The following is a 140734-nucleotide window of genomic DNA, read 5'->3' on the forward strand; positions in this document are numbered from 1 at the left end:
GTAACAGCCGTCTTGGTCCAATAATGCAGCGGGAGACCGTGAATCCTAACCCAGAAAGGAATGTTAGGGAAAAAGTTGGAGATAACAGGCTCCCATCTCTGTAGCATAAGCATCCAGCGCTTGTAGTGATACGGACCTCTCCGCAGCACGGAGAGAAGGTGTTCCTCCGTTTCGAAACGGAACTGGAAAAGCTCTGGCCCCAAACCTCTGCATGTGACTCTGCCGGGTTCCATGTTCCAGTACTGAATCAGCCTGTCTATTAACCCAATAGGTTTCTGGATAGCAGGGTTCGTGACCCGACCGATGAGAGTCAGCTTGTTGGACTCGATGAGATCTGAGTTGTCGCATGGTGGTATTTGCACTAGGGGTTGTCTGCGAGTAGAGCTGGCAACAACCCATTTTCCTTTATCTCCGACAGAAACTAACATGTGGTATCTATATTCTTGGCCTACGGCCCTATTGTCTATGTATTTTTGGCCCAACGACCACACAAAAACTAAGGAGAATCTATCAATGTACTATTAAGTCAGCTTTTTCTCTACCTTTATCAACAACAAAAGATGTCTGCTTACTACGTTTAAAATGTATTTAAAACCATATCTGAGCAACCATAAAGTCAAAAAAGTTCCACCGTAATATCCAATAAGGAACAACCGTGTTATGTACAACTATAGAGTTGAAACTTGGCTCAGCTAAAAAAGGAGACAAAAGTTTTGTTCACACACACGTTAGGACGTTAATAATATAGTGTAGGTGCATGTGTATGTGTTAATGTGTACGTGGTGCGTGTGACGGTGAGAGTGTGGGAGAGGCTTGGGGAACAAGAAGAAAGAAGCGTCAATATTGCCGGTGCTTCAGCTTTAATTGGTAGTAGTTGGAAGTGCAAGTATCATTGTCTTTTCTAATTTTTTCATTTAATATGTCCCTTCATTTTCTATGTGGTACTTTCTCCTTTATTACCACTACGTTTTACTCACATGAAAATGTTTGTATTAGGTCTGGGCAAAATAACCGGAACCGAAGAACCGAACCGGAACCGAACCGAAATACCCGAAACCGGAACCGGACCAATACCCTCAAATACCCGAACGGTTCCTATATTTTTATATCCGAAATAACCGAACCGAACCGGATCCGAACCGAGAACCGAACGGGTACCCGAATATATAAAAATATTAATTATATATACATATAACATCACTAAATATATATTTTTAATTTAAAATTCTATTAAAAGTATTTGAAAATAGTTGAGGATAACTAAATTATTATAAAGTATCCAAACTACCCGAAAGTATCCGAAACTATCCGGATAGTTTTATCCGAAATATCCAAAGTAATCCGAAATATCCAATTTTTTTATCTAAATCATCCTAATTATTTGATATTTTACTTTAAATAACCAATATTTTATCCAAATTATCCGAACTACCCGAATTATCCGAACCCGAACCGGATCCAAATGAGAACCGAACTTTTTCCGGATATTTTCCGGTTCCTACATTTACTATCCGAACCGAACCGAACCCGAAACTATCCGAACCGAACCGAACCGAAAATAGGTCAAGTACTAAATGGATCCTTTAACCCCTATCCGAACTACCCGAAACCCGAAATACCCGAACCGAACCGAACCGATATCCGAAATGCCCAGGCCTAGTTTGTATAGTTGATGATCCCATACGTCAAAATTTATGTTCCCACAAACGTGTTTAATATTCGTATTTGATATTATAATCGATGGTGAAACTCGTGAATGTTATTTAAACTTTCAAGTTTCAATATAGTATATCATATCATGCACTATAAAAATATTGTAACACAATTCATGAGCTTGTGTAAGAACATTATATAAAATCGATGACTATAAAAAAAAATCGATGAATGTATATCATGTACTGTATGCTTAATTTCAGCTATCATACGTTCAAATTATTTTTAAGAAACACACAAACAATAAAAAATGATATTTTAGTTTGACCGTAAACTCGAAAAGACCGATTCTTTCAACTACAAACTTGCCGCGTAAGTTTTCCCAACTCTCATTGACTTTTCTCTGCTCACACACACTCCGTATATATATGGAAGACACTACTCTCTTTGATCTTCACATTTCAAACCGAGCAAGTAGACTAATTACTACAACAACAACAAAGAGATTCTCTTTCACCTACAAAAGATTACAGAAAAAAATGGCCAAAAGCGAATCTTTGCTTTTGATTCTTCTTTTCATCTCCGTCTCTCTATCGACGGCTAGGATATCACCAGGAGAGTTTCATCCCGTCATCTTATCTGGAGAGATCTCTCATGATTCTAAGGCGGTGGTTGGTTGCGGAGGCGAGGGGTCGGAGACAAACACGGGATATTCTTTTATGCCTGAAGTCGTCGCCGGAAAATTTGGCTCGTTGGTGTTGAATGCTCTTCCGAAAGGGAGTCGTCCGGCGTCTGGGCCCAGCAAGAAAAGTCATGACGTCAAGATTTAATTAGATGATGTTTCTGTGTCTGATCTTAATTTTTTGTTGTTGTTTCCGTCCAATTCTTTGGCAACACTTTTGAATTCTCTATAAAATATTGTAAATGTATATTCAGATATTACAGTAGTGAGTTTTAGATTTTGTAGTCTTTTTGAATTGAAATGATCAAGAATGTTTGGTAATAATCTTGTATCCATCTCATCTATCAAATACTTTTTGATAACTACTAATCAGCTTTCCATCTCTTGTGATTATTTATTAAACAATGGTAGGTAGACGCATACAAGTTGAACCAAATTAATATAACATTTAAAATGGTACTATGTAGCTTGGGGATAGCTGTATTAGGTTGGGTCCAAGTAAAGATCCCAAGGCGGAAGGGATCAGAAACTACTGCAAAATATGTAGATTGCTTTAACGCGTCTGCATCACCTTACTATGATCGCTTAACTTGGTATCTATGTATTAGAATGTAGCAAAATTTTATTATTGGAAAATGTATCGTAAAACAACGTGTATTATTGCAACCACATGGTCATTTCGAGCTAACTCAAAGACCAAAGAGACATTATACGTTTGTTTCAAACAAACTTATAAAAACAAAGCCGAGCTGGGAACTGGTTCCTCTCTTTATGTAACGAACTCACTTGCACTCCTTATAAACTTCGCTTGCATATTTCCAGTTGACCACTTTCCACACGTTCTTCAGATACTCCGGCCTCACATTCTTGTACTGCAAGAGAGAGAGAGAGAGAGAAAAGAGTTGATTAAAAGCTTGATCTTACAAGCTAACTCATTATTTAACAAGTGTTGTTACCTGTAAATAGTAGGCGTGCTCCCAAACATCAATACCCACCAGAGGAACCAAGCTTCCTCCTTTTGTCACAAGTGGATCCTGATATCATCAATCAAACAGAGTCTCTCTCTTTAAATCCATCAATACCACATGTATTTATAAAATATAAATATCGCCGGCTAATCTAAAATATGTACCTGATTGGCGGTTGTGTCAACCACAAGCTTCTTAAGCTCTTTGTCTAAACCGAGCCACTGAATCAATCAAAACAAAACAAACCGAGTCAATAACCAAGATTACAAGCATTGCGACAAAACAAACAAAAGGTGAATGAAACTAGAGTATACTAACCACCCATCCTGACCCTTGCAGAGCAGCACCTTCAGCACTCATCTTCTTCACCAAACCTTCAAGGGAGCCAAAATGAGTGTCAATGGCGTAGCCAAGAGCTCCCTTTGGTGGCTCTCCCCCACCTTCCTGTTATATATACTCAAACACACACACCATTAAGCAAACAGACCAACAATCAAACGGAAGAAACAGAAAGTAAAAAAAAAAAAAAACACAAGCTCTCACCTTGACAGGAGCAAGATTCTTCCAGAAAATAGAGTGGTTCACATGACCTTCACAACATTAGTAAACAAAGTCAACGACTTTCAATCTCCACCACATAAAAATCAAAACTTTAGCTACTAAGCTAACAAGTTGGCACAAAGATCAAGTCTTTAGCTCAAGATCCGAAAACCCATCACCTAACTAACCGATCAAAACACACCAAAACAGAGATTCCAAAAGTATAAAAAAAAGTCAAGAAGACAAACCTCCGCCGTTGAACTTGATGGCGCTCTGCAACTTAACGACGCCGGAAGCGTCTCCCTTGTTGACGGCCTGATCCAGCTGCTCGAGGGCATTGTTGTAATTAGTGACGTACGCCTGGTGATGCTTCTGGTGATGGATCTGCATGATCTCGCCGCTGATCGCCGGCTCCAAGGCGCTGTAATCATAGGGGAGATCAGGAAGCGTGAAGGTCTGGATTGATCGGAGACCAAGAAGCCTCGAAGATGTCTCCTTTAGGCCCGCTAGGGTTTTTCTGCTGGCTACGGAACGAATCGCCATTGTTGATAGAGAGATGATGATGAGACAAGACACAGTGAGAGAGAGAGAGATACGTGGTCGCCTCAAAAGACGAATGAGGGTAGTGATAAAGTCACTGCTTGTCACATAGTAGTGAAGTAACAGTCATGACACGTAGACTTGTGTATATGGGCCGTAATATTGGGCTAGTGAGCCCAAGGCTTTTAATTAATATTCTTTTTTAATAAATCTTTTAATTCAAGGAAAGACGATGATGATGATGTTCATGGTGAAGGTGATGATGATGACGACGACGACGATCTAAAGTTGACTAGAGGCGGAGAATTTCGAGAATGTTGGGATTGGATGCATGTAAAAGCCACTTTTATTTGGTTCCTCCTTGATTATTCTGATACGTCGTCGTTTCTCCGATCGAATCTAGTTCCTTTCTCTAAGCCCAGAAGACACCATTGTACCCAGAGGATACCGAGATCGCAGATTTAAGGCGAGGCTTCTCAAATCTCAATCAATCGAGATTGGCATTCGTAAAGTCGGAGACTTTTCTTGAATCCGGGTTCTGGAATCTCCGATGGATAGTTCGAGTGACAACGAGGGTGATTACGACGGAAGAAACGAAGAGGGATCTACGTCGGATTATCGATTGCTGGGTCGGCAAGTTACGGTTCATCAATTCATGGGCGGTGGCAAAGGCGAGTCCTTTCTCTGATTTCACCAATTGGGTAGTTTTCCGATTATAGTTTCTCGAATTGTTGAAAATTAGGGTTTCTAATTTCAATTCACTCGGTAATGTAATTGTTATGTGGACAATTACATTTGATCTTGAATGAGAACTATTGAAAGATTGAATTTTTCTCTGGGCTAGAAAAAGTGTGAGGTCACAATCAATGTTCTTAGAGGCTCTGCAAGTGACATTCTATGGGTTTTGTTCTTTGTTGTTGCAGCTGCTGACTTACTCTTATGGAGGAAGAGAAACCATTCGTTGGGGGTCATCGTTCTATCAACCGTAGCTTGGCTTATATTCGAGTTTTCCGGATTGCCTTTCTTATCTGTTTCTTCAGATGTCTTACTGATCGTTGTCATACTATCATTCGTCCTTGCCCAGGCTTCTGGTTTTAGGAGCAGGTGCAATACTGATTCTCACCACTCTATAGTAGTCCTTTTACTGTAATTTGTTTGCTCTTTGATCCCTACCTTTTTTGTTCCCTGTGTAAGCAGACATGTGAATTCGTTACCAGAGCTTGTTCTATCCGAGGAAATGGTTAATAGTGCCGCAGCTTCCTTCCGTGTCAAACTTAATCACTTGCTTGTAATGGCTCATGATGTCACAGTTGGCAACGATTTTCGCCTCTTCTTCAAGGTTATGCATATTGATACTATTTTTTTTCTTGGAATCTGAAAACATTTGGGCTAAGATGTGTTGACAGTCTTGGCCCTATTTGTCTTTAGCAGGTGGTGATTTGTCTGTGGCTTCTTTCTGCCATTGGTTGCTATATTTCTTTCTGCACTCTTGTTTATATCGGTTAGTAACTTTTGATCCCTATATAAAAGAAAAAAAAAGCATTTAAAGGGCCTTTCCTGCATGTCTTCATAACCTTTTAACTCTTAATGGTTACTCCATTTGCGTTCAGGGACTATCCTCTCTGTAACAATACCGGCTTTGTACAGCAAATATCAAAGCAAAGTAGACAAGTGTTGCGGTTTGATTCACAGGCAGTTTTCTCATCACTACAAGTTAGTTGACGAAAATGTTATAAGCAGACTCTCATGGAGCTTTTCCAAGGATAAAGATTCCTGAGCTTTAGTTTGGTTGATTTTTGAAAATGCTTTTACTCGTCTTTCTTCACTAGCTGAGTTTTCTTCTTATCTTACCATGTGTAGTATGTAACTAAATGACAATGTCAATGATGAATATATGAGATGGTACCCCATTTGCCCAGTAATGTTAGGTCACGTGTCCATGTCACATTTAATTTTCAATGAAAAGAACACAATATAGTTGGACTACTTACTATATGAATAAGGTATTCCATGAGGATCCTGTCTATAAACTTATTTAGCTATCCTAATCTAATTTTAGTTTCTAATACTTTTTGAACGACTAGCTATCATTTATCCTTGTATGTATAAAACTATGATTAAATGGAGACCATAGAGCTAAATAGGCCTCCGTTTCCATCTACTAAACAATCATTAGCATATCTCTAGAAGTTTCAACTCTGGTATGATAATTATGTCTAATCTAAACTAGTCACCAACTAAAATTAAATACTAACAGATTTTTTTCTAACAACTAAGAAATTAGTCATTAATAATGATGGATAATGATGTTATGAATCTCACATTAAACTTGAATATTTTATTTATATGGATACAACAAATACGAGTACCTTTAATTTTCTGAAAATATATGAGACTTTGTAGCAACGTCCAACCAAGCATATTATAAAGGAATAGTAAATAATAAATATACACACAATAGATTCGTGTATAAGGTTGATGAATTCATTTTTCACACGTTGGAGTGTTATTGTCAACCAATGGAACTATTGAAGCTAAGAGAGACAAGTGTTGTGTCGTTTGCGTGAACTTGTATTGTCTATTTTCATTCGTATACTTCTTCATTAACTAGTGTGTTTGAATTTGGACTTCTTAATCTTAAATTCTTAATACTTGTGGACCCGTAAACGCCACATGAATTTGTATGAGCCATTGAATTCGTAAACCAGTTACATACACATATGTTTTTCACCATCGGAATATGTTTTATGAATCTGAATCTGGATTAACCATCGTATGAATTTTGTAATATCATCATATGGTAAATCAACTAAATGGAAAATTAACTAATCTTTACCGACTACACATATATGGTGACCAAAACTCTAGGTCCTTTCACTTTTTCTCAAGGATAATGCCATATACCTAATTATTGAAAACCATTTTGATTAGTAATGATGTGTCTACCCGCAAGAAGACGAAAAACATGGAATACTTATATGATATTATATGTTAATTATATTCGACATAATTAGTTGGGAATATGATACCCCAACCATGCAGAGTTTTATATAATCAATTATTATTTTTATACATCAAATCTTAGTTGTAGTTTTTTCTTATTTGAGGATTAAGTCCTTTTAGCTTGATTCCAAAGTTCTTAAAACCACTACTAATGAGTTTGTTAGTTGTCGATTCTGATATCTACTAAACTAATCGTTTTCTTATTTGTCTTCTATCCTTTATATTTTCCTTAGTCAAAAGAAAATGCACATCGATCCAACATTGAATTGAATTACATAATAGGGTCCCATTAAATAAAAATCAGAATTAATATTAGGATATACCATTACAGTATAAACTAGGTAGTGGCTCAATATGTTCAAACTATGTTTTTAAACTGAAATCTTAAACCTAAATTCGTACTAATCTCGAACCAAATGCTTTTCAGAAAAAAAAAGTAAAAAATAAACTTTGCTATCTCCCAGTGAAGTAATGACATGAGGATATAAAATATAAAATCTGTAATTTTAAAAACAAAAGAATATATATGTGATCATCTGATTTTGAATTTTTGTTTTGCTTCTATTAAAATGAACACAGAATAAAAACCCCATGATCTTAACCAATATATATATATATGACAAAACAATGGACTCCCAAAGCAATGGAAACAAAATTAATAGTGACCATTCACTTACTACATATATAAATAATAATTTTAGTATTTTACAAGAATTTCTTGGACCAACCACATCATCTTTCTCTCTATAACTCTCCAAAGAGAGTCGCCCATACATCCATTTACGAATGTCTTTTATCACAACTTGACATAAAAACTTATTTTGCCTTCTCTCATCTTCATTCACAAGTCAGGAGAAGAAACAAATCAGAAAATTGAGTCAAAAGCTCAAAACTCTAAAAGAAAGAGTGAAGAGAAAAAACACATCGTGGGTCGTGTGAGCAAACAAGACAAATTTTGAAGGTGTTACTTTCTGATCTCCTCTTTTTCTCAAACATACCTCAAAGATGGCTCGCGTGTTACTTGAGCCGCAAGCAGACGCACCGGCCGACGCAAACCCTAAAGCCAGAACAGGCTTTAACGACACCTACTTCGACACTAACATGGTCATAATTCTAGCTGCTCTACTCTGTGCTCTGATATGTGCTCTAAGCCTCAACTCTGCCTTGCGATGTGTGCTACGCATCACAAGCAGATTCACATCGGAGCAAGACGGAGCCGCTTCAAACGCAAACGCAAATCCTGGACGTTTAACGGCTACCACGGGGCTCAAGAAACGGGCGCTGAAACAAATCCCCGTGGGATTGTACGGATCAGGGATCATTAACATGAAAGCTACAGAGTGTTTGATCTGTCTCGGGGATTTCGTGGAAGGAGAGAAAGTTAGGGTTTTGCCAAAATGTAACCATGGCTTTCACGTGAGGTGCATCGACACTTGGTTGCTTTCACGTGACTCTTGTCCCACTTGCAGACAATCTCTTATCCTTGAGCAACCGTCGCCGATGGGTGGTAGTTCTCGCCGGGATGATGACGTGGCAGTTTCTGTCGTAGGGACATAACTTGATGGTTATTTCTGAACTTTGCTGTGTTCTCAGTCGGGATTTGGTTGGTTATGTAATATTGTTTCTTATTTTACTAGGTCTAAGTTGATGTGATCGTTTAGACATGTATATTCTTGTGCGTTGGTGATTTTTATTTGATTGGTTTGGAACTTGAATTTTTTTTTTTTTTTTGAAAGCTGGTAAAAATTTGGAACTTGAATTGTAACAGAGAATGTCTTTTTGTTTTCATTTAATGGTTCCATAATTAGAAGACATATACTGGTAGCTCAACGTTTTGTGTGGTTAGCAACGTGACCATCTAAAAGGAGATTAAGATTAAGACTAAGAATTCGAGTAACGACCGAGGAAATGGATTATATAGCCGTCTAAAATTCAAAACTTGTTGTTATATATACACAAAAAATCATAACTACAAAATGCAGATATTTTTTTAATCACTTGTTAATGCATGCGCAACCGTAACATTATTATTTTTATTTGTAAACGGAAGAAGTATATTTTCAAACAATTAGGATTCATAACGAATGCAATGTTTATTATTTATCAAAATATTTTTGTAACATCCCGAGTTGTGATATGTGAAAAGGCTTAACAGAATTGATTTGACTACCTATGTCACCAAAGTTGACTTACCTTTTCCGGAGCACATCCGTTTAGAACTCCAGAGTTAAGCGTGCTTGAGCTGGAGTAGTGGAAGGATGGGTGACCTATCGGGAAGTGATTCGCGATACCGTGTGAGTGAGGCCAAAGCACGGGAAAAAGTCGGGTAGTGATTGCAGGGTCAGTAAACAATGATTTCGAGCCTTCAGAAATTAACGGACCGACCGTCGGATGAGATGGGGCCTACGGGCCGAGAGAGCGGGCGTGGGTGGCCCATTAGCCGTGGGCGGTCGGGGCGTTATAATTTTTTTCTGAATTATGTTACCTCTCTTATTTTGGGGTGAAAATATCTACCGACCGATCGAAAATTCAAAATATGATGTGAAGGATTAATTCAACGCAACTCTTCTCGTGTTTGCATTTAGTATCAACTTCCACAACTACTCTGCTTATCTTGGGCCCGCCCTATAGGGCCTCAATTCCATGATTAAGTAGTGTTTCTTTTAGCGGCCCACAAAAATCCAATTGAGAGGACCAGACCAGAGATAGTTCTAACTTCACGTTATAATTTTTATTTCGGTTATGGAAGCTCATTTTTCATTTTTATTATTGATGTATAAACAATCTTAAAATTATAACGTAAACAATCTTAGAGCAACATTATTGGTAGTCCCAACATTGGTCCTTAGAACACCATTATCCTAGAGACCCATTTAGGGTCTCTTATTTTTTTTTAATATGTTTTAATCGTAAAAGTGAATTAAAAGACTGGATGAATCGACCCGAAAATTTACTTGTTCCATTGCAAGTCTCTTATTTAAAGGTTCTTAAAAAAAAAAAATTTAATTAAACACTAAATTTTTGATTTTTCTTATTAAACTTAAACTTTTTCTAAGTAATACTAGTTTCATTACAAGTTTCTAAGACATGTGAATACTAGTACTTACAAAAACATACAAGTTTCTAAAGGAACATAAAAGAACGTACCAAGTGGAGAAGACAAGCTCGAAGTCTCCTCACACAAGCAGCCCGCCAACACACTGCTCACGTACCCCCCCCCCCCCCCCCCCCCCCCCCCCCCCCCCCCCAAATAAGGCAACTGAACTCCAATTGCTCAATTAGTGTCTCTTATGCTTTCAATGATCCTGATTGTGCGCTTGGTGGGGGTATAGAGGAGGAGACGTCTTGCTCAGCGGGTTAGGTATGTTGCAGCTGAAGAACTTGAACCAGAATAGAGATCAAAGGAAGCTTTAACAGACTAATGAGTTGTATTAACAAGTGAAAAAGAAAGCAAATGTTTGCTCATTGTGAGAGTAGATAACATACCAATATTGGAAAGCAAATGTTTGTTCAGGAGCAATTCCCCTATAAAAGAGAGAGCGGGACACATCATACAGCCATTATTGGAAAGGAAGCTAAGGGAAAAGAGAATAAATTGCAATGCACAGAACACACAAGACCTTAAACCAATGCATAGTGAACAAAAATGCATACGCTGAGGCTTATACCAACTCAATTCACACAATTCTAATCACTTCAACAATTCTCTCGAACCAGACATGACACTTAATCCAAAGAACTTAACTTTATCTCATTTTGACTCCCATTTGATGCAAATACCAATGCACAGAGAACAGAAATGACTTTGAAGCAATGCTATTGAACAAGTAGAAATAGCAAGCAACCGAGAAAGGTTCAAAAAAACATATTCACCTCAGCTATTTCAACAGTACCAGCTTTCTCAAAGAGCATAGCCAAGGCTAACCGAGATCATCATCTTCGTCGAGAGATGCTTCTTCATCGTCGTTCAAATCAACCACCTCTAGGGCTCCATTGTCATTCTCTAAAGCTTCCAGCCTAGCTATAGCAGCCTAGAATCAACCAAACACAAATGAAGTCTCATTGCCAAGGAAAAAAAATAATCAAAAAGTGATTTCGAAATCAGACAACACACCTGGGTTCGATTGTCGGTGCTTGTAAGAGCTTCCGCCATCTTCGTAGCAACCTTACGGGTACGGCTCGAGACTCTACGGTTCGCCATGTCTCCATACCACTTATGAGGATTCAATGTACCGGCGACGGTAGACCGATGCGCTCACGTCTCCGCTTTCGTCCCCGTCTTGCTGAGCCCAATCCAAAGTCTGGGCGACGGAGGAGACTTGGATTCGAAACCGATTTCACAAATCGGGAGAGAGATAGAGATGAGAGTGGGATGAAGTTCTGGAGAAGGTGAAGAGGGAGGAAGAGAAATTACAAGAGACGTCTCTTCTTGTCCCTGATTAAGAGACGTCTTTTAGGTTTATTGATATTTTTCATTTTTTTTTAATCCTAATAAATGTAAGAGACCCTCTTAAAAGACCAGGATAATGTTGCTCTTAGTGTTTTTTGGTGTGGGATCCACCACCTTTTTGCTAGAAACTTTGCTCAAATGTTCCTAATTAAGTAACGTTCCAAGGGTTGTCCCTAACTGTTTGCGAACCCCACTGACACGTGACGACCCGCAATTGATTCATATTTAATATCTTTTTTAAATAAAAAAAAAATAAAAATTGAAGGACTAAAAAATGTCTCAGCCGATAATCATGCTCTTCTATTGATACATGCAAAACTACCCATAGAGACCGAGAAGCTGCAGTGAGACTCAGGTAATAGTGTCAGTCTTTGTTGAGAGTTTGTTGAAAATATATACTCATATGTTTTATATTAAGTCTCATTTTAGCTTTTAAAATTATTTTATTACTTGTGTTTTTTTAACATTTCCAATGCATATATTAAAGAATTTTCCTATTTTATCCTATTTCTAATTCATTAATTAATAATAATCAAATAAAATAGTATATTAAATAGAGATAAAAATTATTAATTTTTCAATATATGTGTAAAAATCTTAAACGACACTTATTGTGGAACGTGTGTAGTATATTTGTCATTTAACAGATTTTTGTGTTTGTCAATTACACTATCAAACAAAACTATTGAGCTAAATTATAAACATAATTTAATAAAAAAAAATTATTATATTAAAAACATTTTTTGTAAAGGGCCTTACTAATTTTTTTATCTTTACTTATGACATGAAAACTAAAGAAAAAAAACTACACTACAACATTTAGTTGTCTGTTAGTTATATAATTTAGAGAGAGTGAACAATCTTTATAGAGTGTAACATATAATAAGAAAGGCTGCTAAGAAAATATTTTTTAATTATAAAATGGAATTCTAAAAAAGTTAGCCTTAGTTTCTTTTTATTTTCTTGGGTCAAAGTCTTAGTTTCTAAAATTAACATTACAATGAGCATAACTGGAATTGACTACACTAAAAATTGACTTTTAGATAAACTCAATTAGTGTAATACATGGGAACATTTCCATGAAGAATCTCCCTGTTTGATGACTGATATCAATAAGAAGCAAAAGAAAAAACATTACAATAAATATAAATGGAAAACAAAAATAAAAAAAAAATCCAAATTGATTAAGAATAGATCGATATGTTCCCAAGAATAGTAACACATTAATTATTTAAATTGAGCAAGAATGACATGTTGGCAAATTAACAGATAAATATCAATCTATACAACAACTATAATATTATTTAACTTAATATAGGCTGATATTTCTCTTAAATATATTTTCATATATATATCATAATTATTTTGTTTTATAGAAAATAATTATTTTATTGTTTTTATATATTTAAGGAATGTAATTAACGTATAAGTAAGTAAATCAAAGAATTTGTGAATGGTCATGCATGATTGAGATTGTAAGAAAGCACTCAATCTCTGAATATATAAATAACTGTATTGATCTCGAAGACAATAGAGCACAAAAACCAAAAAGAAAATAACCAAGAAGATGAAGTGTTTGTGTTTGGTTGCGTTTCTAGCAATTGTGATCACACAAAGCTATAACGATCTAGGAGTAGAAGCAGCGTCGGGAGATGGTTTCGTGAGCAGGAAAGGCGTCCAGTTTATTCTCGACGGGAAACCGTTTTACGCCAATGGATTCAATGCCTACTGGCTCACGTACGAAGCCACCGATCCGGCCACAAGGTTTAACATCACCTACGCCTTTCAAAACGCGACCAGTCGCGGTCTGACCGTCGCACGCACATGGGGTTTCCGAGATGGCGGTTACCGTGCTCTCCAAACCGCCCCTGGTCGCTACGATGAACTAACGTTTCAGGTACGTACACCGTATTTTGATATAGCCAAACAAGCTTTTGATCTAAAATATAATTTTACGTATAAAGTCTAGATTTTCCTCACCACGAGTGAAGCTTTTTAGTCTAATAATATCTTTTATTTTCTGTTAATAATTTGTTTTGCATATTTTAGGGTTTGGATTTTGCGATAGCCGAAGCAAAAAGACTGGGTATAAAAATGATAATCACCTTTGTCAATAACTATTCCGACTTCGGAGGAAGGAAACAATACGTGGAGTGGGCTAAAAGTCAAGGCCAAGTCGCAAATTCAGAAGACGATTTCTACACAAACCCTCTTGTTAAACAGTTCTTCAAGAACCACGTCAAGGTACACATACAAAGTCTATTAATAATATTCATATCAACAATTTTTGAAGATGGTAAATTAAACAACTATATGATCTTTCGCTTCAGACCATGGTGGACAGAGTGAATACATTTACCAAAATTGCATACAAAGATGAACCAACCATTATGGCTTGGGAGCTCATGAACGAACCCCAATGCAAAGCAGATCCAAGTGGAAAAACCCTGACGGCTTGGATTGGTGAAATGGCTACTTACGTGAAATCACTTGATTCAAAACATCTCCTCTCTACCGGTCTTGAAGGCTTCTATGGTGACTCTTCTCCTCAAAGAAAAGCTTCTTTGAATCCAGTTGCAGCCAACGTTCTTGGAACCGATTTCATCGCTAATCACTTTTTCGACGCCATTGATTTCGCATCGATTCACTCTTACCCTGACTTATGGTAATATATAATAAACTCACATAACTCGCACTGGATTTTTATGCATTCGTGTAGACAAAATCCTCATGTTCTTTTCGTTCCTTGCTTAACACATTGCCTTATAAAAATCGTTTATTTTCCTCTAGTATAGTCCATAACGTGGGATTATCTTAGTTTTGTTTTTAGCACCTTTAAAGCTTTTTATTTTATACTATCGTAGACATAATAACTATGCAATATGCATGTATTGCGTAATATATGTCCACTATAAATTTGTTTTCTATCCAGAAAAATGTTTAGTTTCCTGATACTTTTTATCTTAGTCAAAGTTGTAGTGTTTAGAGTTTGTGATCTATCCTAGTGAAGTTTTAAGTGTTTACGATTTATGATTCAGCTTAACCCATCAAAATGCAATTTATTTAACATCAATATTGATACAAGAAAACTTTTTGTTTTACAAGTTAATCTCCATTCCACTCCGTGTTTTTTTTTTTGCAGGTTTCCAAACCTAAATGAGACTTCTCGATTGGAATTTTTAAGAAAATGGCTTGAAGGCCACATGGAAGATGCACAAAACATTCTTAAAAAACCTCTAATCCTAGGAGAATTCGGGAAACCATCGAATACACCAGGCTATACTCTAGCTCAGAGAGATGCCGTCTTTAATGCAACGTTCGACACCATTTACGCGTCTGCGGAAAAGGGCGGTCCAATCGCAGGTGCATTGTTTTGGCACCTTATTAGCGGCGGTATGACCAATTTTGAAGACCCCCTCTCCATTGTACTCAGTGACAACACCTCGTCGGTTAATATTATTGGGCAGCAGTCACGAAAGTTGGGCTTGATTGGTGGAAGAGGAAAACTAAGTCACAAAATCAAAATCTAGATAGGGCCTTTATGCAATAGTCTACATTGAAATTGTACCCCAATTGATATAATAATATTCTTAAAACTTTTCTCATATCTTTAGAGCATCATTAGTGGTTGAAATGGTTAAGAAAGTACCTGATCATTATAATAATAATAACTTGTTATAAATAATTATTTAAAATAAATAAAAGAAGCTAAGCTAGTTATAGTATAACACATGGTGGTACGTCTCTTGAATTCTTTGCAAGAGTCCCTTGAAGAAGTTACGACAATCTCTATCTCTCTTCATCATGTATTTCTCTTCCTTCCTTTTTCATTTTTTAATATTATTAGTGGTTAGGTACTCTAAGAATTAACCATCGCTCCGGGTGCTCTTGCATACTCTTTTACTAAAACGCCATAATGAGATATAGCCATGTAGCAACATCAAAGCATTTTATCTATTCTCATATTTTCCTTCCTGATGGTGCTTAAGAGATGGTAAGAGGGTCCTGGCTACTTATTTAACTCCAAAGAGAAAGAGAAGTATCAGATTTAAAGGAGCTCAAATCCGCCGTTAGGGTTATAATAAAGGAACAGACAATATTGTGGTCTGAAGATAATAGTTTAAAATCAAATTTGAGGAGGCCGCTGAGGAGCTCCTGTTTCAAATCGTTGTAAGCCTCATCAACGACAGTGAAAGAGAAAATGGCGCTCTTTTCTATTACGAATGTCTGCGAACGAAACCCCTAATAACACGAACATCTATATATTATATGGTATTTATTTAGTTATTTGTGGGTTCTTTTATATATAAATACTTAAATGATTGAAAATCAAGCACTTTGTCAGCCACACATATTTCAAGGCTCACCAAAGTTTATCTATCTTTCTTTTCTGGTCTTCTTTATCGTGTTGGGCTTATTACTTTACATCAACTCACCAAATTAAAATAATTCAAGAAAAATTAGGACCAGAATATATAAAATAAATCGAACTGAAAACGAGACAGGATCAGCCTATCAGGTCGAACATGGACGGCCAGCCTATTAGGACCAATATGTGTCTTCTTCACGTACTTATTCTTAAGTATTGAATGTTATTACATCTGGCTGTAACAAAATTTCGTGGTTAAATTATTAAACAACTGTTGAACTACATATATACTGTAGGTGTAGCTCACAACGTTACGCGTCACTAGACACACAAAGAACTTTTGAGACAAAGGGACATGGTTTTTTTCCACTATCCCAAATCTATTCGTTTGCATATGTATCATCATATATAGATTCATAATTAGTTGGCATGTTACGTTATTGGATTTCCTATCGACATTGCTGGGGTATTATTTTTTATCTTTTTGTCAACACATAGTTGGAGTATTCAAATTCTATGTATGCCTTTATATTCAGTTTAATTTGCATGATTATGAACTCAAGATACGTTTTGGTTGATCTTAAGAGACCACTCTGATACAATGTGTAACGCGTATATGAACATGTGCTCAGAATGCATTTGCACTGGATTATATTCTTTTACTAGGACCGGTCCGCCCTACGGGCGAGAAGTTATAATAAAAGTGATTTTATAATAATTTATGAAGTAATTTAAAATTATGATAGATTAAATAATATTATAAACGAAAAAATAATGAAAGACTTCTGAGATCATTATAATTATTTTTTGTTTTGAATTATAATGACAGTAAATTTCACTATTCTCTAATAAATAACATTATATTTTTAATATTTATTTTAATTCAAATGTTTCGTTTTATAATATTTTTAATTAAACTAACTTATTTAAGGTTTTTTTTTGCGAATATGATTCAAAACTTGAAGTCATTCCTAAAGTAATTCATGCTTCTTTTTTTGTGATGTAATTGTATATTCCCTTTGTATGTATGTTTTGTAAAAATTTGTTAAGAGAAGTATATAATAATGTTTATGGGTTTTGAAAATTTTAGGGTGTCGAAAGATTATTTATGTTAAGATTAGTTATATTTGAGTTAAAATGTTTTAATGAGGGGGTTCATTGAATGATTTAATGTGATAGTCAATGAGGATGCATGAATCCAACCGACTTCCATAACGGTTCCAAAATTCAACCAAGGGTAGAAGAAGTGGAATCGAACAGCCAAATACGACGCCTTCCAACTGACCTTGATCAGAATTCAGCGTGGCCGGTGCAGCAAATCTTCATTGGCCGTAGGTTTGAACCAGAGTTGTTAGCAGATCTGTCTTTCGTTCGTCGACATTATTTTTGGAGAAGAAGCCGTCTCATGTGGGATCCCCTCATGTGTTACTCTACAGCCCAGAAATCCAATTATGTTAAGCGCAAAACACTGACCTGAAATATTTATTAACAAAAAGAGAAAAACCCATTAATAATTGTGATTAAGTGAAACGGTGAGTATCATCCAACCCGGACACGTGTCGCCCTGTCAGGAACCGACTTTATGACGTGGCAAAGCAGGAGTGAGGCGAACATATTTTTATATATATATAGATTTTACACAAGAAATTAAATTTTTAATTGATTAAAAACAAATAGTTTAAGATTTTAATTTACAAGTTTACGATAATATTGGCTAAAATTTTGAAAAAAAAATTGTACTCGGCACAAGGCCTATATATTATATAGCCAGAGGTTTGGTCTACATAGTGGTGTTTCTCAACCTAACAGAACTGAAAACCTAATTAAGATAAAAGTTCAACGTTTTCTTAAAAACTTTTTTTTCTTTTGAAAAAGCTATGTTTGATCCAAAAACAAAAGCTATTACATAAACATTTTTAACTATTTATTATTACGATACAATTTGTCAAAAGTTTACGATTATTTTAGTGGTGTAATTTAGTGTTAATAGTCTTATTTTATCGAAACTGTAAATTGATTTTAGTTACAAAAAAACTAAAAATTGATTTTTGCTATACACGCATTCTGATGTGTACCACAAAAAAAAAGTTCATAAATTCATAATCGAAATGAATCTGATTCCTTCGTCCACAAAGACACTGACAATTAGTAAAGGTCTTTTTTTTTGGCACATGTCTCCGGTCTGACCATATCATTTGTCACCTCTCACTTATTGCATTTTCCCCACTCTCTAAATATCAAAAGTTATAAGTTTAATTGAATGCACGTAAAAATTATTCAATATAAAAACATAATAAATTCACTGATATGTTAAGTGTGTGGTAGGAGGAGTTTTTGTATATTCTAATGGAAACTTATATTATATATATGTGATTTTACGTTGTCTTTTTTTCTTTTTCTTTTTTGCAGCTTATCCGGTTTTAAAGACCACACGTTTCTTGTTTAAAACCTCAAAAATTGGTTAGAGCCTAGAGGAAGAGTTAGCTTTGTGTAGAAAAACCTCAGGAATATTGCATTAAAAATTAAAACTTGAATCATGGTCACAAGTCACGTATATCAATATGTCATTTTCATTCAGACGTTGGTTTGTCTAGCATACGAATTGAAAACTATAAACTCAAGCTGAGTTACAAAAAAAACCGAAAAACTAGGGAGATGGGGAAAAAAAGGAAGAATGACGCTTTCGTTGCTCGCTGAAAAGGAGGAGATATCATCTTCAGTTATAAACCAAAGTTTGATGGAAGCCGATATTCGAAGGTTCATATTCTTATGTATTTGTATTTCCTAGCTTATATTGTATCAGAGTTTCCTACTTATGTAATTCTCTATATAAAATGCTCTTTATTGTCTAGTAAAGATACAAACTTTCCCCTTATTTTCATAACACGTTACCAGCACGATAGCCTCTAGCCCTAAGCCCCCACGAAATATTCTTCAACTCAGTCGAAAATCATCAAACCCTAAACGCAAAAGAATCTGCCTCGGAACTTCAAAGACTTCGTTCTCTCAACCCGTGAGGACCGAGAAAACGATCAAGATATCAAATCGAAGCCCTCGCCGAGACGAATCCGTCAGTGCAAACCGCTTGTCGATCTGACCACCGACGCGCCCTCACACACAGATACAGTGCGCGCCAATTTGATTTGGAAACCAAATCCGATTCCAACAAGGATTTTCTAGCCGAACTCAACTCCTGTGCAAGATAAGTTTATCATATCTTAGTTGATTCATGTTATCTTGTTGGCGTTCATGTTATCTAATGCTCCTCGTGTTGTTTCATGAGCCGAGGGAATTAAAATCTAATATCAACAAGGAGTTCAAGCCGAGAGGAGTTGCTGCCCGTGCGATCAAACTCTCTTTTCCATTCAGATCAAAAGGAGTTCATAGGTAAACTGTCTCAAACTTTAAAACTACTTAGAGGTCGAGTTTAATTACATTAAACTCGAACCATACAAGAGAGAACTGATCGCATATACCTTAATATGTGATCATAGAAATCAAACCTAACCAACTATGAATACATAATTCGATTTATATCCTTATAAATCATATATTATATGTTGAAAACTTAGTAAAACATGGTCATAAATTTTAAATCTAAGAACTAATCTAAACATAAAATCGCATGACATAAAAATCGAATGTCATGCTTAAAACCGAAAATTGTATAAACCTATACTATCTAATATGATTCTAATAATTCTAAAACTTGAATCATATACCTAGAACTATAGTTTCAGATCTGATTATGTCAATAATCAGATCGCATACTTGGTATGCTTGAAAAACCGATTCCTAAACATCTAAAACCTAATTTGCTTAAACCTAAAAATCGCATAGCTTTAAAATTAAAACCCCCTTGATGAAAACTTTCTAAAATTGTTTTCACATGCTGTTTAAAGCTTTTAAAATCTGATTGTTTGTTTAAAAAAATCTGATTGCATGTTTTTAAAATTAGAAATCGCATGCTAGGCATAAAATTTCAATTAAGGCATAAAATTGCAAATCGCATGCTTAATTGAAATTTGATTTATTTGACCACCTAATCACATGCTAGGATTATTAAAACTTGATTGTATGATCTGTTTGTTAATAGAAATTGCATGTTTTAGGTTTGCAAATCATTTGCTAAACATTAAAATCAAAATCGCATGCTAGACATAGAAAATTAAATCGCATGTTTAAGTTTAAAATCTGATTTTGTTAATCACATGATAGGATTGATAAAACCTAATTGTTTGATCCGATCTCTAATAGATATTACATGTTTTAATGTTAGAAATCGAAACATAAACATTAAAACTGAAATTGCATGCTAAAATCTAGAACCCTTAAAAAAAAATAGGAAGGTTGTTACAAGGTTGTTACAAAGTTATTAGGATTTTTGTCTTAGCCGATTTTATGCTTGTATAACTTGATATTTTTCATGCATAAATACATGTTTGAGGTTGTATAATTAAACTAAGAATAATTACATGTTTTTGTGTCTAAATCCTATTAGAATTAGGATTTAAAATTTAACCTAAAATCTGATCGCATGCTTATTGAAATTTCTTGAAAATTTAAAACTTAATAAATTTAAATTAAAATTCCAGAATTTGATCATATGAAACCTAGGGATAAAATTTCATGATTAGATTGAAATTATTCATATGCTAATTGATTAAAAATCGATTAGACCTAGGAAATTGAAATCGCATGATTAAATCCTATTAGAAATAGAAATTGTCTTGATCACATGCTATTGATTGAAATCTGATTTGGTTGCTTGATCACATGATATGTTTAAAATCTGAATCGTATGTCTTAACCAAATCTAATTCGCATGCTTCAAACCCAAAATCTGATTTGTTTGATCGCCTAGCTCGCATGCTAAGAAATTAAAATTTGGATTGATTGTTAAAGATAAAATCCGATTGCATGCAGCATGGAACCTAGATTTAATTTGCTCAGTCACATGCTCACATGATCCAAATCTGATTTGCTAGTTGATTACTTGATTGAAAATGATGTCTTCCTTGTTTAAAACATAGAGATTGCATGAAATCCTATTCGCATGATTACAAGCTTGTCCGTAGGATCAAAACTTCATCATATGCTAAACTTGATTCGATTACATTGCCTGACCTATATGTGTTTTTTTTTAAACCTTGAATCATATGCTGAAAAATCTAGCAAATCCGAAACACATAACCAAATCCTAAAACTGTTTGGATTTGGCTTGGCCAAGACTATACATGTTCATATGAACATTTGTAGGATCGTTTCTCAAAGCCTTGGCCAAATGAAATCTTAGCCAAATTTTAAGACATGGTCACTTGTTTAAAACTTAAAATCTGATCATAAAATTACTCATTGGCCGAAATCTATAAGAATCCTAGAACCATTCGGATTTGGCCTGGCCGAAACTTATGTTTGGCCTAATGAACAATCACATGATCTTTAAAGCCTTGGCCAAACGTAGAAGCTTGGCATAGCTTAAATCTTGATCAAATGCAAAGTCTAAATTCTCTTGGACAACCTTTAAAAGACATTGATCGAAGGCAAAAGCTTGGCCAAATTGAAATTTCTATTGGCGAAATATGAAATCTAGTCAAAATAATAGAATCTCTTGGCCAAAGCATTTTGGTAAAATCATCTTGGCCGAATCTCCTTGGCCAAAAATTCTTTGGCCAAAGTCTTTTGAATAATCTATCTTGGCCGAATTTAAATCCCTATTAATCTAATCAGACTTAATTTATTTCTGGCTATTTGTTGCACACTTTGATTTATTTAATGCATGATGTTTTCAAAATTATTGTCTAAGGGAACAAAATTTGATATTAAATTACCTAAGTTTGGGATTCAATACGAGATAAATGAACATTAAGTGTTATTATCTCGAGGGGGAGAATCAGAGAATCCCAAAAACCCTAAATAAGTTAAGCATCCACGACAACAATAGCCTAAATAGAACTCGGCCAAAACCAAATCTGAAAATAAAATTGCACAACAGAAAGATTATATGGAGATTAATGATTGGCAAACCGGTCATGCCATTCCGGTTAAGTATGCGACATTCTATTGAATTGTTTAAGATATGCTGCCCCTTTGAATAAGGGAATTGATAATATGAGTATTCACCATGATATTTCGAAAATAAGCAAGAAATTTCGTGGGCTTGATCACCCACGGATGGACTGATCATCCATCATATATGACAACATATGGTTGTACATATCCTTGTCAAAATCTGCAATAAGTTTGCAAGAGTAATTGGTGATACCGGTGGATTTATGAATCCTTATAAGTTGCAGCAAAATTTGTTCGCATAATGCCAAAAAACAAATAGAGACTCTCCCATGAATTTGATAAAGGGTCAAGAATTAATGTTCCATATAGAGAACTTAAATAAGTTGTTCCACCACAAAGCTAAGTTATAAGATGAGATCTGAAATTGAATTAAGTGTATACGTTGGATATAAATCTTCATAAGAATACATAAGGCCACAAGAGATATGATTAAGGCTAAGCCATGGATTAGATAAATCCGTATATCCAACATCAGGAAGAGAAATAATAAGCTGGTAAACGATTTTGAGAATGAATAATGATCCTCAAATATGAATATAGAATAAGAGTCCAAAGAATGAATCATTCTCAGAACTTAAATAAGTCAATTGCCAGACATGTTTGATGACCCAAACTGAAATATACCAGCGGGTTACGCTCTAATAAAATTGATATTGGACTTAGTTAAGATAAGACGTTTCATACATGTATTAATCGAAAATGAGAAGAGCATAAAATTGAAATGGCAGATCCGAAATTAAGGTTTTCCAAAGGAAACCTTAGACATGACCATGAATAAAGATCAGGTACCTGAAAATAATAAGATCTAAATGCATTATGTCATATCTGGATTATAAATGGAACCGGTAAAATAATATCGACGTCGATGATGATATAATATTTGAATACAAAAGCACTTGACAAAAGCGAAGATCATGAAACCAACGTCTATCAAGAGTGCACTTAGAGAAATTACTCAGAGAAATTGATTAAGCAAATTGATAATGCTATAAGACGTGGTATATGAAATCTCTTAAGAGAAGAGATGTAGTCAAACCAGTTGGACATAAGTAAGTCTTTCGTGAGAAAACATAATAAGAATGGCGAAATTGCATAAGGTTCTCACAAAGACCTGAGATCAATTATAAAAGAGACATACTCCTATGTGGTGGATGCAACGACATTCTGATTCCTTATAAGTCTGGCAAATAAAATACATATCTATATGGTCCACTGGATAACAAAATTTATGTGAAAGTTCTAGAGGGTATCGAACTACCGAACACATCAAGTTCTCGAGAACAATATTGAATATCTTTATGTGAACGACTTGAATATCTTAGGAACCTCTGGAGAAATTTTTCAAAGATAGAATACATCAAGAAAGAATTCGAATTCAACATGAAAGGTTTTGGGAAAACAAGATTATATATTAGATTATACATTGAGCACCTTGAAAAGAAAATCTTTATGCATCAAATGACATACATAGATAACGTGCTCAAGAAGTTTGATATGGACTAAGCTTACGAATTGACAAGTCCCATAATTATAAGATTTCTCAGTTTAGAAAAGATAATTTCGGCCCTAATGAAGAAAATGAGGAGATCTTTGGTCCCGAAATGCCATGTCTAAGTGCCATAAAGTTTTGACGGATTTGGCGAGCCATACAAGGCTAGATAAATATTTTGCCGTAATCTATTAGCTAGATATATCTCATGATCGACCCAAAGGCACTAGAACGGGATTATACATAGTTTTGTTACCTACAAGGAACTAAAGACTTAGGTCCATTTGATACTAACCTACCCGAAGAAAGGTAAATTATTTTGGTGATACAGGTTGTTTGTCCGTCCAAGTTCACTCAAGCGAGGATTTGGTGGATCTAATTACTAAAGCGTTACTGACTTCCAGAGATGTACTCAATAGGGGGAGTAATACGTGTTGTACTCTTTTTCCTTCACCATGGTTTTATCCCATTGGGTTTTCCTTGTAAGGTTTTAATGAGGCAACATCCAAAGCGTATTATAAACCACTTCGGAGATGGTCTTCCAAGAGGAAGTGTTATAAACCAAGGTATGGTGGAAGCCCATATTCGAAGGTCCATATTCTTATGTATTTGTATTTTCTAGTTCATATTGTATTAGAGTTTCATACTTATACTTATGTAATTTCCTATATAAAAGGCTATTTATTGTCTAATAAAGATAAAGATTTTCTCCATATTTACGTAACGTCTTCATCTTTGTTTTTGACACTTCTCCTTTTTTCACTTCTCAATCAAGCTTATTTATTTAATTCCGTTTTCCTTTATCGTTCTCAAATTACATATAAACGAAAAAGGAATGAAAACAATTCCACAAACGTCACAATTCTAAAGCCTTTGTCAAAAAGTCACCATTCTTTTTATGTGTAGTTTGATGGTTCTACGTAAATATCATGACCGGTACGTTTTCTAACTTTACTGATCATTAAACATACATTCATAGAAAAAATAAGAAACAAGTAGGTTCTTCATAACCTTTTTTTTTTGTTAAAAAAAACCTTTAAGATTAAACCAAATTGTTCCGGGTACGAAGCTGTCTTTCTTTAGAGTATCTCCAAAAGACACTCTATAACTTCAAATATGAAGTTTTTTTCTCTCCAAAAAAGAAATTTGAAGTTTTGAGGAGTGAAACTCTATATTTGAAGTTTCACTAGTCAAAACTTCAAATTTGAAGTTTCATATTTTTATTTGCATTTTGATCCCTACAATTACACATCACATTTATGATTCATAAATATTTTCTTGTTTATTGTTTTAATCTTTATAAAAATTATATCTCATAAATATTTTAAGTTTTCTTTACAACATTTAAGTTTACACATAAAATTGAATAAAACTTTAAAATAAGATTTAAAATATTTAAAACTAGATTTAAATAATAAAAATATATAAAAGAAACTTAACAAATTTTTTAAAAAAAAATTACATGAAGACATAACTATTACACATATTTAAATATTACAACAACACTAATAGTCATGTAAGTTTGATCTGGAACCTTCAAAATTTCCAAATATTGTCCAATTTCTTTTGTGTAACTGAAGATGGTTGTTGTTGTTCTTGTTGTTGATGATGTCTTTTCGTACAATTATTTCTTGTTCATATGGAATATATTCATGAGTATTAATATCATCGATAAAATTTAGTCTTTTAGCAATATTTTATGTTTTTCTTTTACTTTCTTGTTCTGATCTAATGTATTTACAAGTATTAATATCATCTGATTTCAACAATTTTTATCTCAAATTTACAAATTAAAAATGAGGAGAACCATTTTTACTTCGAAATGCACTAGTAGATCATATATGCATTACGAAAATCACTTTATGGAATAATATAGTATTTTGCTTGAAGTTTAATATTAATTAAGTTATTTTGTTTAAAATTTTTATATTTTTATATAATATTTTATTAATTATTATTGTTGTACTATGTTTATATACGTGCTAGTTATTTACAAATTTTTTATGAATTTAAATTAGTTATGAAAAATATAAGGACCATATTATAAAATACAAATAGTTTTGAAGTGGAGTTTGAAGTTTTGCTTTTGGAGAAAAACACATTTAAACTTCAAATATAGAGTTTTAGAAACTTCAAAATAGAAATTTTTTTTGCAGATTTTCTTGTAATACAGTAGTAACGAGCATTAACTGGTCAGTGAACTTTTTTTTTCGTTAGAACTAGACCTAGAAAACTATTACTATTATCCGATAATTAATTGTAGATGTTGACAAAAGAATAACTGAAGAAATCGGATGATAACGTTTCTTCAAAATACAAATAAATCTAGAACGGGGTTGTTAAAAATATGTCACACACGTGACATACCTTAATCTATGTAACATTTTATAATAACGATGACTATCGATCCAGCTATCAAATACTAGATTTCTTTATTATTCGAGATTGAGAATCACATTATATAGTTTTTATATAATATTCTCACCGTCTGGTTATCGTAAACCTTGAAATCAATCTGAACATTAAGCTGGAAACCCCTCTCAGGAATTATTTATGCCATGCCATAAATTATTATTTATAACTCGACACAATTCATAAATTGTATAGAGTATAAAAACGTAAACAGTACCCAACTATATAAGAATATGTAAGTCAGAACAGACAATTATTACTCATTGACTATCCCAACTATAAGAAGAATATGCAATAAACCAAGTGACCATATACCAAAGTCCCATCCACAACCAAATCGACAAATGTATATGCATGTGTGTATATATATATATATAATAATTAATATGTATATATGTTTTTACTATACAAGTTAAACATTTTCCTTCTCAATTAATCATTTTCACAAACGCAAATTTGAGCTGAAATTGATCACTATAACACGTAAGTTACATTTGCAAAATGAAAAGCTATCGAGAGAAAAACAGAAAAACGTGAAATGTAAAAAGAACCAGGGTTTAATTCATAGTAAATGATTATTCGCTTCGATCAAAATCTTGAAACTTTTTGTGTGGAATATCTTTTTTAATAAAATAACTTTTTCATTTTTTTTATACTATTAGATATTTTACAAAATCTGTTTAATACTCTCTCCCTCTGTATCGCTTTAAGTGGTTTTGGTTTTTAAGGTTTCTGCACATAAATTAAGAAAACACAAAATTTTATATAATTTATCTTGGTTACATAAAAATATTATTAAATGAAACTAATTCAACCAATAAAAAAAATCTCAATATTTTGTAATTGGTCATATAGTTCAAATGATATTAAATTCTATATAGAATAAAAAGAACATCAATTATTTTGAAACAAAATTTTTTTCTCTAAACACCAGTTAATGTGATACAGAAGGATCAGTTAAAGTGATACAGAGGGGGGAGAAAGCCATAAATTGATTTCGTTGATCCTCTAAAATGAGCTGCCAAACGAAAATTAACCTTCAAATTCTACCTAAATATATACATTCTTTTTGTTGATTAACTTATATGAAAAGCTTTATTTCCCCTCCAACTGATGATATATTACCATAACTGGATAAATTTCAGTTAAAAAGTTAATATGCTCTCATTTCATAAATACTAAAATAATTACAAATCATATTGAAATGTTATAATAAGAATAAAATCTCTTGACTGGGAAAAGAAGCAAAGAAATTTCTCTTCCACTATATATGCGCTTGACATATGTGACAAAGACCCCCAAAGAATAAAATCACAGAGCACTCAGCGGAAGAAAACTCATTAAATCTCCGGCAAAACTCCAGCGTAATCTATGGCGGAGGAGAATCAAGATCACACCCTAGAATTGAAACCAAGAAGAAAACAACCACACTTTGTGCTAATACACGGCATGAGCTTAGGATCATGGTGCTGGTACAAAATCAAATGTCTCATGGAAGTCTCTGGCTACACAGTCACTTGCATCGACCTCAAATCCTCCGGCATCGATCCTTCCTCTGCCGATACTCTAACTTCCTTCGACCAATACAACCAACCACTCATCGACTTCCTCTCATCCTTACCAGAAAAAGAACAGGCCAGACACACGCACACAGAAAACCCTAATTGTAACTGATTCTTGTACCTGAAGTAAACTTACTCTGCCTTCTCTGTTCTGTTTTTGTCATCAGGTGATACTTGTGGGTCACAGTGCAGGAGGGCTTAGTGTAACGAGCTCGATCCAGAGATTCCCTAGGAAGATCTGTCTGGCTGTTTATATCGCAGCCACAATGCTCAGATTCGGGTTTCAGACAACTGAAGATTTGAAAGATGTAACAAAAGAGAAAAAATATTATTTCAAATGAAGGTAACTTGTGTGTGACGTTATGTTGTTTTGTCACAGGGAGTGCCTGACCTATCAGAACATGGTGATGTCTATGAGCTCGGTTTCGGTTTAGGACCGGAGAATCCTCCTACTAGTGCCCTTATCAAACCTGAGTTCAGACGAAAGCTCCTTTACCACATGACTCCTCAACAGGTTTCTCTAAGTTTCATTTCCTATAAAAGCTCAAGATCCAAAAGTGTTATCCTAATGATATGTGATTGTTCTTGTGAATGTTAAGGAGTGTGTATTGGCTGCGTTAATGATGAGACCAGCTCCGCTTCTGGCGCTCACAACTGCGAAAATGGAAGAGGGAAAAGGAAAAGAAGAGGAGGAGGAGCTGGTACCGCGCGTGTACATCAAGACATTGCACGACCGGGTGATGAAACCGGCGCAGCAGGAGGCGATGATGAAACGGTGGCCACCGAGACAAGCTTATGAAGTGGACAGTGACCATTCACCTTTCTTCTCTAACCCTTTTGTTCTCTGCGGTTTACTCATTAAAGCTGCCGTTTCTGTGGGTTCTATCTAAAGCACAAAGGATTATGCGTGTGTATTGTTGTTGTAGTTGTGTTGTGTGTGGTTGATTGAGATACCGGTTAAGTGATCGGTTTATGGTTCTAGTGGAGATGGTATTTAATAAAAAACAAAATTGTTTAATTTATTTTAGTTTATAACTTTATACTACCTTTTGACTCGCGCGCCCACGCGGGTTTTGTCTTTCATAATTATATGTTTTTATTTTTTGACAATACCATAAATTTAATTGCTTAAATTCTTGTTATGAATCAGTTATTAAATTTGACATTGATGTGTCTTGTTCAATGTGTTTAACCTCTATTTATAAATTATGAGATTGTTTTTTCATAGTGCTTATATTCATTTTATTTGGTAAAATAAACATTAAAGTGTCAAATATTAGAGTTTTAATTATACTTGTGTGTTTTTATTTAATTATACTATAAATATTTTGATGTAAAGTTGAATACAAAGTTCAAATTTGAAATAGAGATTTTTTAAAAACAAATACATTATTTAGACAGAAACATAAATAAAATAGTAAAAAGTTTTATTTTCCATAATTATATGTTTTTTAATTTTTGACAATGCCATAAACTTAATTGTTTAAATTCTTGTTATAGATTCATAGGTTATTAAGTTTTGACATTGGTGTGTCTTGTTCAATGTGTTTAACCTCCATATATAAACTATGAGATTGTTTTTTTATTGTGCTCATATTCATTTTATTTGTTAAAATGAACATTAAAATGTCAAATATTAGAGTTTTAATTATACTTGTGATTTTTTATTTAATTATACTATAAATATTTTGATGTAAAGTTGAATATAAAGTTCAAATTTGAAACAGAGATTTTTTAAAAACAAATACATTACTTAGACAGAAACATAAATAAAACAGTAAAAAGCAAGTTACCAGAAAAAACATTCAAAAATAAGTACAGCTTGTTGAAAATTTAATTAGCAAGCCTAATTTAATTAAGTGTTGGGACATTTTGTTATGATTAAAATTTTAGTACATCATAATTTATGATTACTTCGTGGATGGTTATATAATAGATCCAAGCCCATATATTATTTTTCTGGGAAAAAAAAATAGAAACATATTTCTTTTTGTGAGGAGAATGACGTGATTTTTGGTTTTTCTTTTTGTTTTTTTTTTACCGGCAATAGAAGTTTTATTAATGTGTTGGGTCAATTATACCACAACTGGACTAAGGCCCAAAACGAAAAGACAAATACATTCATGTCTTCGTGACTCGTGAGGAAGCAAGTTGGACACGTCACCCACCGCTTCGAACAGTCTTCGACTCCGACGATCACCACCGTCAATGTCCACCGTTCAAATCTCATGCATCTGAATATTGACCCAAAACTCCGGTCGTTTCACCTTTGCCGCCTTAATCTTCCTCTTCATCGGTTATGCCCAGCTGCTAGAGAAGCGTAACCCTTTTTCATCGAAAAATCACCGCGAGGATATTAAGACCGCCCACTCAGGACTGACGGCAAAAAAATATTGCTAATAATACTCCCTAGAAACAGAAGAAATTCACCCAAAAAAAAGTAAGAGAAGGAATAAAATCAATTGAAACCGGTGAGACGCCATTAAATCCAATCTAAGATCGGAACTGAAAATCAGTCTTAACCGAGAGTAATATATTTACAAACAAAACCCATCCCGAAAGACTGAAACTTTAGTAAAATAACTTCAACTTTATTTAATCTTCAACCGATGAAAGAAATATAAACTTGAAAGAACTTATATCGGAATATTGAAAATCACAACATAAAGTCTCATAGATTGAAATATAAAACAATTAAAAACAAAACAGTCCGGCTATGGTCGGAGAAATTCCGATGTGCCAGAAATCACTCTCTCTTGTAAAGATAAATATGTGATCAGAGAGAAAGATGCAACTCGTGTGATTTGATTTTAGGTTTAAGATACACGTAATTTAAGGTGAAGTAACGTCAATTTATTTTAGTTGGGTTAGGAAAAGTCTAAAACGACAGTTTAGATAGGTAGGTCTTAGTAATTATTTATGAAAACCCAGGGCTAAGTAATATACTCCAATTTTAATAGTTTAGACGACAAAACGCTTGTACACGCCCTTGATCCAAAAAAACGCCTGAACGCCTCTGTATCTTCTACTATAGCTGGTGGAACCAATAGCGTAAGCTTTTGTACTGTCTAGCCAACACGTATACGTGCATAAAGCTTCTCAGTTTGGTTAACACAGAAAACTCTTGTATTTCTTCTCGAATCACTGAAGAAGCGGACGAACTGGAATGTGGAGTCAACTGTTGAGATAAGAGCCATGCACATAATGTTCACTAAACTCAACAGTTGTACAGTAGTATTCTCCACATTGATATTGGCATAGTAACACCATAACAAAATAAACTCCACACTTGTACTGTTGGTATTCTACACGTTGTTTTCTTCTTCTACTTTGGTGTGTGGAGTTTATTTTGTTATGGTGTTAATATGCCAACATCAATGTGGAGAATACCACAGTACAAGTGTAGAAGACATGAAAATGAAGTCTCGATGCGAAGTAAACATTTGTCTCTTAGCATATTCACTAGTTGGATTTTTAACTTTAAAGGGAGCATAGCCGTTTTTACTTAAGGAACATTAGAGAATACGATTTAATTCAATTCAATTCAAGAAAGATGCACACCAACAGTGATTGTCATAAAATCTAGACATTTATTTTGGCAATAAAGAGTTTCAGAAAATCACTGACGCGGAAGATTTGGCTTCCACACTTGATGGTTCAGAACCTGTGCTCGAGTTTCTCCTGTTCCTGGAAGTGCTGAGCATACCTACATTCATTCATGTATTTGAAGATTAAGCATATACTTTTCTATCTCAGCTCTGTACTAAACTTAATTATATTCTCAGTTTTTTTTTTAACGAATATTCAGTTTCAAAATCTAATAAATACTCTTCATCAGCTACCTACATACAAGCACCAATAACACAAAAACGTAAAACTAGTAGTACAACAACCAGATTCGAAGAACAATCAATCACCAGAATCATTGATAACGATTCGAGAAGAGAGAGAGAGAGAGAGAGAGAGAGAGAGAGAGAGAGAGAGTTACCAGTAGGTTCCGAGGACAGGAGTGACGAGGAGAGTGGCGCTGATCCAATTCTCCGAGACCTTGTGGTGGATCTTCTCCGGGAGATCCTTCCAGAGTCCAGTCATTATCTTCTGCTGAAACGGCGATAGCGCGTATACCACCGCCTTCAACTTCACCGGCTGCTTCCCCATCCTCTTCTCTTCCCCCCCAACGAGACGACGACGAATCTCCCACAAAAACACCTGAATTGACCTAAAAAAATAAATAAAACAAATCTCAACGAACCGTACGTTTTCAATTCGATTTTGGTACGGTTGCAGTTACGATTTAAACCGGATGACCTGGGTCAACATTTTTATCTTTGATTCGGTTTGTGTAAACCGAATTGGATAACCACAAACCTGGTGAGTTAGTCTGTTTTAAGTTAACAACAGCAGCAACTTGGGCTCAAACTACATGGCCCAAATTTGAGTGATTCTTGATATTAGTGGACGCTTGTTAATATTTGCTATTTATGTTAGTTTCTAATTTTGGATGTACTTGAGTTTTAATAAACTTTTAGATTATTTAAGGTGAGTTATAAAAGTTATTATGATTTTATTATAAAATATATATGCCCTAAACTATAAGATTTGAATCTTTTTATTTCTAAATAAGAATTTATCAAAACACTTTGCAATCACTAAAAACTACTAAAAAAAAAGATTAATCATTGGTGAATTTGAATGGATCATTCTTGTAGAAATAGATAATTTCTTTATTAACAATAGTCACTGCCAAGAATTTAACTTGAATCTTATAGAATATTATCCATTGGGTGAGGGTAGTTGAAACTCTTCAACACACTAATCTGTCGGTGGTCTCACCCACACGACCAAACCCTTTAAACATTTCTTTCTCACTTTCCCACAATAGTATTATTATCAATATCATAATTAATACTATAAATCCAAATTAATTAAATTTAAGAAACTATAGGAGAACTAATAATAAACGCAAATAAATAATCGGAAAATCGACAAAATTCACTTCACTTCTTCTCGGCTGTGTGAGGAGGAATTAGAGAAGAAAAAAACCGATCCGATTCGATTCCACAACCTTCAAATTCGATATTTGGTTAGCTCTCGTTCTCAATCTGGTGAATTAGGGTTTCTGTTGAAGCTGAACGATGATGGGTGTACCCACCGGATTAGAAGGTGGGGCTTCTCTCTTTTGCTGAAACCTTAAGCTGGTTCTTTCGCCCATGGGTAAACCCGAGGATGACGGCAACAGCCTCCGCGCCGGAGGAGAAGCTCTCGGCGATTCCGCGGAGAGGAGGAGGAATGCTCCTCCTCGTCGTCGTCTTCGTTGTTGTTGTGGGTGTTTCGAATGGATCTCGGGGCTTGTTGGGTGTAAATGCCTCTTCGTGCTGCTTCTCTCCGTCTCCTTGTTTCTCTCCGCTTTGTTTTTGTTGCTTCCTTTTGGCGCCGTGGATCGTGGGGGTTCGAGTCTCGATCCCAGATTTAAAGGTTATTCCCTTTTTTCTTCTAGCTTTGTATTGATAAAAGTTTCCTGTTTTGGCATTGAATCTACTCTTTGATTGAGTCTTGTGTTTACTCTCTGTGTAGTAATGAAATTGGTAATCTTTTATTACAAAAGCTATTTTGGGAACGAGGTTTGACTGGGAATGAATCTTTGCTATTGTTAACTAGGGTCAGAGAAGAGTCAAAGCTGTTTATCATCTGCATAGCTTAGAGAGTTCCATGTTTGTGTACATTGTAAGTAGAAGCTTTATAGTTATTGACATAGTAGTGATGCTTGTTCTTTCGTTTGGTCTTGACTTTCACTCTAGATACATGTTGATTCTACGTTACTGATGAACATAAGACATCTTCTTACAGCTAGGACATATGAGATAATAAACCAATGCTGATTTTTAAGTTCTTAGTGCTCCATTTTCATGTCATGAATATGGTTATTGGTTTCCTTATTGTTGATTCTTTCTCACACTTACAATATACTTTCACTATTGATGCAGGTCATGCTGTAGTAGCGAGTTTTAGCCTCAATAGACCAAAATCTTTTCTTAATGAACATCTCGCGCAGCTTCAGGACGACATCTTCCAAGAGATGAGCTACATTTCCATCAACGTATGTTTCATCCTTTTATCCTAGTTATGATCTCAGTTTCTCTTCTGATACATCTTGGTTCAAATGACTTCAACAGGTAACTATCCTAGCCCTCGAGTCACACGGACTGAACACAACAAAGGTTGTGTTTGGAATCGACCACGATACAGCATACCGAGAGATATTTCCTCTCTCTTTGAGTACTATCAAGGGGATGTTCGAATCGGTGCTGATAAACCAATCCACTCTTCAGCTTACCAAACCCTTGTTTGGGGACACTTTCCTTTTCGAAGTTCTAAAGTTTCCAGGAGGAATCACTGTGATTCCACCTCAAAGTGCGTTCCCGCTGCAGAAGTTCAAGCTTTCTTTCAACTTTACGCTAAACTACTCCATTCATCGGATCCAGATAAACTTCAATACCCTTGCTATTCAACTCAAGAATGGCCTGAATCTCGCACCATACGAGGTTTGTCACAATATGCATATGCTTTAGTAAGTGTTAATGTGTTGAGTTAGATTGTTCTTACAAGGATTATGTTTGAATGCAGAATCTGTATGTAACCTTATCAAACGCAGAGGGTTCCACCGTGTATCCCCCTACGACTGTTCACTCATCTGTTTTGCTGAGAGTCGGGACTTCAAATCCAAGCCCAAGACTGAAGCAGCTGACTGATACCATCACGGGCTCACGCTCGAAGAACCTTGGCCTGAACAATACCATATTTGGTAAGGTCAAGCAAGTTCGTCTGTCATCTTTGCCAAACAACAGTGATAGCAGCACCAACTCTCCATCACCTTCACCTTCCCCTCATCACCACCATCACCATCATCATCACCATCATCATCACCACAACCATCATCACCACCATCACCACCACCACCACCATCATCATCATCAGCTTAGCCCAAGTATAGCTCCTGCTATTTCACCTGTGGCCTCTCCTGTCCCTCAGAAAAGTCCTAGAATTAGAAGAGCTCCATCTGCACCTCCGCCCTGCAACTCAGGGAATAGAAGAGGACAAAGAGTACATTTCAAGGATAAACATTTGCATTTCTCATCTACACCTACTCCCACGCCTTCTCCTTCCCCTCCATCACATCGTCCTCCTCGCTATTCTGCTCAGCCACCACACGCATCACATCATTCTCCTCGCTATTCTGCTCGACCACCACATCATCAGCTGCACTCACCGGCCCCTATTCCTGCAGCCAAGCCTCATATAGTTCCAGTCTCTGCCCCTCTACCTCATGTGGTGTTTGCCAATGCAGCTCCACCACCGAAAACCAAACCAAGTGAACCGCAGCACGCAAACGAAGTTTCTCATCCTCAACCGCAGACATCTTCATGTAAGTTTCTTACTTAAACAATCATCCAATTTTGCAAAGAGATATCAAATCATAAAAGCCCTTTTCTTTCTGTCTTTGGCTGCAGCTAATTTGAACTTACCAGCTACGCCATGGATTGTTCTACTCATGCTGATAGCGGCTTGGCTTCGTGAATAATGACAGTAACATGTCTAGTACATCGTATCAGAACCTCCTCCTCCTCTCCCTCAACCGGATACTCAAAACTTAAGTGTATAAAAAATGAATTCATATGGAGACTAGAGTTGTTGTTATAGAATGTTGCTGCACAAAAGTGTGCAGCCTTCTACTTAATTCTCTAAGAGCTTTTTGTATATTATGCTTCTGAAAGAAAAAGCAAGAATTTTCACTTTGTTCTTTTCTTTAAAATTAAAGACCAAACTTTAAAAACCCTGAGTTTTACAACACAGGGAAAAAAGTCACAAAGGTGTTTTTTGTATATATAACAAGTCAATGGTCCGTCTACTTTTGGGTCAAGATGAGTAAAAAAAACGAGCTATGTCGGATTCAGGTAGCCACAAGATGGAGACCTGACCGGGGAAGAACGCATGAGTAGGTAACGTACTTGACACTGTCTAGAAGCACCACCACGAAGATCCGGGAAAGTGATTTCGGGTTTGAGGGCATGACTCTATCGGTTTCAGAGTCAACGACCTCCCTTGGATCAAGCAACACTGAAACAACCATTGATGATGATGTGGGTTTGGTATTAGCTTTCCCATGAAAGCTCTTGTTTTGGGCGTCTTTGCTCGCCTGGGCTTCCGTGATGTTAAGCTCAGATGCCAAACGTGAAACCGGAAGCCCCTCGAGAATCCTCCTGTTCTTCATTCTCTTGTCTCGGGTGGTGGTGACATTCTGGAGATGCTCCCTTGTAATGTTGGAGACTGATGATGGGACGATAGCACCTGGAGAAATATCGAACTGGAAGACCTCGGTGCACATGCTGTAATCCATTAGTGTCCCTACAATAGATGCAGTCAATTGTTAGCTCTAAGATCATTCCATTTAGTAGAACAAACTACAAGAAGAGCACCAGAATTACCTGCGCCACCTTCATGAAACCACTGGTGAAGTCTTTTCCCATCAGGCGAACCAGAAGAGAGAGCCTTGGAAGAATGTGGAAGCATTGCCCCATTTCCTCTCACATCAGGGACAGCTAATGCAGAAGACAGAGTACCAGGAACCGTCAACTCAGGTTCTTCGCTTTTTATTGTCTCAGACACATTCTTCTTAGCTTTCTCGCTAGCCAAAACAGAATGAATGATCAAGTTCCCATCGATCTTCACAAGCCCATCGTTCCTTGGAACGTAGAGAGAAGCAAAGAGAGGCTCACTGGAATTGCTCACTCTTCCTTCTACTCCCCCACAACTATCTCTACTAGAATGGACACTTCCTCTTCTAACATCAGACCCATCGCCAACCATAAGAACCTTCCCTCTGTGCTCATCATAATACCTACGACCCTCATACTTAGCCAAACCACTATCTCCTCCATTGTCAACATTCATAAACGGAACCAACGTACCAAACACGAATATAAAGAACAGAATCCCAATAAAACTGATACTAGCAACCTTCTTGAGCTTGCTTCTCCCCTCTCCCTTCTTCGGTCTACTACAACTCGGGAGAGGCAATTTAGGAACCAATGGAATCTGTGATCCATAAGGATACGGCGGAGGATACGGCATCCACTGATAAGGTAAAGGCGGTGCAGCCATGTAAGGATTCATAGGAGCAGGAGCACCAGAAGCAGCCATCATCTGCTGCCTTAACGCTGCATTCTCAGCCATAACGTAAGATATTTTCCCGTTCAATTCAGCAATGGTGGAGTTCATGCTCTTCACTTTCCCTTGAAGCTCCTCAACGTATTGCTTCTTCCTTAATCTCGAAAGCTGAGCGCTCTCACGGTTCCTTATCAGCCTCACCTTCTTCTTCTCATCGTCCTCTCCCACAGGAGTTGCTGATTTCTCATCAGACTTTTGATACTTGAAGCTCCTGTAATCTCCTCCAGAGTCTCCCTTCTTCCTCTTGCTCTTGCTCACAGAAGACTTCTCAGGGGAGGATGACGTGTCGCAACCGCCTGACGCCAAAGTCTTCGAGCCTTGCGACGAGACCTGAGAATGAACAGAGTCAGATCGATCTTCTAAACCTCTATCGACGTTCTTCGTCTCCGGTGAATCCATATTCGCATGGTTCGCGTTCGATTCTGTGATTGCCACCGGGTGATCCGCGTCGAGGTCGAAATCGAAGAAATCGACAGAATCGTCAAACGAGAAATCCAAATCCGCGAAGTCTCCGTTCTCGTCGTCGAGGAAGAAGCTTAGATCGGAAATCGGATCGGAAGCAGAGAGGAAGAGAGGATCTAGCGGCGGGACTGAGATCATATCGGGATCTGCTAGCGTATTAGGGTTCAGATCAGGTATCTCCGGTGGGTTAGCGATTGAGAATGTGGACTCCGTCATCACCGTTGGTTGGTTGAATTTTTTTTTTTTTTCCTTCTGGCTTCTTTCTTTCTCTTCTGGATTATTCCACACGTTTTATTTTGGGAAGAAGAAGATGACGTTGACCAGTTTACTTAACAAACGGGGTAAAGAATGTTACCTACACGCGGTTGGATGCGCGTGTAACTGAAGCGGAGTTCACGAGTTTGGTTTTACACGTGTAGAATATTTTTTTGGTTGGATTTCTTTATCTGAGCATGGAAACAATTTCATATATTTAATTTTCCGAATATAAAATAAATGATTTATAAAGTTTATTATATTTTGGTTCCAGATCTTAAAAAAATGAAAACCATTATTTTATTAAAAATCATTTTATTAATTAATTATTGCATTGTTGGCTTGTAGCTTAAGGTGTTAAAACGGGCTATCCGGATCCGTTTATGCCTTTCCCATCTAAAGCTTGTTACCACATGCCCGCTAGACTGCGAACCCGTTAAAGCCCGTTTAACTGCAAACCGTTTAACATAAAGCTGTCCGTTTAGGCCCGTGAGCCCGTTTAAATACAGATTTGTTATTTTTTTTGCCATGTAATCTAAAGAAATTGTTTTATGTAATGACATTGTCTTTGTTTTAATTATTTCTTTTAAGTAATGTTATTGATTCTTTTTTTTTAAGTAATGGTATTGATTCTTTTATTTTATTCTAAATGCAGTTTTAGTGTTAATGTTTTTGTGTATCTAATACATATTTAAAATCTGCAAGTACATCAAAACTGAAACTTAGAAAGTGAAAGACAACAAACCATATGCATAAAGAAGTTTGATATATAAATATTGTTACACTATCGGTGTTGTATTATGAATGAAATTCAAAAGGTAAAATTTAATATAACAAATATACATATATATAACGGAAGTTTTAAAAAAAAAATACATATAACGGAGCTAAATAAAATAGGTGGAGTATTTTACATTTTCAGAAACCAACTAATAGTCGTTCGAGACGTGAAATCGACTAGACAAGAATCTCCTAAAAACAGATCCACTCATGCCGAAAGACTTTTTTTTTCTTTACTTATTGTTCGTATGAAGAATTCTTCGAGATGGCATACTTCTGAACTCCTTTTGAGTGTCATACATGCACCAAAGGATTCCAGGCACAAGATTCATATGGTATCTCAACTTTCGGCAACCGATCTAACCAGGCGAGCCACGTGAATCACTTTGTCACAAGCGGAGGTGGCCAATCCAAATAATTACAAACGTCAGCAACGTGCCTAATCCAATTAGTTATGATCATTATCAAAAGCTAAAGACGATGAAATCTTAATGACAGTAAATAAGAGCATGATTATCCCTAGAAACCCCGTAAAGTTTCTTAAGTACATTTTAATGATTATTTAACTAATAAATTTTAGCTAAAGACTTTAGTTAAAAATCACCTAATTTTTGTGATACAATAGAAGTTTCTTAATTTGAGTTTCTTAAAAAATTTTAATTTTTTTTATTAAATGGTCACTAAATTCTACTAGTAGATGATCACAAACTCTTAAACTAAAACAAGAATCGAACTTCAAGTATCACAAGGAGCAAGACCTGGGGTTTGCGAACCATGTCATGGACTTGAAAGTAGTCAAGTATCTTGATCTTCTCCAGGTGGGATGCGACTTTACATTGAATCGGATCCATCTTTAAGAGCATTCAAACCTCTTCCATAACAAACAGAACATTTCATCATCTGATTTTCCTTCTAAAACACCGGCTCTCCATCAGCATTGCACATTGGACAGACAACTTCTCCTCTCCCTGTGCAACCTATTAATCAAAATGCCCTCATCAAAATAATAATTCATCCTAACGGTAACTATGGACATAGATATAATGTTACATGTGCACTTGTCAACTGTCTCAGAATGAGGAACTGGGACTCAAGAAATGGCTTGCTCCAGGAACTGATCATTTCCTGTCAGACACATCAACCACATCCCAGCAGCATGAGAGATTTAGATAAGACGTAATACAAGGTCATATTTATCAACAATCACACTGATAAAACACTTCATCTTAAAACCAATGCTTAGTCTCAACAACAAACACTTCCATTAATACTACGCACCTCTTAACAAAGGCTAACTAAACATTCTCTTGGTTCCAATTGAAGTATGCAACCAAATAAAAAAAGTATGGAATTATCTGTACCTGGGAGCTTGCTCGAAAAGACAGACACACCAATGATACCTTAGGAACAACCAAACTCTCTGCGTTAACCTCACTGCTACCAGAAGTAACAAGCAACTTCAAGACTTTTCCACTAGAAAGAGTCACAACCAATTCCGAAAATTTCACAGCTGACACAGCATGAATCACAGTCTTATTCGCAGTTGTTATCTGCAACAACATCAATTATTAGTTAAGAAACTTCACAAACCCCATTGATCATGCATAGCTAAGAACAAAGAAAACCAGAATCTCGGGTCTTTTTATTGTGACTACTACCATCAATCATTACCTTACCACCATGTTCCTTAAACTCTTTCGTATCAGCAAAGTACCCCTGATTCATCTCATAGCTAAGCAGACAAACCCCCAACTGGTTGCTTCTCATCGTCCCATCAGTAATAACAAGATAAAAGATCAAACTTCAGCAAAAAAAATCTCAACTTCAAATCACAATCTCAAAAGGATGAACCACACAAACCCCCAACGATCAAGTTCTGATACATGTACGTAGTGAATACACGATTGTGATCAGTTACGTGAAGTCAACAAAGCCAAAAAATTGCATTAAGAATCTATGTACCTTGTTTCCATCTCGAGTAATCACAAAGTCCCGAGAAGGAGTCACCAAAACAGAGAATCAACACAATTTGAAATAAATGAAATCAACGCAGACGGAGAAGACGAAGACGGAGAAGATGATAAAAAAAGGAAAAGAAAGAGAGAGAAGAAAAAATTCCATTAAGGATCGATTTCTAAAATCACTAATTAAGGATCGGTAAGAAGGTTTTTATTTATTTTTGATTTAATTAAATCAATCATTTAACTTAAAAACCCCGGATTGCCGATAATCATGGTCTAATGCTATAATACAAAGATTTGATGTTATTGATCTGCTTTTAAGCTAGCTTTAGACAATATAATGAAAACAGTCATGATGTGCGTTTTGTTTTGTTTTTATGTCAAAAAAAAACTCATGACAGTTTTCATTTGTCATCAATGCCTTAATTAATCTCTTGTTAGCTTACCGTGTCCACCGGTCAAATTAGTATTTTGAAAGTCTACATTGTGATAAATGAATTAGATGTACGTATACATGTGATTATGATCTTGTCCTATGTGATTTTTTGAAATATACTCTCTCTGTTTCACAATGTAAATAGTTTAGAATAAAAGCACTAATATTAAAAAAGTTTGGTACTTTAAAAAATAATATTTAACTAATTAGTTCAATTAATTATAAAAAATTTGATATTATTTGATTGGTTACGCTATATCTAATAAATGTAAAAATTATCTAGATATTTGGAAATTACTTACATTTTGAAACAAAAGAATTTTCTTTAAACTACTTACGGTAAATAACGAAAGGAATATATAGATATATGATTTAGGCTTCTTTTCTAATAGTTTATTATATATACTAGGTTATTTTACCGCGCTACGCGCGGATTTGGTTGATCAAATTAAATAGGTACATATATAATATGCTTAAGAAAATTATGTTTAAAAGTAATAAATTAAGAGTCATATTTTGATTTTCTTAGTGATCTTCACGTATTTGTATCTTTAGATATTGTGTTATGTTGTTGCTAAAAAAAGGTTTTGTGTTGTTTTTTGTTCTTAGAGACAAAAAAAAACTTAGTCAATTATTTTGTGGTAAATAATTTACATAAAGATTATTTTAAGGGAAAATTCTACAAAATACTTCAACTAAATTTCATTAATTGGTTTAATTATTTTTGTACTATTAGTTTAATACTTCAAATATTTTTTTTGGTTCATATATATATTCATTAATTTTTAATATTGTGCTCATTTTAATATTCAAACTATGTTACTTGAATAAAAAATATTAATAAGTTTCAAATGAAATTTATAAAATTTTCTAAATTCAAACCAAATATTAAAAAAATTCTATTTTGAATTTTAGCAATAAAATCAACTAAATTTGGATAAATTTAAGAAAAATTAGAAAAAAAATATTTTGATTGGAAAATAAATGAATAATATTCATTTTTTAAGTTTCAGTATACACATTAAAGTTGATATTAACTAAAATTAAAAAAGTATAAGATTATCCTCAATTTAGTTTATTTTCCTATAAATTAACATAAAATTACAAATTTTAAGATTTGGTTTTGAATTTTGTAGAGTTTTTTTTTTTAGTTTTGTTTGAGACTTTTTAATAATTTTCTTTAAAATGAGCATATCTTGAATATTAAAGTGGACATAATTTTAAAGTTAGTGTATTAAAATGAACAAAATAATTAATTGAAGTATTAAACTTGGTTGAAAATAATTCGAGTATTAAAAATGTAACAAAGTTTACTTAAGATACTTTTATAGAATTTCTCTTATTTTAAATCTTTTACAGTTGCAGACTTACATTTTAGTCTTTACGATCAAAATAGAAATTAAAATTTATGAGAACAGTAATCAAAATATATAGTTGTGGATACAGGAATTCGTTTTATGTAAATTTTTTTTATAGAAATATAAAATTATATATATTTTCCGTGCAGATAATATTTTATTTAAATCATTTAAAAATTGAAAATCTGTGAATGTTTTGTATTTAAATTCTGTCAATCAAAATTATGTTTTCTCATTTTTGATATATAAAAGCCAATTATATTAATAGTTTTGATATTTCTAGAAGATTGACTTTTCTTTTGGTAAAAAAAAATGAAGAAATGTATTTAAAGCATCTTATTCTAAACAGTATATATTAGTTTTATGAAGGTTTTGTTAGCTAGCTAGTTATTGTAATCTTCCTAACCACATAACTATAACACTTAGAAGATAAGTGATAATATAAGATGCTATTAGAATCCTCAGGTTCATCGAAGGTTTTCTTTTAAGAAACGAACCTTGAAAGTGTAAAATATAAATGAACATTTGATCTAATAAAGTTCCATTACTAATTTTGTTTAGGGTAATAATTGTAAATTACAATAAAATAGAAAAGTTTAATGTTCGTAGTATTTTGTAGTTATAGGATATTAATTGCTAATAAGGCTAAAAGAAAAATAAAATTAAACTAATATCTCTAAGCATTACATATTGCAGTATAATGATAATAGATTCATACTGTTTTTTTTTTCTTATTAAGATAAGCCATAAACTGTATTAATTAGCCAACACATATATGATCCTAGAAAGCACATACAATAAACGATATATGATTGTTGTAAAAATAATGCATAAGTGTATTAAAATCATTAGAATCTTGTTTTACATTCACCAAGCTTTATCTTACATCCACCAAGCCTCTCAAATCTCAGTGCATCAGTTGAACAACATTCTCCAGACTTCATCATATTCCCAATCTCCCGCCTCGGTTCACCACTCTCCAGATGTCGATACCCCTCTGTATATATACTGCCAAAAAGACTGGTTTCAGCCCCTTTCAAGCATCGCTTGTAACTGAGTTCGAGCTTCAGCAGAAACACAAAACCTTCACCATCCTCTGAGGTTGTTGAGGTCTGTCGGAACTGAGGAGAAGCAGATGACCACAATGTCACAGTGTTTGATAAATTGAGCCACGTGCTTCTTTCCCAAGTTCCATCACACTCACTGCATTCTGAGTAAAACCATATCTCAACCAACACCACTGACTAATATCTATACTGGTCTTGGAGATATGAATCGTACTCCGTGTTGTTGCTTCCACTATGAGCCACCAAAAATCAGCCTATAGAGACTCACTTGTTTTCAAGGAGGGAAGCATGTTAAACTTGAGAAAGATTGTGTTCAACTCCAATGTCATTATGTCAAGAAGATGATCCAAAGAGTGCGTGCTTGAATAAAACGCCAAGCGCCTTGCAGTGGATGCCACTCATCTTTGTCTCAATGAGTTGGTGTGAACGGTGCCAATGCCCTTTCCATCTTAAAAAAGTTCAGTACTCGCATCAAACGTACGATAGCTAGGTCATGTGTGAACACAAACTCGTATGTTTGACCATCACATTGGCGTGGTCTAGCTATACATGACAACCCAAATCCCTACATTAAAAAGGTATAAGATATAACTCAGTTCTATATAACAACTTAGATTTAAGACATAGAATGGCAAGGTTTTTCAAGGATCATACCAAATCAATTGCATATCAATATATCCAGAACAATACTCTCTCACCAGAATTCGTGAAAATTTGGAAACATTATCTGCTCAATTGATCAAAACAGGTCCGCTGCAAAATATTGATATTGACGGGTTAAGAGAAGCTCAAAGAAGTGGTGTCTAAGAAATAAGAAAACACATACTCATGCGATTGCACATGAACCAAAAGATGCCGCATAGTTGCTATCTCCGCTTCGTTAAGGATGGGACGCTCTCATGTCCATTGACCAGCTTCATGTGTCCAACAACATCTATTACATTGTTCACAAAGAGTATAAGTTAGATGGCTCCAAAATAAAATGTCTAAGTTTTTATCATCACATGAAATTGAAACAGAAATCCTATTTATGCTAAGCTACGCTTTGATGCTCGACAAAATCAAAGGGTGAAGGTTAATAAGTTGTGCTAGTTAACAATACAAACCATACTTCATTCATCGACAGGTTTCTCTTCCAAGAGTTACTTCAGAGAATGATTATAAATAATATTAAGACAAACCAAAACTCTTTAAAAACTTGAACAAATTACTTCACTCTACTTTAAAAAGAATAGAGATTTAATTATATAAGCAGGAAGAAAAGCTAAAAACTGCACCCAATCATAAAACCATGGAACTCAGAGATGTATTGAAAATTTAGAGATCTCACCGTAGAGGTCACATTTGAGATCACATTTAGCTTCAAAATCCTCATATGAATGGAAGCGTAAACGGTCTTCGTCAAAGGGGACGGGACTGTCATTAAGAACCGACATGATAGAGTTCTATGAGAAAGAAACGGTTACGCTATAATAAGCAACCCGGTGCACCGTTTTGTTTTTGGATCCGTAGAAGGTCAAGAGACTGTAAACTGATCCTTGTTTCATGTCAGGCAAATATTTTTTAACACATCCTGATGGAATGAATCCTTGAATAACAGTTCCTTGAAGAAGATGTAAAAATTAACATAACACAGAAGGAAAATATATAAGACAACCATGTTTAACAATATATTAAATCAGTGGAAACACGACCATGTTTAACGATATATAAAATCAGTGGAAAATATAGGAAACTAAATTTTGGAGGATTCACGAACCTGTTCGTCGATGAGGAGAATTTCCAGACCAATAAATGTTTTTTTTTCAGTGGGTTTCGGAGCTCCCAGAAATGGATTAGACGGTAGCATATCTGGGTTTCGTGGGGACCTAGTGATATAGCTCTGAAGAACATAACTTCCTGATCATTGGCCATGCTAGAGCTTGAGATCGATTTGAGGAGATTTGAGTGTTTTGGTTTGTAGCAAAAGAAAGAAAAAACAGTAGTATATAAAGAATGAGAAAGGGAGGGATGCGAAACGAAATCATAAAGAGTGAAGTTAACAAAACTATTGATTGATAAGAAGTGAGATTGCGGTAACGGAGGTCGCAAGAACTCGAAGCGGAGAAGACGAAGTGTCTGAGGGGAAGGCGATAGAAGCTATCATCGTTTCAGAAGTTAGGGCTATTGAAGTGGGCTCTTTTTTGGGCCAGAGCTAAGTAGTTTAAAGCCATAGAAGAAACTCAGAATTGAATAAACAATGTGTAAAATAGCTTATCCCTAATTGGATGATTTTTTAAGCTTACGTGTCATAGCTCTCCTTTGAGCTTATTTTGCTTTTAATATTGTAAGATGAAGGTACTGTGAGCGATAAATTATGGACGAAATTAAATATGTGTCGTCTTTATTGAATTGGTATGACTATATATATAGTAACCCCCACGAAAGTCACAAGATTTGCAATTTTTCCTCTAAAATAATATAGACCCATCAACTTAGATAAGCTTCTTTTTGAGGAAGAAGCGTTTGAGATGCCAAACTTGAAAAAGTGAAACAACAACAGAGAGCCCTAAAGACATAAAGCTAAGCTGTGAAACCCTCTTGTTAGTCTTCTCGTTTATCTCCCTCATAGCTGCTTCCCTGTAATTTTTATAAATAGTAAAACAAAACAAAAATATCTTATATCAAAAAAGAAAAGATTCACTAAGACATATAGAGAGATAGGTAAATAGATAGATGATAGATCGTTAAATAACCTGAATCTTAGAAAGAGAATGTTTGCCCTAATTTCAAATACACGTTCAGCAGATTTTCGAAGTTCAAGCTCCACACCCTACAAACAATATATATTCATCCACATGTGTCTTTGCGGCAATAATATTACACTAGTCTATATATGAACTGGAACTCATTACTTAAAGACTTGCCTCGATCTTTTCTTTCTTAGCAACAGCATCCCAATCTTTGGTTCCAATACCCATCTTCCAGTCAAGACTGACGATGGCAGTGCTATTATCGACTGCGTAGTGTGTCTGATCTTTATGCATGGATAAACAAGCTAAGTATGTTCCGCTCTCGCTCGTTGTAAACGCAAACCGACCTTGCGTCACGTTTGTTCTCTTGTACACTTCTTTCCCGTAAGCTGATGTTACCTATAACAAACACATGCATGAATTAATATATAACCGAGTCTTCTTATATGCTACCAATACTAAAAGTTATATATATCATCACTATGTAACTCCAGTGTTTTGCTAAGTTAACATTTTATGGATAATAAAATTAAATAAAATACAAAGAACAATGAAGTATATATGGTTGAATATATGATTTAGGTATATATATAATATACATACCCGAATATTAACGGTAGGACCAAGTCCCACCTCGTTATTTTGATCAATGCAAAGGAAGTCGCCAACGACGACCACATTGGCTTGAATCACTTCGTAGACGCATCTGTCGCCGGCCCTTGGAATCGTTAACCATATAGCTTCCACCGCCGGTAAAAGAGAGCCACCGCCTGCGAGGCAAACCAAAGCAATGACTAATAACGGTAATATCGCCATTGTTTGAGAGAAATAGCGAGAGGGAGAGATCATGAGTTAAAAGGTTACTATTTACGTTATTCAGCAAAAAGAGTTTAAAGCTTTGTGTTCCAAGTTGTAACCACAGGTTGGTGTTTTTCTTGTATCCAATCAGAAGAAGCCTTTGTAGGATGTAATGAACATTTTGCTAACGCGCAAGCCGTTTGTGCTGATTTTACTTAAATGGAAACTGCGTTTAGTTTTGACTAGACCTCATCTCTTTAACAAAGTGAGAATTCAACAAAAATTACATATTTCAAACCCATCGACAAAAGAATAAGGAGGTGTTATTGGTTTATATATTTTGATTGATTTAGAAATCCATATAATATTTATAAATCCAAGTAAAATATGTAAATCCAGAGGTTTTTCCTCGGATTTGAGTCTTTGTATTTTTAACTAAAAAATCCAAACAAATCCATTCAAATCCATTATAAAATCAAATATATTAGTAAATCCGTATGATTGAATAACACTTGATTTGATATAGAATTTATGAATCATTAAACCAATAACACATGATTTTAATACAGATTTTAAAATCATAAAACCAATAACACTAGATTTAGTTCGGATTTTCAAATTCATTAAAATACAACAACCAATCATCCCTAAGTCCATTATCAATTTTTATAATTTAGTTATAAAGGTCCAAAGCTTTTTTCTTTTCTACATTTCTCTACTAAAAGGCCCGAACTTTATACATTTGCCTATGGTATTACATTTTTTCGAAAATAGCTTACCTGAAGTAATAAACAATCACCTTGAGAAAATTTCATAAACTTTTTGAAATAATTTGACAAATTTCTTCATAACGATTCACCATGACGAATGACATGTCATACCAACCCAACGTCTAGAAGAAGATTAACTTTTATTAGTATACTAGATTCTGATCCGTACTTGGATATATTTTTGTTGACAAATTTAGTTTGATTATCATCTTGTTGTGGACATAGTTTTTGTCTGTTATTCAATATTATTTAATTGTTGAAAATAAAAGTCAGTTTTTTTCTAAAAGCAGATCCGGTGGCACAAAGAAATAATCAATACAATACTAAAAGGGGAATACCCTGAGTAGTTAGAGTGTCCACGTCGACAGTAAAAATCAACCAATAGGAGAAGAGCTTTCCGCCACGTCAGATGCTCACTTCTGTCATTTGGGCTTCGCGTTTCACCGGCCCGTTAACGTTCAGAATTGAGAACCAAACTCTGTGTTTCCTGTTATGTCTGAATCGTCTTCTTCTTCAACGATCCGCCGTCCCCTTCCTCTCAATTTTCGACCTCCCCTATGTCCTCATCTATGTCTTTTCCTTACCTTCCGTTCAACGTTTATATCTTAGTCTATACAATGAATCTTCAGTTTACATTTAAGGCATTAACTCCCACAAACTCTCTGCCTCCCTCTTTTACAATCAAAGCATTAGCTTTGTGCGTATCTAATCCGAAAAATATCTCAAACACTAAAAATATGAAAGGATTGAGAGTGGAATCAAGTTTCACCAACACGCTCTCTCAGTTATGTTCTCTGAAAAAACCCTAAAATCCTTCTTCGAATTGTCTTCGTGTGATGATGTTGTTCTCCAATTAGCCATCCACCACTCAACCTTTAATCACTCTCTTCTCTTTAATTAAAAAGGTATTGTCGTCTTACACTATCAAGCATCATATTTTTCGATCTCTATTTTTTTTTAGAAAGACTTATGAATTTACTCTTCCTACAAAAATCGTTGATCCACAGATCCATTTCTGGATCAGTGTTCATTTTCCGGAATCAAAACGCTTCTACAGTTTTTTTTTTTAATTTGTGAAAATACTTCCACATATTATAATTTTTATATGTGTTGTTTCTTTCAAGCTGAATAGAAGACAAAAAAAGATGAGAGGATTCAGTACAACAAATTATTGCAACTTCTGCCACATGATCAGGTAAACATCATGATATTTTCATGTATGATAACTCAGTTCTTTATAATTGTGGTAGTCTCTAAATTTGGATTACTATGTCTCTCGCTATAGTGAAGCATAACACATATCTGAATTTATTTCTACGTTTGTTTCAAAGAAAAAAAACATTACTTGGGAGTCACTCACCAGTAGTGTAATCAAGCAACAAATTTTGAAACTCTGAAGCTAGGCAACCCATATGGCTTTGGCTTTGTTTTTGTCTTATAATCTGGTGTTCTCTACAGCTCTGCTCGAATCAGCTAAATACAGCTATGTCACAAACTAAAGTGTTTAATCATGACAGGTCAGTCCCTAATTTAAGCATTTTCCTGATGGTTTTTGTATTTCTTACTTAAGAAAAATACGTTTGAGCACTTGCCCTTCCAAAAAGGTTGGATGACTTCTTGATTTCAGTTGTGCCGTGAGATTTCAGCTCTGGCGTTTCTAAACTTGGTTGGATCTTCTTCTCCTCCTACGAAGATCTGTTGAGAATTGATTACGAGATATAAACCCTGCAATCAAGAAAGAGTGAAGACAGTGATCGGAAGAAGAACAACAACGATACGAAGAAGAGAATCAAAGTCTAAAGTGAAAGAGAAAGAAGAAGATAAAGTCAACTTAGAGTCAAAGAAGGAGGCAGCCTTGCATTACATCTCTGAAGAGTCGTTAGTCATCTTACGAGGTTAGTTAATAATTTAACTGAGTGAGTATAACTAGGAGATGATCAGAGAGTCGTATGAGAAGAGTTGTTAGAACAGTGTTTGAATTGCTTGCAAGATTTGTCTAAAAGCTAGAAGTATTATTAGGTGTAAGCAAGCATGATTAAAGTCAGTTAATTAATCTGCTATAAAGAGCTGAGTATTATTTGTTGTTGTAGAATGTGAGGAAAGCAAGGGAAAAGCATGATTGTTGCGGGGTTTTTTGAGTCGAAAAAGAATCATGGTAACGAACTGATTGAAAAGTTGGAAGCTGGTATGCAAGATATGCTACAGATTGTCGAAGATCGGAAGAGAGATGTTGTTGCTCCTAAAATGAAAGAGAATCTCCAATATGTTGGCGGGTGAGTTTACTCAAAAGTGTAATGCACGAGAGACAAAAAAGCCAATATGGTTTTGGATTAGTAAGGAAGCTGATATACTTGCTCATTTAGACCCTTCTTGATGACTGCAGCTGAGATCTTCCTGTCATGTGGCGCTCTGCAGAATAGAAGAGGACATGGTCGAGGGCTTCCTCTATGAAGTCCCTGAAGAGTATATAAACATGCCTTTTCTCAAGAGAAGTGTACATGAATGCCAAGATCAAGGACAATCCCAACCTTGAGGATTGTGTTTTCCACATTGTCGTCGATTGCTATAACGCCCCTGTTACTGCCGGGAACTTTGTGGACTTGGCGGAGCGCAATTTCTACAATGGCAAGGAGATCCAGAAATATATATATATATATTGTATATGGGAAATTTTTGTTAATCAATGGATGAAGATTTTTTGTAGCTGATGAGTTTGTGGTACAAATAAGGGATCCAGACAGTCATGCGGAAGGATTTATAGATCCAACCACAGAGAAAAAACGCCATTTTACGGCTCAGCCCTAAAGTAAAAGCTTACACCCTTCTGACAATATATTTATTCATAATAATAATAATAAATTATCATTTGTTAATTTGGTTGGAGAGGTATTGGGTCTGTACAATGGCAATGGCTAGAGAAGTGAGAGTTCTTACTCTTCCTTAACATTTGAATATATATTCTAATTATATGTAATGAAAAAAGGGGTTTGAGAATGACTCAGAATCGAGCCAAGTGTTTTGGCTGCTGAAAGAGCGTGAGCTGACGCCAAGCAATTCCAACATCTTGGACGGTCGTTACGATGTCTTCGGCGGCTACGTTACTCAAAATGAAGATTTTCTGGCTGATCTTAAAGTCGATGATGTCACAGAGGTCATTCAAGTTGTCTCCGGTTGAGAAGGAATATGTTCTTGCACAAAAGAAAACAGAAAAGCAACATGGTACTGCTTTATTTGTATTAGATATATATTTCAGACAGTGTTAAATTACATTCGACATCCAGTTTCGTGTTCTTCCCATAGACATCATTCTCAGAGATCCTACTACATTCGAAACTTTTTTTCTTATTATTATGGCTAGCACATCTACCATTCTTGCTGCTCTCAAATATGGACGCTGCTCATCCACCGTGGAGGTGGAGGTGCGGCTTCTCCGGTTTTGGGAAGCCAGAAACATTAAACGTGGTGGCCACTTCATGGGAGTAAATATGCTTCTTCTGGATTCTAAGGTGATTCCGTTTTTTAAATTCATGTTCATCATAGTTTTGAACAGATCTCCAATATTAAGATTCATGTTTAACAGTATTATGATTTCAATATTATTTATTTCCTCTTCGTGATTTGGTTTTGAATCCAGTTTTAAATTGTGTTCTTCTGTTTATAAACATTTTCAGGCGATGCTCATACCCGCCACCATCAACGTGAACCGTCTTCCCACCTACCGGGGACACTTGAAGGTAGGTTCCATGTTCTCTTTGAGTGACTTTGATGTCACTAGGTGTAATCAGAATTTTAGACTTTCAGACTCTCCTCTGTTGATACGGTTCACTTTATGTATATTGCAAATTTCTCCTTCTGATGTTAGCATCCAAATGATTGTTAATGCATGTAGATACCCGCTACAAGATCGTTTAGGGTACTGTTATACGAGCTGCAAATCCAGCACAAACCTCGAGTTCAGAAGATTCCTCACAAGAGCTATCAAGTCCAGAAGATTCCACTGAGTCCAAGATCTACCAAGTACGTCTTTGACATTAGAAAATAATCTTGATCGAGAAAGCAGAGTCTGCAGCAAAAGCTCTTGCAGTGGCTGATTCCAAAGTGTTCGAAGCCAAAGAGGCGTCTCAAGTTGCAGATACGGCCCCAAAGAAGTCTCTGACCGATGTAATGTCCACCTACTCGACTACATTAATTATCCTAAATTGATCATCACTCAGCTCTTTTTTGATTCGTTCCTTGCAGGTGCTAAAAGATGAAAATGTTGAACTATGGTAGAGCTTTATACCTTGTGGTCCGGTTCAATGTAGATGTAAAGGACTGTTTTTTTAATAGGTTTTGGCTTTGAGAACAAAAATAAAGAGTACATGTATATGAGATTTCATTGACTATTGACGTTGTCACTTTTTGGTTAGTTTTTGATGTTAAGTACGGTTCTGGATGTTAGTAGATGTTTTTGCAAGTCATACTGAGAATTGTTAATGCATGATTGTGTTTATATTTGATTAGATTTGGTTCAAGTTGAAAGTTATTATTTGTGCATGGTTGATCAATTGCAATGAAGGATACAAGGTACACCAAATATTTGAATGGCATATAGAGTTTAGGTGGATGCTCCACGTTGGAAGAGGAGCCCGTTAACCAAATTTAATTATAAAATGTTTTTAAATATTTTTTTTTGATATAAACATATTTTTTAAATTATTAAATAAATAAGTTAATTATATATCTTTTTAATTTTATATGTTAATATATTTATATATATATATATATATTAGAAATATATTCATTAAAAATAAATATATTATATACTAATTTAACCTATACTAAAAGGAAAATATGTTCGATAACTAGCGTGTCCACCTAAGCATAAATAATCATCCAATTATAGAGTTTCAATCTGCCACGTCATAAATAATAACTACATTCTAAAATCCACCACTTGAAAAACTCTAATACAGACAAAGCAGTCCAAAGCCCAAATTACCTTAGGTCTTCCTAACCCAGTCTTCAATGGTATCAGGAACTTTCTACCTTCCTCTCCCCTTAAATTCACCGTTCTGTGAAAATCAAAACGTCACCGGTCAAAGATCTTCAAGAAACATTTTTCCTCAAACTTTACTATCCTTCTCAAATTGATAACGAACATCTCTCTCTCTTCAGCTTCAAATATCTTTATATATAAGCTGATGCGTACTTACACAACCAACTTCCAATCCAACTACAACAGGGATGCTCATCCAGCTTAGGCATCTTCTCGTCGATGAATAGGTGCCGTTTCATTTTCTCCTCTAATTTTCATATTCGTAATCTCCAATGACGATTCTTTCAAGGACAATGAACTTTGTTTTTGTGTTTTTTAATCTTTGATGTGATTTCTTTCTATCCATGCTATGCTGATTGTTTTGGATTGCGCAGAACAAGTTACAGAATTTGGTTTGATCACTATTGAGAACTCGAGTCCGACAATCAGTTAATATACGAGTCAAGCTTATTAGAATTTTCTGACTGTCTTTGTGCTTTGTGATCTCCCAGGTTCACCTGGATCAAGCTACGGAAGAGACATGACCGAAAACATGTGCTCTGTTATATATTGTTATTGCGCTTTTCCTTACTCTTGCTTTGAAATCTCGGAAGCATTTTCATTACAACCATATGATCAGAGTTATGATATTTTGTTATCTTCTTTTTGGCTTGGCTCTATCCGGTAGACATTTCTCCTTTTGTTGGTATTTTTCTGCTCTACTTATAAATGGCTCGAATTAAAGCTTCAAGATACTGCTAGAGTAATATATGTCTTTGTTTCACAACACTGAGTATTGAAAGATATTGTATCTGATACGTATTCGAGAGTCCATTTATTTTTGATATATGTAGAGAGCGCAAAGAAATTTTGAGGCTGGTCAAGAAAGAGGTACAGTGTCCACAATATCATATGATCATCTGGATAAGTAGTTTGCTTGATTATCAAACTGTGTCCTTGATTGAAAGTCATTGTCTTTCTGTTTCTGCAGATGGAATTTCTATAACACAATGGCGGAGCGAGAATATGCTGATTGTGAAAAATATGCGATGAATGCATACAAAGTAGCTACAGAAAATAGTGACACATGTGATGAAATTTCTCAAGGCAGCCACCTCGCACCAAATCATCCTGAACCAAAACCAGTTTCTGGTTTGGCCCAGATGATGATGTTGTCTGATGCAAGACTACAGATTAAAGACAAGGAGTGATGCAAGCCGTGAAGACTATGGATTCCTGTCCCGGCTGCGTTTTCTCGATGCCAAGGCCTCAATGAAGTTAAATAAACTGTTAAAAGAGTCACCAGTTCTTTTAACGCCATTGTGGAAGAAACATAAAATATTAGAACATATCGAATGATTACCCGGTAAGCTACGAGCATATGTATATTTTTCAAGTTTTTGTTTGTTTGGTATGGTTGGAAGTTCTATTGGTTCAAATACTCGGATCGTTATGGTTAATAACATTGAAGAATAAGTCTATGTTACATCCATATAGAGATATATATACTTATATACGTTGCGCACATATATACTGAGATATATAACATTTATGAATAGCAAATGTGTATGCGTAGGAAGAAGGATGGAAACGTAGCAAATCGTGTTAGTAGCGGCGGCGATATATTCATTAAAATTTTAGTATGTTCTTCTGATGGTCACCAGTTAGATCCTGAGAGTACGGCCACAAGTAAATACCTCATTCTAGATTTCCAAGGTTTTTTATTCGTTGACTAAAAAAACAATACATTGTTTACGATATAGTACATTTGTTTATTTGATCTTTTAGAACTAATTTTGTTAGTAGAATCTTAATTTTATCTATGTATAGCCATGTGTATGTGGAGGAAGAAGTATGGAGATGTAATAAATCCATCCATATTTCTAAATAATGCATTTGAAATATGAAAGTATTTAAGTAAATATTTTTTCATATTCCATTAGCTAATTTGATAGTCATGTTCATGTTGTAATTTCGCCATTTCATTTGTTTTATTTAGTCAAAATTATTATAATACAAAAGTAATCCTATTTTATTATTTGCATCTGAACATAAAAATATCCACTGTTTCCAAACCATAAATACATAAGATCACATCTTATTATATAAAGCTTGGTTTTTCAAAGTTGCTAATAAACATAATTGTGATACATATCAATTATATATTTAAGATTATGACATGTGTTAATATATCTCATAATTAAAGATAAATTACATTTACGTATTACATGTTTTTTACATATTATAAAATAATAAGTATATATTTTATAATTAAAAAATTCAGTAACTATTACATTTACGTATTATATGTTTTTTTTTGTGGAATATTTAATAGTTATAATAATTTATGATTTTGAATAAAATTCAAAGCAAATTTGATTGCGTTTCGACCATTCTCTTCTACGAACTTGAGATGCTTCAAAGCATGAGTTAGTTCTTTATGTATGCCTAATGAGAGGCTTAACGACGCGATTAACATGCTGAGGATTAGTTCAGAATAGCGGCGGTACCACGAGCTTCACGTCATGGATCAGTTATGGTGTTCTCTTTGTGGAGTAGATCTACTAAGCTCTTTGTGTAGTTTGATATTCTTTTGTACGTAATTAAATGTCAGCTTCAAGATTTATCTCTTCTCAACATGTTCTCTTTTTTTCTACATAATTCTAATACTCATTCGAATGCCAAAGATAAATAGGTCAACAAAATTAAAATGGATCTCTCTCACCATTTTTCCTCTTTCTCTTTGTTTCCGTTAACAAACATGAGTCACTTGAACGTTGATTTTGAGAACAATATTGTAGATTTTATACAAGAATTGAATCTAAAAAGGCTTTAAGATGGTTAAATTTATGTGGATTTTATTTATAATCAGATAGCTCATGCTGATTTGTTTCGGCTATACAAAGCGGCTGAGCATTTGTGTTGCCTACACGAGGAAATAACACAAACACAAGTTCATATTCTGATTAATGATTGTGCTGCTTTCAAATAAGCTATATCTATTAATCTATTTAATTACTAATAATGAAGTTCTTATGTACGGTGTTACAGAATCTAAATGTATTCTTAGAATCTATATGGATCATAATTAAAGCTTAGACAACACAAATGCTCTCCGCCTCTTTGTATATAGCCGAAGCAAATCAACATACGAGAGTTATGTGATAATAAATAAAATACACCAAATTTTAACCATTTCTAGGCTAACACAAATGCTCTCTATTCATTTCACATGTTTGCTCAGCATCCCAAATACATTTTTTGATAGTAATAATAAGCAAATTTTGAGTTTAAATCATTGCAAATTTGATGTACAATTTATATTTTATATATATCATAGCTATGATATATGTGGATTATATATTTAAAAAATATAACTGTCAAAAACCCGGGCGTAGCTCGGGAAAATTCCTAGTTTTTATAATAATTTAAAATAGAATACTCAAACTGCTCTACTAATCATCCTATTAAACAGTTTAGCCAAAACATATCGTTCCTGCAACATACTGCTTCTATAGTATACTGCTATTGCTTTATCATTTGCTCTGCCAATCAAAGCTTAACTTAATTACTGATATAAATTTCAATACGCATAAATAATCACCTCATAATGAATATTTACATTACATATTAATTTTAACGTATACCTTAATTGATTGGTTCATTCAAGACCCAAAACTGGCGAAAATATAATTAAATAAATATAAACATTATTTAGAAAATTTTGCCTTTGTTATTGACATATAATTAGACTAATGGTGTAGTTAATAGCGTGTCTATATATTTACCAGTTTAACCGTACATTTTAATTGGAGAAAGAAAACAAACAAAAATCAAGTGAAGACTTTTAAGGTATATGAAACAAAAATTGAAAATAGCAATTTTCTGCAATTAAAGAATAAGGCAATAAAATTGCAAAAATACAAGATAAAACAAAAATATACACAAAAAGAAAAATTTAGTAAAATAAAATCATAATACAATTGTGATAACCCGTCCCGTGGGAACTATCCACCCAGTAGGCCCTAGGTTCACAGCCCTGCAGGGCACCGACCCTAACCCCTCGATTATGAGTTTTCTCTCACTCCGTAATTAGTTTGTTGGGAGAGTTGTTAAAAGGTGAGGTCCTGGGTTCAAGGTCCATCAACAACCTAATTATGGAGTTAGTGAGAACTCATAAGAGAGGGGGTGTGGTCGATTCGCTGCAGTGCTGTGAGACTGAGGTTTACGGGACGGGTGGTCCACAGGACGGGTTGTCACAATAATTTCCATAATTGATAGTGATCAATTACACTAAAAAGTCTAAATTTACAACATACACAGTTTTATTTACATCTTTAAACCTATTATCTAATTAAAATGATTCTAAAAAAAATACAAGCATGAAGAGTTAGAAAATATACGATAATATATAATACATAACGTTAAAAATACGTAATCATTGATCACTAAAAATAATGTTAGTAGTAATAAAAATGACATGACAACACATTTATTAAAACTATAGAACGGCACGCAACAAGGTGTTATTAAATATACAAACTACAATTAAATATGCTCAACGCAAACACACATAAAAATGAGACATCATATTTGGATATATTGAAATAAATAATTTTAATTATATTATATTCTTGATAATTTTAAAATTACTAAACTAAATTATTAAAAAAATAATATCCAAATAAAACTAAAGTAATATTTTGTAACATCAAAATAATAAATGAATAAAAATATATTATGTTAATAAAATAGATTTTAGATTTTAAAGACTTCTAATTCATGTAATATTACAAAATTCAAAATTTGTTTATTACAATTAATATTTTACCATTAGATATATTAAAATAATATTCTAGATCGATATTCAATTGTCAGTTTTCAACTATTACACGTAAAAAAATATTATTTAGTACACTTTTTTTTAAAGGAGGTTTTATATTCTAAGTAGGTTATTGGAGTAATTTTCTTTTCCATGAATTTATTCAAGATGAGATTTCAATCTTTTAAACTAAGATAATTTATGTTCTATACATAATTATATTTTTTTACATAACTTTAAAATCTCGGACTTGATTCTTTATATTTTATTAGCTAATTCTGTTACATATAATAGAAATACTTACTTCAAACTAAAAATATAAAAAAAAAATTAAATTTAAAAATTAGTTATATATAATTTAATATACAAAAATTCACATATAAATAAAAATGATAAATGTAATAAATTTAAATATATTATCCGCGCTACGCGCGGAGAAATGATCTAGTATGCCGTAATAATAGGAAGTCAAAAGATAACAATGATTCTAAATTAATAATATTGATTATATATTATATGATTCCACCAAATTAAACTTTACAAAACCCACTTCTCAAGAATGACAATAGTGTTGTTCGTTTGACAGCCGCGGAAAGCTGCTTCTGCCTCTGAGTCAACCGCAGCGTCTGTTCATTATTTGAAAAAAAAAACAAAACTATCAATAATCCGCATGAAAAACCAAAAATATAAATGAATAAAAAAACTCAAAGGCAGCAATTTTTTTTTAAAATCATTATTCCCACTTGATTGCGAGAGAGGGATAAAGGAAAACTTTTCATCTTCTTCACCTTCACCCTCATCGTTTCCCCCTCTCTCTCAGCATGCTCATCATCAGAAACAATCTCCTTTTCTATCCTTGATGCGTCTTCTCTTCTAATCTCCGGCGAGAGAGAGAGAGGCCAAAAACAAAGATCCAGAAGAAGGATAGAGAGAGAAGCTATCTATGGCCGCCGCCGCCGCTACGGCAGACAAGGAATCCTTTTCTAGTCGAGGCTCTCCAGAATCCTCGTCACCGTCTCACCAGTTAGTCGATTCTCTCCCAAACCCACGATTCAGTTTCACTTTCTCTGCTCTTGTATCGATCTGATTTTGCTCAATCGTTAGTTTTCTAGGGTTTGATTGAATTAGGGGAATTGGGGATTAGGGTTTAGCTTTCGCGCTTCAGGATCAGATCATCCACTTGTTAGCTACACAATCATAATCATCATGAACATATTGAAAGCTTGAATCATCAAATGTCAACACTTTTTTTTTAATTTCCACAAATGTTTTTACTTTCTATATATGGAAAGATTCTGTTTAAAGTTTGCTTCTTTTGCTTATGTGTGTTTTATAGTATTGAGGATGGAGCTCGATATTCAAAAGTTCTTTCAAAGCCCTGACCAGCTTCAGTTCGAGTTCCCGCCTTTTCCAACGTCATACCTTCGTCTCGCTGCGCATCGAGTCGCTCAGCACTACGGACTAGTCACCACGGCTCTGGACAACGGTGCCGGCGCCTTAGATGGATCCGACAACAGAATCTTGGCGACGAGAACAGCCGAGAGCAGGTTTCCTCACGTCTGCTTATCCGAAATTCCGGTTAAGCAGCCGGAGGACGGTAGACCGGAGGGGTTCAAGATCGCGATCAAGGCTAGACCCACCAAGAGAGGATCTGGCTGCGGAGGTGGCGTGTCAGGTGTGCAGCAGAGTCTTCAGAGAAGCGTTGAGGAGAGGAAAGAGGAGTATGATAAAGCTAGGGCGAGGATCTTTAATAGTCCTAGCAGTTCTGACTCTGAAGACTCTTCGTCTCTACAAGCTCCTCCTCTTGAAGGGAGTAACACTTGTGTAAACCGGAATGAACCTGAGGTTACGGCGGTTAACAATAATACTTCCCGAGTTGCTATTATTAGAGATAGAGAGAAAGATCGGTATGATCCGGATTATGACAGGAGCTATGAGAGATATGTCGTGGATCCTGCATACAGGTTAAAACACCTTTACATCTCTTAAACGTCCACACTCAAGAGGTGTTCGCTTTTGCAGAGTGTAAGGTCTTTGTTCTTGTAGGTACGTTAGATTTATGCCGAATCCGATGCCAATGCACATGCCGTTTCACGATGGGGGTTTCTTGCAGATGCCAAGAGGTCATCAAGCTAATCTACACTACGGGCATCCTCCGGCTATGAGTCCCTTTATTAATAGCCCGGTTGGTTATACACCGTGGCCGAACTCACCAGCTATGAACTATGCGCAGTCATTGCACGGTCCAGACACACATCTTTTCAGGTTACTAATACTAGGCTTTAGTTGTTGTTGTTTTGGCCATTTTGATTATTACTCGTTTCTGTGGCTTACGCTTCTTTTAACCTGCAGGCATCCTTCTGCAAGCAATCCCTGACGACAGGTAGTGTTCTGAGTACAATGTCTGTATGAAAAGAAAAAAGAAACAGATTCTATAGATGTTAGCCTTTAGGAGCTCTCTGTTGTGTTGTTCCAAACAATTGGCTGCTTCTTTCTTATATAACAAGACATCTACTCTCTCTCTTTTTGTATTTCTTTCTTAATTATATCAATATCGAACTTTAAATGACCTTCGATCATACTTGAACCAATCTATGATCATTGGAATTTGGTTCTTAAATGGTGTTTTTATATAAAATGAATTCTCATGTGTTAATTCTCACATCTAGTTATTTTTTTGTGACACATAAATATGAGGTGGTGAAGACTTGGAGGGTCATTTTCAAACATTGGGCGAAGACAAACTAGTTTCGCAAAGTTGCCAAACGAATAATCAATCACTCGTACTCTTTTGACCTATGGTCTCATATCACACGATCCGGTTTTAGATCATCAGTGATAGTATATTTTAGTTTTAGGCTTGGATTAGACCTGGATTTCAAGTCAACAATTATTCTGGATTAATGATTTAATTAATATTGAATTTAAGACTTATGGAAGAAGAAAAAACAATCAAGAAATATAAAACTAATTTCTAGTCAGAAAAATTGGGAAAGAACGAAACATAAATACACACTCTTTTATGTGAATAAATTTGATATCAACGGTAAACAATACTACTAATTATAACTGTATAATCTTTATTTAGTAGTTTAAGAGCAAAAATGCAAAGGTTGGGGCCTGACTTGGTGAGACAAGATCAGAACACGCCAGCTATGATCCCACCACCATTGCTTTAAAATCATTCCCCTCCTAAATTATTGAACCTTCATTATAGAAGCAACAAAAATATAAAACTATAGAAATATTTCTATTGGTTTTGGTCCCTTCAATGATTCCATGGACATATATATGCATATATGAAACTTTTATAATTGGTAGTGTAGTAAATAAGTTTGGGGTATGATTGAGGAAGTGAGAGCATCAGATCCTGGATTCTGATTCTTCCTCCCATTGTCTCTTTTTGCTGATCGGTTGCTTCATGCCATTTGTACATTGTACTATTGCATCCATAACTCATTATTATTACCTTATTGGTTAATCACACAAATAGAATTGTCTTCTCCGATTAACACTATCAGTAACTAACTTACCATATTTAGATTACATCACAGGATTCTTGATTCTTGTAATATAAAACTTATAGATGAGGCAAAGGGTATGTATAGTTTTTAGTAGCTGCAATATATAGAAACAAAGAACATTGTGATGTACATTTTCTAAACAAAGATAGATCCTTTTCCCAACCTTGAATGTATCCATAAAAAATGTACAAGAACTCATCTTTACAAGAATCATAAAGTAGAAGCTACAAGAGATTCAGACACATAACTGGATCACACTGCATCAATGTTAAACTGATAAAGACTGCATAAAACTTGTATCAATGTTCTTGAAAGACTACACTTTGAACATACAAAGGATTCAAATGAAAATGGTCAAGTCACAAAGTGTGTGATCAACAGCTAGTGCTTGGCTTACATTGATCAAGTGTTTTCAAGCAAAGCTTATTACCGGAAGATTAGATTTTTATTCTAATCATCTCGAGTTGGGAACAAAGTCAAGACTGTTCTTCCTCCAATAGCGTTTGCAGATTCCAAATCCTCAACGTAGTTACCAACCGGACTGTGCAACGACGGTGTAGACATTCTCTGAAGCGTCTGCTGCTGCTGCGTTTGCCTCGCCAAGAACGACTGATCAAACTTCCCATTCGCCGGCGGCGAACCGAACTGCCCGTTCGCTGTCGGAGAGCCATAATGAGCGGCTGAGATTTGACAGTGGTGAAACTGAGGCGGTTGCAGATGAGCATTAGCCGCTGCTGCCGCGGCGACCGCAGCCATCTGCTGCTGCTGTTGAAGTGTAGCGATCGGGACAAAAGACGGCATGAAATGGTCCGAACTCGGAACGCGGTTGGGGTGAAGAAAGTGAGCCGGCACGGGAGAGCTAGCGAAGAGCCGATCCGTCGCCGGATCCGACCCGCCTCCGCCGCCGGAAGATAGCCCCTGCATCCTCTTGAGGTAAAGCCTATACTTCTGCAAGTGGCTCGCGACGTTCTCTCTGGTCAACCCGTCGACGCTCATGAGCTGCATAATCGTCTTGGGAACGGCGTTCTTGATCCCGAGGTGCGCCACCGCGTCGACGAAGCGTTTGTGCAGCTGCGGGGTCCACACGAGGCGAGGCCGTTTCAGGGTCCGCGCCGGCTCGTCTCCGGCGCCGGCGGTGGCTCCGGAGCCTAGATCTGCTGAATCCGCCGCGAATTCGGCGGAGGAGTTGGCTTGTGAGGACGGAAGCTGCGGCGGCGGGGTGGAGTGGTGGTGGTGGTGGTGGTGGTGAGGTTGGCCGGAGTTGTTGGGGAGTCTGATGTCGAAGGCGAGAGCGAGATCGGGAGAGATGAGGGATTGGGATAAGGGGATGAGCTCCTCTGGTGAGGGAAGCTCTTGTTCCCATCTTGTGAACCAGTCTGTATCGTCTTCTCTCATTATCTCCGACAAGAAAGGACCAAACTTTTCCCGGAAAATTTACAGACTTTTCCCGGGAAATTACAAATTGGAAAAAAATCAGACTTTTTCACCGTCCAGCTTGAAGAAAGTGATTTCAACGAAGATGAGATAATCAAAATCGGATCTTGAGAGAAAAGAAAGGAGGAAACTTTTCTTCCCGGAAAATTACAAACCGAGAAAATGAGTAAAGGTTCTAGACTTTCTCTCACAGAAGAAGAGAGAGTGGGAATCTGAGAATGAGATGATGATTGAGAGAGATGGAGAGAAGTTCGAGGTGGATCTTCTTTTTCTTTCTCAGCTTTTCATCTTGAAGTTTTTTATTTTTATTTTTATTTTTTATGATGAGTACTTACCAAATCTACATGTCTTTTTTATTACATAGTTTTCTGGAGATTCTCAATCATGTTACAAAACTCGACCCAACGCTGACCTCGGCGCGTGGTGTCCAATAGCTTGTTGATTCCTGCTTTAAATAGCTTTCTACAAGTTAATTTCTTTTGAATTATCCATTTATATAGTTTAGATATTTGAACTATAAATCTCAAACATGGAAAGTTTATGAATAAACTACAAAACATTTACTAATCCCGTCAATGAGATGATGAAGAAATAATTATGTTTGTAAGAATGAAATATAGACTTAGCAAATAGAAAACGTGCTAATTTGTTTGCATGTAAATTAATGTTTAACTAAAGTAATACAGTTAGCATGTCACTTATCAAAAAATAATTATGTTTATTGAGAAATTTCAAAACTCTCAAATAAAATGCGTTCACTAATCACTTGCAAGCAAAGATAATAATCTTTTGGGTTTATTGTTTAGTGACACGAGACCTTCTGGTCATTGGATTTATGTTATCAAAACTTTCTGATCATTGCTCTAGGATTTTGAGTATGCTTAATCTTTGGATACTTAAGGCTTGTGCCTTGTATATCACGTATCTCTTGATAATATATCGGTTGAAACCAGACTAAAAGTGTAACTGCAAGAATCAATAAAAACAACGAACCAAAACTAAATTCACAAGCACTTGTCTTATCAATCAAAGTAATCGAATGTAACCATATAACTAAGACAAATCAAAAAGACGATATTGTGCCAGTGATCTCCATTTAATTTTAGCAGGAAACAAAAGCTCAGAAGATGCTGAAACCCTATACATGGATTTTAACTACTTCCTCAACTTCTTTTTATTTTTATCATTGCAGTCCTTGCTATATCTCATGGAGATTCCTGCTCTCTTCAAACACTTGGAGTTTGCAAGGATATATTCCAAGAGCTTCTTCTCATCTCTTGTCCCTCCATATTTTACCCATTCAAGAATCTCGAGTTGAGACGAAGCACGCTGGAACATAACTCCAAGGAGGGAGATCCTCTGATTCACCTATCTTCCTCTGAGAAGTAACAAAAAGTATATGAATAAAAGCAGAAAAACACCAAAACCTGCTTGAGGGAGTTACGAAGGTACTTGCAGTGTCAAGCATAAGAACTTTTAAGTTTAGGAGCGTTGTTAAGCAACAGCATAATTGATTCTACCCAATATTCTGCGAGACTTGGACATAGTATACACTCTTTCAGTTGAGAGTAGTTGACGCCACTACAAAATAATTCCTGATTTTTTTTTTAAAGATTCATAAGTAAATGCATTAATGTGACCACAAAACTGAGAGATGGATACCAATGTAACTTACCGTTTCATCCACCCAATGCAAATGGAGAAACATGACAGAAGAAAGATATTTCAAGAAATTTTCATTAGGGGGGGTACCAACGTCTACTTTGGCCATGGTAAGGTTAGGTATCATAGTCTCTAATAGAGAGAACATCATAGTCAGTTCCTAGCATTGCATCTGGATTCTCAACATCAGCCTTTTGGTAAGCTTCCAACTCGTTGATGTCTCTCACTCCACTCTCCTTTAGCAGTGTGCTGTACTTTTTCTCAATCATGTGGTAGCCGAGTTCATCATCAAGCAAGTCTACTGTTGGCTGTTCTTGAGATTGTGAAGACTGAGTAGACTGAGTAGACTGAGATGATTGCACATTTGCTTCAGCTTGTTTGCCATTTCTTTCACTATACTCCTTGAACAAATCAGTTAGAATACTAAGAACTGAATCATTTAACTCTTTGGACTCCATACTGTCTTCCCCGTAAAGATCCTCAAAGCACAACTTTGCAAACTTCATCTTTCTGCTAGAATCAAAGACGCTTGCCACCACTAAAATCTTGTTAATGTTCTTCAACCCATCCCAATACTTATCAAACTTCATCAGCATATCCTCAGCCTTAACTTTCAAATCAGTATCGTAACTATTACAAAGCAACTTCAAATTTGATGCTATGTTCACTATCTCACCATAGCACTTGTGGGCACTAAGGGTGGTAGATGCTGAGACTACTAAGGTTGAGTTATAAAAGATAATAAGAAACCTCTATAACCTTCCAACAGCACGCCAATCTTCACTTACATGAGGTCCGAGTCTCTTTTTCCCCTTGTCAAACTCCATGAAATGATCATTGTACGGTTTGTCCTCAAAACCCATCTTATCAAATGCAGTCTTGTAAATAAGTGCTCTTTGCAACATCAAGTAAGTTGAGTTCCACCTAGTCACAACATCAAGTGGCAAACTTCCTCTTTTCATCCTACCAGAATCTACCTTAAGTTCAAATGCTCTCTGCCTATTTGTTCCAGATCTTACATATGAGATTGCATTGCGGATTGCAGTCACACTATCATCTACGTCAGACAAGCCATATTGATAATGTGACCAGCACATCTCACACGCAGAAATTCCCCTTTCATAACTAATGATTCATCAGATATCTGAGAGAAACTACTTTCAAAAAGCATCAAAGCATTGCTGTTCGCAGTTGCATTGTCCACAATGATAGAGAACACCTTTTCTATTCCCCACTCAGCTAGGCATTCTAAGAGAACAGATGCGATAGTCTTACCTTTGTGATCGGTTACATATTTGAACCCAATGATCAGTTTGTTCAACCGCCAATATGCATCTATGTAGTGAGCTGTTATCACCATATAGCTAGCCCCTGCGCGAAGTAAGAAACAAAATGAAAGATTAGTTATATCAAAAAGAAGATCTTAAACATAATTTAAAAAATGATCCAAATGCTAGTATTTACTTGTTACTTGAGAGACCCATATGTCTGTGGTGATGGAAATTCTTTGTTTGTTAGCACGAAACAATTTCTTTAGAGCAGCCTTTCTCTTAACATACATCTCTACTATCTTTCTAGTAGCTGTACGTCTTGAATGAGGATCAGGAAGGTTAGTCTACACATAAAAGGACATATATATTAGCATAGATTTAGATAATGAGTGTTTAAATATTAAAAAAAATACATTATTAAAATTACCTTATCGCAGAAGTGTTTAAAAGCTACACTATCAACAAAGGAGAGTGGCAGCTGTCCAATTACGAGCATTTCATTTGTTGCTTCTATGAACACATCCTCTGAAATTTTTGCAGGCTTCAAAGAACCTTCCTTACTAATAACTTGCTGCCTTTTTGTAGGATCTTGACCATCTTGCCATGCTCTGAATTGCTTGCAACAATTAAGATGATTACGCAAATTTGTGGTTCCAGATTTTGTTGGACAAGTGTAGGTCTTCTGACAATAGTTGCACAAGCATTTGTCACGGTTTTCTTCAACTCTTTTGAAATGAGACCATACGTCGGATCTTGGGGCTAGTACGCGTGTTGTTTTACTCTGTTCCTGACTCTCTCCAGGTGGTTGTTTTCGTTTGCCTCTTTGATCATACTCTAGAGTTTGAAACTCTTCTTCTACATCATCTGCTTCTCTGTTTGCAGTGCCTTGAAAAGGTGATGATGATGACATCTACGAACAAAACCAAATCAAACTGAGTTCAATACGTTTTCTCGGTCTCGACTAACAAAAGTATAACTTTGTCTCTGTAACTAACATAATCAAGTTGAATACATTATGGATACAAGTCGTACGGCAACAATTAAAAAAAATAAGTAACATAAATATAGAACAATAAACTAATCAACTAACTTTGTATCAACTTGATACTATCAAGTGCATACCTTTGTCTCTGTCTAAAACAAGTATCATACGACAACAAATCAACTAACGTGTACTTCCCGTACAATAAGAAAATCAAGGACATAACATAATCAACTAAGTTTGTCTTTTTCTCTGTCAATACGACAAAACTTGACAACTACCACTACATAATAAAATAGAAATAGATATAACTTTAACAAAGTTAAATAATTTTGATGTAGGATTGAAAAAGAAAAAACCTTTGATTTCTTCCTTCTCGTTGACGACGTCAATGAAGGAGACAAAGCTGATGAGAATAGACTTTTGGATTCCAGTTTGAAAATCTAGTGTATCTAAGATTGATTTTCGATGAGGCAATTTCGGGAAGCTTAACAGATTCTCTAGGATTTAGACAGCAATGAATTAGAAAGTATATATGTGTATAGGTCACGGTATATTAGTTCGGGTGTTTTCGGTTGTGCTTCGGTTATCAGATATAACCGTTCGGGTACGGGTATCCGGACTTATTGAATCCTAAACCCGTTCGGGTTTTTTTTAACTTCGGTTCGGGTTTCGGTTCGAGTTCGGGTTCGGGTTTCGGTTAATATGCCCACACCTAGTCTCTATCAAGCAATCATCTTCAGAAAAATCAGCTACGTGGAGATATTTTAAGTGTCGGCAATCTATAGTCAAAGACCTACTACTCCGTACTTCATCATCATCATTAATATAAGCTAAATTATTTAGATAAGGAACTTTTACACTAAAAGTTAGGCCTGGGCATTTTAACCTGGATCCGAAAATCCAAACCGGAACCGACCCGAAATCACAGGTTCGGATACATGTACAAGTATGTACATGTACCCTGTTGGATATTTTATTTATGGACCCGTGGGTACAGGTTCGGATCCGGGTAAGACCCGATACCCGAACAGGTATTAATGTAACCGAGAAAAAACAGAAATAAGCGTGCTTTATAGCAAGTTACTTAATATTTTGTCTCAGACCTCGATATCTCCTCCGGTCGTTTCCAGTCCCCCAAACAGACTTAATCTTCTTCTCCACTCTGAGACTTCTCGAAATCACTCTGTGGTAATTCCGTAATCTAAACCCTTATTTCTTAATTCTGTGGAAATCTCCACTTGCTGTCTTGCTTGATGATTCACTATTTCACTTGATGACTAAGTTACCATTGTTTTTTTTTATTATTGACTTTTGTTTTGTTGTGTTGTGACTTGATTTTGGTTCATTGTTCAACTTGATTTTGAATCATATAATTATAATTCTTTGCGACTTGTTTTGTTTTGTTGCTTTGCGTTTTCGACTTGCGATGATAATTTTTTTTTATCAAAGTTTAAGTAAATGGACCATACGTTTAAATATTGTTTAATTAATTTAGTATGTGTGGTTTCAAACATTCATTTTTTTATTCTGTTTTTTTCTTCAATATAGATGACTTCTTGTGAGAATCCAGTTGGAAGGGATGACGATGAACCAATGCATGTTGAAGATGGTGATTCTTGGAGAAGACTTGACGAAGTTGTTGTTTGGATGTTGTTTTCTGTTTTTTTTTTTTTTGTTTTTGGATTGAAACTTCATAAGATTTATGCTATGGTTTCGGGTTAAATTTTATCCACACCAGTGAAAAATATCCGAAACTCATGGAACCAAACCGAAAAATCTGTACCCGAACGGGAACCTGATGTGAACCCGAAATTAACAGGCCTTTTACAAGTTTTTTATTTTTAGACCCGAACTGACCCGGACCCGGTAGGAACCGACCCGAACCCGAACCGAAAAATTCTTAAGTACCTATTGGGATAATAATTTTCTAGACCCGAAAGATCCGGACCCGAAAAGAATCGATCCGAACCCGACCCGAAGACCCGAACGCCCAGACCTACTAAAAGTTAATCACATTGTCATTTGTATCTCGGACCACAACCAAAGTTTTGAGAACATGACAACTTGATAGAAGCTTAACAAGTGAATCCTCATCTTTATACACCACACAGATAAGGTTTAGCTTCTTAAGCGACGGGAGTAAAACTTCAGAAGGAAGCTCTATGAGAATCTTGTTTGAGAGAGCCAAATTCCTTGAGTGTTTTACAAGTGTAAATTCCATTAGGCAAACTTATAGGCTTTGCTGACCACTTTAGATCGAAGTCTAGCAATCGAATGTAGCGTTCAACAGCATTTAAAATCAATTTTCCGACATCTGCGTCATCAGGACATCTTGAACGGAGTTTAACTTCAAGATGTTCTAGTATAGGTGCCTTGTGGAGCTGCAATGACTGTTCAAGAAACCACCAAACGCTTTTACCATTGTTTGTATGCTTGGTATCCTTGCAAACGAGTTTAGGAACCAACATCCAGATGTAACGCCATGGTTTTGACAAAACCGATGTGGCTACTGCATCTTTAGTCAGAATAATCGACAATATGTGCACAAGTAAATCAGTGGGTAAAGCACTAATCCCGTCGTCGCAAACCTTTTCTTTAATTTCTGGACAAGTTGCAGCTTTGTTAAGCATGTTTAAAATCTTTTCTCACGAGACAAAAGAAATAAACACTCTAATTGCTAACTCTCTTGGTCTCTCTATTTCTTTTTGCTCTAAATCTCCTCTGGCTTTCTTGTTCGGATGATCGGTGATTGTCAAATACGTTTTTATAAATGCTTCGGTCAAAAAAAAAAAAAGTTCATAAATCCTCTATATATTAATTGAGAATCATTTAAAAAGTTGTGACCTATATTTTGTACTAATTACAAAAGAGATTTACTGATGTACCACTTAATTAAGATGTCAATTTGGCTTACATGACATCATACAAATCAATTGAATAATTTGTTGGTCCAAAATCCAATTGCCAGAACGTTATATTAATCCAAAATATAAGAAGCGTGTATTCTTTTCTTAAAATAAAAGCTACAGTATTACCTAATATGATTAATATATATATATGACAATTAATGATTATGAATAATAAATATTTGATAACATTTTTTGTATCTTTCCTTATTTTTGTTTAATTTTATATTCTTAAAAGAAACTAAACAATCACATTAACCATATAATAAAAAATTAGATTTTTCTTATATGTTATATTTTGAATTTTTAAAACGACTATAAATTACAAAAAATGTTAAAAATCCCACTTTGAATTTTTTTTTCTCAATGGCTTAACTGTTTTTGTTATAACAAGATACAAATGATCATAAAATCATATTAATATGAATTTTTATCTAATAGATATTCATATTAAATAATATATATATATATATATATATATATATCTATTTTTGTATCATTTAATTAAACTATGTACCATTTAAAAATACATAAATATGTTAATTTTGAAATCTACATTGAAAAAGTATTGAGATCTTATATTTTAATTTTGAAATTTGCATAGAAAAAATATCACATCGAAAATTTTGGGATTAATGTTTTAATTTTTTTGTTACATCAAATCTACAAATTTTAATAAAACCATATAATTAGGAAGTCTCAATAATTAATATCTATATTAAAATATACTATATATATTTATGTCAATATCATTGAAATATAATTATATACCAATAAAATAAATAAAATGATTATTTTTATTTATTTACCATAAAAATATTGTAAATAAACAAGATGTATTATTTTTATTTATGTGATTACTCTAATCTCCTATATATTAATTGAGAAACAATTGATTACTTTAGCAAGTGATTGTTAATCTCCTATGGAAATCACTTAGCGAGAACATGGATTGCACAACAAATTTGTTTTCCTAACCTTAGCCCCCTTTCTATTCGTCACAACACCGACATGGAGTATATGGAAGTGTCGATTGAAAATTTGAAACGGTAACTTTTTTTAAGTTCAACCTATTGTTTTCCTTAAATGGGCGTAGAGCAGTTTTTAATGATTAATTAAATGGACCACGTACATCGTAAAATGTGTTTTGGTTTAAAAATTGTTGCATATCCAAAATCAATATAAACATCAGCATTTTTGTTTAAAATTTTGTTACAATAAAAATATAGGGTTTGGCAAAACTTCCAAATCCAAAAAAACCGAACAAAACCCGATCTAAAAAAATAGTACTGAACTTTAACCAAAATTGGTTAGATATCTGAATGGGTTTAAAATTTTGGTATCTAGAGAACTGGAACCGAACCTGATCCAAACCAAAATATTTCGGTTATTAGAATATATTCAAACCAGATTTATATACTTAAATGTATTAATTATTTTTAAATTTAATATCTAAAAGAATATACAAAATATATAAGATGTTTTTAAGTTGTCCAAAATAATCAAAAATATATACAAATAGTTATAAGTACATGTTTAAAATAGCTAAACGATACTTAAAATAGCTAAACGATACTTAAAATAGCTAAACTACCTAAATATCTATTGATTTCCTATCCAAATATTTAAGCTAAACCAATTTTTATGTTAAGTTTAAGTATTTTGGCATACATTATTCAAATTTATATGTTATATATTATTTTATTTTTATATTTTGAAAAATTTAAAGTATATATGAACTTTCATTTTTGAAAAAAAAAAAGGTTATCCCAACCAAAACCCGAACCAAACCCGCAAAGATACTTTTAAACAAATGTAAAAAGATTATTGAACAAAATGCATGTTATTTATAATATTTAAATACAACATATTTTAAAAAATTTCGCTCTACATGAGGCGCGGATTATCATCTAGTGCTATAGTATTTTGACAGAATTCCTAAAATTGATCTACAGTAACTAAATCTTCTTGTGCGCAGGAGTTTGATGTGGGCCAAAGCTGGAGTCAATTGAGGCCCATAATTCTATCAAACTCAACCTCGGCGCGTGATATCCTTGAATATTGCTGCCTTTTCTAAATAATTTCCTTACAAATTAGTTTCTCTCGACTTTATCCTAACTTATATAATTTGAGATAATTTACTGTTTATAAAACTAAAATGGAAAGTTTACGGATAAAAAATATAGTAATATACAAATCCCGGTTTCGTAGTTAAACTAATTTTGAACTCGGTGTTGGTTTGAACTTTGGATACATAATAGCATTACAAACTACTTTAGGTATTAATAAAACATGTTAAGGAGAGTTATTGGTAAGTGAATTCTCATTAATTTTAAAATTTTTGAGAATCCATTGTTATTGGTTCTTGGATTTCAAAATCTTAGTAGAATCCATTGTTATTGGTTTAAGCATTTTCAAAATCTATTCAAATCCCTTGTTATTTAAAAAGTTTAGTTATTATTGATTCTCTAATTCTAACAAAATCTATTGTTATTGAGAGATGAATTCTATTCATTTTTTACTTATAAGACTCAACTTTCAAAATATCATATGTAACCTTGTGATTTTCAAAATCCATGTGATAAAAAACTAGAAAACAAAATAATTATTCTTACCAAATACCTATTGCACCTTAAATCCAAATTATATGTCCAAAACTATAATTCATTACATTTATATACTTTTACATTTTAGAATATATAATTATTTTTATAAATATTTATCATTTTGAATATAAATATTAATAATTTTAAAATATTTTTTTAAAATAGTTTCAAAAAAAATTTTGAATTTCAAAAAAAAATTTGTAAGCCAAATTCTCGGTTACGCGAACAGACCGGAGTTTTGAAAATATTTTGAAAAAAAAATTCAAAATTATAAAAATTATTTAAAAGTTCAAATTTGAAAACATATAATTCAAAATTATAAGAGAAACTTATTTATTAGTAATTTTTATTGTTTTATTACTTTTATATATATAAAGCAAGGAGTAAAATCGTCTTTTGCCTTTTTCATGAAATTGTTTTTGGTCATTTTTCTCTTTGAATGCTATTTTGTGACAAATTTTTTAAAATGACTCTCTATTATTTTCTTTTTAATTTGAAAATAAATAGATTATATATTTATTTTACAAAAAGAATGATAGAAAATTGGTAACACAAATTCATGAAAATCTATACTAATTTAAAAAAGTTGTGATCAAATTTCATAAGTCAATGTATATAAATTTTCACAATCCACATAACTTTTAAAATCTATCAACTCTTAAAATTCACAAACTCTGCAAATTTATCTCCAAATAACCCCCCTAATTGTTTATATATAAATCAGTGTTTAGCTAATATTGTTAGTATGTGTCGTTTCCAAACAAATATTACAATTATGTTTATTGAGAAACTCTAAGGCAATTAAATTGAGTTCACTTGTATGCAAAGACAAAGCATTCAATGATGTAAATTTAGTGATTCGAATACATTTGTTTTATAGTATTTGCAGATGTACATCTGTTTGTTTTCCAATCACTAAATTTGATGTAAATGTATTCAATGATGCTCTGTCCCAATTTCTTATTACATGCAGTAATTGGCACACAGTTAGCCATATATACATTTTCTCAGAACAATGAAACCAAACCAAACCGTACCGAACCAAAAACCAAAACCGTTTCGGAACCAAAATCAAATGGAATTTCATAAATATCTGAATAAAGCTTATATTCATAGAACCGAAAACAAATCCAAAACCGAACCAAAAACCAAATTGATACTCAAAATTTTAAAATACAGGTTCTATATCTAAAAATATTAAGGATTTTTAGTTTTTAAATAATCAAATATTCTTAGTGTGAGTTTCATGTGCTAGCTTAAAGTTTTGATTTGAAATTTGTTTCTGACTTCTTGTGATTTATATCTTACAGAAAAGTTGCTAATGATGATAGGAAACTTGATACATGCTACCATATCAGAGAGGTAGGTGGCTTTAGGTTATTTTGTATATAGGTAGACTAATATTAGAAGAAACTCAATCTCTATACGAAATTTATGCACAAGCAACTTTGACTATTTTTCATGCGGTTACGAAAGAAAGCTATTCCCACATGTGTAGGCTTGTAAGTTTTTCTTACTTGAATTTGTTTGATTTTCATTTATTTATTGTTTTGATTTGATGCATTTTGAAGTTGGTAAAAAACCGAAAGGATGAGAGAAGAAAGTTAGATTTGTGATTCAAAGAACTGACTCACATTGCTGGTCTGATCAATGATATACCTGATATTGAAATAAAGACAGATTTATAACCATCTTTCTCTCTTTATTTATAAAATAATTATACTATATGGTAGTAAATAGAGTGAACATTCTTTGTGGGACATTGTGGTGGTGCATGTGCTCAATGGAAGAAGATACATATTCTGTGCACATGAAGAGATACATCCATTGGTGATACACTAGACTACCTAAGCTTTGTTTTCTCTTATTTATCTTGATTTTAGAGCCTAATCTTGTGAATTTTGCTTTGTTTAAAAATTTATTTTGTTAATCTTGTTTAAATATCTTCTAATCTTTTGATTATACATAAATTTATGTCTATTATAGGTTTTGGTGCTTTCATTGAGATTAGTGAATAATCTTCAAAGCTTTGGGTTTGGTAGATTAAGGTGATTAGTGATTGATCTATGATGTTATATGCTTAATATACATGATCTTTAATTGATTAGTGTATTTAATACTTTTAAACAAACTAGGTCCTTTTCTGCGCTACGCGCAGATAATGTGGTTATATAATTTTCTTTTTAAATTTAGTATAATATATGATATTATTTGATAATTTTATCCTAAGGAATCTACAAAGTTTGAGCTGTGAAAGTAGGTAAATATCTCATTGTCTTCTAATTAATGTTTTGTTAAGGTTTTCGTTTTCATCTAAATTTACAACACTTTTTTAAATAGATTGAATATTTGCACAAAAATTAGGAAGAAAATTAGAGTTAGAATTTTGGAATATATCAAGAGAGAGTAAGAAATAAATCATACATATTGATCTGAGAGGTTTGTGATTTTATTTAGAGAGACATAAAAAATTCATAAGAAAAATGCCGGAAAATTGTAACTTTTAAAATCATATTTAGTATGACACTAACCTGAAAAATCTAAAAAGTGTTCATCGTAATATTAAGATTTTGATTTGCAGAACATTAGCATAATATTATGCCATTTATTATCCAGTCAACAATAATTAGGAAAACATTTATAATAGTTTTAGAAAATGAAAATGTTTTCCAAATGCTATATGTCCAATGCTTTCATATGAAGTTTTTGCTAACACATTTAAAGTTAAATATAAAAAATTTAAAAATTATTTATCCTTTTTATTTAATAATATCACAAAATTATTTTTGTATTCAAAAATTAAATATATATATAAATAAAATTTGAAAATAAGATAATTTTTTAAACAATATTATTTCACATCAAAATATAATTAAATATAAATTATTATTGTCAATAAAAATATAAAACATTTATATGGAGCATCAACTTCTTTTGGTTGACTGTTGTGGGATGAAATGATCTTTCAGGTAGTTTTGTTTTCAGGTAGTTTGGCTTGACAAAATTTCGCTGAATTGAACCGTAAGAAAAAATTGGTTTGGTTCTTGGGTAGTTAGGTTTCAAAAACTTTTACCGGATTTTTCGGTTTTGCGGTTAGTTTGGTTAAATTTTCAGTTTATATTGAATAAACTTAAAAAAATCAGTTAATTTATGTTAGTTCGGTTATTTTGGTTTGGGTTTCGGCTAGTTTGGTTTGATTTGGTTATTCCGGTCACTTGGTTGTTTTGATTAGGATTTTGGTTAGTTTGGTTAGTTATGTTTGGAATTTCAGTTAAGATTGATATTTTTTTAACCAAACAAATTTGTTAGCGAACCGAACCAAATCGAAACTGAAAATTTTATTGTTACCAACCGAACTTCCGAACCAAAAACCAAACTTTTTTGTTCGGCAAGTTTGGTCCGGTTAAAAATCCTAGCCTGTGAGGATGTTTTAATGTCTATCATGATGTTTTTAGTAAGGCGTTATGGGTATTTATGTTACTAATATTTTGTAAGGACATATTAAAATAAGGATAAGGATAAATTAAAAAAAGGATAAATTAAACATGGTCACACGAATAAAATAAAAATCTATAAATTAATAATATTAAAATTTGATATTTTATCAATCTATAAGATTATTTTGACAAAATAGTTTAGCAACAGCTTTATATTACAAAGATGATTATTTTCAGTATGCATGTTTGTGTTACCACATCAAGGTAGAGAGTTCTTTCTTAAGAATGAACATTTAAACTTGAAATGAGATTAGAAAAAAAAAATTCTCTAGGTTGTTACCTGAAAGTATGAGATATCACCAGTTAAATTTAGTAGTTTTTTGTCCACACTATGCATAAACTGTTTTACTATTTCTATTTTATTTAAGATTGTTTTTTTTTTCTTCTTATAATTATTAACTAAAGAATTTTTTTCATTTTTCATTTCATTTGGAAATAATATGTACATTAAACTGTTTTAACGAAAAAGGAATAAAATTTATAATTTGATTTTAAATTCTCAAAACTGATTTGAACATCGTTTTATTGCAATGTTTTGCTTAATATGCTTTTGTGTTCGGTTCTATAACTCCCAGGTTTGTTACGTGAGTGAGGAGTAAAAACTTGTGTTGTTATGGTTTGTAAACGAATAAACCAGAACATTAGAGACCCATTTTAATATATTAAGAAATTATTCAAAATATTTTTTTTATTGATAGGTCAGTCATATTAGCAACCAATTTTTATGCTCATATATAATTTCAAATTGTTTCTCTATATGACTTCAAAGGCATTTGTTGGTCTCACATAAATAATCAACTTTTTATTTTGTGGTTATCTGAGTTGATTAATTACTGAAGAGTTGAGGTTCTACAGAGAATACAGATAACTGATTGGACTGTAACTATATAAGTTTAGCTATAAAATTTATGATGTAGATGATTTGGATGTAGTTGAAATTTATATATATATATGTTGCCGTAGTATAAACATGAAAGGAGAGGTCTTTGATATATATGTCTATTATTTTGTTTTCCTCTACTCCGCTCACCGCTCTTACATCTTATGCAGGGCGATGTAATACAGTTTTTACTTATTGTAATCTCTAGAATATAATATTTCTATACATAAATTGTATATTTCTTATGCGTTTTTGTCAATGAACTTAAAGTTTTAAACCATCTCGCTGCCCACGAGTTAAGAAACAGTCCTTTAGGATCTGGAAGCAATTCATGATTACTTAGTTGCGCTGAAAGGAAGAAACAAAGGCATGCATGACAAAGTAATGAATGAAACCTACCCGCAGCTGACAAAGAAGTGATTGTTCTCCTTCTATAGAATCATGTACTGGCTCTCGCTACCAAAGCAAATGACGTACTCATTTAAGAAAACCACATGCAAGGTTTCACAAAGAACTCCAACCTGGTATTCGTTTATGCAAATTCAAATTTCAAAACTTGATAGGAAGTGACAAAAAGAGAAAGTTACTTGCTGATATGGCAGCAAGATCTCTTCGGAATTCTTGGCTGCATATCTTCCCTTAACAACCAACAGTTGCCGCCCATCATGCAAGAAATTCATTACATGGCCTGGTTTATGAGTCATCCTGAATTTTTTTTGTTTAGCAGAGATAGACAGAAATGCCATACAATCTTAAATCCCCCTAGGCAATAGGCATGAATACTTACGGTCGATCAAGCTTGAAGAGGAAGATAAAAGAGATTTGTTCATACTTTTTGAAGAGGTCCATAAAGTTGGCAAACATACTCTTCTTTTTGTCCCCTGCAAAGAACTTAAGGAGGCCTGATAACTGTACAGCACCTATCTCCAGCAAGCTCTGGATTTTTTTTCATGGAGAATGTTAAAGACTCTACTAAGAAGCTGCAAATAGACATCACATCAAAAATCAATCTGCTAACAGGTTTTTGATAATGAGAGAACATCATCAAATAACCGATGGTTTAATGCAAAAAAACCATCTACTCCACCGTCATATATTTAACTTCCCTCACAGGGGTGACATTGCTGCTGCCAAATAATTTAATCTTCATTAGCATGCTCTGCAATGTATTCTCTATGTAAGATGTTTACCGTAAGGAACAATTAATTAGCAAAGACAATAATTTAAGAATACCATCCAAATCTTCTGCAGCAGCGAGACTTATTCAATGAGCTTGGTTCAACCTATCCAAAAAAACAAAAACAATGTGAGGCACATAATCATGAAAACACCAGAGTCAAATAGGCACAATGATAAAATACTCACTGGCTTATTCTTTTGCTTCAGTTCACTAAGTGAACAGTCAAAGCCATCATTAGCTGCAGGGGACGAACGTAAAGAATAACATACGAACACCATTGAAAGAATCAATAAAAGAATTCACGGAAGATAAACTCGTCAACATACCAAAGTGTGAGCTATAAGGATAAGAAAAAAAAATTAACTACAAAATCACACAAATCAGTTTAAATTAAACAAAGTAACTTTTCTAGATAACGGGACGATACCAGGGATGACTCATGTAATGCTACATGTGATGGCGTCGACTCTCAGATTGAAGCAAAGGTTATACCTTGGAAATGATCATAGCATTGGAAGACAAAGTGATGACCAGATGAAGCCGGGCTTGCTCGTTCTTGCGCTATGCAGATATATATATTGAGCATCAATTTCCCATTTTCAGTTGGTCCCTGAAACACGTAAAAATAGATAACGTAAGGGTAGAAGGAAGGGAAAAGAAACAAATGGTATGGTTCTGATGCGTTTAGAGGTCAATAGTTGTATAAATGCAAATTTTGAAATTAGAGACCAAAAACTTTAAAGCTATAAGTATAACAAACTCTACAAAATACCACAGCTTTTATAAGAGAAACAAAGCAAACAAACTGAAATTGAACTGCTCAAACTCGGTTTGGATTGTTTTATTTATCAAAACTAAGATTGAGAATTACAAAACCTGACAAACCAGATGGCGAATCCTCTCCTGTAAAGCTCATTCTCCTCCTTTTACACCTCCAACAATCTAAACACCAGATCAAGAGCTTTCAAAAACAAAACCAACGATCTGAAACAGAGGAAGTGAAATCATGAATCAAAAGTGGGAAACATTAACCGTAATCATAGAATTCTCAACCGTAAGCTCCACCAGTTATGGAACTCGAACTCCTCCATCTCCCTCAATTCTTTCAACGGCTTCTTCTTCTTCGTTCCTAACAATCTCACAATATGATAAAAGACAAACAAAAAGAGATCACATACAACTCCCACGAACGCTTTTCAAAGAAAACTGTACAGATGTTAAGTGATGCTTTGTACGTACAGGAGCAAGGCGTTGTGTGACTTACCAAATATGAAGGAGTAAATATTTTTACAGAAAACTGTATACAGAGGTAAAGTGATGGAACCAAAACCAAACGCCAGTACTAACTACTCGTTTTCTCCAGAGGCGATGAAGAGATCTGCTGGTTCTAGTGAGAAGAATCTTTCGTGAATCTACCTACGTCTCATATAGTGAGTAAGGAGAGGAGGAAAGCTGAAAAGATTAAGGAATAAATAATTTGTAACTGGTGAAAGAGTTGTTTTGGCAAAGGCAGACAAACCGGAAGAAGACCAAAGAAATATTGGAATCGGCGTGGCGTTGAAAAGGTTCGAGCGAAGAGTGATTTGGTGATGTGTTTTTTTTTTAATTGACTTGTCAGTTTAGAAGTCTCTCATTGGTTGATTTTATTTGCTGATGTGGACAGCATGAGAGGAGCTCTTATTCCCCTTTTAGTATTGTATTGATATAATTATCTCTAAAATGATTCACATTAACAAAACGTCCATACTAAAATGTCCATGGAACAAGAAGAATATCATTTGTTTAAGTTGTTGCCCTTCCAGGCCGAAGGCAACTTGTTATTATTATTATCTTCTTGCTAGTTCATCCTTAGTTTATATCCATTGCTATTTGAGAAGAAGACAAAAGCTGGGGATGATACAACGATGAGGAAGACTAATAAACAAATTTTCTTGTCAAATTATTTGAGGGTTACATATGCAGTATTGGAGAATTATGAAAAGAAAAAACACAATAGCTTCCAAAGAACACTCTCGAGTAATCTGAACAATACAAATGCAGTTTAAACATTATGAGCCGTGTGGCGCTATAACATGCAACTTGCAGTTGAATGAAACTGAACACAAGCAAGCATTCTAGTACACGTGCTTTGTGGAGCCAGCAAAGACTTGGAAAAAGGTTTTGAGTTGCATTGAATTTTTGTATATTCCAAATGTAGACAAAGTACTTGCAAATTATAAAATTTACAAACTACAAGTTATATCATTTTTAATAATGTGTGGGGAAAAAAGTAACCTTTTTTTGTTAGTTGACATGAATTTATTTATAATCGTATGAAACATATCATGTCCACTGAAAAGCATTGATCAAGGGAGGCAGTTTAATAGGAGATCTATTCATTTATCCAAAAATAAAATAAGATACATCTTTATCCATAAGAAAAGAGATTGCGACGAGAGCAGGTGGAGGGGTTTCAGTAGTCGTCGCTTCTAATCAACATCCACTTCACCTTCTTCCACGAAAACAAGCAATCTCCATCAAACGTGAGGAGAAAGCAAGTTTTCCTTAAGCAATATCTATCTCTCGACCAGACATTCTTATACTTCCACTCCTCTTCCGTCTCTTCCTTCACTCATCTCTTGTCTCGACCCAACCCCCCTTGTCTTTCTTGATACTCAGGTTCTGTTTCCATCTCTCGTTGATTCTCTGTTTTTGTCTAATTAGTTACTGCTTATCAAACCGGACAAAGGCTCTAACTTTTATGATTAATGATCTCAAATTGAGCAAATTGAGTTTTTTTTTTTTTGTTCTGTCTCTGAAGCCAATTTGATTCATTTTCTGTAAAGCTTGAGCCTTTAAGATGAGACACAGAAGCCCCACTCTTTGATTTGCAAACTATCTTTAATCAAATCTTTTAATATAAAAACTTAACCTTTATTATCAGATTCCTCTTTATTTTTGCGATTAGCTTATGATATATCTTTATATTTGATCTTCCTTTTTGTTGAAGAGAAACTGATAAGTATAAGCTCAAAGAGCCTTTCTTTTTTTACTTTGTTTTATCTCATTGTCAATCAAGCTGAATAAGTTTCTAACCTTTCTATAAATGTTCTCTTTACAGGATACACTTGATTTACTTTGTGCATGTGGTGATTATGGATACGGAGTCTTGGAAGTTTCTCAGGAGTGTTTGCATACTTTCTTTCCTCCTTGGCTCTTGCTTTGTCTATCAAAGCCTTCGTGTTGTTGTCGCTCAAGATGAAGGCACAGAACCAGCAGTGACTTTGCAAGTCAATGCTTCTGATGGAGCTGGAAGGCTCATCCCTGAAACTCTTTTCGGCATTTTCTTCGAGGTTTTGTTAATGTTACAGCCTCCAAAATGGTCAAACTATGGTTTAGACTTGAGAGTTTTGCTAAATGCTATATGGTTCAAATCATTTTGCAGGAGATAAACCATGCTGGTGCTGGTGGATTATGGGCTGAGCTTGTTAGCAACAGAGGTTAGAATCGTGAAAATCCACTGAAACTAATCATTTTTTAAGCTTCAGTTAGGCCTGCGGGTTTGGTTAGTTCGGGTTATTCGGTTCGGGTAGTTCGGTCAACATAAATCTTACCGAATTAACCCAAAACAAAGTTTGTTACGGTTAGTTTGGTTTTTAAAAATCCTACCAAAGTTTTTGATTTCGGTTAGATTTTGGTTTAATTCTGTTTAAATTTCGGATAAATTCTATTAATTTTGGTTAAATTTGGTTAGTTCGGTTTGAAATTTGGTTAGTTCAGTTAGTTCGGTTTTTGGTATGGTTTGGGTATAAGATTTTTTTAAAGAAGAAAACCGAAGTAACCAATTGCTGAACCGAACAGAAAACCTAAAGAATTGAACCAAATTTTTAATTGAACGGGTTTGGTTCGGTTCAGAATCCCCAGTAATTTACTCTTAAGCAAAAACTTTTGGTTAACAGGGTTTGAAGCTGGTGGGCAGAACACTCCGTCTAATATTTGGCCTTGGTCTATTGTTGGTGATCAGTCATCTGTCTATGTAGCTACAGACCGTTCATCCTGCTTTGAACGTAATAAAATCGCATTGAGAATGGATGTGCTCTGTGATAGCAAAGGCTGTCCATCAGGAGGTGTTGGAGTTTATAACCCTGGTTACTGGGGCATGGTGAGTCTCTCTATTGTGATCAAGAGTATGAGTTTAAGTTGTTCACTTCATTTTTTTTTTTCATTTTCTTTAGAATATTGAAGAAGGAAAGAAGTACAAGGTGGCTCTTTATGTGCGTTCCACTGGTGATATCGACCTGTCTGTGTCCTTGACTAGCTCTAATGGATCATTGACTCTTGCTTCTGAGAAGATCATGTAAGAAACACTTTCAGTTTTAAGTCTGAATACGTTTCTGTTATTGTTGTTTCATTGTCCATTTGTTTTAATGTAGAGCTTCTGCTTCTGATGTTTCAAACTGGACTAAGAAGGAGGTTGTATTGGAGGCAAAGGGGACAGATCATGGTGCAAGACTTCAGTTAACAACAACCAAGAAAGGGTCCATATGGATTGATCAAGTCTCAGCCATGCCGGTGGATACTTACAAGGTTTCTTTCTAATGAGATTGCTAATAGAGAAAAGAATAGAAAATGTTCAATCTCTTTTGGTTTGGTTGCAGGGACATGGCTTTAGAAACGATCTGTACCAGATGATGTCCGATATAAAACCCCGTTTCATCCGTTTCCCAGGTAATATATAATGTAAGACTAGTAGACACACATAAAGTTTTGTTTATTGATACACTCTTGGATCTTTGTGTACTTTTAGGTGGTTGTTTTGTGGAGGGTGAATGGTTAAGCAATGCATTCCGCTGGAAAGAAACCGTAGGACCTTGGGAAGAGAGACCTGGACATTTTGGTGATGTTTGGAAGTATTGGACCGATGATGGCCTTGGACACTTTGAGTTCTTTCAAGTAAGACTTCTTCTTCTTTTTAATGGATTTGTAATGATTCCCTAAGCACTAATAAAATGTTAAAATGAAACATTCTTGTAGTTGGCAGAAGACATTGGTGCAGCTCCAATATGGGTGTTTAACAACGGTATATACAAGATTAATCTCTCTCTTTTGCATTCCAAGTCCATTGACAAGTGCTTCTTCACCTTGATGCAGGGATTAGTCACAATGATGAAGTTGAAACTGCTACTATCATGCCCTTTGTTCAGGAAGCACTTGATGGTATTGAGTTTGCTAGGGGAGATGCTAACTCTACATGGGGATCGATTCGAGCTGCAATGGGACGCAAAGAGCCTTTTGAATTGAAATATGTTGCTATTGGGAATGAGGATTGTGGAAAGACTTACTACAGAGGTTTCTTTGTATTTCTCTATGCTCTCACATTTGATTGTTGAGTGTCTTTGATAGTCTAACTGAGATTTACAACTGTACAGGAAACTATATTGTGTTCTATGATGCTATCAAGAAGGCTTATCCAGATATCAAAATCATCTCTAACTGTGATGGATCTTCCCGTCCGCTTGACCACCCTGCTGATTACTATGATTTCCACGTAAATTCTTGACATAAACTTTGAATATTTCTTTATGTGCGTTCCTGTCTGAGATAGTGTTTTTCTTTGTTCACAGATTTACACTTCTGCTAGCAATTTGTTTTCCATGTATCATCAGTTTGACCGCACTTCTCGCAAGGGTCCAAAGGTGCGGTAATAGATTATTCAGTGTTCAAGAAATCGCTAGACACTAAATTAGGCGTTTTATATGGGATTATTGATTAGGCGGGCGCCTAGACCGATTTTTTAGAATACTCATTATTCAAACAAAGAGACAAATTGAAGCTTTTCAGTGACTCACTGGTGGGACTTTTTTTTGCAGGCTTTTGTGAGTGAATATGCTGTGACAGGAAAAGATGCTGGTAAAGGAAGCCTTCTGGCCGCTCTTGCAGAGGCTGCATTTCTCATTGGTCTTGAAAAGAACAGGTTTTTGATCATAACTAAAAAACACCAAATGAGTTATAAAATTAAAAACATCTTTGATGATTTCTTTCTTTGTTGCAGTGACATTGTGGAAATGGCGAGCTATGCACCACTCTTTGTGAACACAAACGACAGAAGGTAAAAACTCTCATTCAGGAAGCAAAGGACAACAACAACAATCTCAAATTCTTTGAATTGGTTTTTCAGGTGGAACCCTGATGCAATAGTCTTCAACTCTTCTCATCTATATGGAACTCCAAGCTACTGGGTCCAACGGTTCTTCGCTGAGTCAAGCGGATCAACTCTTCTCACTTCAACACTAAAAGGAAACTCTTCTTCTCTTGTTGCATCTGCAATCTCATACCAAAGCAATGACCAAGATTACATAAGCATAAAGGTTAGAGCCTTTAGTTCTCTCTGATTCTTTAAAAAAAAATCTGTGTTCAACTTCTCAATTTATATGCAGGCTGTGAACTTTGGAGCTACCTCGGTGAATATGAAGGTGTTGGTTACTGGATTGGATCCGAACGTGATGAAAGTTTCGGGGTCGAAGAAGACAGTACTTACATCTACCAATGTGATGGATGAGAACTCCTTCACACAGCCTGAGAAGGTTGCGCCACACGAAAGCTTGCTAGAGATGGCCGAGGAGGATCTTACCGTTATTCTCCCGCCACACTCGTTCTCTTCGTTTGATTTGTTGAAAGAATCTGCAAAAATGATAAGAATGCCAGTTTCTGATTCTTCTTCCACTCTGTGAAGAGAGAAACGACGACATGGAGTGTATTAACTTCATGTCAAAAAAAGTCTCTTGTAGTTAACATTGCAATTACGTAATGCGTAATGCGTACTCGTGTGTAAATGATAGTAGTTTGGTGAATAAAATTACTTTTATTTAATCATATGAGCATATGTTGCCTTTAGGTCACTTGGTATGCAAGAATAAAGTAACAAGACAGTACCTGGATCATCATCGCTCATCAGTGTACCTATAGTTTCTTGAGCATAGAAGAAGATGACAGACACCTTTGTTAGGTTTTTGAAGCCCCTCAAATCTGAATGCGTCCTCTAATTTCGTTCCTATATACTTTAATTCTTTTTTACTTGTATATACAAAAATTAATGTTTTAGCTTTAATTAATATATTTTACTTTAAAATTAAAATTTAAAATATGAATGGCGAGACTTTATTGGAAATCAAATAAAATTAACAAAAACTAATAAATTAATATATTTAATTATTATTAATATATATATGTATACATTCTAAACATCAATATTTTAAATTATGTTTTGACGTTCGGTTCGGTTTTGAGTTAACTTTTTTAAATTTTCGAGTTTTCCAAATTTTTGGAGTTTTCAAGTCTTTGTTCAATGTTAATCCGTTCAGATAATACTCATATAAGTTTACAAACTTTAATCAAATATTTTTACAATCATTTTCAGATTTTTCAGTTCAGATGTCAGCTCAATTACAAAAGGTCAGGCTTTAATAAGTGAAAAGATTAATTTGAATTAAAGCTAAAAATGAAAGTAGGAGCCAAAGAAACAAACATAAATTACATCTAACCTTCTCAGATTATAAAATGGTTTAGTTGGTTTAGTATTACATTTCGGTTTACTTATTCCGGTTTACCATCTGTAACTAACTATATAAACCAGTAATAACAGAATCATTTCTCAGTCTAACAAACTCTCTTCGTCGATTCATCTAAACCTCTAATAGGGAACTTGATGTAGCGTAGACTTCCTATTTCCCGTTGGCTTTGGTGTTAAGGTTTTCCTTTTTACTTAATATCTTTTATTAAAGTCGGTTTAGTTATTTTCCAGCTCCTAGTTGATATAGCTCGTGTGTGAGTCTATATATACGGAGGTTCTGTTTTATTTACAAGTTACCTTTGATTTGATATTAATATAAACTTAGAGTTTTGGTTTTAATCCACTCTTGCAACCTTAGCTTCTGGGCATTCTTTGAGAATTCAACAGATTTTAAGAAAGCTTAGTTAACGGGCATTCTCAGAATTCAACATTATCTTCGTGTTATCGGTTACTTCAGTTACTTCCGCTCTGTTAGTTGGTATCAGAGACCTTTAATTACAATTCTATTTGTGATTATCGATCTGCGATTTCAATGGCACCTCGTCCTAATGACTGGACACAGATGCAGCAGTTCCTCGAAGATTTCCAAGAAAATTTTCAGGACAATATGAGACGAACAATGGCTGATGCAGTTCAAGCCGGAGTTCAAGCGTCGTTTACGGAAAACGCAGCACTCGCTGCTCAAGCAGCACCGCAACAACACAACAACCGTCACCACAACCCTTTTTACGAAGAAAACGAGGAGGGCTCTGATGAGGACAACCCGTTTTGAGATAACGACAATCAACAACAGCAATGTAATCACCAACCAGCTCGTGTTCGGCAACCCAAAAACGATCATGACACTCGTTGGACCTCGGGCATCAAACTCGATATCCCCGAGTTCAATGGTGGATCTAAACCGGAAGACCTTCTGGATTGGTTCGTCACAGTCAACGAATTCTTGGAATTCAAAGACGTACCAGACAATAAACAAGTTCCTCTCGTGACGACTAGATTCCGCAGCCATGCCACATCTTGGTGGAGTCAACTTAAGCTTTCTCGTACTCGAGGGGGAAAAGAGAAAATTACCTCTTGGGATAAACTCAAGAAACACATGAGAAAGACATTCATCCCATATAACTTTGAACATCTGTTATTTCAAAAATTTCATAACATTCGTCAGGGAAATCGTTCCATAGAAGACTACTCAACAGAATTTTATCAGATGATGACTCGGATAGACATCCATGATTCAGAAGATCAATTGGTCGCAAGGTTCATCGCCGGATTACGCCCCCAACTACAAACGATGTTACACCAGTTTGATCCATGTTCGATATCCGAAGCACGACAACGAGCGCTACTAGTTGAGCAGCAATCTCGTTTCAGCGCTAATCAATGGACAGGGAACAACAAACAACGCAACTCCACAATCAGCGCCGACGATACATTAGACACATCGACAGGAACACGAACAACGACCCGTTCTACTGAACCCGTGGCGCAGAACGCGGAGGCACAACCGTCTCGACCTAACGCCCTACGATGTTTTACTTGCGGGGAGCGAGGACACATTCAAACGGCATGTCCTACTAAAGGTCGGCATGGACTGCTGGCACACGAAGGAGACATTATTGGGGATCCTATCTATGATGATGAAGAAGGACGTTTTGATGATATCGATGAAGAGCAAGTCAATGGCGACACCGGAACAATGCTTTTGATACATAGGAATTGCATGGCCCCAAGGACAAGTGAAGCTTGGCAACGGACGGCTTTGTTTAACTCTACCTGCACAATTAAAGGAAAAATGTGTAAATTTGTTATTGACTCCGGCTGTTCCTCCAATGTAGTTTCAGAGGAGGCTGTGCGTAAGCTTGCCTTAATGCCAGAAGCGCACCCACATCCCTATCGCCTCCTTTGGATGCAAACCGGCGCCGAGGTCTTTGTCTCACAACGTTGTTAACGTTTTCAGTGGGTTCTTTCTACAAGGATACACTTTATTGTGACATTGCTTCAATGGATGTTTCTCATCTCATCCTAGGAAGGCCATGGCAAATGATCGAGAGGTGGTTCATAACGGCAAACATAACACACACTCGTTTATGTTTCAAGGAAGGAAAATCACATTGCTTCCAGCTCCCGAACCGAATTATGTGATCAACAATGAACAAGCACATCCAAGCAAAGTCTTCTTGTTGTATACAAGGCACAATTCGAAAGTGAGCTTCGCGATGACTGCCCTCTCTATGCTCTGGTTGTCACTGATCCGCCACCAGTTCATAAGGAGACCGTTCCTGCTTCATTCACCCCCATACTTGACGATTTCAAGGACCTTTTCCCACATGAATTACCGGCAGGATTACCACCTCTAAGAGATATACAGCACCATATCGATCTGGTACCTAATTCAGTGCTTCATAACCGAGCACATTACCGCATGAGTCCAGAGGAACACGAGGAATTGCGACGACAGGTAGACGAGCTACTTTTTAAAGGTTATGTTCGCGAAAGCCTAAGTCCTTGCACAGTTCCGGCTCTACCTATTCCACAGAAAGACAAAACTTGGCGGATGTGCGTCGATAGCAGAGCAATCAACAAGATCACAACCCGATACAGATTTCCTATTCCTCGCCTCGATGATCTTCTTGATCAAATCGGTAAAGCTTCAATACTAAATTGGATTTAAAGAGTGGCTATCACCAGATTCGTATCCGGCCTGGGGACGAATGGAAGATGACTTTCAAGACGAGGGAAGGATTGTTCGAGTGGTTGGTGATGCCTTTTGGGTTATCAAACGCTCCTAGTACGTTCATGCGCGTCATGAATCAGGCTCTTCGGCCGTTTATTGGTAAATTTGTGGTGGTTTACTTTGATGACATTCTTAGTTTTAGTTCGACCCTCGAAGATCACTTCCGTCACCTCCGCGAGGTTTTACTAGTTCTATGCCGAGAACAGCTGTTCGTTGCTCAACACAAATGTGAGTTTGGAGTTTCAGAGGTCTTGTTTCTTGGATACGTCGTCTCTGCCTCAGGACTACGCGTAGATCCACAGAAGGTAGCAGCAGTGTCATCTTGGCCCACACCGATGACGATTACAGAGATACGAAGCTTCCATGGATTGGCATCTTTTTACCGTAGGTTCGTCCACAGTTTCAGTGCAATTATGGCTCCAATAACCGATTGTATGAAGCAAACAATGTTTGAGTGGACGCCTGAAGCTTCTCATGCGTTTGAGCTCATTAAGCTCAAGTTTACCACAACCTCTATTCTTGTCCTTCCAGATTTTGAGGTACCTTTCGAGCTTCATTGTGATGCTAGCAAGCTGGGTATCGGTGCAGTCTTAAGTCAGCATGGCCGCCCTGTTGCCTATTACAGTGAAAAGATGGCAGGCGGCTAGGGTTCGTTATAGCACGTATGATATCTAGTTTTATGCGATCGTGCAAGCTATCAAGCATTGGAGGCATTATCTGGCACACAAAGAGTTTGTTTTGTTCACCGATCATGTCGCCTTAAAGTATTTAGGGACGCAAGACAAAATTTCTGCAAGACATGCTTCTTGGACGGCCTATCTTCAACAGTTTACATTCGTCATTAAACACCAGTCGGGAAAGATGAATAAGGCAGCTGATGCTTTGAGTCGTCGTCACTCCCTTGTGGCAACATTACATGTCTCTGTGCCGGGCCTTGAGTGTCTTTCCGATCTATATGCGTCAGATACTTTCTTCGCGCCCATATGGAATGACCTATCGCAAGGAGTTGTCAATGAGTACTCGCTCATAGATAATTTTTTATTTTTCGCAACAATCGGTTATGTGTTCTGTCTGGTAGTTTCAGATTACAAATCATTACCGAGCTCCACAACGAGGGACATGTCGGTAGGGACAGAACTTTAAAGTTGGTCGCCGAGTCTTACTTCTGGCCTACTCTTCGCCGTGATGTCGAAAGGTTTGTGGCATGGTGCACGGTGTGTCAACAGGGCAAAGGTCAGACGTTGAATGCGGGGCTTTACATGCCTTTACCGATCCCGACACAGCCTTGGACCGACTTGAGTATGGACTTCGTGTTGGGGTTGCCTCGAACGCAGCGGGGCAATGATTCTATCTTCGTTGTTGTGGATCGTTTCTCAAAGATGGTCCATTTCATTCCGTGTAAGAAAACGACTGATGCGGTTCAGGTGGCTCTTTTATTCTTTCGCGAGGTCTATCGTCTTCATGGGTTGCCAACGACGATTGTGTCTGATCGTGACTCTCGCTTTCTCAGCCACTTTTGGCGATCTCTGTGGAAACTTCTCAAGACAAGTTTAAACATGAGTTCCGCGTACCATCCACAGTCCGACGGTCAGACAGAGGTGGTAAATCGTTCATTGGGCAATATGCTTTGATGTTTGGTGGGCAATAACATTCGTTCTTGGGATTCTTGTTTATGTCAAGCTGAGTTTGTACATAACCACGCCCATAATTGGAGTCTCGGGTTTAGTCCCTCCAAGGTTGTCTATGGTTATGTTCCGCGTAGTCCGCTAGCATTGACGTCTCTTCCTAATCCATCGGAGTTCCATGGACGTGCTGTAGAGATGCTGGCCGAGCTTTCAATGGTGTAAGATCGCGCTCACGGAAACTTGGTCGCCTCTGCAACCCAATATAAAGCCGCGGCTGATGTACATCGTCGGGAAGTTCATTTTAGCGTCGGGGATCAAGTCTGGGCCGTCTTAACGAAGGAACGTTTTGCAACCGGTCAGTACAACAAACTCAAGCCCCGCAAGATAGGTCCTGTCGAGATAGTCGAGAAGATCAATGCGAATGCTTATCGCCTTGCTCTTCCTCCTCACGTCCATACTGCAGACGTTTTCAATGTCAAGCACTTGTTTAAGTTTGAACCGGATGATGCTACAATGTCAGGATTCGTGGACGAATCTTCCGTACGGGGGTGGGGGGGGGGCCTGATGTAGCGTAGACTTCCTATTTCCCGTTGGTTTTGGTGTTAAGGTTTTCCTTTTTACTTAATGTCTTTTATTAAAGTCGGCTTAGTTGTTTTCCAACTCCTAGTTGATATAGCTCGTGTGTGAGTTTATATGGAGGTTTTGTTTTATTTACAAGTTACCTTTGATTTGATATTAATATAAACTTAGAGTTTTGGCTTTAATCCACTCTTGCAACCTTAGCTCCTGGGCATTCTTTGAGAATTCAGCAGATTTTATGAAGACTTAGTTAACGGGAATTCTTGGAATTCAACGTTATCTTCGCGTTATCGGTTACTTCAGTTACTTCCGCTCCGCTATAACTAAGGCATCTTGTGCCTTGGAGAGTGAGCTGAAGAGGGTTGATTCTAGGTTAGATACACTAGAGGGTTCTATAGAGGAAGTAAAGTCTAAACCTTTTGTGTCTAGAGAGGAGTTAGAGAGGGTTTACGAGGAGTTAAAGAAGGTTAAGGTTCGTGATTCTTTAGTTAGTGATGTTGGTATTGTTGATGAGTTGAGGGTTTATGCTCGTGGCATTGTGGAGAAGGAGATTGGGAATTTGGGAGAGTGGACTATGCGTTGGGGTCTGGTGGGGGGGTGGGGGGGGGGGGGTTTGTGATGGATCATTCGGATTCGTTTCTTGTTGGGAGTGAAGGTAGTTGGTTTGGGACGAGCAGGAGAGGACGGGTTCATGGCGAAGGGGTTAAGATGTTGACGCCGAGTTTCGGGGAGCCTAGACAGTGTTTTCCTTTGAAAGGAGGCAGTGGCTATGTTCAAGTCAGGCTAAGAGGGCATATAGTACCTGAGGCTGTTACCTTGGAGCATGTCTCTAAGGTAATACTATTATACTTTCACCTAAGGAGATTGGTTTATATATGTTAATTTGATTCCTTATAAAGGATTCTCTGTGAAACTGCTAGCTGTATCAGTTACTTTGAGCAATATATTCAGTTGTGTTCTTGTGCTATATACTTCTTGTCAACCATACTGATGTTACGGTTTATGCACCGTGAAATCGAACAGGCTGTGGCGTATGACAGATCGAGCGCTCCAAAGGATTGCCGTGTGTCAGGATGGCTAGAAGACAAAGATATGGAGAGTGAAACGATGCTCTTTCTTACAGAGTTTACTTACGATTTGGACAGATCCAACGCACAGACATTCGACGTTGCTGATTCTGCTCGCTCGGGACTTGTTAATACTGTAAGGCTAGAGTTCACATCGAATCATGGAAGCTCTTCAGTCTTCACACACTTGTATCTACAGATTCAGGGTTCATGGTCGTGAGCTAGACTCGGTATCTGTTGTTCATGCTTGATCTGAAGTTCCACGTTGAACCCCTCTTCTCTTTGTAACATTCCCACATAGATATCTCTTCTTCACGTGATGTATTTAGTATTTCTATACTTCAAATCTTCTTCTTTTTACCATTTTTAGATTTTTTTTAACATTTGCAGAATAGGAAAGGAAACACACATCGATATTATTCTAAATCTGGTTTGGTTTGAAACCAAAGAGAATTAGTTTCGTATTCGGTTGTATGTCTTCTTTATTATGCTACATACAAGTCTAGTAGATAAAACATGTACTCTCTTTATTCCAAAATGTATTATTTTTCAAGACAATGCACAATTATTTAAAAAATATATTTACTTACAAATATCATCAAAATATAAATTAAAAATTATTTAACTAATTACAAAAATATTAGAAAATATTATTAATTATACAGTTTTAATAAATTTAAAAATTATCAAAAATATGAATAACATTTACATACTAAAACATAATTTTTTTTTTAAATCATACATTTCGAAACAAAGAGAATATATTATTTAAAAACAATGATTATTTTTTAGACATGTGGTACTGTTATGATATGCCATGAAGAGCCAACGAGGAAGTGTGTGAGTGTGAATTGTGGAATAGACAAGAGTGACGACTTCTAATACTCTTCACCGTCTTGCCTTCACGCGTTGCCTTGTCCAAAAGCTCCCCAACACATCACATGCATGCATTTCTCGGTCAAAATCAAATCATATGAAACATAAATTTTCTAACAAAAGTCAGACCCACCTTGTTAATCTCTAAATAGTATTAATTGCAAATTAGTCTCGAGATATGTATAAACATGCCTGATTGCGTTTTTCTATTACAGACGACTTGCAGTTTCTGGCATAACAATTTGGAGAGATGTATAGACATGCCTGATTGCTTTTTTCTATTACAGACGACTTATAGTTTCTAGCATAACAATTTGTACTAAACAAAAATTTTAAACACTAGAAAATACCCAATTTACGGTTAAATCACATGAAAGCAAAACTCTTTCTAATCAAGTCAACGCGGTCCACCGTCACATAACCAACTTTGGGTGGACCACCGGCTACAAAAACAAATAAATCCTACACATAACACATGAAACTCTTTATTTGACCAAAACGAAATTATATACATGTAATATTAATTATTAGACCAACATGCATTACATAATTTAGTTACCCTCGAACCCATGGATTCATTAAATACCTCAAGCTCCTAGTATCTCCCTATATATACACACAATATAGCCAATTCACTAAACAAACACCATAACATAACACAGATAAAACAAAATGAAAACACTCCACTTCTCTTCTTCTCTCCTGTTCCTGTCAGTTCTTTTCCTCTCATGTGCGTTTCTAATCTCACCACAGTCTCCCTCACCGTCCCCTTCTGAGCTTCCGTCACAGCCACCTTCCGTGCCTCCATCACAGTCACCTTCTTTGCCTCCGACACAGTCACCTTCCTTGCCTCCGTCTCAGCCACCTACCTTGCCTCCGTCTAAGCCACCTTCTTTGCCTCCTACACAGTCAACTTCGGACGCTTGTAAGTCAACTCCATACCCAAAGCTCTGCCGTACGATCCTCTCCGCCGTCAAATCCTCACCGTCCGACCCCTACAGCTACGGCAAGTTCACGATCAAGCAATGTCTCAAACAAGCGAGCCGCCTCTCAAAAGTCATCAACGGGTACGTACGCCGCGTGAGAAGCAAACCCGGCTCCATGACGGCCGAGGAAATAGGCGCGGTGGCGGACTGCGGCGAGTTAGCTGAGCTGAGTGTGAGCTATCTTGAAACCGTCGCGGCTGAGCTCAAAATGGCTGATATGATGACGGCGGCGCTCGTGGAGCATGTGAACAGTCTTTTAAGTGGTGTGGTGACGAACCAGCAGACGTGTCTTGACGGACTAGTGGAGGCCAAGAGTGGTTTCGCCGCCGCGATTGGATCGCCGATGGGGAATCTCACTCGCCTTTACAGTGTGTCGTTGGGGCTTGTGAGCCACGCGCTTAACCGTAACTTGAAGAGGTTTAAAGCCTCTAAAGGGAAGATTCTTGGTGGTCGTAACTCAACCTATCGCGAGCCGCTCGAGACTTTGATTAAGGTAATCAAACTTTTATTATTACTATTATTTGCTTCTGGAAATAATAACAAAATATTTAATCATGGTTTACAATAATGAAACTATCGTTTAGGAGGACAGATACTGATTAAGTTTTAATATATGGTTTGCATTTACTTGTTTAGGACGTAGGGATTGATAAAATATTCGAACATATCTTTAAGTTTCTAGATCGAGTCAGAATGAAATGGACGTGCTCTTGTTGTGTGTGTGATCCAGAAGCATAAGAGAGTAAATGTCACATGGCCTACGCTCATTTTTAGGCCACATTTTATTGCAAGTAAACGATGATCAACTGGGTCGCTCATCTTTGACTTTTAAAAAAAATCAGTTGGGTCCACACTCGAATCCAACTGTGTTCACGTGGATTCCCTCATCATAGGATGGTCCACCGTCATTTCGTGCGGCTACAATAAACACTGATTTAGCAATACATGAAATTATAACCTAATTATGTAATAATTAAGAGCATATTAACATGTTTTGATATACTTTTTTTTATTTTTTCATAAGGTTTTACGTAAAACATGCGACAATGACAAAGATTGTCGGAAAGCTGCCCGGAAGCTGGGTGAGCTTGGGGTGACTAGCGGCGGTTCCATCCTTGTCAGTCAAGCGGTTATCGTCGGTCCATACAAATCCGACAACTTCACAACCATTACTGATGCAATAGCAGCAGCACCTAATAACGCTAGACCGGAGGATGGTTACTTTGTCATATACGCAAGGGAAGGTGTCTACGAAGAATATATCGTTGTTCCAATCAACAAAAAGAATTTATTGCTTATGGGAGATGGAATCAATAAGACGATCATTACGGGGAACCATAATGTTGTTGATGGTTGGACTACGTATAATTGCTCGAGCTTTGGTTAGTTTTTCTTTTATCTTCTTCTAATTTGTTCACTTTACTCATTTGGAATTGTGCCTAGCAAATTGCTTAGTGTATGATAGTGTTAATTTGATTTTGTAGCGGTGACTGGAGAACGGTTCATGGCAGTTGATGTTACATTCAGAAACACAGCTGGACCTGAGAAGCATCAGGCCGTGGCCTTGAGAAACAATGCGGAAGGATCCACTTTCTACCGGTGTAGTTTTGAAGGCTATCAAGATACTCTCTACGTCCATTCTCTTAGACAGTTCTATCGCGAATGCGATATATATGGTATGATCTTATTGTTTATCTATATATATATATATATATATATTTGGTTATTGTGTTATTGGAATATGAATTTATACGATTTTACATCAATGCCTTTTTCATTGATACATTTTAATCCTTGTCCCCCTTTTCTTCATTTCTTTTGTTATAGGTACCATCGATTTTATATTTGGAAACGCAGCTGCAATCTTTCAAAACTGCAATATATATGCTAGAAAACCAATGGCAAAGCAGAAGAATGCAATTACAGCCCATGGAAGAACCGAACCAAACCAAAACACTGGAATCTCTATCATCAACTGTACCATCAAAGCCGCACCAGATCTAGCAGCTGATCCTACCTCAACCATGACGTTCCTAGGACGGCCATGGAAGCCTTACTCAAGGACGGTTTTCATGCAATCATATATTAGTGACATTGTTCAACCAGTGGGATGGCTCGAATGGAATGGTACCACTGGATTAGACACGATTTACTACGGCGAGTATGATAACTTCGGACCAGGGGCAAAGACAGACCGGAGAGTGCAGTGGTTAGGGTACAATTTATTGGACATGGCACAAGCGATGAACTTCACGGTTTACAACTTTACCCTGGGAGATACTTGGTTGCCTCAAACCGATATTCCATTCTATGGTGGTTTGGTTCGCAAAGAATGATAATCACATCATATAAGATAATTTTTATATATGTACTTCCTCATTTAATTATAAAGCAATAAATATTCATTTCTTCTAAGTATTGGAGTCTTGATTTTTGGTGTTTAGTTATACAATTAATAAAATCATTTTATCAGTCGAACCATAATTGGTTTTGCATAATATATATGAAAACATTACCTCTTTTGAGTGTAACCAACTAACCATATTAAAGTATTTGACCAGTTTATTTGTTCATTTTATATAATTATGTATCTAAGATAACACATGCATAAAGAATTCGAACTATTAAATTTTGAATCATCAACCATATATGCTATATATGCAAAAGGCATACACAGGAGAAATAACGAACAATATCTAATGATTACGAAAAAATACAACTTATTACATTGTGTGTATTGAGTGTCAAGGATAAGTCTCGTTGAGTGGAGTTATGACACTGAACATCTTCACGAGACTGTTGCCGACTAATAAAGCGTTTCCCAGTATTTCAAGTTTCTTTTCTAATACGAAACCCTGGATTATTTATCTCCCTCAGTTATTCCCTGATTTGGAAACGTTGCAAACTATATCGTTTGATGGCTACATTGGCTAGTTGTTGTGTTGCATTACCTCTTCATAAGTTGGTGCGGAAGGATTAAGTGATACTGCTCCTATTAGAGAAACAGAATCTGTTTGTGGAAAATGGATTCTAATCTCATTAACCGAAAAGTGTAGCTTACATGGAGTTTATATACACTTACGTTTAACCATAGTAAACCACAATCAATTGATAAAGTCTAATCTACTCTAAACCGGAATGAACCTACTATCTACATTAATAGCCTCCCTCAAGATGAAGGTGTACAAATGTTATGCAAACCCATCTTGCGTATATTTTTCCGGAAAGGAGTAGGATAAAGTGCCTTGGTGAGAACATCGGCCAGTTGATCACCAGTACGCACATACATTGTCTTGAGAAAACCATCTTTCATCTTTTCCCTTACCTTGTGACAATCATTTTCTATGTGCTTGGTGCGTTCGTGAAACACCGGTTACTCGCGATGTGCAGAGCCGCCGTGTTGTCACAGTAGAGATATGTAGGAAGTGTAATAGCTCCAAAAATAATTTTTTTTACAAATACATTATTTTTGCATAGATACATATGAAATATGATATTTTGTATATTATCTTATTTCGTTTTCTATGCACATAAAATATCATCGGTTCAAATGACCTCTCTAACGCGGTGCATGCGTGCTATCCAGTATCCAATAGGAATGCAGCGACTGTTTCTCATGATTCATGATTATTTATAAGTGCTTATAATAATTAAGTGTTTTATTCTTCAGGACAATTAAATTTTTGAACGAAGTTAATCTAGAACAACTAATCTCTAGTACATTTCAAAGAAATATAGAGTGCTTTTGACATTTAGAACATGTATAATGGCCAACATATACATATGCAATGGAGGACACTTTCCCGAACACAGCTGTGGAGAACACATGTAAGAAAGTATATAAACTGGTTTCTTGAAGCATAACAAAGTATAAAAACCTAGTTTCTTGAAACATAGCACATCAATCATATAATTGGTTTCTTGGTTGACAATCAAGGATTTATATATCTTTCCTGTAGAAATTATGTCACATAAGATCTATTTCGGTTGTATTATTAGGTAGCCACATGACAAGCATTCAAGTTATTTCATATAGCTGAAACTAATAATGTTCTAAAAATTGATATAGAATATGCGATAAATGCTTGGCAAAGCAAATCATTCTAAACTAACCAAATTGAAAATCTGGAGAAATTATTAGTTTTATTGATATTATCTTAACAAAAAAAAAAATTAATTCTTTTGATAAAAAAAAAATCTTTAGTTCTCAATATTAATCCTCTAGGTTACTAGATTAGTTGGTTCATCATATCATGTTATGTGTTTGGGCATAAAATAAATGGTCAATATTTCGAGAGAATTACCGAACGTGGCGCTCTGGAAAGTGGGAGTTCCATCAATGACATTGAGTTTACCAGAGACAATACTCTTGCTCTCTCCATCTCCAACCACAACAACATTCCACATGGTCTTCTCCACTTTCACATTCTCAAAATAAACTCCTTTCTTCACATATATAACCGTCCTCTTGTCACTCTTCTCAGGCACATCCTTTAAAGCCGTACTTATCGTCTTACACTTCCCCGAACCATCCTTCGCCACCACAATATTCGCCACTCTCCTCAAATCAGTGCTCTGCAACAACCTCCTCCCCACGTTTAAATCCACCGCCACGTCAGCACTCTGCAAACGCCTCCTGAGTTTGAAGGAGTCAGCTATCTTACCGAGCCATGTGATGATAGCCAAGGCGTTACTCGTTAGCTCCGTTGCGTTCTTGAGCTGACTTTCTCCGAACGTCTTAGAATCTGGATGGTTAGACTCAGCCAACGTCTCTGTACAAGTATCTTGGTACGTCTCTGCTGAGCTCAGCCATGTACGGAGGTCACTGACTAGCTCAGGTAACGTGACGTCACCGTTTTGTGATGATGTCAACGTGTTTTCGAGGTTATCTATCGTTAGGTCAAGAAGCTCGACGCAAGCATGCATGGTGGTGTTGTCTCCTGAAGAGGAGAAAGCGTTGAGAGCTTTCGTGGCTTCTGCGATTGTGATCTTGACGGCGTATATAAAGAGCTGTTCTGGATTGAGGCTGCTTGCGTTTGGAGCTGATCCGACCGTTTCGAAACACTTGTCTTTATGTAGTGTAACGTCGCAAACGGCTTTAACGGAAACGGAGATTGAGTCTCCGTTATCGCTGGTTTCCACCGTCGTTGACTTCTTGTTAGACATGGTTCCGAAGACGGCTCCGATCACGATACCGACGAGAACGAGTAGTGATACGACGATGATTGTGATTCTCTTCCTCGAGTTCCGACGAGCTTCGAGCACATGTTCACGCTCGTCGACTTTACCGTAGGAGGAAGACATTTTCCTCCTTTCGTTTTTGATATATTCTTCGTTTGAAGTTTTTCTTTTTTGTTAGGTTTGGTTTGGAGATAGCAGTCCATATTAATACATTGAAAAAAATATAATACTTTGAATAAACTAACAGCGCCTTACGTGCGATGCATAAAGCAGGCTATAAAATTTTATTTAGTTATTAAGAGCACCATTATCCGGTGGAAGCACCGTAACCTAGTGATTAAAGTTTAAAAGCTTTTACATCTAGGTCTAGGGTTCAAATCTCAGACTATGCAATTTCTTGCAGATTACAGAAAATCCAGGTTTTCAAGTCCCGGAGAAAACGATTTATTAAACAATTATCAACATGGTGCAAGTAAATCTGATCAGGCGTGAATCTTCATAGGACGGCTCAGGTGATGCAATTAGGCGTAGGTCTTCATAAGACAAGTAGTTTTCTCGGTTGTTGAATCGTCTATATAATCTTTCTCATATCATAATTGTAATATACTAATAATTCAGTGTTAAAAAAAAGAGCACCATTATCCTAGAAATCCTAAATGGATCTCTTATTTTTTTTTAATATTTTTTAATTTTAAAAGTGAATTAAAAAACTAGATTAAGAGATCCGAAAATTTACGTGCTCCATTGCAATTCTTTTATTTAAAGATTCTTACATTTTTTTTTTAAATTAAACACTAAATTTTTTTGATTTTTTTATTAAACTTAAATTTTTCCTTAAAATATAGAGTGAATTAGTCCAATATCCAAGAACTTGTGTGAAATTAGGTAAATGCACAACACAGTAAAAGTATGGGGTTTAAAATTTACTATTAATTGTTACAATTACAATTCAGTCCTTCTCTGCAGTTGTGGGGGGGGGGGGTTGCGCAAGTACGTAAGAGAGAGAATATAATCATTCATTTTTGTCTATTTATGAAAGTAACCGGAGACAACTTGTGTGAAAAGAAAGAGTAGCCGGACACTTCTTCCCACACTGGCATAGAGGACCTTGCTCTTCTTGTATACATAGGATTTGATGTCGCGTCAGAGGCCGGACTCTAAGTCGTCTCCATGGCCTTAGAAAGATGGCGATGAGCGACTGCAAAATATAGAGTTAAGGGTTAAAAGAGGCCTCTGTAAGTCAAAGAACACGTTTTTTGTGTTGGCCGGTGATGACGGCAATGACGGCAATGACAGTGAAGTTGGACGGTGAAGGAGGTGATTTTGTCAACAATTATGGCTTTCACATGTCCAAGCCTCTTCTATAAATACTCAATGCAAGGTGAAGAGGAAAAACATTCCAAATGTAAAACAAGAAAACTGAGAGAGAACGAGAGAAGAGAAGAGAAGAGAAGAAGAAAAAAAAATAAAAAAAAAGATTTTTTCTCACAAAAAATCTTTTTTAAGAAATTACGAGTAATTTCTGAGTGTATTTGGGATCGGGGTGTGAGTTGTGAGCTTGTAAAATTTCTTTGGTTGATAATAAAAGATCTGTAGCAGGTCCAGAGACGTAGGCAACATTGGCCGAACTCCGTTAACAATTTTGTGTGTGTGCTTCTTTCCCGCTCCCATAAATTCTGGTTTACCGCAAAATTTGACCGCGTATTTCCTAACAACTGGTATCAGAGCCGGAGTTACGGTGATCGGTCAAATTTTTTGCGGAGTTACTATTCACGTGGACAGTAATTCGTGAATAGTGAATTTTGTCGGTAACATCGGTTTGTCGACAAAGGTGTTCTAATACACGGTGGTTCCAGAAACGATGGGAGGCGAAGACGGTTTGGCGCACAGTATCGGGAAATTTGACAGTACAGATTATGCATTTTGGAGAATGCAAATTGAAGATTATCTGTACGGAAAGAAGCTTCATCAACCGCTGAGCAAGAAGCCTGAGAAGATGGATCAGGATGAGTGGGAGCTCCTTGACAGACAAGTTCTGGGTGTTATAAGGTTAACACTGTCGAAAAACGTTGCTCACAACGTTGCGAAGGAGAAGACCACAGAAGGGCTCATGAAAGTTCTCTCTGATATGTATGAGAAACCTTCGGCAAACAATAAGGTGTTTCTTATGAAGAAACTCTTTCATCTGAAGATGGAAGAAGGTGGCCTGGTTACCGCACATATAAACGAGTTCAACACGATTGTCAACCAACTGTCATCAGTTGAAATCGAGTTTGAAGATGAAGTGCGAGCACTGATTTTGTTGGCATCTCTGCCAAATAGTTGGGAGTCAATGAGGGTAGCGGTTAGTAATTCTGTGGGTACTCAAAAGCTTAAATTCAATGATGTTAGAGATCGTATCCTTGCTGAGGAAGTTCGAAGGATAGACTCTGGGGAGGCATCAACGAGCTCTGCTTTCAACGTGGAAAACAGAGGGAGAAACCCAGATAGAAATAACCGGAGTAATGGTAGATCGAAGTCAAGGAATGGATGGGGTCAGTCCAAATTCCGACAGCCTGCAGAGTGCTGGAATTGCGGAAAGATAGGTCACATTAAGAAGAATTGCCGAGCACCACCGAAGAAGGAAGACAACATTAGAGGCGGAGCCAATGTAGTGACACGTGAAATCGCTGATGCATTGGTAGTGTCTGTTGATTCCCCGAGGATAAGTGAAGCTCGTGTTTCAGCCACAAGTACCACCAAAGCGTCAATATCCTATGTTGATAGCCCAATCGATTCATGGGTTCTTGACTCAGGAGCGTCATGGATGAACCGAACCTTGAACGAGCGTGCAAGGAGCATGAGATTGCACTGTGGATTACCAAAGACATTTTGGGCAGATGCAATCAGTACTGCAGCCTACATAATCAACAGAGGACCGTCTGTACCGTTGGGATTTAAGATCCGTGAAGAAGTTTGGAGCGGAAAGAAAGTAAATCTTTCTTATCTAAAGGTGTTCGGATGCTTAGCTTATGTTCACATTGACGATGCTGCAAGAAGTAAACTTGACTCGAAGTCTAAAAAGTGTTACTTCATCGGTTATGGTGACACGGAGTTTGGTTATCGGTTTTGGGATGACGAAAATCGGAAGATCATCCGCAGCAAAAATGTTGTGTTCAACGAAGAAGCGTTGTACAAGAATAAGCTAAGAGAAGTCTCGAAAAGGAAAGAGCCTGGAGCTGTTGACTTAGAAGATATCCTGACACCGGAGTTGCCACAGGATACCGCAACAGCAGAAGAAGAAATCTCTCAAGACGAGAGTGGTGAGGCTGAAGAAAGTGATGATTCTGAAGTGGTCCCATATACACCAGTCACGGAGTTACGACGGTCAAGTAAAATCATCAGAAAGGCTGAATGTTATGAAGAGGCTATGCAGTGGATGAGTCGATCAAGTGGGAGCTTGCAATGAACGACGAGATGGACTCGTTGTTATCCAATCACACATGGGAGTTAGCAGATTTGCCTAAGGAGAAAAAGGCATTGCATAACGGTGATTTGGATGAGGAAATTTATATGAAGCAACCCGAAGGCTTTGAAGTCAAAGGAAAGGAAAGCCTTGTTTGCAAGCTGAAAAGGAGTTTGTATGGATTGAAACAAGCTCCAAGACAGTGGTATAAGCGGTTCGACAGCTTTATTAAAGGCGTTGGTTTCTTGAGGTGTGAAGCTGACCACTGTTGTTACTTCAAGAAGGTTGAAGAGTCCTACTTGATATTGCTCCTATATGTGGATGACATGCTGATAGTAGGAGCAGACTTGCATGAGATCAATAGCTTGAAGATGAAACTCTCGGAAGAGTTTGCAATGAAAGACCTCGGAGAAGCAAGACAGATTCCAGGTATGAGAATCACTAAAAGCAAGGAATGTCTCAAGCTATCACAAGAGGAGTATGTGAAGAAAATCCTCAAGAGGTTTAACATGAATGACGCGAAGCCAGTCAATACTCCTCTGGCGAATCATTTTCGGTTATCCAGAGAACAGTCTCCAAAGACGGAAGACGAGATGGAATATATGGATAAGGTTCCATATGCTTCTGCTATAGGCAGCCTGATGTACGTGATGATATGTACAAGGCCAGACATTGCACATGCAGTGGGAGTCGTTAGCAGATTTATGAGCAATCCAGGGAAGGAACATTGGGAAGCCGTTAAGTGGATTTTCAGATATCTAAAAGGAAATCCAAGTTTATCGCTATGTTTCACGAAGTCTAAGACGGGATTGCAGGGATATTTTTGATGCTGACAATGGAGGTGACATTGACAGCACGAAGAGCACAACCGGGTATGTCTACACCTTTGGCGGTACTGCAATTTGTTGGGTTTCAAAGTTGCAGAAAATTGTATCTCTATCAAGCTGTGAAACTGAGTATGTTGCTGTAACGGAGGCAACAAAAGAGATGATATGGCTACAATCTTTTCTAGAAGAGCTAGGCCATGACCAAGGGAAAGGTGTGTTGTACTGTGACAGTAAAAGTGCCATCGATTTGGCAAAGAATCCGGTTTACCATGCTCGGACGAAGCACATACATCGTCGGTATCATTAGATCAGCGTTGGAAGATGAAATGTTGGTGCTTGAGAAGATCTCAGGAAGCAAGAATCCGGCAGACATGTTGACGAAGGTCGTGCTGTATGATAAGCTGAGGTTGTGTGCAACCTCAGTTGGCTTGTTGGAGTAACAAGCTGGGGAGACCTGCTACATTGATCAAGGTGTGAAGACAGATTGAAATCAGTCTTCAAGTGGGAGATTGTAAGTCAAAGAACACGTTTTTTGTGTTGGCCGGTGATGACGGCAGTGACGGTGAAGTTGGACGGTGAAGGAGGTGATTTTGTCAACAATTATGGCTTTCACATGTCCAAGCCTCTTCTATAAATACTCAATGCAAGGTGAAGAGGAAAAACATCCCAAATGTAAAACAAGAAAACTGAGAGAGAACGAGAGAAGAGAAGAGAAGAGAAGAAGAAAAAAAAAATAAAAAAATAAAAAAATTCTCACAAAAAAATCTTCTTTAAGAAGTTACGAGTAATTTCTGAGTGTATTTAGGATCGGGGTGTGAGTTGTGAGCTTGTAAAATTTCTCTGGTTGATAATAAAAGATCTGTAGCAGGTCCGGAGACGTAGGTAACATTGGCCGAACTCCGTTAACAATTTTGCGTGTATGTTTCTTTCCCGCTCCCATAAATTCTGGTTTACCGCAAAATTTGACCGCGTATTTTCTAACCGCCTCGAATTGTATACGCGTTTGGAAACATAATAAATTAAGATTTGTGTGGTAGTGTCCAGATAAACCTAGCAACCCATTTTGTATCTCAGCTCAAACTAACTGGAATTGTAGTTTAACCGGACAGTTTGTTACAGTGGCTGGGCCGTAGGGTATTTTATCAAGGTGTTTGAATTTACAAGTTACTTATGTTATTAGCATATCAAAGATTTTAAATCATAGCCAAATGTAAAGTTATTTATACTGTTATCAATTATGAAACCCGAGCAATTTGGTACCCCACTGGTTTTTAGGGGAAGATGCATGGTGACTGGCTATAGGATATGTTATCTTGGATTTGAAAATGCAAGTTAATTATGTTATTAGAGGATAAAAGATTCGTTAACCATATTTTTTAAAATCAAGAGCCAAATATAAACTTAGTTAGCCGGTTATTAATAATGAAAACCACAGCAATTTGGTTTGTTAACCGTATTTTAAAATCAGAGCCAACTATAAATTTAGTTAGCTGGTTATTAAAAATGAAAACTCGAGCAATTTAGTTTGTAAACCATATTCTAAAAATTACTAGTGGTATTCCGGCGCTACGCGCCGGATTTGTATATTTTGTTCTCTAATGAATTTATAATGGTTTATTTGAAACGTGTTAGTAATTATAATGTATTACTTTGTTTTGTAGTTTTCTTAGATCAAAGAAGAATAACATAAATAGCTTTTATAGATTAATGCAATAAAATAGAATAAATACTGATAATTGCACAAAATAAATATGGTTGAACCGATGAAAAATTGTTGAGTGATGCATGATATATGTTGATAATAATGTAAATCCCCTATTGTTTGAATAAGTTTCTCCTACTCGAAAAAAAAAAATGTTAAAGCAACAACCCGGTTCATCCAAGCCGGATAATTAATTTTAATACAACAATATGTCTTTTTATATTTTATCTGATATCATATATATAAATTACACTAAGACTTTATAAACTAATTCAGTCCATTACTAATTGGTAAACATAATATAGTCAAGTTAATGTAAATCAATATTAATCTTTATTATCATAAACACTTCACTATTAATATAAAATTCCATATTTTAAATACTTATTATTTTAAAATATACTTATTCAATATATTTATTAGTATGAGTTCTATAAAAAGAGTGAAATTTTACAAATATATTATTATTGTTAAAAGAATTATAATTATATTTACATATAATTATATAAATATAAAATATTTCCTCTAACACTACATTCAAAAATACATTTCCAAGTATAGTTTAATTATAGTGGTACGTTTCCTCATAACGACAACCCCGCATTTGTATTTGTTTTTTCTATTTTTATATTTTTTTGAATTAAAGCTAAACTCCAATTATTATATTCAGACTCTAACACTCTAAACCTATAAGTTATATCCCAATTCATAAATTTTAACACAAAATCTATTTTTCTTTGTACTTTTGATAGCAGATAGAAGTGTTTCTTTCCTTTTTCTTTTTTTTTTTTTTTTTTTTTTTTTTCTTTTTTTTTTGATAATCCAGGTATCCGGACCTAAGTCCGACTATCCCACCGCGTCCAACCGGAACTGGAGGGTCCTGGCGGCCAAACGGAAACCACGTTAAATCCGCTGTGGCCGGGCCTCGAACTCGTGATGGCGGACACCTCAGCCGAGGTTCCTATACCACCAGACCACGAGGCCCGGTTGATAGAAGTGTTTCTTGTGTTTGAGAGATGAGGTGAAAACTAATGGTGCTATGGAGTAACGGCTTACTGTGGGAAATTGTATCATTACGTAGTCAATCAAAGCAGCAGGTGTGCTTATGATTACCATTGGACTAATCACAACGCTATTGCTTGCACATAAGGGTGGGTCGAAGTTACAAAGTGGTAGATGATCTTCTTTTATAACTCTACGACAGAACAGCAGTTGCCTAATATTATCGGAATCACATACTATTAACAGGTGCTTCTACTAAACAAAGATTTTAAATTAATTGCATCAGAGGCATCAAGACGCAGTCCAGGGTTACACATTCTACATTGAATCTCATCAACAAAAAAATTCTGCATAACAGCGTCTAGAAACATCGTAAATAAGATGATCAAAAGTAATAAAGACATAATTCTCCACTTACCCGAAAGAAGAAGTCATACAATTGAAAGTATTGAAGTTAAACTTGATTTTGGGCTATGCTTAATTATGGACCAATAAACTCTTATTGGACTAAACCCAAAATTAAGCTTAAATTCTAGAATCTTTCTAGAATTATCATCACCTCCTCAAATAGAAAAATATCTAGATATTGTAGTAGAAAAATCTAGAGAATAAAGAAAAATCTATGAAGTAAGGAGGTTGTAATAGAACCATCTAGATATTTGTAATAGAGTTTAGGAGGCTATAAATACCTCTTCATCCTCTCATTTGTAAAAACACAAGTAGTTGAACAAGTAAAGTATAAGAAAGTTTTCTTAAAGAAAGAGTGTTTTACTCAAAGTTCTCTAAATCTCTTTGAGAGTTCTTCCATATTATTCTTCATACTTGGAAGTTTTCTTGTTTCTTTCGGGTTCTCGGGTATTACGGTCTTGGGCTAGTGCTAAGCACTATCAAGGGTGGTTTCTTTACATGGTATCAGAGCCAAGCTAATCTTGTGCTCATCAAGATCGGTTTTTAAAGAGAGCTCGGGTCTATTCTAAGTATGGAATCAACGGGTCGTGTTGTTGGACTGGGAATGGAAATCCTAAACCAATCTAACTACCGGTTATGGAAGTCATGCATGGAGTCATACCTGGTGAGTGAGGACTTATGGGATGTCGTCGGTGGTAACAACACAACACCACCAAGGGGAAATGCTGCAACCCCGGAAGCGATAAAGGAGTGGACACGGAAGAATGCCAAGGCGGAGTTTGCTTTGAAGAGGTCCATATCTTCAAGCATATTTGAGCATGTCTCAAGGTGTACTTCCGCTAGTTCCATTTGGCAAGCTTTAGATCAATTGTTCAACAAGAAGAATGAGGCTAAACTACAATTATTAGAGAATGAACTTGCGAATGCGAAGCAGGGGGAGTCTTCAATCTCAGAGTTTTTTATCAAGGTAAAGAACCTATGCTCTGAGATTAATACTCTAAATCCGGAGGAGTCAATTTCTGAAGCACGGTTGAAGCGGTCTATCATTCGAGGTCTACGGCCTGAATATACACCGTTTATGACTTCGGTTCAAGGATGGGCTACACAACCTTCCTTGGAAGAGTTTGAAAATTTGCTAGCTTCGCAAGAGTCATTAGCCATGCAAATGTCAGGAGTCAAAATCAATGATGACTCGGGAAGCGCCTTTGTAGCTCGGAGACAACAAAGCTTCAAGGCGAAAAACAAAGATGGAGGTTCAAGACACAATGATGGAAGTGAAGGATCTTCTATGGATAAGAAAAGGTTCAAGTGCTATCGGTGTGGAAAGCTTGGGCATTTCAAAAGGGATTGTCGAGTCAAGTTGAAGGAAACAAATATGGTGGAGTCAAAAAGTCATACGGAAGATGAAGAATGGGGGAAATGTTTCACGGTGGAGGCTACACATCCAGGTACACCCACAACTAAAAACTTGAGAAATGATTGGATTGTAGACTCGGGTTGTAGCCATCATATTACCGGAGATGAGAAGTTATTTTCTAGTCTTCAACGTCATGACGGGAAAGAAGCCATTATTACCGCTGATAATTCAATCCATCGAGTTAAGAAAGAAGGGACTGTTGTCATTAAAGGAGATGATGAAGAACCGATCACCCTCAAGAATGTGTACCATGTCCCTGGAGTAAAGAAGAATCTTCTTTCGGTGGTGAATGCGGTCGACTCAGGTAATTATGTTCTATTTGGCTCAAGAGACGTTAAGTTCTTAAGGAATATTAAAGAATTAAAGGCGGATGTTGTTCACACTGGAGCACGCGTCAAAGATTTATATGTTTTATCGGCCTCACACGCCTATGTGGAGAAGATGAGTACGAATGACAATGCTTCCATCTGGCATGCTAGACTTGGCCATATAAATATGACCAAGCTTAAGGTCATGGTGAATAAAGATTTGGTTCATGGGCTTCCAAAATTGAAGATTCAAGATGGAGGAAAAATTTGTGAAGGTTGTCAATATGGAAAGTCACATAGACTTCCATTTGATCATTCAACCTCAAGGTGCAACGGTCCATTGGAGAAGGTCCATAGTGATTTGATGGGTCCAACAAGAACATCCTCCTATTCCGGGTTCCGCTACATGTTGCTGTTCGTAGATGATTTCTCACGGTACACCTGAGTATACTTTGTGAAGGAAAAATCAGAAGTATTTCAAAGATTTCAAGAATTCAAGGTTACCGAGGAAGGAGAGTTTGGCCGGAAGCTAAAGACTCTAAGGACGGATAATGGAGGAGAATTCATGTCAAAGGAGTTTCTCTCTTTTTGCCAAAAGAATGGTATTAAGAGAGAATATACATGTCCGTATACACCTCAACAAAATGGAGTAGCAGAAAGAAAAATTAGACATCTAACTGAGACGTGCAGAAGTTGGCTACATGATAAGAATTTACCAAAGGCCTTATGGGCAGAAGGCATGAGATGTGCAGCCTATGTCATCAACCGGATGCCACTCAGTCCAAACAACATGAAGTCGCCTTACGAGATGATTCACGGGAAGAAGCCGACGGTGAAGCATCTAAGGATATTTGGATCGGTCTGCTACGTTCATGTCTTCGACTCCCAAAGAACAAAGTTGGAAGCAAAGGCAAAGAAGTGCATCTTTGTCGGTTACGATGAACAACGAAAGGGCTGGAGGTGTATGGATCCAGAGACACATAAATACACAGTGTCTCGTGATGTTGTCTTTGACGAAGTTTCATCCTACTATGGACCACATCAAGTCTTAGATGAGCATGATGGTTCATGTTCCTCCAAGACTGATGAACAAATTATTCAAGTTCCAAGTAGTAATGAAAGCTTTGAAAAGGAGACTCAAGGTGAAAGGGGGAGCATTGACCAAGATGAAGAAGAGGAGCATGATCATGGTTCTATCGCCAATCAACGACCAAAAAGGAACATTGTCAAACCCGCTCGGTTCAGAGATGAAAGGTTCGTCACCACTTACTCTTGTTACTTTGCAGCTCCTTTCGATGAAGATGAACCATCATCTTATGAAGAAGCAAAAGGAGTTGAAGAATGGATGATCGCAATGAAGGAAGAGATTGATGCTCTCATGAAAAATGAAACATGGGATTTGGTTCCGAAACCAAAGGATGCTAAACCTGTTTCTTGTAAATGGGTGTATCGACTAAAGAGAAAGGCGGATGGGAGCATCGATAGATACAAAGCAAGGTTGGTTGCTCGAGGATTCTCTCAGAAGTACGGAGAAGATTATGATGAGACCTTCAGTCCAGTAGCAAAGATGACTACGGTACGCTCACTCTTATCACTAGCTGCAAGCTTTAGATGGAAACTATGGCAGTTAGATGTGAAGAATGCTTTTCTCTATGGTGAGATTGATAAGGAAATTTTTATGGAGCAACCACCTGGTTTTGAGTCACAAGAGTATCCTAACCATGTATGCAAGCTAAAGAAAGCCTTGTATGGGTTAAAACAAGCTCCACGGGCTTGGTATGGAAAGCTTGCTCAATTTCTTCAGTTTTGCGGGTATATGGCATCAAGTGCTGATTCAAGCCTATTCTTCAAGAGAAGTGGAAGAGTTCATGTAGTAGTTCTCCTCTACGTGGATGATATGATCATTACTGGAAATGACGATGCTGAAATTGCTCGTCTACAAGAGGATATGTCGGTGAGGTTTGAGATGAAGAAGTTAGGTGAGCTGAATCACTTTCTTGGTCTAGAGGTCGAGAGGGTAAAGGATGGAATATTCATCGGCCAACAAGGTTATGCGAAAAGGATTGTTGACAGGTTTGGAGTACACCAAGGAAAGGTACGTTCCACTCCACTAGATACTAACATAAGGCTCAAACGCGATGAAGGATCATTGTTAGCCAATCCTCGACCTTATCGCTCTCTTGTTGGAAGTCTTCTATACTTAACCATTACAAGACCAGATATTGCCTTTGCGGTTGGCCTTGTAAGCCGGTTCATGCAGGAACCAAGGAAGCCACATCTAGCAGCGGCAAAGAAGATATTAAAATATGTGAAGACAACTCTTTGCATGGGACTGATGTACAAGTATAATGCCAAGGTTTCTCTTCATGGTTTCACAGATGCTGACTTTGGTGGAGATTTAGATGATCGAAAATCAATTTCGGGTTTTGTGTTCTTATGTGGAGACACAAGCATTTCATGGTGCAGCAAGAAGCAAGCAACGGTGTCATTGTCTACTACCGAAGCAGAGTATAAAGCTTCAACACTCGCAGCCCAAGAATGTATATGGCTTCGAAGACTCCTTGAAGGCTTGTTCAAACCAATCAATAAATCGATTACCATCTATGGAGATAACCAAAGTGCTATCAAGCTGGCCAATAATCCATTGTTCGATGGAAGAACAAAGCACATTGAATTGGAACATCATTTCATAAGAGAGAAGGTGCTTGATGGAACAATTGAAGCATTGGAGGTTCGAAGCGAGGACAACATTGCTGATATCTTCACCAAGTCATTACCTAAAGGTCAGTTCGAGATACTCGGCTCCAAGCTCGGAATGGTGGACAAAATCAAGTTTAAGGGGGAGTATTGAAGTTAAACTTGATTTTGGGCAATGCTTAATTATGGACCAATAAACTCTTATTGGACTAAACCCAAAATTAAGCTTAAATTCTAGAATCTTTCTAGAATTATCATCACCTCCTCAAATAGAAAAATATCTAGATATTGTAGTAGAAAAATCTAGAGCATAAAGAAAAATCTAGGAAGTAAGGAAGTTGTAATAGAACCATCTAGATATTTGTAATAGAGTTTAGGAGGCTATAAATACCTCTTCATCCTCTCATTTGTAAAAACATAAGAAGTTGAACAAGTAAAGTATAAGAAATTTTTCTTAAAGAAAGAGTGTTCTACTCAAAGTTCTCTAAATCTCTTTGAGAGTTCTTCCATATTATTCTTCATACTTGGAAGTTTTCTTGTTTCTTTCGGGTTCTCGGATATTACGGTCTTGGGCTAGTGCTAAGCACTATCAAGGGTGGTTTCTTTACAGAAAGAGATGGTATTTGTCAGCGGGATCATGATGATTGACATACTTGAGAAGTTTGATCTCATCACGGCTCTGGACAAAAAAGTCTTTGTTGTTCTTTATGATCTTTGGTTCATTCTCATTAATGAGTGCATGCACTAAACCACGAGAGTCGAGTGTATATATAGTAACTTCGGTGCGCAAAGAAGAAAAATGAGAAATGTGGTGCATAGAAAAGACCAGAGATAATCAAAGTGAATATCAATTTTATTTAAACGTTTATTATTTCGAGTTTAACTAAACATGAACTATGAAGCAAGGCTAACCATGACGAAATAATCCTAGAAGAGCCAATGTTTTTCCTTGAGTGACGAGTCTTGTTAGCAAGAACTCAGCCACATTGCGTTTATTCAGCGTTATACAACAACACAAATTAGATTCCGAGGTTCTCAGGAATCAGAAGAAGGTGAATCATTAACAGGATGCCAGAACCTGTTGGAAAACCACATAGTGTCAGCCTCCACGGCATAACCATCCTGGTTCCTGTGCCATGCATAGTGCGCATGCGTCCTGTTCTTTATCGAGAATATCGCGTGTCCAAAGCTAGCTTCTCTGTATGCAGAGTACTTAGGCTGAGGCTCAGTCATTCTGCAGAAACCATGTTACAAATTATAAAAAAAATAATTGGTTTGCAATAATGGTGACAAGCACTTTGTTATATAGCTTACTTGGTAGCCAAGCCTTCAATATTTCCTCCATCACCAATGGTGATATAGACAGGAGCAGATTGATCTTTTACTGGACTGCAAATGCCATTAACCACTGTGTATGCTATGTTTGATATGCGTTCCTAGTTTCACAAATATCTCAGAGTTGTCAAAATATATAGTTTTTAAAAAGAAGAAACAGAGATGAGCTTAAGTTTTGTGTTCTTACTGATCTTTCGTAGGTGTGGACGTGACCTGAAAAAACAACATCTACTATGTTCTTGACGAACCACGGCTCATACATCACTCTCATTGTTTCACCTTCCATGTAATGGTAATCGTAACTGTTGTACCACGGCGAATTGTTCAGAACAATCAACCATGGAGTTTCTGTTCTGTTAAGCTTTGGGAATTCCTCTTCGAGCCACGAGTACTGCGGTGTGTATTTACCTGTCCAAGAAAAAAAGATTTAAATATTGGATTTTAAGAGTATGGCATGAAGAAACGTGTCTAGATTTTAAAAGATGCGTTTACCATATGCTGAATATGAAGAAAGCACGATTATGTAAGCAATGTCCTCTCTTTATAGAGTACCAAAATGGTTCTGTGCTGCCTGAAGCTCGGTAAGGAGTACGGTACCTATGCGTGAATGGCTTAAACGGTTTATTTTCTCCCTGCAAGAGTGCATATAAAGACAATCCATCTCAATGTCAGTCTAGTCCATGTAATGCTTTGTGCTAATAACAGTTTGAAGATTAAAGCCAAAAACATAGAGGGAGCAAGAAGCTTTACAATCTCGGGAGCAAAATCTAGTTCATGGTTTCCTGTAGTCCAAATCCAGGGCTGATAAGCTGTACTTCTTTCGGAAAATCTTCCCCAACTGTCCCATCTATTATTGTCGTGATTCAGATGATTATCAGCGTATGAGAGATCCCCAACGAACAAAACTGCTTGCCCTTTTTTAGGGCTCTTCTCATAATGTGGTAAAGTTATGTTTGAGTCAAAAGTCTGTCCAAGATCCCCTGCAACAAACAACAATTTTGAGGTTATTATTAGATCTTGAAGAACTGAAACACCAAGATCTTCCGTCTCCATCATGGTTCTTCTACTCTCTCTGATTTTGTCGCTAGACTGATCAAGCCTCTCCACGGACATTGCCAACCTCTCTCTTTGATCAGTAGAAACCTGGAAATAAAAGACTTAATTAAGTTTACTCTCCTACTTCACTTTGGTGAGTTTAATAACTAAGAAATTTGAGAAGAAGTTCAGTAATATGTTTAACAACAGAAACATTATGTATTTCACGCTTTATCTCGTCGTCATCTATGTCACTCAGATAGCATATGTTATACATGTAACCACAAATCAACGGGTGTTTTTTTTTTTAAAAAGTCCAGTAGAAACAGGAAAGGGAAAAGAATTCACCTTTGTCATTCTCGATCTACTCAGCGTCATCATTCATGGCCTTTGAAGTCTCTTTTGGTATCCATGAAACTGCTGTGATAAAATCAACTGATCAGAGCACAAAAAAAAAAATCATGAAATAATTTTGAGCAGAATGAATAATGAAAATGAATGGAGTAAACACAAACCTGATAAAGCTCTTTGCTTTTGGAACGCGATTCTGATTGCATGAAAGATTGGACGAATTTAGATAGGAGTCGTGAAGGGAGATGCGAAGAGGTCTGACTGAATGCTTCCAATGGGAGGAGTGGATTAATCAAGCGGAGTTAGAAACAGATTAATGGAAGGTTGAGACGTTATGGAGATCAGAAAGACGCTTCAAGTTTCTGAAAATTTCTTCGGGAAGGTAGCAATCCTGAAAAGAAGAAGAAACCTAATGTTATTTGGGCTTGTCTTAATCTATTGATTGGGCTTAATACCAAACTGTAATATAAAAGCCAAGTTATGAGATAACCAGATTACACTGAAGATTCTATGATTTTACGATTGGTTTGGTTAAGTGACAGGTGTCACAAAAAGCCCCTACTTCCTTGATGATGTGGATGCAGGAGGTGAGAGAAAACTATAAATTATTATTATAGATAGATAGATAGATAGATTGACAACAACTATAAAGTTATAAATTCTATTTACAAATTATTGTCAACAACTATAGCGAATAAAAGATTCGGTAGCCGTTGTGGTCGTAGCGGTGTCGGATGGCAATGGTGATGACGAGCGATGGTGGTGAAAACAATAGAACACTCCTACAACTATTTAAGATGAAAAACAATCAAACACTTCTTTACAGCCTCTGTTCCTGAAATGAACGTTGCATTTTTTTCCCATTACTTCAAGCATGGCCTGTAAAAGAACAGAGTAGAAGCTTTGAGATACCAATCAACATAAAAACTTATATTCACATAAAAGAACCACAGCTGATATAATCTGTAAAAAGAAGAGACAACACATACGGGGAAGATAAAAAAATCCACCACACACCGGGATGGCGTTAACTCAAGCAAGTCTCCACATCGATACAAACCCCAATTACCAAAATCAGAGACTTGAACCGAATCCTTGCTCCGAAGCACAGAAGATGATTCGGTCTAACTGAGCATCGACGCTGAGTCCACGCTGGAGAGACTCAGAACAGACAAACAATGCGGTAACTGAGAACTCTAACACTGACGGTTAAAGCAACACACCCTTGCAATGAAGAGGACATAACAAAGGTATGGCAAAACCAGAGAAGAGGAGCAGCCATAGAAGACAGATCCCGAAAACTCTTAACTTTGCTTGCAAACGCAAAGTTTTAGTGAATCAAATGAACATAAAATATGGATTCTTCTTCAAACAAATATGGAGAAAAGGACGTTCATGAGAGAGGAAGAAGAAGCCAAAATAGAAATACTTTTCTGTTAGTATTAACGTTGTGACAAATGAGTCACTATATACACTTGATAGAATCAGTTAACCGGAACAAACCGGGTGTGATAAGTGAAACTAACTAAACCGAATACAATGTAAAAGCTATATAAACCAATATTCCCCCTCAAGATGGAGCATAGATATTGATAAACTCCATCTTGCTTAAGATATGTCGGAAAGGGTTTGGATATAGAGGTTTAGTTAGGATATCAGCAAGCTGATTCTCCGAACGCACATGAAGAGTTTTGATCATTCCTGAGACAACTCGCTCGCGTACAATATGGCAATCACGCTCAACGTGTTTTGTCCGTTCATGAAAGACGGCGTTGTTGGCGATGTGTATTGCTGCGGTGTTGTCACAGTAGAGAGGAGTAGGACCTGAGTGATCAATCCAAAGATCCTCAAGGAGGTTACGAAACCATATCACTTCGCGAACAGCTTCAGACATAGCTCGGTACTCTGATTCCGCAGATGAACATGAGTCTGTATCTTGTTTGTTTGACTTCCAAGCAATAAGAGCAGAGCCAACAAACATACACAGTCCAGAAACGCTGCGACGAGTGTCAGGACAAGAGCTCCAAGAAGCATCAGCAAACGAAGAGAGACGTAGATCAAAGGTAGAGGAATAGAAGAGACCTTGACCAACCGTTCCTTTCAAGTAATGGAGAACTTTGTACGCTGCGTGAAGGTGAGGAGTACGAGGAAGAGCGGTGAACTGACATAACTGATGTACTGCAAATGTGATATCAGGACGAGTAAATGTCAGATACAGAAGCTTTCCCTATCAGTCGACGATACACCTCGGGATTTTCAAGTAAAACTCCATCTTCTGTTGACAATTTAACACTAGGATCCATGGGAATAGAGGCAGGTTTGCAACCGAGTAATCCTGTCTCAGTCAAAAGATCCAAAATGTATTTCCGCTGACATAAAGTAATCCCAGCAGATGAGAGAGCAATTTCAAGCCCCAAGAAATATCGAAGTGTCCCCAAGTCTCTGAGTTTAAAAGAAGTTTCAAGAGCTTTCTTTAAAAGGGTCGTGGCACGATCACAGCTACTAGCAATCATAATATCATCAACATAGACTAATATAGCCATGTAAACGTTACCAGAGTTCTTGATGAAAAGGGTGTGATCACCAGAAGAAGTCTTGAATCCTAACTCATGTAAAGCAGCAGAGAATTTTAAGAACCACTGGCGAGATGCTTGTTTGAGTCCATAAAGAGACTTCTTGAGTTTGCAGACTGCGTTTGGTGGGAAAGATTCCCCCTGTCTTGGAGAGTATCCAGGTGGGAGAGTCATATATATTTCCTCTTCTAGATCGCCATTGAGAAAGGCATTCGATATGTCTAGTTGAGAAAGAGACCATCCTTTTGCAGCTGCAACAGCTATAAGAAGTTTCACAGTGGCTAACTTGGCCACAGGGGAGAAAGTTTCAACGTAGTCCAAGCCTTCTTGTTGAGTGTATCCTTTAGCAATGAGGCGTGCTTTATACCTTTCAAGTGTTCCATCAGCATTAAGCTTGATTTTGAAAACCCACTCACAACCCACTGCTGTCTTCCCTGCTGGCAAAGAACATACAATCCATGTCTTATTATCTTCAAGAGCCGTTATCTCAATACCCATAGCGTCACACCATTCCTTGATTTTACGGGCTTGAGCATAAGAAGAAGGCTCAGTATGCTATTGAGAGCATTAATAAAGATCATGTAAGGATCCGAGAGAGCAGCATAGGAAATTACGTTGGAGATGGGGTGTTCTGTTGAAGAAACTGCAGAGGAACATTGGTAATCCTGAAGATGACGTGGTGGTTTAGAGATCCTCTTGGTGGGAACATTGACAGGTTGAGGTATAACAGGAGGAGTAGAGCAGGATGCAGGCTCAGATGGCTCTGTAGGAGTGAATATCTGTGGGAAGAACTCTTCATAACCAGTAGGCGTAGAAGATTGAAGATATGGGAACAATGTCTCATGAAATACCACATTTCGAGATATAAAGACGTTGTTGGTCTGTAGATCAAGCAACTTATAACCCTTGTATCCTGAAGGGTATCCAAGGAACACACAAGCACGAGCTCTATCTTGAAATTTATGACGCTGCTTAGGAGAGGTACTTACGTAACAGAGACAGCCAAATGTCTTTAGATTGGAGTAATCTGGAAGCTTGTTAGTAAGCATCTCATAAGGCGTCTTGTTGGAGATTACTGGAGAAGGTGTTCGATTGATGAGAAAGACCGAAGTAAGAACACAATCACCCCACATATTTAATGGAATCCCAGACTGGAACATCAGTGCACGAGCTACGTTGAGTATGTGCTGGTGTTTTCTCTCAACAACGGAGTTCTGTTCCGGAGTTTCTGCACAAGAGTGATAAGAGACGATGCCTTTGGCTTTATACAGAGCTTCAAAACGTAGTTCAGGCGCATTGTCTGAGCGTACTGACTTAACTCGAGTTGAATATTGAGTTTCAACCATTGTGATGAAGTCTGGAAACACGGTAAGGACGTCGCTCTTCAGTTTGAGTAAATAGATCCAGGTAACTCGTGTGTGGTCATCGACTATTGTGAGGAAGTAACGGTAACCTTCTTGTGTTGGCTCAGAAAATGGACCCCAAACATCGATGTGAAGTAGATCAAAAGGATGGGAGCAAAGCTTAGGATTCAATGTGTACATTAACTTCTTTTGCTTAGCTCGATGACAGATATCACAATGTAAAGATCCTTTATTCTTAGCTTTCGAAAATCCAAGTACATCATGGAGAAGCTCTAGTCTTTTAAAAGAAGTGTGACCAAAACGTTGGTGCCAAATAGAAGCATCTACAACAGCATTTGAATGAAAAATATACGTATCCGAAGCAGCAGATCCATGATCTTCAAGATCCAGAACGTACAAGTTCGCTGTCCGTCTACCTTTGCCAATCATCGACCCCTTGGAAGGATCCTGTATTTCAAAACATCCAGCATCAAAGATCACGCGAGCACCAAGATCTGACGTTAAACAACTGATACTCAAGAGATTCAAACGAAATTCTGGTATAAAGAGAACATGCTGCAGGGTCAGGGTCTGAGTAAGTGTTATACTGCCCACACCACCAACTTTGATTGTTGAACCATTAGGAAGATTCACAAGAGGATGAACAGATGTATCAAGAGAAGTAAATGCACTACGATCATGAGAAACATGATGTGTGGCACCGGAATCAATTATCCACGTTTGCTGATCAGTGACACAACAAAACGAAAAGTGGAGGAAGAGAATGAGATACCAGAAGGATCATGTTGTTGGACTGCAGAGACAGAAGCTGAATCAGACGATTTAGTCTGTAGTTGAGAGCTGAAGTAAGCAATGAAGTTCTGAATCTGGTCCTTATTCAACTGACCAACAAGATTATCCAAGCCAGAAACAGGAGAAGACTGAACAGAAACTTTAGCAGCCACTGCAGTAGACTTGGGTTTATCATAGCCGGGTTTGCCTTTCTTCCAACCAACAGGGTAGCCGTGCAATTTGTAGCAACGATCGATGACATGACCGGTGTTACCACAGTGAGAACAAATTGCAGTAGACTTCTTGTGAAAGGCGTTCAACACACCAGATGAGGGGTTGCTTTGATCACTAGGAGCCGGTGTGTTAGCAGACGAGGTCAGTACGAAAGACTGAGAGAAGTCATGGCTAACATGAAACGCGGTAGGAGTGATCACAGAGCTAAACTGACGTTGACTGTCATCTTGATCAAGGATGTTGCAAATCTCAGCAAGATCAGGGAGGGGCTTCTTCATGATTATCTGACTGCGAATGATAGAATACTTCTCATTCAAGCCAGATAAGAACTTTATGATTTGTCCCCTCTCAACCTTTACCTTAGCAGAACGTTGACTGACACAGTTGAATGTGTTACAACACAAGCACATCTCTGAGGGTTCAGCACCATCGAGATTGTCCCAAAGTGTTTTGAGGGTTGTGTAGTAGCTAGAGAGATCCATAGAACCTTGGCGAAGGTCTTGGATTTGTTGTATCAGTTGAAAGGTTCGGGGAAGGTTTGTCTTGTGAAAACGATTGTGCAAATCATCCCAAATCTCAGTGGCGTCAGCAAACGTTAAGATACTACCATAGATCTGTTTGGTGACAGAGTTAAGCAACCATGACTTGACCATGCTGTTACAGCGAGCCCATATTCTGAACAGAGGATTACCTAAGTCAGGACGAGGCAAAGATCCATCAACGAATGAGATCTTGTTCTTCGCGCCAAGAGCGATCTTCATGGCAGAGCACCACTGAGTGTAGTTGGATCCATCCAGCTGTACGGAAACGATCTGCAAGCCTGGATGATCCGCATGATGAAGGAACAGCGGAGAGTGAACGTTGTCGGGGTTCATCACGGCGGAGAGAGCGAACGAATCTCCGAGAGATGGGGCTGCAACGGCTTCAGCAGGAGAAGCGGAGCCACCAGGAGGATGATTCGAGCTACCAGCACGTGTAAAACGACCAGAACGACGACTGCGACGATGATTGACCACCATCGCGACAGAATCGATGATCGGAAAAGAAAATCCATAAAACGACAAAGCTCGAACGAACAGAGAACCGAGGGAGAAAACCCAAAACTAAGCTCGATCAAACACAAATCGTGAGAAGGAAACGATGTTGAGCTGAGCTCAACGCTCTGATACCATTTTAGTGAATCAAATGAACAGAAAATATGGATTCTTCTTCAAACAAACATGGAGAAAAGGACGTTCATGAGAGAGGAAGAAGAAGCCAAAATAGAAATACTTTTCTGTTAGTATTAACGTTGTGACAAATGAGTCACTATATACACTTGATAGAATCAGTTAACCGGGACAAACCGGGTGTGATAAGTGAAACTAACTAAACCGAATACAATGTAAAAGCTATATAAACCAATATTCCCCCTCAAGATGGAGCATATATATTGATAAACTCCATCTTGCTTAAGATATGTTTGAAAGGGTTTGGATATAGAGGTTTAGTTAGGATATCAGCAAGCTGATTCTCCGAACGCACATGAAGAGTTTTGATCATTCCTGAGACAACTCGCTCGCGTACAATATGGCAATCACGCTCAACGTGTTTTGTCCGTTCATGAAAGACGGCGTTGTTGGCGATGTGTATTGCTGCGGTGTTGTCACAGTAGAGAGGAGTAGGACCTGAGTGATCAATCCAAAGACAAACCACAGAAACGAAACAACCGCACAGCCGCTCCATAATCTGTGTACGCTCTGACGGGAATGAACCGTCACCAACCCTGAGTAACAAACAGACCCTCATCGAACGACAGAGACATTAAGCCGCCAGCAAGAGAGAGCTAATCACTCCACTCCACAGCGAAGAGTAACTCTTCGGATAACCACACGACCAGACCAGGAGGAGAGAGCCCACCCATTACCGTCACTCGCCTCTGCCTCTGTTCACACCGCAAGACCTTCAAAGACAAAATCGAGATTCACGATGAGAAAGCCGGAGAGCTGACTCCGATCCACCACCAGGACCACTCCAGAGAAGAACCCCCGACCTCGGATCTACATCCCCCGGAGCGGATGAAGACAACCCTCGGCGGAGCTTCCCCCACAATATCACGCATATCGACAAATGACCGAAAGATGGCAAAGCAGAGCAAAAATCAAAGAGGAGAATGAGAGGAGGAAGCCTCTGGTGGCCACGCACGGAGAAGAAGGCCACCAGAGCATATATCTAACGTCGAAAGTTTTGTCGGAGAGGTTGAAGTTTCTAAGAAAGGAGAGAGAAAAGAACTCTGATGTGTTCTCAAGAATAAATATCGAAGATAGAAACCGTTCAGGAATAGGAGTATAATGGTCAATACAATTTTAAAAATAAGTGACAAAAACCCTAAATGTGCAATGAATTAATTATGAAATAATTCTTGTGTTTATACTTCAATTACTCTAAAATATAGTAAAAATAACATTTTAAATATTGAGTTTAAAATAAAAACATAAAAACAAATATTAGTAAAATAAACGATAATAATTTGAACATGACAAAGAAATGAAGAACATGAGAAAGAAGAACAAAGGGTTGTAAGTTATAACGTTGAACGTTTTCGAGCCTTGTAACATTGATTTTGTGATGTATATAGTACAAACCTCATATTTACTCCATTCAAAATCATAGCAAGTGTAAAGACAAACAATTTTCTTAAAGTACGAGAAAGTCAAAACATACTTGTACATGGTGCTGTTATAATCAAATGACTAAATAATTTGGTAATGAAACTATTAAGAACGTTGTGACAAATCCTAATGTGGAAATCATTACATAAGTATCATCAATACAACCTTTAAGGAATCGACCTTTTCTCAGGATTCAAGGGAATGTACTCTGATGTCGACTACACTGAGAGACAATAGATATTCTGCTATTTTAAAACAAGACTAGCTTTGCACAATGAAGCTTCCATGGACCTCTGCGACTATCACTGAAATAAACAACCATCTACCAAAGTTTACAATATGAATCTTCTTAACCTGTTAGAAATTCATCCCGACACAAAACAGAAGTATATACAATTATGTTGATACCTCTGGTCTTTGTAGGTCGATGGAAATTCCTTGCCTTGGATCTTCTCCTTGACTAAGAGCAATCAGCGATAAGCAAACATTAAGCGTGATGCCTTGCTACTGTCGTTGGAAACAGAGCCTTGTTTCTGTGCGTTCGTGTGCTGTGAAGAGAATGAAGCTTGGTCACTTCCATCCTAAATCAGAAAGAGAATCAATTGAGTGGTCAAAAAAGGTTTAGGGAGATGACTTTGTCTAATTTGCCTAAAGAGAAACTGAAAAACTTAGCACAGCCAAAGCAATATCTCAACTGAAGAAGTAGGATCTTTGAATGGATTTAACGAGTTTGAAAGCAATCAAGAAGACTAAAAGAGAATTAAAACTTGTTGGCTCTGTATTCAGAACAGGGGATTGAAAATATTGAAACCCAATCAGCAATGGTAATCAAAACCAAAACTAAAACCAAAACGCAGATTTTTTTATATAAAGAAACAAAGAGCAATTACTCAAGAAGATCATCATCAGTTTGAAGGCAGTAAAAAAAAAAAAGACAAGACAAGTAAAACTCAAGACTTTATAGAGAAACAAGGACCAATTAACCATCAATATGATCAGTTTTTAAAACCAAGAGATTCAGCATTGTAAAAGAAATGCACAGAGAGCTAAAGCAGTTTTCGTAATGAACTCAATTCTTATTTTACCAAAAAAAAAGAAGAACTCTATTCTTGTAGTGAACTCAATTCTCTACAACATCTAAGAGAAGATAACCCAAAAGATGGAGATATAACCTTTGATTTCGTTTTCGTTTTCAGAAGATCTTCGATTTCGATTCTGAACAAGGACTCATCTAACCGATGTGAGGGGCCTTCGATTTCGATTCTGAACAAACCCCTCGCCTTTGATTTCGATTCAGAACAAACCTCTCTCCTCCCAAAACAAACCTCTCTCCTTCTTCCGCGACGGCCAGGAGGCCCTATTAAGACAAAACCGAGAAGAGTAATCGAGAGAGAAAGGAGATGATGCAAGAGAGAGAAGCCGAGAAGGTTGAAAGACCAAACTCTCCTCCACCCATGTGTGCTATAAGATACGTTTCCTTCAGGAGCCAAATTAAGAGCACGATTGCCGCAGACTGTTAAGGCGGCTCTTAAGCTAATTAAGCAAAAAAAAATAAATGAAAAACACTTAATTACAGAAAGAACACGTCTTATTTAGGGGGTGGGGGGAGGGGAGACTCGGCTCTTTGTAGACACGTGGAGGGCAAAAAGAGAAGAAAGGAGAGGTGTCGTCATTTTTGGTTCTTTCAATTTTTTTCTGTTTCGGTTGAGAAAATTGTCTATGCGACTTATTTAGAGGGGGGGGGGGAGACTCGGCTTTTCGTGGACATGTGGAGGGCCAAAAGAGAAGAAAGGAGAGGTGTCGTCGTTTTTGGCTCTCGGTTTCTTCTGTTTCGGTTGAAAAAAATTGTCTATGCAACTTATTTGGGGAGGGGGGGAGGGGGAGGAGACTCGACTCTTCGTGGACATGTGGAGGGCAAAGAGAGAAGAAAAGAGATGTGTCGTCGTTTTTGGCTCTTTCGGGTTTTCCTGTCTCGGTTGAGAAAATTGTCTATGCGACTTATTTAGGAGGGGGGGGGGGGGGGGGGGGTGTGATACCCCGATCGTAGTTGACCGAAAATGACACGGTTGATGTTCTTCGATGGTCGATCCGAGGTTCTCATAATACTTCTTATCGCCTTAGATCAACAATCAAAGAACACCAACGCTCCTATCAGATATCACTCTAGGTTTTTCAACCCAAAAAAGCAATACCCAATAGTTAGTTCGTCCGGACAAGGACTAATATCATATGGAACTTGTACTTTAAAAACTTTCTTTATCTATATCATTTAAAAGCATCTTACAAAATCTATACTTACTATACTAAAAGGTAAATAAACTCAATGATTAAGGCATCCACATCAGACTATAAAATTAGCTAATAGGGAGCTTCCAAATGTCCACTTCAGCAATAAATAGATCTCACTCAAAAAAATACGTAATAACGTTTTGTTTCAATCTAAATAAAAAAACCTAAAAGCCAAAATCCAAAAGTCGGAGACGTCGATTGTGTAACGTCCACCACCATCAAAGCTATTAAAAGCTTCAACTCATCCATACTCATCATCTCTCTCCCGAATCCAAATCTCCTCTGGTAGCTGAGAAACAGTCAGATTTCCAGATCCAAAGCTTTGAATAAATCTAGCACCAAAGCTCCGGCAATATCAACCAGCGCATCTATGTCTAAGAATCCAGCGAAATCACCACTAAAGCTCCAACTGAATCGACCACCAGTTCCATGGATAAGAAAAAAGGGGTTGCTTGGCTCCATCTACAGCTTCGAATCCTGCAAAAAGAAAGATCCTCATAGGGCAAAGAGGTATGGCTTGATATTCTATATCCCTGAATTTCATAACTTTTTTTATCATCTAACCTATACTACACCTCAACATGAATCTGTGCTACAAGGTCCATAAAGAAAAGCCGTGTGGATTGTGTCGATTTCTTCATCAGAAGTTTCTATGGATCCGTGAAAACCCATTTGATACAGCCTGGTGATGTCTGTTTTAGAGGTAAGAATGCAATACATGCCATCGATGAAACTACATTTTAAAAAAAAATGTGTATACAGTTTTCTGAAACGCAATGCATCCATATCAGATGTTGGAGGTTGAGAAGACAATACAGGAGGCGAAGAAGGCAAGTCTCTATCTACAATATGCTAATGTTTTCCTTCTCACTAGGAAACTGAGGATCATGTTTTGTTTTGTTTTTGGGCAGCCACCAAAGAAGCGAGGACCTTATTATAGCGCAGAAGTTGTTTTTAGTAGTCAAGAGGAAGCAAATCAAGCATTTGATAACGTTAATGGAGATATAGTTAAGGTACTTGGGATCATCTCTCTCACTGTGGTCATGTTCATGATCTGTTGCTATCTTTAGAAAATCTATAGGATGTGTATGCCATCTCTTTCTTTCAGGATAAAATGGGTTTGTCACAAAAAAAATGGTTGAGTTTAAGATGATGAGTTCTGGATCAGTATCTAGACTATACGTTCGTAAAAATGTTCAAGACAGACAGTGAAGTCTCTGCCAAGAAGAGAAGTAACACAGAGGAGATCAAATTGAGTTCTAAGAGACAGAGGAGGGAGAATGATGCTGAGGAGACAAGAGAAGACAATGTAAACCATGGCAGCAGCCGAGAGAGGTAAATGTGAAAATCATATAAAGGAAATTGAAGAACTGAAGGAGAATCATAGAAAGAAAATTGAAGAACTGAAGGAGAATCATATAAAGGAAACTGAAGAACTGAAGGAGAAGCTCAAAGCCAAGGAACGTGAGTTTGAGCGCATATGTGAAAATCATTTAAAGGAAACTGAAGAACTGAAGGAGAAGCTCAAAGCTAAGGATCGTGAGGTTGAGGCTCAGGATAAGATGATAAGTAACCTCAAAAAGAAACTGAAGAAAAAGTGAAAGACTAACGTTTGAGAATATTATGGTGTGACTTTTCTAGAGAAGTTTATCAGAGACCTATTATTTTCACATTGAGCTTATGTGCTTTTTGTTTAGTCTTTGTGCCAATTTGTTATCAGCACTTTTTTCTTTGCTGTAAGGTGACAAAGACGGATGGAACCAAAACAATCACGAGAAAGATTCGTGTCCCTTTTGGATATGTAAACACTTTATATTTTCAATTTGGGTAGAAAAAATAGGAAGATGTTTGAGGGAACATATTAAAATTGTGAAATCGGCCAAAAAAACACTGAACTCTGAGGGAATTGCCAAAAGAAACCTGGACATATGGGCTAGCCAATAAAATCCTGAACTTTTGTTGACTTTTCGGGTTTATTAAGAAACTTACGATTGACTGACCTGATAAACACACCGTTAACCGAGTTAACTATTAATTAAGCGGACGTTAACTTTTGGTGTTAAAGTATACGACGTCGTTTCATCACTTTGTCTGATTAAAGACAAACGACGTCGTTTATATAGCTGTGTTATTAAAAATATGTGTTTCCAACGGCTCGAACTCGTGTCCTCGGGTTTAATGGTAGGGGTTTTTGCCACTGAGCTAGTGGACTTTGCAATGGATATACGAACACAGTTTCTTTTATTCTCTTTGAATCCGAGTTAAATGAATCAAAAAGAAACGACGGCGTTTTCTCGTCCGATTGGTATAAACCCTAAATGGGCGAAATCATAAATCCAGTTCGCGATTCAAGCTCGATTCTCTTCGATTTCGTCCTTAAGAATCTCGATTCTCATCTCTCCTTCTTCGAGTATCGCATGATGAGTTCGGGTTGTGAGGATTCGTCTGTGAATACAATGGGAATTCGTGGTATCCCGGAGCAATGCGGCTGTGGTCGAAGAACTGGGATATACACATCAAAAACGAAGGTCAATCCAGGAAGAACTTTCTTTAGATGCCCAACGTTTCAAAATGTAAGTGTTTAATTTGATTGTGTTTAAGAAAAGAACATAAGATTCAATGGCTAGGTAGTCAGTGAGAAATTGTTTGAATATAAAGATTGTGTTCATGATTTGTGTCTAGGATCACTTGTATAAATGGGTAGATGAAGCTGTCTACGAAGAGGTTCAAGATGCATTGCCAAAAGTTGAATGCTTTGCATCAGATGTTATGAAAATTAAAATGGAGATCGAAAGCATGAAAACCGTGGAGGAAGACTTGAAAGAAGATGTCAGGAAGGCGAGCAATGAACTTAAGAAGCTGAATGTGATCATGAAAGTGGGTTTTTCGGTGGTTTGTTTAGGCGTTGTGATATGTCTTGTGTTGATCATGTTTGACAAAGCAGATGGGTTGTCTATGAATAGCTACTAGGAGACTGTTTATGTAAGGCTATGTTTATGTAAGAATCATGGTTCATGTAACGCTATGTTTTAAGACAATGTTTCAGTAATGTTTATGTTTTACTTCTTGATTGTTTATAGAAGGACAAATGAACACACCAATGAACAGACCATCAAGATAAACAACATGATGAAAACACAAAGATAATAACCAACACTATCTTCATTGAGAGTTTCAAATTAAAACAGCACGAAGAGAAGAAAGAAAAAGGTAGTTCTTGTTCCAAAAGCATTCAGACAGAGACATCATCATAAACAACAGACAACGAAAGCATTCAGACAGAGACCATCATAAACAACACACAAGCATCTAAAAAAACCATCTTCCCCACGATGCTGTCTGTGATGCTTCAGCTTGTGAGGATTGACCTTCTGAAGATTGAGGAACTTCCCATGGTGATGCTTGAGCTTGTGAGGATTGATTTTGTGAGGTTTGAGCTTCTGAGGATTGAGCTTGTGACTCGCCAAAGTGTAGTCCCTGCAACATATAAATGAATTGTTAGACACATTACCGAGAGCTAAAAAACAATGAGATAGAAACTAAGACCCTGACCTGATATTTCCTTGGTCTGCCTCTTGGTTTCTTAGGTGGGCTCTCAACAAAAGCCTTCCGACATGTATTCTTGTAGTGCCCTTCTTCTTTGCAATTAGAGCATGTCATTACCCTGTTCGCACGACTCAGCTTGGTAGTAGACACTGTCTCATTGGTTCCCTTCTTTCGATCATGGTTTTTAGGCCTACCAGGCTTGCCATTTCGATTAGGTGGTGGAATCACACCTAATCTATTGGTCCGAGGCCACTCTATCATCCCATTTACAGGTCTGATCCCAAAACTGTAGGTTTCACGCCACTTAGAGGTTGTGTAGAAAGGAGCAACAAATTCAGAGAGTTTTCTTCCCACGCCAAGGATGACCTTAGCAGCATGGATGCATGGAATACCATTCATTTGCCAGCTTCGACATGCACAAGTCTCATTCTCCAAATTCACCACATATGACTGGTCTCTATCTTCCACCTCAGTCTCTGGCCCAATTGCCCAACGCAGACTACATTCTTTTGACTTCTTCTCAACCATGTCTAACTCTTTATGTGTCTTCGGGGTGAACCTAGTCTTCCTGTCCTTAGCCATCTTAGACCTATTGTAGTTCCTAGTCATACATTGGCGCCTTATCTCCTCTAACATGTCTAGCAGAGGTTTCTTCCTAGGCTCCCTGATGGTCTTGTTGAAGGACTCACACAAGTTGTTCAGATTATCATTGCAGTGGGAGCCTATCTTGAAGAAAGCTCTAGACCAAGTCTCTGGCTTTGTCTTTATCAGAGATGCATGTGCGCCAGGATCATAGTTCTTAAGCTCGTCCATGTTGTAGTTGAACATACCAGGAGTGTAGCTCCTTGCAATGAACCAGAAGAACCTCTGTAACCTTAGATCTTTTCCACCTTTCCTCCAGTTCTCATAGATATGGCGACAACACTGTCTATGCTCAGCTTCTGGAAGGAGGGTATGAACTGCCTTCACTAATCCCTACAGGATCAAAAAAAAAAAGAAATCAGAAACAAGAATCAAACATTCATTGAGTATCATGAAAGCAAAGTGTTTACCTTTTGTTTGTCAGACATTATAACAAAGCCGTTCCCATTTTCCAATCCCAAATCCAAGGCCAAACGCTTCACAAACCAATCCCAGTTTGTATCATTCTCTATCTCCACTACAGCCCAAGCAATAGGGACAATCCTATTGTCTCCATCTCTTCCAACCGCAGCCAACAACTGTCCCTTGATGTCCCATTTCAAAAAGGCTCCATCTAAGCCAATAACAGGCCTACAAGTCTTCTTCCATGCTTCCTTTTGTGCTTGGAAACACATGTAGAGTCTGTAGAACCGCTGCTTGCTTCCAACCGTGGCTCCTGGTATGGTCTCAATTTCCATGGTTGATCCAGGATTGCTCCTCAATATCTCTGCTTGGTAATCCCAGATTTTATCAAAATGCTCCTCATGGGTCTTCCTCCTTTCTTTCATCACCTTCGTCTTGGCCTTAATGCATGAGTTTTCTAAAACTTCCATCTTATACTCCCTCAATATCTCAGCCTGTATCTCCTTTGCCGTGAGCTTAGGATTCAGCCTTAACCTCTCAGCAAATAGACTTGCAATTGCTGACCTCTTAAGTATCTTGGAAAACCCTGTCCTCTCACACTTATGGTCATTGACGTATGTCTTTACCATCAACTTCTGTTTCCTCCTATCATACGAACAATAAACCATCCAGGGACAAGGAGCCTTGTAAGACCCGATCCCGGCCGACTAGGCCGCGGTCGATGCCTCACGTCGCTCAGTCCATACCCAGACCGAACCTCTAAAAATTTTGCCCTTTATTTAAAATATCGCCCATTGGCGAGGGCTAACTCAGATCCTATCTCAAGACTACCTTAGTCATTCCCTAGCTAGATCCTTTCAACTTATGCACAGCGGAATAACATCTATCATCCATTGGACTAAATCCAATCTAACACTTGTCTGGTCAGATCACCTCAGCTACTGGTCAGTAAACACAACTGCGAGCTAGCTCCAAGGTCGATCCCGAACCCAAATCAAGGCATACAAATCTGAGGTTCCATTCCCCTAACCATTCTATCTAGATCTATGCAACATTGCTAGATCATACCTTTGCCACATCTACGGAGCTTGTTAGCTCATCGGCCCAGCTACACTAGCTGAATGAACTCATAAACCAGCTGATCGAGCTGCGAGGTAGCCTTGCCCAGCTCCCCGTCCACTCGTCCAACTCCCTTATACCTGCATAAACTCTTCCCTTGGGTACTTAGTCATTCAGCCAACCATCCCCACAGACATAAGTAACCCTTGAGAAGTCTTCAAACAGCTAAGGACATGCATCTGGCCCTTACCGGCTCATGCACTGTCCCACATCCTTTTGCCTTATCAACTTATGATACCAAGTCCAGCTCATGGACTAACAATGCCCATCAGATCCTGAGTCAATCAACCAACCACCCCACATGACTCAGAACTGATGAGTCTTCACACTTCCTAATCAGTCATGGAACCATGTCCCACTGAACCTGATTAGTGTTGCTCTTACCACCGGTGCATCCTTTGATCAATCAGATCAGACACCTTGATCCATCATCCAAGGATCAGGTCGTCCATCCTTACCCATGATCAGATCACACACGGCCTGCCTTACCAACACCAAGGTTGATAACCAGCAATTCCTTATGATCAATATCATAAGTGACAATATGTTCCAGCACACAAACATATGATCAGATATCCTAACACAAGGATCTGACCCCAATATGCCCTCAGGTGCAATTTCGACCGCAAGCAAACCTGCTCCAAAAACATAGCCAATGCTTTGCACATAGCTTACCAACCCAAGGTTGATAACTAACATTCCTTATGATCAATAATCATAAGTGACAAACATTTCACAATACACAAGCATATGATCCGATAACCTAACACAAGGATCTATCATTGCATGGCTGGTTCCATAACTAACCGATCATTTTCTCATTAAACCCAAATCTGGCCGATTTCAAATGTGATCCAAAAACTAAATAAAATTCATGTAAATTCATGATAATTCCCAACTAAGAGAATGCCATAATCAGAATTTGCAGAACCGGCCTCGATCCTAGAGATCTCGGCCACGAACAGCCAAACCGGCCAAACTGACCATCTCTAAATCAATTAGATAAAACCCAATAAAAATCATGATAATTCATTATAAATACCCACTAAGAAGAATCAATCATCAGATCCCCTCAAGTCCTTCAGGAACTATGAGATCCGATCATACCTTCCAAACCAAGGCCATGGAGGATTTCTCCTAACCGGCCAAGGCCATGGTTTAATGTCATCAAGTCTGATCCAACAGACTACACCATAATCATTCATAATATATATATTCCTCAAGGACGTGCCATACTTGGCCATGATCAATTCCACAGTCAACAGAATTGTAATTCAAAAGGTAATCATAAAACCGGTTACCTTATACATGATCTGATTAGATCATGTGCCTTCCCTTATCATGGACGGCCATGCTCCTCCAGGGCACGCCTCCATCATTGTCCTATCACATACCTCCAGTATTGATAAGATCTATTCAAGGGTCGCACCAACTTCCCATCCATGGAACTTCCATGAAACCAGTTTCTACACTGCATCCGCCTTCAAGGCTGTCTTGGCCTGTAAGAGTGGAGTCTGGCCTTCTCCCTTCTCTCCTGATTATCTGCGTGTGTTCCCAAGACACAGAGGAAGCCCAGGATGTGATCATCCATGATCAAACATCCTCACAGGGTCGTCCATCACTTCCCTCTTCAGTGCCCACGAAACTGCCTTTCTACACACATCTGCCCTTAAGGCTGTTCATGCCATTGAGACTGGAGTCCGGCCTTCTCCCTTCCCTCCTGACCATTTGAGTGTGTTCCCAGGGCACAGAGGAAGCCTAGGACATGATCATCCATGATCAATCACCATCAAAGGGTCGTTCTCAACTCCCCTTGTGATTGCCCACAAAACTGCATCTTTGCTGCCTTCACACCACTCTTGATCTTGGATGGAGCAATCCGACTCTCTCTCTCTTTTTCTCTGGTTTTCTTTGTGTTTCAGGGTGTATAAGGAAGCCCTGGTGTGCCTGCAAAGGCACGGACTTGCCCCCCTTTTATAGAAGAAGGGGTGGTTACTTTTTGGTGGTTACTTTTTAACCATCCCTTCGGTTTCAATCCTGGCCATTGATTTAAATCAATGGTCCAGATCACACCCTTTCGCCTCTGGCAGTTACCACACGCCCTGGAACTGCCAATCCACTCCTGGACAAGGCCAAACAAGGCCCAGACTGATTGCCCATGCCCCTGACTCAATCCCAAGAGCCCAACAGCCCATCGGCACACACGGGTCACCCACATGGCCCGGCCACTGTCCAGACCCGGCCCAACTGCCCATGACTTGAACACTCAGTCCAGCTGAGTTGAGCTGATCCCCAGCTGTCCCAGCTGAGTGAGCTAGTCCATCTAGCTCAGGGAGCTGACACACTCTTCAGTGAGCTACACTGAGCTGCACTACACTTCACCTAGCTGGTCGAGCTTGCTTACTGCTTCGCCCAGCTGTTATACACTGTGTCCAGCTTGTTTCCTTTATCTTCTTCAATCCTTCTAAGTCCCTTGGTCAATTTCCAGACCTAGACTTAGTTTTCCCATGATCCATTCTGATCACTCACTTCATCGAGCTTCACCTGGATCTTGTCCAGCTACCAGCTCGCTTGTCCAGCTCCTTTGAGCTTGTCTCCTTCTTGGATTAGCTATGACTTAGCTTCCTGATACCCTTGAACTTACCTTCAGGCCATGATATACTTGTCTTTAGGTCATATGACCTGACTGGTGCGTTTCCTCGCACCGCAGTCCGTCATGACGATCCTATCCAGGATCGGGGACATGACAAGTCTCCCCCACTTACGAAGGATTCGTCCTCGAATCCAGTGGTGTTAACCTCTTGTCTCATGACAAAGGTTCCATACGAACTCCTTTGTACCCGGAACATGGAGCATGCTCGATTGGTTCTTTCTAACCAATTCGTTGCATCTCCCACCTTGTTCCTTCTCACTGACCACGTCCTGGTCATCATATACACAACAAGTCTCCCCCACTTGATAATGATTTAACCCAAAATCTTATCAAATGGTCCATCAAACACCCATACAAAGACATGACTTGTGTCACTGACCCAACTCTCCAGGTTGCGGTCCTAGTAGACACCAAGTCTTTTACTCTCTGACCCTAGTCCATGACTAGATCATCTTCAGTCCCTAAGAACTTACTGCATACCCGAGTCTTAGTAGATTTACCCAATCTCCAAGCCACTCAATGTATCAGTCAAGTCTTAATGAACTCGTTCCAATCTTTAGGCCGCTTGTTGTACCACAAGTCCTAACAGATTGTTTTGTTTCCTTATGTCCTTACAGACACCAAGGGTTCATGATCCCAGCCTAATCGTACTGGATCATCCCTTAACCGACCACAGCCTTTTCCAGCTTGGCCATATTGCGATCTTAGTCTCTACTAGATTAAACCGCCTTAACTTTACTTCTGTCCATCACTGGACTTTGTCATATTTCGATCCTGGTCCATTTAGGACGTGTTCATGTTCCGGTCCTGGTCCACTCAAGGACTCGACCGTGCATTCCGACCATAGGTCCATCTCCGAGTAGGTCGTGTCCTGATCCTCGTCCCTTACCGGACTTGATCATATTACGGTTCTGGTCCACTCAGGGACTCAACCGTCTCAATCAATACACAGCCTGAAGCTACCATCTTTCAGTTTCACAAAAAGAACTGGTGCTCCCCAAGGCAATACACTAGGGTGTATGAACCCCTTCTCAAGCAACTCCTCAAGTTGCTTCTTCAGCTCTGCCATCTGAGCTGGTGCCATTCTATATGGACTTTTAGATAATGGGGCCGTTCCAGGTTCCAATTCAATGATGAATGGGCCAGCCCTATCAGGGGGAATGCCCTGTAGTGCCCCAGACACATCCTGAAATTCCCGAACCAACGGTATACCCTCTGGGTCACAGGCCCCTACAACCTCATCAGTGTAAATGGTAGCCAAAAGGCCTCACAACCATTTCCAAGCATCCGTTCTATTGGACTGCTGAAACCACCAAACTACAAGAGGTTGGCTTGATTCCTCGGTACTTAATCGGGGTCCAAACTCGTTCTCAAGTTGCACCCTTCCCAGGTGACAATCTAGAGTTGCCCGATACTTTCCCAACCAGTCCATGCCCAAGATCACTTCATGATACTTGAGGGGGACCACAATCAGATCTATAGGCATCGGCCTATCCAAGATCACCACAATCAGATCTATAGGCATCGGCCTATCCAAGATCACCATAATCAGATCTATAGGCATCGGCCTATCCAAGATGACCACAATCAGATCTATAGGCATCGGCCTATCCAAGATGACCACAATCAGATCTATAGGCATCGGCCTATCCAAGATCACCACAATCAGATCTATAGGCATCGGCCTATCCAAGATCACCACAATCAGATCTATAGGCATCGGCCTATCCAAGATCACCATAATCAGATCTATAGGCATCGGCCTATCCAAGATCACCATAATCAGATCTATAGGCATCGGCCTATCCAAGATCACCACAATCAGATCTATAGGCATCGGCCTATCCAAGATCACCACAATCAGATCTATAGGCATCGGCCTATCCAAGATCACCACCGATCATTAAGTACTTAGATGAGTAGGATCTCGGTTTGATCACACATTTGGAAAATGTCCCATACCATTCTCCAAAGCATCACACATTTGTGAACGTCCCATACCATTCACAAAAGTGTTTATAGTATACCTCAATCCTCATCATACTAAGATACTTAACATCGTGTTTCCAATTCCTCTTGGAATTGATCCATTCCATTCATTCAATCTTAAAGAATCCTACCTTGACTTACACTGAGTCCAAGCTGATCCATCTGATCACAAGCCCACTCATGTACTAGCCATGTAGCGTCTCCCTTAGACTAACATGAACATTGCATATGCTCACTTGTTTTGAACGGCCACCAAGGGATAACATTTACCTCCAAGAGAGTGCTGCACGTTTCTTTCAACCTAAGCCACTCTCTGGTCCATGTTACTTCCTTTGTCCAGGTCATCCATACAAAGATCTTGCATTGCGTCCATCATCCAATCCGTCCATTATTCCCAAATAACTAGATAAACTAACCTTTATGTTTTCAGGGTCTTGCCGTGGAAGAGTGTATCTTGGCTAATCCGGCTCATCTTGGAACTTCCCCGTTCACAAGCATGAAACCCAAACTTACCTCAACTCTCACTTGGCTCACCACAACTAAGGTTCCAAGTCATCTCAGTTTTCAGAAATAATTTCGGTTTGGAACTCAACATCTTTGAGCACTGTCCGTAACAGGATCAAGCATGCTCTGATACCAACTTGTAAGACCCGATCCCGGCCGACTAGGCCGCGGTCGATGCCTTACGTCGCTCAGTCCATACCCAGACCGAACCTCTAAAAATTTTGCCCTTTATTTAAAATATCGCCCATTGGCGAGGGCTAACTCAGATCCTATCTCAAGACTACCTTAGTCATTCCCTAGCTAGATCCTTTCAACTTATGCACAGCGGAATAACATCTATCATCCATTGGACTAAATCCAATCTAACACTTGTCTGGTCAGATCACCTCAGCTACTGGTCAGTAAACACAACTGCGAGCTAGCTCCAAGGTCGATCCCGAACCCAAATCAAGCATACAATCTGAGGTTCCATTCCCCTAACCATTCTATCTAGATCTATGCAACATTGCTAGATCATACCTTTGCCACATCCACGGAGCTTGTTAGCTCATCGGCCCAGCTACACTAGCTGAATGAACTCATAAACCAGCTGATCGAGCTGCGAGGTAGCCTTGCCCAGCTCCCCGTCCACTCGTCCAACTCCCTTATACCTGCATAAACTCTTCCCTTGGGTACTTAGTCATTCAGCCAACCATCCCCACAGACATAAGTAACCCTTGAGAAGTCTTCAAACAGCTAAGGACATGCATCTGGCCCTTACCGGCTCATGCACTGTCCCACATCCTTTTGCCTTATCAACTTATGATACCAAGTCCAGCTCATGGACTAACAATGCCCATCAGATCCTGAGTCAATCAACCAACCACCCCACATGACTCAGAACTGATGAGTCTTCACACTTCCTAATCAGTCATGGAACCATGTCCCACTGAACCTGATTAGTGTTGCTCTTACCACCGGTGCATCCTTTGATCAATCAGATCAGACACCTTGATCCATCATCCAAGGATCAGGTCGTCCATCCTTACCCATGATCAGATCACACACGGCCTGCCTTACCAACACCAAGGTTGATAACCAGCAATTCCTTATGATCAATATCATAAGTGACAATATGTTCCAGCACACAAACATATGATCAGATATCCTAACACAAGGATCTGACCCCAATATGCCCTCAGGTGCAATTTCGACCGCAAGCAAACCTGCTCCAAAAACATAGCCAATGCTTTGCACATAGCTTACCAACCCAAGGTTGATAACTAACATTCCTTATGATCAATAATCATAAGTGACAAACATTTCACAATACACAAGCATATGATCCGATAACCTAACACAAGGATCTATCATTGCATGGCTGGTTCCATAACTAACCGATCATTTTCTCATTAAACCCAAATCTGGCCGATTTCAAATGTGATCCAAAAACTAAATAAAATTCATGTAAATTCATGATAATTCCCAACTAAGAGAATGCCATAATCAGAATTTGCAGAACCGGCCTCGATCCTAGAGATCTCGGCCACGAACAGCCAAACCGGCCAAACTGACCATCTCTAAATCAATTAGATAAAACCCAATAAAAATCATGATAATTCATTATAAATACCCACTAAGAAGAATCAATCATCAGATCCCCTCAAGTCCTTCAGGAACTATGAGATCCGATCATACCTTCCAAACCAAGGCCATGGACGATTTCTCCTAACCGGCCAAGGCCATGGTTTAATGTCATCAAGTCTGATCCAACAGACTACATCATAATCATTCCTAATATATATATTCCTCAAGGACGTGCCATTCTTGGCCATGATCAATTCCACAGTCAACAGAATTGTAATTCAAAAGGTAATCATAAAACCAGTTACCTTATACATGATCTGATTAGATCATGTGCCTTCCCTTATCATGGACAGCCATGCTCCTCCAGGGCACGCCTCCATCATTGTCCTATCACATACCTCCAGTATTGATAAGATCTATTCAAGGGTCGCACCAACTTTCCATCCATGGAACTTCCATGAAACCAGTTTCTACACTACATCCGCCTTCAAGGCTGTCTTGGCCTGTAAGAGTGGAGTCTGGCCTTCTCCCTTCTCTCCTGGTTATCTGCGTGTGTTCCCAAGACACAGAGGAAGCCCAGGATGTGATCATCCATGATCAAACATCCTCACAGGGTCGTCCATCACTTCCCCCTTCAGTGCCCATGAAACTGCCTTTCTACACACATCTGCCCTTAAGGCTGTTCATGCCATTGAGAGTGGAGTCCGGCCTTCTCCCTTCCCTCCTGACCATTTGAGTGTGTTCCCAGGGCACAGAGGAAGCCTAGGACATGATCATCCATGATCAATCACCATCAAAGGGTCGTTCTCAACTCCCCTTGTGATTGCCCACAAAACTGCCTCTTTGCTGCCTTCACACCACTCTTGATCTTGGATGGAGCAATCCGACTCTCTCTCTCTTTTTCTCTGGTTTTCTTTGTGTTTCAGGGTGTAGAAGGAAGCCCTGGTGTGCCTGCAAAGGCACGGACTTGCCCCCTTTTATAGAAGAAGGGGTGGTTACTTTTTGGTGGTTACTTTTTAACCATCCCTTCGGTTTCAATCCTGGCCATTGATTTAAATCAATGGTCCAGATCACACCCTTTCGCCTCTGGCAGTTACCACACGCCCTGGAACTGCCAATCCACTCCTGGACAAGGCCAAACAAGGCCCAGACTGATTGCCCATGCCCCTGACTCAATCCCAAGAGCCCAACAGCCCATCGGCACACACGGGTCACCCACATGGCCCGGCCACTGTCCAGACCCGGCCCAACTGCCCATGACTTGAACACTCAGTCCAGCTGAGTTGAGCTGATCCCCAGCTGTCCCAGCTGAGTGAGCTAGTCCATCTAGCTCAGGGAGCTGACACACTCTTCAGTGAGCTACACTGAGCTGCACTACACTTCACCTAGCTGGTCGAGCTTGCTTACTGCTTCGCCCAGCTGTTATACACTGTGTCCAGCTTGTTTCCTTTATATTCTTCAATCCTTCTAAGTCCCTTGGTCAATTTCCAGACCTAGACTTAGTTTTCCCATGATCCATTCTGATCACTCACTTCATCGAGCTTCACCTGGATCTTGTCCAGCTACCAGCTCGCTTGTCCAGCTCCTTTGAGCTTGTCTCCTTCTTGGATTAGCTATGACTTAGCTTCCTGATACCCTTGACCTTACCTTCAGGCCATGATATACTTGTCTTTAGGTCATATGACCTGACTGGTGCGTTTCCTCGCACCGCAGTCCGTCATGACGATCCTATCCAGGATCGGGGACATGACAAGCCTCATCATCTATCATCTCAGCGGCACATTTTGCACCCATCTTCAAGCTACTGGATCTGTAGTACTTGATGTTGTATCTAGTTTTCAGGGTATACCTCAGACAAGCATGTTTGAAGTCCTCAGCATCTGAAAATGTCTTGCCTAGCTGAAGGAGCTCCTCTGGATCAGTGTCTTCTCTGTAAGCTTGCGCAGGTCTCATCTCCTCTTCATTCTCATCATCTGATGACAGAGGATCAGGGATTTTATCATCATCCCATGCATCATCATCGCCTTCGTCTTCATCAACCTCACAGTCATCATTTTTTGCTTTATCACCAAAATAAAGACTCAAATCTGTACAACCAACTTCCTCAATGCCAGCAATACTGTTCTCATCTTCCCTACCATCATCACCTATATCCCCAAATTCCTCAATCTGGAGAAATTCTTCTCTGTCATCACCATCATCACCTAGACTCCTCTCCGAGTTTACCTTCTGCTTCTTCGATTGTCTAGGAGACACAGGCGACCCGCCATATGAAGTTCCCCGCCTTATCTTCTTCGCAACTGTTGATGCCAACATCTCAGTCTCTGGCCATTCTTCTCTGTCATCACCAGAAGGAGCCACATTTACCTTCTGCATCTTCGAAACTCTAGGAGACAGAGTTGAACCACGCCTCGTGGCCTTCACCGGAGATGGCGACCCATATGAAGTTCCCCTCCTCGTGGTCTTCTCCGGAGATGACGCAGGCGACCCATATGAAGTTCCCCGCCTTGTCTTCGACGCCTTCGACACCTCTGTAGATGCCAACATCGATATCCCTTCAACGCTTTTACGAATCCTCGATCTCTCCGGCGATGACAAACTCACAGAAGCATCGCTTTCTCCACCCTTTTTCGACTCTTGAACCGCTTCGTCACTCCCGTAATCGAAATTCCTCATCGCTCCGAAAATCATTACCTCCCTTCCATTCCTTGTGAACTTCGTATTTACCATCTCCTCACCATTACAAGAGAAATCCCCAAATCGATTTGAGAAATTAGGGTTACGTTCAAACACGGGTTTCATTTTGTTTGATTGAAATTAAACACATCTTTTGATCAATAAAAATAAACATGTGTGATAATCTTCCGAAAAGTCCACTAGCTCAGTGGCAAAACCCCCTTAGGACCACGAGTGCACGGGTTCGAGTCCAGGCAACAACAATTTTAATTAAGCAAAACGACGTCGTCTTGAGATTTTGTGTTTAACAAAACAACTGAATGAAACGACGTAGTTTCGGCAATAATTAACGGTGAGTTAACACTGTCTTAACTGTCGGTTAACGGTGTGTTAATCTGGTTAGTCAACCGTAAGTTTGTGAATTAACTAAAAAAGTCAACAAAAGATCAGGGTTTTATTGGTCAGGTTCGAGTACAGGTTTTTTTTGGCAATTTCCGCAAAGTTCAGTGTTTATTTGGCCGATTTCTCTATTAAAATTGAATAACTAAAGTTGGTTTTTGTTCCATTTAAATCATCTTTAAAATCAATCTTATTCTTATTCTTATAAACAAACTAACATATTTCTTACCGAGTAAATGAACAGAAAATAGATTTTCTTTGGAAAATAGATTTTCTTTGATTAACATATTTCTCACCGAGTAATAAATTTTTGGGCAACTTTGCTATCATGCATCTGTACTTATTGGTATCATGTGTTCCAAATTATATTTTTCATAACAATGTATTAAAATATACATACATGAATTATTTACTGTACAAAGATCTAAAAAAAGATAAATTAATTAATTATCAGCTTTAAAATTTAAAATAATATTGTATCTGCATCCAAAATTTATTTCTAAAATAACCGCATATAAATTTGCAAATTCTCAACATTGTATCTGTATAGAAAAGGTTAAGGGGTTTAATTTTTGTCAACTTTTGTAGCTAATAGTTGTACTTTAATGTATTTTCTATTTCATTCAACAATTTAAACATTTTAATATGGATTAGTAATTTCAAACAAATTCAAATCTTTTCTAGAGCCATTTTATTTAAATTATAATTATTCTAATATAGGTACATGTTAATAATATCAAATGACAAATAAATAAACTTTAAAACGTTTTAAAGTCCATTTTTGTACAAATTTACGAAATCTATATAAACAGAGAACTTGCACACCTTGCAAGCATTACCTCATGCATATGATCTATCTAGCCTTCTATCTTAAGTCAAAATTTTATGTAAAACATATCCAATTTTGGTCCCAGCGGGACTCTAATTTAATTTTGCAATATTTTAATTTTAATAAAATTAAAGTTTTTGAGTTTTTGAATTAATTACAATTATGAAGAGCCTCGAATTTGAATTTTTTTTCAACAATGCGATTTTTTTGTTGTTTTTCTTTGCTAGCCTTTCATATTCTGATTATTTTTATTCAGTAAGTTTAATATTTTGGAAGCGATGAAATCTACAACTACCGTTTTATTTAGTTAAAACAAAAATAATCAGAAAAAAAAAGAAATTAGAGAAAAGAGTAAATATAAAAAAGTAGAGAACAGTGAAAGATGGGACAAAATAGAAATGCTTCATGTTTTATTTTTTAAAAGTACATCTATTTGTTATGAAAAGAAAATAAAGAACATAAGTTTTATTTAGTTTTTTTAAATATTAAAACAATTATATGACAATATATTATTATAGCTTTAAATGTTCAATTTAGTCAATTTACGTAAATGTAAAAGTGTAGTTTTCAATAAATTTAAATAAAAAGGTTGTTTTTAAATAAAATCTTACATTAGAAATTTATTAAATTTTTTTTACAATTTAGAATAGATAAACCGCGTGTAGCGCGGTGATAAGCTCTAGTTTGTTATAAAATAACCTCGAGGTTTTCGGTCAATAAATCTTATACATAAGAAATATCAAAACACCTTTGCAAGGATAATAAAACTACCGCGGGCTAATGATGTTCCTTCCCGTCCTAGAGTAAGGTCTCCCGCCTATTGGTTACCTGCATCACCAATGAGTCATGAGTAACTAGTTTACTCAGTGAGCATAGTCCCGCACTCCAACATACATTAATAATATCTCAAGCAATCAACTTCATTTGTATGCAGTGGAAATATATTCCATAACTGGATATTTATATATAAGGATTATCCTTCCATCATTGTGAATCTAATCATATACCTCGCTTCCTATTCCCGTCTCTCATATCATTCATATAAACATATATATATATATATATATATATATACCAGACCCGAGAAACCACAAAGGCTAAACGAGTCTAGCGACTTAGCATCACCATCATCGCCATCAGATATTCAAAAATTGAACATCTAACGCTGCATGCAGTTACACGGCCTCCAGGGTGCGACCCCATCATCGTGTCTTCGTGTCCTTGTTCCATATCGCAGGACCAATTCACGGTAATCATCATTCATACGAAAATATTTTGGAAGACATGTTTACAATAAGACTTCACATGATTAATACTTCCATACTTAATTATATTTAATACTATACATATGTATTAGTACTTGTTATTAGTACTTGAGAACAAGTACTAAGGTTTGGAATAAACCTCTATGATCATTCATAAATATTTAATAGGTGTTTACTTAGTAAACACCTTACCAATTCAATATTGATCAAGAGACAAAGCCTATCAATCATCTACAATCAGTACGTTCAATCAAGAAATATTCATTCACTACTCATCAATCATCTATTTAGACTCACCTTTAATTCTATGAGATTGGCTAGGAAAGACTAGATTCGAGCTCAACTAATAACACTCCATTTCACTCCGATTTCCTCAAGCTTTAAGATGAACTTGGTTGATATAAACTTCAAGCTGAACACACGTCTAACCAATAAAATCCAAGGCTAAAGAACTTGGGTAATTCTAAACTCTTGGACACCAAATCTTCAGCTCTTAACTACACCAGAACACACTGATTAAAGTCACAGGATGGTGAGAAAGGTTCGTCCATGCTCAATTCTCTTCTCTGAATTTTTTCTGAATTTTGCAACTAGTTTTTTCTCACAGATTTTTTCTGTCTTCTTTCTCTCTTTCTCTCTGAATTTTTCTCTAGTTTTTCTTGCAGTAACAGGACGTCCAGAGGAGAGAAGAAGGTGTTTTAAAGAATAAGGAGTTACTTCAGATGAGGGTTTACTCCCACACAAGGCAAAGCTGAGGTTAGACAGGTGGA

General features: G+C 37.0%; 17 protein-coding genes, 5 long non-coding RNA genes and 3 pseudogenes across 25 annotated transcripts; 13 read left to right on the forward strand and 12 right to left on the reverse strand.

The window, feature by feature from the left end:
• Positions 1 to 2937: 2937 nt before the first annotated feature.
• Positions 2938 to 4468, reverse strand: LOC106418414 (superoxide dismutase [Mn] 1, mitochondrial-like). Its single transcript, XM_013859117.3, has 6 exons — positions 4092 to 4468; positions 3847 to 3893; positions 3622 to 3747; positions 3468 to 3524; positions 3292 to 3369; positions 2938 to 3207 (listed from the first exon to the last, which is right to left on the reverse strand). The coding sequence occupies exons 1-6, from the start codon at positions 4384 to 4386 to the stop codon at positions 3118 to 3120; spliced, it is 693 nt and encodes a 230-aa protein (XP_013714571.1). The 5' UTR covers positions 4387 to 4468; the 3' UTR covers positions 2938 to 3117.
• A 141-nt stretch (positions 4469 to 4609) lies between these two features.
• Positions 4610 to 6305, forward strand: LOC106418415 (reticulon-like protein B16). The gene is made up of 5 exons (XM_013859118.3): positions 4610 to 5054; positions 5307 to 5487; positions 5581 to 5722; positions 5815 to 5884; positions 5994 to 6305. Exons 1-5 carry the CDS (start codon positions 4934 to 4936, stop codon positions 6158 to 6160), a joined length of 681 nt encoding a protein of 226 aa, XP_013714572.1. The 5' UTR covers positions 4610 to 4933; the 3' UTR covers positions 6161 to 6305.
• A 1715-nt stretch (positions 6306 to 8020) lies between these two features.
• On the forward strand, positions 8021 to 9101 carry LOC106417747 (RING-H2 finger protein ATL72-like). Its single transcript, XM_013858506.3, has one exon. The coding sequence runs from the start codon at positions 8392 to 8394 to the stop codon at positions 8941 to 8943; it is 552 nt and encodes a 183-aa protein (XP_013713960.1). The 5' UTR covers positions 8021 to 8391; the 3' UTR covers positions 8944 to 9101.
• Positions 9102 to 13349: 4248 nt separating this feature from the next.
• Positions 13350 to 15441, forward strand: LOC106418079 (mannan endo-1,4-beta-mannosidase 3-like). The gene is made up of 4 exons (XM_013858753.3): positions 13350 to 13733; positions 13886 to 14080; positions 14167 to 14501; positions 14979 to 15441. Exons 1-4 carry the CDS (start codon positions 13404 to 13406, stop codon positions 15364 to 15366), a joined length of 1248 nt encoding a protein of 415 aa, XP_013714207.1. The 5' UTR covers positions 13350 to 13403; the 3' UTR covers positions 15367 to 15441.
• An 11988-nt stretch (positions 15442 to 27429) lies between these two features.
• Positions 27430 to 28762, forward strand: LOC106417622 (methylesterase 17-like). Its single transcript, XM_013858401.3, has 4 exons — positions 27430 to 27813; positions 27908 to 28048; positions 28120 to 28254; positions 28340 to 28762. Exons 1-4 carry the CDS (start codon positions 27550 to 27552, stop codon positions 28628 to 28630), a joined length of 831 nt encoding a protein of 276 aa, XP_013713855.1. The 5' UTR covers positions 27430 to 27549; the 3' UTR covers positions 28631 to 28762.
• Positions 28763 to 31255: 2493 nt separating this feature from the next.
• LOC106417634 (cytochrome b-c1 complex subunit 8-1, mitochondrial) lies at positions 31256 to 32089 on the reverse strand. The gene is made up of 2 exons (XM_013858412.3): positions 31729 to 32089; positions 31256 to 31446 (listed from the first exon to the last, which is right to left on the reverse strand). Exons 1-2 carry the CDS (start codon positions 31896 to 31898, stop codon positions 31398 to 31400), a joined length of 219 nt encoding a protein of 72 aa, XP_013713866.1. The 5' UTR covers positions 31899 to 32089; the 3' UTR covers positions 31256 to 31397.
• A 628-nt stretch (positions 32090 to 32717) lies between these two features.
• Positions 32718 to 35533, forward strand: LOC106418312 (protein transport protein SEC31-like). The gene is made up of 5 exons (XM_013858988.3): positions 32718 to 33215; positions 33725 to 33837; positions 33914 to 34282; positions 34365 to 35163; positions 35249 to 35533. Exons 1-5 carry the CDS (start codon positions 32951 to 32953, stop codon positions 35317 to 35319), a joined length of 1617 nt encoding a protein of 538 aa, XP_013714442.1. The 5' UTR covers positions 32718 to 32950; the 3' UTR covers positions 35320 to 35533.
• Positions 35512 to 37707, reverse strand: LOC106418311 (bZIP transcription factor 28-like). Its single transcript, XM_013858987.3, has 2 exons — positions 36224 to 37707; positions 35512 to 36143 (listed from the first exon to the last, which is right to left on the reverse strand). Exons 1-2 carry the CDS (start codon positions 37641 to 37643, stop codon positions 35689 to 35691), a joined length of 1875 nt encoding a protein of 624 aa, XP_013714441.1. The 5' UTR covers positions 37644 to 37707; the 3' UTR covers positions 35512 to 35688.
• A 1403-nt stretch (positions 37708 to 39110) lies between these two features.
• On the reverse strand, positions 39111 to 40525 carry LOC106418017. Its single transcript, XM_022700850.2, has 4 exons — positions 40134 to 40525; positions 39824 to 40012; positions 39513 to 39587; positions 39111 to 39439 (listed from the first exon to the last, which is right to left on the reverse strand). Exons 1-4 carry the CDS (start codon positions 40227 to 40229, stop codon positions 39359 to 39361), a joined length of 441 nt encoding a protein of 146 aa, XP_022556571.1. The 5' UTR covers positions 40230 to 40525; the 3' UTR covers positions 39111 to 39358.
• A 2432-nt stretch (positions 40526 to 42957) lies between these two features.
• Positions 42958 to 45611, reverse strand: LOC106426718. Of its 3 annotated transcripts, none has more exons than XR_002660964.2 (4): positions 45044 to 45611; positions 44615 to 44887; positions 44111 to 44218; positions 42958 to 44037 (listed from the first exon to the last, which is right to left on the reverse strand). It is a non-coding gene; the product is annotated as an uncharacterized LOC106426718 (long non-coding RNA). The 3 variants fall into 3 exon arrangements; XR_007318101.1 differs by having other exon boundaries at positions 42958 to 43849; positions 43939 to 44037; positions 44615 to 45611; XR_007318100.1 differs by having other exon boundaries at positions 44615 to 45611.
• A 147-nt stretch (positions 45612 to 45758) lies between these two features.
• LOC106418124 (transmembrane emp24 domain-containing protein p24delta6-like) lies at positions 45759 to 46832 on the reverse strand. The gene is made up of 4 exons (XM_013858782.3): positions 46620 to 46832; positions 46191 to 46415; positions 46020 to 46096; positions 45759 to 45903 (listed from the first exon to the last, which is right to left on the reverse strand). The coding sequence occupies exons 1-4, from the start codon at positions 46830 to 46832 to the stop codon at positions 45759 to 45761; spliced, it is 660 nt and encodes a 219-aa protein (XP_013714236.1).
• A 2783-nt stretch (positions 46833 to 49615) lies between these two features.
• LOC106417411 lies at positions 49616 to 50389 on the forward strand (annotated as a pseudogene).
• A 671-nt stretch (positions 50390 to 51060) lies between these two features.
• On the forward strand, positions 51061 to 51601 carry LOC125580359. The gene is made up of 3 exons (XR_007318102.1): positions 51061 to 51090; positions 51256 to 51322; positions 51474 to 51601. It is a non-coding gene; the product is annotated as an uncharacterized LOC125580359 (long non-coding RNA).
• Positions 51602 to 51808: 207 nt separating this feature from the next.
• Positions 51809 to 54093, forward strand: LOC111201986. Its single transcript, XR_002654914.2, has 3 exons — positions 51809 to 52849; positions 53114 to 53492; positions 53593 to 54093. It is a non-coding gene; the product is annotated as an uncharacterized LOC111201986 (long non-coding RNA).
• Positions 54094 to 54163: 70 nt separating this feature from the next.
• On the forward strand, positions 54164 to 59994 carry LOC106381175 (R3H domain-containing protein 1-like). Its single transcript, XM_013821043.3, has 5 exons — positions 54164 to 54290; positions 58312 to 58446; positions 58760 to 59387; positions 59470 to 59688; positions 59776 to 59994. The coding sequence occupies exons 1-5, from the start codon at positions 54164 to 54166 to the stop codon at positions 59798 to 59800; spliced, it is 1134 nt and encodes a 377-aa protein (XP_013676497.2). The 3' UTR covers positions 59801 to 59994.
• Positions 59995 to 61074: 1080 nt separating this feature from the next.
• On the reverse strand, positions 61075 to 62715 carry LOC106418472 (transcription factor MYBC1-like). Its single transcript, XM_013859193.3, has one exon. The coding sequence runs from the start codon at positions 62340 to 62342 to the stop codon at positions 61398 to 61400; it is 945 nt and encodes a 314-aa protein (XP_013714647.1). The 5' UTR covers positions 62343 to 62715; the 3' UTR covers positions 61075 to 61397.
• A 719-nt stretch (positions 62716 to 63434) lies between these two features.
• LOC106378033 lies at positions 63435 to 69395 on the reverse strand (annotated as a pseudogene).
• A 6748-nt stretch (positions 69396 to 76143) lies between these two features.
• LOC111200110 lies at positions 76144 to 79548 on the reverse strand. Its single transcript, XR_007318103.1, has 3 exons — positions 77554 to 79548; positions 77422 to 77471; positions 76144 to 77347 (listed from the first exon to the last, which is right to left on the reverse strand). It is a non-coding gene; the product is annotated as an uncharacterized LOC111200110 (long non-coding RNA).
• Positions 79549 to 79782: 234 nt separating this feature from the next.
• LOC106381177 (alpha-L-arabinofuranosidase 1) lies at positions 79783 to 84217 on the forward strand. The gene is made up of 16 exons (XM_013821046.3): positions 79783 to 80026; positions 80469 to 80700; positions 80793 to 80847; positions 81307 to 81509; positions 81583 to 81704; positions 81781 to 81934; positions 82006 to 82075; positions 82155 to 82300; positions 82382 to 82427; positions 82499 to 82696; positions 82777 to 82895; positions 82972 to 83043; positions 83218 to 83321; positions 83400 to 83456; positions 83526 to 83715; positions 83785 to 84217. Exons 2-16 carry the CDS (start codon positions 80503 to 80505, stop codon positions 84076 to 84078), a joined length of 2028 nt encoding a protein of 675 aa, XP_013676500.1. The 5' UTR covers positions 79783 to 80026; positions 80469 to 80502; the 3' UTR covers positions 84079 to 84217.
• Positions 84218 to 92178: 7961 nt separating this feature from the next.
• LOC106381178 (probable pectinesterase/pectinesterase inhibitor 25) lies at positions 92179 to 95256 on the forward strand. The gene is made up of 4 exons (XM_022701378.2): positions 92179 to 93277; positions 93809 to 94166; positions 94269 to 94460; positions 94612 to 95256. The coding sequence occupies exons 1-4, from the start codon at positions 92471 to 92473 to the stop codon at positions 95118 to 95120; spliced, it is 1866 nt and encodes a 621-aa protein (XP_022557099.1). The 5' UTR covers positions 92179 to 92470; the 3' UTR covers positions 95121 to 95256.
• Positions 95257 to 96381: 1125 nt separating this feature from the next.
• Positions 96382 to 98260, reverse strand: LOC111205810 (putative pectinesterase/pectinesterase inhibitor 24). The gene has a single exon (XM_022702040.2). It carries the CDS (start codon positions 98086 to 98088, stop codon positions 97036 to 97038), a length of 1053 nt encoding a protein of 350 aa, XP_022557761.1. The 5' UTR covers positions 98089 to 98260; the 3' UTR covers positions 96382 to 97035.
• Positions 98261 to 110603: 12343 nt separating this feature from the next.
• LOC106448250 lies at positions 110604 to 112866 on the reverse strand (annotated as a pseudogene).
• A 9256-nt stretch (positions 112867 to 122122) lies between these two features.
• LOC106381180 lies at positions 122123 to 124244 on the forward strand. Of its 2 annotated transcripts, none has more exons than XR_007318104.1 (3): positions 122123 to 122884; positions 122974 to 123077; positions 123137 to 124244. It is a non-coding gene; the product is annotated as an uncharacterized LOC106381180 (long non-coding RNA). The 2 variants fall into 2 exon arrangements; XR_002655407.2 differs by having other exon boundaries at positions 122381 to 122884; positions 123166 to 124244.
• A 435-nt stretch (positions 124245 to 124679) lies between these two features.
• Positions 124680 to 125553, forward strand: LOC125580361 (uncharacterized protein At1g43920, Chloroplastic-like). The gene is made up of 2 exons (XM_048744724.1): positions 124680 to 124947; positions 125057 to 125553. The coding sequence occupies exons 1-2, from the start codon at positions 124693 to 124695 to the stop codon at positions 125342 to 125344; spliced, it is 543 nt and encodes a 180-aa protein (XP_048600681.1). The 5' UTR covers positions 124680 to 124692; the 3' UTR covers positions 125345 to 125553.
• A 15-nt stretch (positions 125554 to 125568) lies between these two features.
• On the reverse strand, positions 125569 to 127627 carry LOC125580360. The gene is made up of 3 exons (XM_048744723.1): positions 126973 to 127627; positions 125927 to 126895; positions 125569 to 125851 (listed from the first exon to the last, which is right to left on the reverse strand). Exons 1-3 carry the CDS (start codon positions 127591 to 127593, stop codon positions 125684 to 125686), a joined length of 1758 nt encoding a protein of 585 aa, XP_048600680.1. The 5' UTR covers positions 127594 to 127627; the 3' UTR covers positions 125569 to 125683.
• Positions 127628 to 140734: the final 13107 nt, after the last annotated feature.

Source organism: Brassica napus, chromosome C1, assembly GCF_020379485.1.
Source record: "Brassica napus cultivar Da-Ae chromosome C1, Da-Ae, whole genome shotgun sequence".
NCBI classification, from domain to species: Eukaryota; Viridiplantae; Streptophyta; class Magnoliopsida; order Brassicales; family Brassicaceae; genus Brassica; species Brassica napus.

Coding starts and splice junctions, on each gene's coding strand:
- LOC106381177 (XM_013821046.3), top strand. CDS start 80,503: ATGGATACGGAGTCTTGGAAGTTTCTCAGGAGTGTTTGCATACTTTCT. Junction 80,701..80,792: donor TTTTCGGCATTTTCTTCGAG/GTTTTGTTAATG, acceptor ATCATTTTGCAG/GAGATAAACCATGCTGGTGC. Junction 82,428..82,498: donor AATATGGGTGTTTAACAACG/GTATATACAAGA, acceptor ACCTTGATGCAG/GGATTAGTCACAATGATGAA.
- LOC106417747 (XM_013858506.3), top strand. CDS start 8,392: ATGGCTCGCGTGTTACTTGAGCCGCAAGCAGACGCACCGGCCGACGCA.
- LOC106381178 (XM_022701378.2), top strand. CDS start 92,471: ATGAAAACACTCCACTTCTCTTCTTCTCTCCTGTTCCTGTCAGTTCTT. Junction 93,278..93,808: donor CGCTCGAGACTTTGATTAAG/GTAATCAAACTT, acceptor TTTTTTCATAAG/GTTTTACGTAAAACATGCGA. Junction 94,167..94,268: donor GTATAATTGCTCGAGCTTTG/GTTAGTTTTTCT, acceptor TTGATTTTGTAG/CGGTGACTGGAGAACGGTTC.
- LOC125580360 (XM_048744723.1), bottom strand. CDS start 127,593: ATGGTAAAGACATACGTCAATGACCATAAGTGTGAGAGGACAGGGTTT. Junction 126,896..126,972: donor TAATGTCTGACAAACAAAAG/GTAAACACTTTG, acceptor TTGATCCTGTAG/GGATTAGTGAAGGCAGTTCA. Junction 125,852..125,926: donor GCAGACCAAGGAAATATCAG/GTCAGGGTCTTA, acceptor TATATGTTGCAG/GGACTACACTTTGGCGAGTC.
- LOC106417634 (XM_013858412.3), bottom strand. CDS start 31,898: ATGGGGAAGCAGCCGGTGAAGTTGAAGGCGGTGGTATACGCGCTATCG. Junction 31,447..31,728: donor CCTGTCCTCGGAACCTACTG/GTAACTCTCTCT, acceptor GAATGAATGTAG/GTATGCTCAGCACTTCCAGG.
- LOC106417622 (XM_013858401.3), top strand. CDS start 27,550: ATGGCGGAGGAGAATCAAGATCACACCCTAGAATTGAAACCAAGAAGA. Junction 28,049..28,119: donor CAACTGAAGATTTGAAAGAT/GTAACAAAAGAG, acceptor GTTTTGTCACAG/GGAGTGCCTGACCTATCAGA. Junction 28,255..28,339: donor ACCACATGACTCCTCAACAG/GTTTCTCTAAGT, acceptor GTGAATGTTAAG/GAGTGTGTATTGGCTGCGTT.
- LOC106381175 (XM_013821043.3), top strand. CDS start 54,164: ATGTGTATGCGTAGGAAGAAGGATGGAAACGTAGCAAATCGTGTTAGT. Junction 59,388..59,469: donor GTCGTGGATCCTGCATACAG/GTTAAAACACCT, acceptor TTGTTCTTGTAG/GTACGTTAGATTTATGCCGA. Junction 59,689..59,775: donor CCAGACACACATCTTTTCAG/GTTACTAATACT, acceptor TTTAACCTGCAG/GCATCCTTCTGCAAGCAATC.
- LOC106418472 (XM_013859193.3), bottom strand. CDS start 62,342: ATGAGAGAAGACGATACAGACTGGTTCACAAGATGGGAACAAGAGCTT.
- LOC106418415 (XM_013859118.3), top strand. CDS start 4,934: ATGGATAGTTCGAGTGACAACGAGGGTGATTACGACGGAAGAAACGAA. Junction 5,488..5,580: donor GCTTCTGGTTTTAGGAGCAG/GTGCAATACTGA, acceptor CTGTGTAAGCAG/ACATGTGAATTCGTTACCAG. Junction 5,723..5,814: donor ATTTTCGCCTCTTCTTCAAG/GTTATGCATATT, acceptor TGTCTTTAGCAG/GTGGTGATTTGTCTGTGGCT.
- LOC111205810 (XM_022702040.2), bottom strand. CDS start 98,088: ATGTCTTCCTCCTACGGTAAAGTCGACGAGCGTGAACATGTGCTCGAA.
- LOC106418312 (XM_013858988.3), top strand. CDS start 32,951: ATGGGTAAACCCGAGGATGACGGCAACAGCCTCCGCGCCGGAGGAGAA. Junction 33,838..33,913: donor TGAGCTACATTTCCATCAAC/GTATGTTTCATC, acceptor TGACTTCAACAG/GTAACTATCCTAGCCCTCGA. Junction 35,164..35,248: donor TCAACCGCAGACATCTTCAT/GTAAGTTTCTTA, acceptor CTTTGGCTGCAG/CTAATTTGAACTTACCAGCT.
- LOC106418017 (XM_022700850.2), bottom strand. CDS start 40,229: ATGAGAAGCAACCAGTTGGGGGTTTGTCTGCTTAGCTATGAGATGAAT. Junction 40,013..40,133: donor TTAAGGAACATGGTGGTAAG/GTAATGATTGAT, acceptor ATGTTGTTGCAG/ATAACAACTGCGAATAAGAC. Junction 39,588..39,823: donor CTTTTCGAGCAAGCTCCCAG/GTACAGATAATT, acceptor TGTGTCTGACAG/GAAATGATCAGTTCCTGGAG.
- LOC106418079 (XM_013858753.3), top strand. CDS start 13,404: ATGAAGTGTTTGTGTTTGGTTGCGTTTCTAGCAATTGTGATCACACAA. Junction 13,734..13,885: donor ACGATGAACTAACGTTTCAG/GTACGTACACCG, acceptor TGCATATTTTAG/GGTTTGGATTTTGCGATAGC. Junction 14,081..14,166: donor TCTTCAAGAACCACGTCAAG/GTACACATACAA, acceptor CTTTCGCTTCAG/ACCATGGTGGACAGAGTGAA.
- LOC106418124 (XM_013858782.3), bottom strand. CDS start 46,832: ATGGCGATATTACCGTTATTAGTCATTGCTTTGGTTTGCCTCGCAGGC. Junction 46,097..46,190: donor CTAAGAAAGAAAAGATCGAG/GCAAGTCTTTAA, acceptor TATTGTTTGTAG/GGTGTGGAGCTTGAACTTCG. Junction 45,904..46,019: donor ATTCTCTTTCTAAGATTCAG/GTTATTTAACGA, acceptor TAAAAATTACAG/GGAAGCAGCTATGAGGGAGA.
- LOC125580361 (XM_048744724.1), top strand. CDS start 124,693: ATGGGCGAAATCATAAATCCAGTTCGCGATTCAAGCTCGATTCTCTTC. Junction 124,948..125,056: donor GATGCCCAACGTTTCAAAAT/GTAAGTGTTTAA, acceptor ATTTGTGTCTAG/GATCACTTGTATAAATGGGT.
- LOC106418311 (XM_013858987.3), bottom strand. CDS start 37,643: ATGACGGAGTCCACATTCTCAATCGCTAACCCACCGGAGATACCTGAT. Junction 36,144..36,223: donor GTTTCATGAAGGTGGCGCAG/GTAATTCTGGTG, acceptor CATCTATTGTAG/GGACACTAATGGATTACAGC.
- LOC106418414 (XM_013859117.3), bottom strand. CDS start 4,386: ATGGCGATTCGTTCCGTAGCCAGCAGAAAAACCCTAGCGGGCCTAAAG. Junction 3,894..4,091: donor CATCAAGTTCAACGGCGGAG/GTTTGTCTTCTT, acceptor AATGTTGTGAAG/GTCATGTGAACCACTCTATT. Junction 3,370..3,467: donor TTGACACAACCGCCAATCAG/GTACATATTTTA, acceptor TGATGATATCAG/GATCCACTTGTGACAAAAGG.